Here is a 144,179-nt window from a genome sequence, read left to right as displayed (position 1 = left end):
TTTTTGTTAAGAAGAAGGACGGTACCCTGCGCCCTTGCGTGGATTATCGAGGGCTGAATGACATAACGGTTAAGAATCGTTATCCGCTTCCCCTTATGTCGTCAGCCTTCGAGATTCTGCAGGGAGCCAGGTTCTTTACTAAGTTGGACCTTCGTAACGCTTACCATCTCGTGCGCATCAGGGAGGGGGACGAGTGGAAAACGGCGTTTAACACTCCGTTAGGGCATTTTGAATACCGGGTTCTGCCGTTCGGTCTCGCTAATGCTCCAGCTGTCTTTCAGGCATTAGTGAATGATGTACTGAGAGACATGCTGAACATTTTTGTTTTCGTTTACCTTGACGATATCCTGATTTTTTCACCGTCACTCCAGATTCATGTTCAGCACGTTCGACGTGTCCTCCAGCGCCTTTTAGAGAATTGTCTCTATGTGAAGGCTGAGAAGTGCGCCTTTCATGTCTCCTCCGTCACATTTCTCGGTTCTGTTATTTCCGCTGAAGGCATTCAGATGGATCCCGCTAAGGTCCATGCTGTCAGCGATTGGCCCGTCCCTAAGTCACGTGTCGAGTTGCAGCGCTTTCTCGGTTTCGTGAATTTCTATCGGCGTTTCATTCGTAATTTCGGTCAAGTGGCAGCTCCTCTCACAGCCCTTACTTCTGTCAAGACGTGCTTTAAGTGGTCCGGTTCCGCCCAGGGAGCTTTTGATCTCCTCAAGAAGCGTTTTACATCCGCTCCTATCCTTGTTACTCCTGACGTCACTAAACAATTCATTGTCGAGGTTGACGCATCAGAGGTGGGCGTGGGAGCCATTCTGTCCCAGCGCTCCCATTCTGACGATAAGGTGCATCCTTGCGCGTATTTTTCTCAATGCCTGTCGCCGTCGTAACGCAACTATGAAGTGGGTAACCGCGAACTGCTCGCCATCCGCTTAGCCCTAGGCGAATGGCGACAGTGGTTGGAGGGGGCGACCGTTCCTTTTGTCGTTTGGACCGACCATAAGAACCTTGAGTACATCCGTTCTGCCAAACGACTCAATGCACGTCAAGCTCGTTGGGCGTTGTTTTTCGCTCGTTTCGAGTTCGTGATTTCTTATCGCCCGGGTACTAAGAACACCAAGCCTGATGCTTTATCCCGTCTCTTCAGTTCTTCTGTAGCTTCTACCGACCCCGAGGGGATTCTCCCTGAAGGGCGTGTTGTCGGGTTGACTGTCTGGGGAATTGAGAGACAGGTAAAGCAAGCACTCACTCACACTCCGTCGCCGCGCGCTTGTCCTAGTAGCCTTCTTTTCGTTCCTGTTTCTACTCGTCTGGCTGTTCTTCAGTGGGCTCACACTGCCAAGTTAGCTGGCCACCCCGGCGTTCGGGGTACGCTTGCTTCTATTCGCCAGCGGTTTTGGTGGCCTACTCAGGAGCGTGACACGCGCCGTTTCGTGGCTGCTTGTTCGGACTGCGCGCAGACTAAGTCAGGTAACTCTCCTCCTGCCGGTCGTCTCAGACCGCTTCCCATTCCTTCTCGACCATGGTCTCACATCGCCTTAGACTTTATTACCGGTCTGCCTTCGTCAGCGGGGAAGACTGTGATTCTAACGGTTGTCGATAGGTTCTCTAAAGCGGCTCATTTTATTCCCCTCGCTAAGCTTCCTTCCGCTAAGGAGACGGCACAAATCATCATTGAGAATGTGTTCAGAATTCATGGCCTCCCGTTAGACGCCGTTTCGGACAGAGGTCCGCAATTCACGTCTCGGTTTTGGAGGGAGTTCTGTCGTTTGATTGGTGCTTATGTCAGTCTCTCTTCCGGTTTTCATCCCCAGTCTAACGGTCAAGCAGAACGGGCCAATCAGACGATTGGTCGCATATTACGCAGTCTTTCTTTTCGAAACCCTGCGTCTTGGGCAGAACAGCTCCCCTGGGCAGAATACGCTCACAACTCGCTTCCTTCGTCTGCTACCGGGCTATCTCCTTTTCAGAGTAGTCTTGGGTACCAGCCTCCTCTGTTCTCGTCCCAGTTCGCCGAGTCCAGCGTTCCCTCCGCTCAGGCTTTTGTCCAACGTTGTGAGCGCACCTGGAGGAGGGTCAGGTCTGCACTTTGCCGTTATAGGGCGCAGACTGTGAGAGCCGCTAATAAGCGTAGGATTAAGAGTCCTAGGTATTGTCGCGGTCAGAGAGTGTGGCTTTCCACTCGTAACCTTCCCCTTACGACAGCTTCTCGCAAGTTGACTCCGCGGTTCATTGGTCCGTTCCGTATTTCTCAGGTCGTTAATCCTGTCGCAGTGCGACTTCTTCTTCCGCGACATCTTCGTCGCGTCCACCCAGTCTTCCATGTCTCCTGTGTCAAGCCTTTTCTTCGCGCCCCCGTTCGTCTTCCCTCCCCCCGTCCTTGTCGAGGGCGCACCTATTTACAGGGTACGGAAGATCATGGACATGCGTTCTCGGGGACGTGGTCACCAGTACTTAGTGGATTGGGAGGGGTACGGTCCTGAGGAGAGGAGTTGGGTTCCATCTCGGGACGTGCTGGACCGTTCGTTGATTGATGATTTCCTCCGTTGCCGCCAGGGTTCCTCCTCGAGTGCGCCAGGAGGCGCTCGGTGAGTGGGGGGGTACTGTCATGTTTTGTCATAGATTGTCATGTCTTGTCCCTGTGCTTCCTCTTCTATTCGTTTCCCCCTGCTGGTCTTATTAGGTTCTTTCCCTCTCTCTATCCCTCTCTCTCCCCCTCCCTCTCTCTCCCTCTCTCTCTATCGTTCCGTTCCTGCTCCCAGCTGTTCCTCATTCTCCTAACTACCTCGTTTACTCTTTCACACCTGTCCCCTATTTTGCCCTCTGATTAAGTCCCTATTTCTCTCTCTGTTTTCGCTTCTGTCCTTGTCGGATCCTTGTTTGCTGTACTGTGTTCTTGTTCCGTCCTGTCGTGTTTTTGCCTTCATCAGATGCTGCGTGTGAGCAGGTGTCTCTATCAGCTACGGCCTGCGCCAACCCGAAGCGACCTGCAGTCTGTGGCCGCTTCTCCTGTTGTTCCCCTCTACAGACTAGAGGATTTCTGTTATTCCTGTTTGGACATTACCTGTGAAAGAATTCAGGATTAGTCGTTTTCTGTTAGGACTGGAATAAACTCTGTTTCTGTTAAGTCGCTTTTGGGTCCTCATTCACCTGCATAACAATCCTAACCAACTTGCCCTCCAAACACAACTCTGCTGTTTTCAACCAGGATATCAGCGATCACTGCCTCATTTCCTGTGTCCATAATGGGTCTGCGGTCAAACGACCACCCATCATCACTGTCAAACGCTCCCTGAAACACTTCAGCGAGCAGGTCTTTCTAACCGACCTGGCCCGGGTATCCTGAAAGGATATTAACCTCATTCCGTTAGTAGAGGATGCCTGGTTATTCTTTAAAAGTGCTTTCTTCACCATCTTAAATAAGCAAGCCCCATTCAAAAAAATGTAGTATCAGGAACAGATATAGCCCTTGGTTCACTCCAGACCTGAATGCCCTTGACCAGCACAAAAACATCCTGTGGCATACTGCATTAGCATCGAATAGCCCCCATGATATGCAACTTTTCAGGGAAGTTTGGAACCGATATACACAGGCAGTTAGGAAAGCAAAGGCTAGCTTTTTCAAACAGAAATGTGCATCCTGTACCACAAACTTCAAAAAGTTCTGGGACACTGTAAAGTCCATGGAGATTAAGAGCACCTCCTCCCAGCTGCCCACTGCACTGAGGCTAGGAAACACTGTCACCACCGACAAATCCACGATAATTGAGAATTTGAACAAGCATTTTTCTACAGCTGGCCATGCTTTCCACCTGGCTACCCCTACCCTGGTCAACAGCCCTGCACCCCCCACAGAAACTTGCCCAAGCCTCCCCATTTCTCCTTCACCCAAATCCAGATAGCTGATGTTCTGAAAGAGATGCAAAATCTGGACCCCTACAAATCAGCTGGGCTAGACAATATGGACTCTCCTTCTAAAATGATTTTACATTTACATTTACATTTAAGTAATTTAGCAGACACTCTTATCCAGAGCGACTTACAAATTGGTGCATTCACCTTATGACATCCAGTAGAACAGTCACTTTACAATAGTGCATCTAAATCTTAAAGGGGGGGTGAGAAGGATTACTTATCCTATCCTAGGTATTCCTTAAAGAGGTGGGGTTTCAGGTGTCTCCGGAAGGTGGTGATTGACTCCGCTGTCCTGGCGTCGTGAGGGAGTTTGTTCCACCATTGGGGGGCCAGAGCAGCGAACAGTTTTGACTGGGCTGAGCGGGAACTGTACTTCCTCAGTGGTAGGGAGGCGAGCAGGCCAGAGGTGGATGAACGCAGTGCCCTTGTTTGGGTGTAGGGCCTGATCAGAGCCTGGAGGTACTGAGGTGCCGTTCCCCTCACAGCTCCGTAGGCAAGCACCATGGTCTTGTAGCGGATGCGAGCTTCAACTGGAAGCCAGTGGAGAGAGCAGAGGAGCGGGGTGACGTGAGAGAACTTGGGAAGGTTGAACACCAGACGGGCTGCGGCGTTCTGGATGAGTTGTAGGGGTTTAATGGCACAGGCAGGGAGCCCAGCCAACAGCGAGTTGCAGTAATCCAGACGGGAGATGACAAGTGCCTGGATTAGGACCTGCGCCGCTTCCAGTGTGAGGCAGGGTCGTACTCTGCGGATGTTGTAGAGCATGAACCTACAGGAACGGGCCACCGCCTTGATGTTAGTTGAGAACAACAGGGTGTTGTCCAGGATCACGCCAAGGTTCTTAGCGCTCTGGGAGGAGGACACAATGGAGTTGTCAACCGTGATGGCGAGATCATGGAACGGGCAGTCCTTCCCCGGGAGGAAGAGCAGCTCCGTCTTGCCGAGGTTCAGCTTGACTGATATGTCTGCCAGACATGCAGAGATGCGATTCGCCACCTGGTCATCAGAAGGGGGAAAGGAGAAGATGAATTGTGTGTCGTCTGCATAGCAATGATAGGAGAGACCATGTGAGGTGATGACAGAGCCAAGTGACTTGGTGTATAGCGAGAATAGGAGAGGGCCTAGAACAGAGCCCTGGGGGACACCAGTGGTGAGAGCGCGTGGTGAGGAGACAGATTCTTGCCACGCCACCTGGTAGGAGCGACCTGTCAGGTAGGACGCAAACCAAGCGTGGGCCGCGCCGGAGATGCCCAACTCGGAGAGAGTGGAGAGGAGGATCTGATGGTTCACAGTATGGAAGGCAGCCGATAGGTCTAGAAGGATGAGAGCAGAGGAGAGAGAGTTATCTTTAGCAGTGCGGAGCGCCTCCGTGATACAGAGAAGAGCAGTCTCAGTTGAATGACTAATCTTGAAACCTGACTGATTTGGATCAAGAAGGTCATTCAGAGAGAGATAGCGGGAGAGCTGGCCAAGGACGGCACGTTCAAGAGTTTTGGAGAGAAAAGAAAGAAGGGATACTGGTCTGTAGTTGTTGACATCGGAGGGATCGAGTGTAGGTTTTTTCAGAAGGGGTGCAACTCTCGCTCTCTTGAAGACGGAAGGGACGTAGCCAGCGGTCAGGGATGAGTTGATGAGCGAGGTGAGGTAAGGGAGAAGGTCTCCGGAAATGGTCTGGAGAAGAGAGGAGGGGATAGGGTCAAGCGGGCAGGTTGTTGGGCGGCCGGCCGTCACAAGACGCGGGATTTCATCTGGAGAGAGAGGGGAGAAAGAGGTCAGAGCACAGGGTAGGGCAGTGTGAGCAGAACCAGCGGTGCCGTTTGACTTAGCAAACGAGGATCGGATGTCGTCGACCTTCTTTTCAAAATGGTTGACGAAGTCATCTGCAGAGAGGGAGGACGGGGGGGAGGAGGATTCAGGAGGGAGGAGAAGGTGGCAAAGAGCTTCCTAGCGTTAGAGGCAGATGCTTGGAATTTAGAGTGGTAGAAAATGGCTTTAGCAGCAGAGACAGAGGAGGAAAATGTAGAGAGGAGGGAGTGAAAGGATGCCAGGTCAGCAGGGAGGCGAGTTTTCCTCCATTTCCGCTCGGCTGCCCGGAGCCCTGCCAAAATTGTTGCGACCACTATTTACTAGCCTGTTCAACCTCTCTTTCGTATCATCTGAGATCCCCAAAGATTGGAAAACTGCTGCGGTCATCCCCCTCTTCAAAGGGGGAGATGCTCTAGACCCAAACTGATACAGACCTATATCTATCCTACCCTGCCTTTCTAAGGTCTTCGAAATCCAAGTTAACAAACAGATCACCGACCATTTTGAATCGCACCGTACCTCAGCCACGCTCAAGGTCCGAAACGATATCATAACCGCCGTCGATAAGTGACGTATTCATCAACCTGGCCAAGGCTTTTGTCAGTCACCACATTCTTATCGACAGACTCAATAGCCTTGGTTTCTCAAATGACAAACTCACCTGGTTCACCAACTACTTCTCAGACAGAGTTCAGTGTGTCAAATCGGAGGGCCAGTTGTCCGGACCACTGGCAGTCTCTATGGGGGTGCCACAGGGTTCAATTCTCGGGCCGACTCTTTTCTCTGTATGCTTCAATGATGTCGCTCTTGCTGCTGGTGATTCTCTTACCCAACTACGCAGACGACACCATTCTGTATACTTCTGGACCTTCTTTGGACACTGTGTTAACTAACCTCCAGACAAGCTGCAATGCCATACAACTCTCCTTCCGTGGCCTCCAACTGCTCTTAAATGCAAGTAAAACTAAATGCATGCTCTTCAACCGATCGCTGCCCACACCTGCCCGCCTGTCCTGCATCGCTACTCTGGACGGTTCTGACTTAGGATATGTGGACAACAACAAATACCTAGGTGTCTGGTTAGACTGTAAACTCTCCTTCCAGACTCACATTCCAGACTCACATTTCCAATCCAAAATTAAATCTAGAATCAGCTTCCTATTTTGCAAAAAAGCATCCTTCACTCATGCTGCCAAACATACCCTCGTAAAACTGACTATCCTACCGATCCTTGACTTCGGCGATGTCATTTACAAAATAGCCTCTAACACTCTACTCAGCAAATTGGATGCAGTCTATCACAGTGCCATCCGTTTTGTCACCAAAGCCCTATATACTACCCACCATTGCGACCTGTATGCTCTCGTTGGCTGGCCCTCGCTTCATATTCAACGCCAAACCCACTTGCTCCAGGTCATCTATAACTCTTTGCTAGGTAAAGCCCCGCCTTATCTTAGCTCACTGGTCACCATAGCAGCACCCACCTGTAGTATGCGCTCCAGCAGGTATATTTCACTGGTCACCCTCAAAGCCAATTCCTCCTATGGCCACCTTTCCTTCCAGTTCTATGCTGCCAATGACTGGAACAAACTGCAAAAATCACTGAAGCTGGAGACTCATATCTCCCTCACTAACTTTAAGCACCAGCTGTCAGAACAGCTCACAGATCACTGCACCTGTACATATCCCATCTGTAAATAGGCCATCCAACTAACTCATCCCCATACTGTTATTTATTTTGCTCTTTTACACCCCAGTATCTCTACTTGCACACTCATCTTCTGCACGTCTATCACTCCAGTAATTGCTATATTGTAATTATGTCGCCACTATGGCCAATTTATTGCCTTACCTCCCTTATCCTACCTCATTTGCACACACTGTATATAGACTTTTTCTATTGTATTATTGACTGGATGTTTGTTTATTCCATGTGTAACTCTGTGTTGTTGTTTGTGTCACACTGCTTTGCTTTATCTTGGCCAGGTCGCAGTTGTAAATTTGAACTTTTTCTCAACTAGTCTACCTGGTTAAATAAAGATGAATTATTTTTTTGTTAACTATAAAAATTATAAATAAACATTTGTTCTTAACTGACTTTCTTCATTAAAGGTTAAATAAAATAACAAATGGCATGCTGAATGTCACATTCTGACCATAGTTCTTGTGTGTTTTCCTTATTTTAGTGTTGGTCAGGACGTGAGCTGGGTGGGCATTCTATGTTGTGTGTCTAGTTTGTCTGTTTCTGTGTTTGGCCTGATATGGTTCTTAATCAGAGGCAGGTGTTAGTCATTGTCTCTGATTGGGAACCATATTTAGGTAGCTTGTTTTGTGTTGGGGTTTGTGGGTGATTATTTCAGTGGCTGTGTTTGTTTCACCACACAGGACTGTTTCGGTTTTCACATTTATTGTTTTGTATATTTGTATTTGTATTCGTCTTTATTAAAGATGTTTAACACTCACCACGCTGCGCTTTGGTTCTCTCCTTCCCAGGAAGAAAGCCATTACACTGAAAGAGGACAGGGCCTTCCCCAAACTGTTGCCACTAAGTTGGAAGTGCAGAATTGTCTAGAATATCATTGTTTGCTGTAGAGTTAAAATGTCCCTTCACTGGAACTAAGTGAAGCCTAGCCCGAACCATGAACAACAGCCCCAGACCCTTTTTCCTCCTCCATCAAACTTTACAGTTGGCACTATGCACTGGGGCAGGTAGCATTCTCCTGTCATCCACCAAACCCAGATTTGTCCATCAGACTACCAGATGATGAAGAGTGATGGCCAGAGAACGCGTTTACAATGCTCCGGAGTCCAATGGTGGTCGAGCTTTACACCACTCCAGCCGACACCTGGAATTGCACATGTGATCTTAGGCTTGTTTGCGGCTGCTCAGCCATGAAAACCCATTTCCTGAAGCTCCTGATAAAAAAGTTATTGTGCTAAAGTTGCTTCCAGAGGCAGTTTGGAACTCGGTAGTGAGTGTTACAACCGTGCTACGCGCTTCAGCACTCGGCGGTCCCATTCTTTGAGCTTGTGTGGCCTACCTCTTCGCGGCTAAGCCGTTGTTGATCCATTTCCACTTCACAAAAACAGCACTTACAGTTGTCTGGGGCAACTCTAGCAATGTAGAAATGATACAAACTGACTTGTTGGAAAGGTGTCATCCTATGAAGGTGCCACGTTGAACGTGGCCATTCTACTGCCAATGTTTGTCTATGAAGATTACATGGCTGTGTGCTCAATTTTAGACACCTGTCAGCAACGGGTGTGGCTGAAATAGCCGAAACCACTAATTTGAAGGGGTGTCCGTGTAACGGATGTGAAACGCTAGCTTAGTTAGCGGTGGTTCGCGCTAAATAGTGTTTAAATCGGTGACGTCACTTGCTCTGAGACCTTGAAGTAGTGGTTCCCCTTGCTCTGCAAGGGCCGTGGCTTTTGTGGAGCGATGGGTAACGATGCTTCGTGGGTGACTGTTGTTGATGTGTGCAGAGGGTCCCTGGTTTGCGCCCGGGTATGGGCGAGGGGACGGTCTAAGGTTATACTGTTACATTGATGCTGTTGACCCGGATCACTGGTTGCTGCGGAAAAGGAGGAGGTCAAAAGGGGGGTGAGTGTAACAGATGTGAAACGCTAGCTTAGTTAGCGGTGGTTCGCGCTAAATAGTGTTTCAATCGGTGACGTCACTTGCTCTGAGACCTTGAAGTAGTGGTTCCCCTTGCTCTGCAAGGGCCGTGGCTTTTGTGGAGCGATGGGTAACGATGCCTCGTGGGTGGCTGTTGTCGATGGCTGCTATGGGTTCTAAAGAGTTTTAAGGAAGTTATAAAAAAACTCTAAATAACCTCTAAATAATTTCCATTCTCGTTAATAAAACCTCCCAGAAAAACATTCAAGAAACCAGATCAAACCATTCTCATAACCTCCCTGCAACCTAAAAATAAACGTTCCCATAATAGGCTAAATTTTCACTTCAGTTCACAGAATAGTTACTAAACATTCCATTTTACCAGTCTGGAAACGTATGGGTTCGTTGGGAAACCACGAACCACGAACCACGAATGCGAAACCACCAATTTACATTCCCACAACTTCCAATGATCCAAATGTGCTAGCTGCGTGTAATGGGAAATAGATTAGATTGTCAGGGGTAGTCGCAGAATGGGGCTAGGTGATCTTTCCATGTTCCCACAGCAGCACAATGTGGGAGTGTGCGGACAATGTGCACAGCGTAGAATGGAGTGGGGAGCTGTAAACATTCTGGCAGAAATGGTTCGCTCCTTTTGATCCTGCAGAGTTTTCCTATTACAAAATCACTGGTAATAAATAAGGTATTATGATACTTATCTGCATTCATTCTGGAGAGTTCTTGGACAGTTTTTTGTTGTATTCTATACCACCATCGCTTGCATTCCCATCGCTTGCAATACTGACAGAAAAGCTGAATAAAAGCTAATCCTTGTTCTTGATGATATTAAGATGTTTGACATGGCATGTTCCTTGCTTCACAACTGGTCACACTAATCTTTCAATGTGTCAAGTGAGTGTCTGTGGTCACATCCACATTCCAACCAGACATGAAAAGGGGAGCCCTTTGTGAGCCAGTATATAATGGCACGTCCAATTAAACCCAAATTAGACATAATTTGAATGATGGATGGAACATGTGCCATGGCATTGCGCAATGGCGTTGGGCAATTTGGTGATATTAAAATATTGTCCTATCCATTAAAGCTAAAACATTATTTTCCCACATTTTTCGTAGGCGTTTTCGTAGGCGGAGTTACCGTCTCCATGTGCGCAGGTTATTTTTTTTTAAAAGCTAATGTGTTCGGAGAAAAAAGTGTGTCAATGGGGCACGAGGCACTCCCCGGGGGTCACATGGTCCCGTTTTCAGCCCCGTGCGGGCATACATGCAGTGCGTCCTTGTTCCTTTCCTAGGGATGAGGGAGACTGAGCAAAACCAGGCCGACTTGGAAACTGCGGTTCAGACCTACACGGATAGAGCCTGTGACAGCATAGACGCTTTTCGTAATGTTTTTACACTGGCAGTGCTCACAGAGAAGCGATTCACATTACGCGGGAACTTGCTCGATAGCAGATGCATCCTTTGGTACAGTTTATTAACCCTGGTTCTAAGTATTTTAATGAGTATTCGAACTCAAACAGAGCTTTTATTATAGTTACTTAATGACATCGTTATAACAGAGAATAGAGGACCTGCTTTTTGCCAAGAACCTCGCCAGAAGGGAAATGATCCTTTCCTAAACTGTTTTCTATTTGAACCGATATCTATATGAATGTTTTTGAGCTCAGGTTGGCAACAACAGCAATGGACACAAATAACAACAACACAGGTAAATATTCTGGATGATTTTGTTGTGCATGTGTAATGGATACCGTGTTTGGGGTTAAAATGTGTTTTGGCTACCTGGTTTATTGGCAGTCTGTTGAAGCTCTTTACAGTTTGTTGTTTATCAGTCCGCAATGCGTAAATCAATGATGAGTTGTATTGTATTGATGTACACCTGTCGATTAAGTAGAGCTAATTTTGTATGGGATTTACGTGGTTGATAGAATCATCCTTGTGATGCACTAGATGGGACGAGGCTTGAAGTAGGCCTATTCCTCTATTCCTCGTATTTTGAATTAACTGATGGCTGTGTGTTGTCATTACTGTAGCCTATAGATTTTTTACCCCAACCGCTGGACATAACTGTCATTGTCAAGGACGAATTACTGGCCTCAGTTAAAGTAAAACGAAGAAATGTTGTATCAAGAAGTATTTTAAATACTATACATTGTTTGATGGTGTACGTGTGGTAGTTAGAAGATCATGGGTTAAGACACAGTGCTCTAAAATAATTCGAGGGGAAGTAGGTCATGTCAGGTGGACGGACATCGCTTTGATGCAGGCATCCGCGCATGTTTTTGCCCAATTCACATGGCCCGCCAAGCTAGCCATGTGCGTTTTGTTTTCATTCACTGTTCTCCGCCAATCTCCATTGGTATAGAGAGCAAGCTCATTACATAATTGCTCGTCAGAGTCCCATGGGTGACGCAGTCTTGGATGCCATGTGTGCACTGCTATTGGATAGCTTGCGGGTGTAATTCTTGCGATTCGATCCGGACATCATTCAGTCACGTGTTATATTGAAAAGTGGGACACGAACATTTATGTAAGGCATAATGTGTTGTTTCTGACATAATTACACAGGCATAACCAAATACTTGCAGGGTGATTGGGACATTCCCTTTCGTTATCTAAGATGTCCAAAATATTGGGCTTACCTTTATTATATCATCATTAGGGCAAGGCGATAGTAGGTCTAATAAAGCATTTAGTGGTTCATTCATTTGAATATAGGTTCAGAGTAAATGCATTTTCAATACATAAAATTATATTGTACAGCTACAACATAGCAAAGTGAAAACATAGATAGATACCAAGCTGTTCGGTTATATTCAGCAAGTATATTGTAAATTACATGAGAATATCTTGTGGGAATTGGCTGTCTATTGGGTACCATGGATAGCGCTAAGCGGGAGGGAACGTGAGGCTGTCCTAGAAACAGTTGGTGTGTTCAATCGGCGTGTATTGCACAGCCAGTCGGGTTGCAAGTCTTTTTATTTTTTTAGGCTGCCTGTCTCGTTGAGTAACCTGAAGTTGGAAGCGCGCACGTTGAGTAAGGGCGTGACTAGAATGTACTCCAGCCAGCCTGCTCTAGTGCTGCTCCTCGAGCAACACAAGTATGCAGCCCAGCCTGTTTTCATTCTATGGCTCTCCCATGCATAGCTTTCGATGTATTATTATATTTCTTTCAAATACTTCACTCTGAATGTATGTTTACTCACTGAGACTAATTCAACATTCATAGCTATGTCTATTGATGTGTTTTCTTCATTTCACATTGACTGTACAAGTGTTGGTTTAAATGGCAGGTAATTGATTTTGATACACAAGCAATCTTATTTTCCACTCACTGATTGGTTATTTTGGGTAATACCTTTTTCTTTTAGAGATAGAAAGACAGGAGTTGGAAGACAGAGGAAAGGGATTGAAAACACGAGGGGGGGGAGGAGCCTTAATACTATAGAAACATGCAGGACAAGGAAGTACACGTGTTGAGGATGTTGTGGTGACACCTGACACAGTGACCCTATAAGACCTTATGTTCCTTTCCACAGTGAAATATGTTTCTCCTCCAGGGCTGCCTGGCTTGCTGGACTCTGAGATTGGAATGTCTCAAAAAGAACAGAACAGAACAGAACAGGACAGACATTCTCTCACTGTTTGTTCAATCAGGAAATTGGAATTCATCCTGTGTCAGGCTCACAGAACAGAAGTATGGAGTTTGGTTTTGTTAAGCACAAAACAACGATCCCATCCTTCAATAGGCCCCACCCAAACATACAGTAGGTGGGCAGCTTGCCATCAATGCAGGGAAATTAAATCATAAAGACGGTTTTCAAGGGCATCATCAATTGAAAGCCTCAACAACACCAATGAAATGTATTGCAAAGGTATCAAAGACTCCTTAACACAACACATTATCGACTCACAACAACACGTCGTCTCCTCACAACAACACATTATCTCCTAACAACAACACAATACAGTTGATCTGGTATTAGAGCACAGGTTAATTGGAGTCAACAGGATGTGCGGAAATCTTGGGCATATGCTTTGTGGGTTCGGGTTTCGGCAGGGACGCTGTAAGTGGCAAGGGCGGGGTACACCATTTGGCATTTAAAAAGTGATTAGCCATTCCCGGTAGCCTTGTGCGTGGCATCCCCCGGCGACCGGGCACGAGTTGGTGTGTGGGTGGCCAGCTGTGGCGAAACGTGATCCTTGGACGGAACTTGTGAGAATTAGCCTTCACAGCGGGAGAAACTGAGACAGCTGGATTAGAACAAGCGGGAGGGAGAAAGAGAATGAAAGTGAGAGAGGGAGAAGAGAAACAGAGTATGAGCACGATAGAGTACAGAGGGGAAGGGGGCGTGGAGAGAGAAGAACAGGGAGTTTCACGGAGAGTCAAAAGGGAGAGTTGGAGAGAAAGGGAAGTAGGGCAAGTGAAAGTTGTCAGGAGAGTTCCAACAAAGAGAGAGAGAGAGAGAGAGAGAGAGCACAAGAGTATCTAAATCCACTCGCGTGGGTGGCTATGTCTGGCCAATGAGACTGCACAACAGCAATAGCACTGCCTGTGCTATTGGGCTGCATCCAAAAAGAACGTTCTCCATTCTGCAATAGCTTCTTCCATAATGTAAATAATGTTCTGTAGGTGATGCTTGCTCACGTGGCACAACCCACGCAGGACAATCTTGCCCTTATGGCTTCCTATAAACGTACTCTGTGGTCAGGGCTTCTGTTTTGGTAAGAGTGGTGACCTCTGAACTAGAAAAATAAACGGATAGCTAGTCAGGGCAGCCATTCCTGCCAACTTTTCCTGGAAAGCAATGTTCTTTTCCAGTCACTTGTCTTCTTGGACTCTCTCCAGCCTCCCTGTTGCTATGGTTATCCTAACATTGCCACAGTTTCCTTGTATAACTGTCCTGGGTAGCTAAGGGAACATTTGGAATGTACAGAATGATACAAAGTTGCATCCGCCCCCTCATTTTTTGTCAGTGAACATGAATGGGCACAGTATCAATCCTAACCAGTGGGCGTCCTCTCTCCAACCCTCTTCCTCTTTACCTCCTCTGTTTTAGTTTCCATCAGTCCTCACTGTCAGTTGACTGATGTCCAGTGGTTAGAGAGTCAAAGAACGGAGCACCAAATGTGACAAAACAAATTATCTCACTGTTTTTAAACCATGCATCCATTCTAACAAGTGGTCCTCTCACTTTTTATTTTGTCCACCAGGGGGTGTAATCTCCTACATCGGCTCCAGTGGCTGCTCACCGAATCACACCAGCCCGGTGTCTATGTACAGCGAGAACTCCTTCGGAGCCTCCTTCCCTCCCTCCCCCAATGGTTCCCAGAGCTTCTCCAATGCCTACTCCGGCAGCTCCAGCTCCTCCAATGGTGATGATGGCAACTCCTCTTCCGGCTCTGGAGGGTCCCCAAGGCCTAGGGGTCGTAATGACAACAGCATCTCTCGCTGCTCCACCAGCAAGTCCGTGGCAAGCCTTACCAGTGAGTAGACCACCTTACCAGAACCACAATCATTTATATGATGCCAGAATGTGCACCCCCATCTGTCACTGCTGGAACTGCAGCTTTGAGTGTTTTTGGAATTTGGACTCATTGTCTGTTCTACTCTTTATGTTTGTAACAGAACTGAATGGGATGGTGCTGCTGTGTAAAGTGTGTGGAGACGTCGCCTCAGGCTTCCACTATGGCGTCCATGCCTGTGAGGGCTGCAAGGGATTCTTCCGACGCAGTATCCAGCAGAACATCCAGTACAAAAAGTGCCTGAAGAACCAGACCTGCACCATCATGAGGATTAACCGCAACCGCTGCCAGCAGTGCCGCTTCAAAAAGTGTCTGTCCGTGGGCATGTCCCGCGATGGTATGTACAGCTTCACAGGCTAAAACATGACGCATATAGCCACAAAAGGTCTAATAGATCTGTTACACTCTCATCCCTGTTAGGACTGTTGTCTCTACATGTCTCTTTCTCTCTCTCCACAGCTGTTCGCTTTGGCAGAATACCTAAGCGTGAGAAGCAGCGCATGCTCGCAGAGATGCAGAGCGCCATGAACAACATGAACAACATGCAAAATGAGTTCCAGCTGGCCAGCCTGACCCACAACTCTCCCCCTTCTCCCACTTCCTCCTCTCCCTGCCCGGGTCTGACTGTGGCACCCCAGCCTCAGGCCCTGCCTTTTGCTCCTTCCCCTTGTCCTCCAGCACAAGCCCCTGCTTCCCTTCTGCCCCCACCAACCACCCAAAGCCCGCCACTGTTGGCCAGCTCTCCAACCCTGTGCCCCAGCCCTGGGGTGGACTGCACCATAACGGCCATTGCCCGGGCGCACCGTGAGACCTTCGTCTACGCCCACGACAAACTGGGCGAGTCCACGAGACAGCATAACGGAGAGGTGGACAACTGGGGCTCCAACTACTGCCCTGCTGGCTACCATCAGAACGGCCTCTACACAATCTACCACCACAACAACAACGTGGGCCTCCAGCACCATGGCTCCCAGGCCATGTCTGACAGACATCACCAGAACAATGGCAAGCAGTTCCACAACAGCAACCTGTTCGGGTGCCACCAAGGCATTGAGACCAGCAGCGTTCCCCAGGGGCAGAACTTCTCATGGAAAAACCACAAGGACATTGTGCTGGTGAGTCACTGAACAGAGTAGCAACATTGAAAAGATCTTGACGTCAAAGATTGTCAATAATAATGGCAGGTAGTCATAGCATATAGGAAAATGCTGATTACGATTCTCCTCGCTCCTCCAGGCATGTCCAATGAACATGTGCCCCCAAGACGAACCCAACAAGAACCCTCAGGAGATCTGGGAGGACTTCTCGCTCAGCTTCACGCCGGCTGTGCGCGAGGTGGTGGAGTTCGCCAAGAATATTCCAGGGTTCAGTGCACTCTCTGAGAACGACCAAGTCACCCTGCTCAAGGCCGGCACCTTTGAGGTAGGCATCCGTGAAATGTGTGCAAACACAGACATGCAAAGACCCTTCACACAGGGATAAGCAAAAATACTCACAGCTTGAGAAGATTCAATGATTCAAAGATTCAATTCTTGAGAAGATTCACCACTCACTTACTTTTGCCTTTCTTCTGTTACAGGTCTTGACGGTGCGCTTTGCCTCTCTCTTCAACGTGAAGGAGCAGACTGTCACCTTCATCTCTGGTGCCACCTACAGCCTGGAGGCCCTGAAGGGCATGGGTATGGGAGGCCTGCTAGACACCATGTTTGAATTCAGCGAGAAACTCAACTCCCTGGAACTCACGGCCGAGGAGCTGGGTCTCTTCACCGCTGTAGTGCTAGTGTCTGCAGGTAAGAACAATGCGAAGCCTTATTACTTTTAACAACCTATCTAAGCAGTCAGCGTGATCAGTGTTCCCTCTAAGCTGCACGCCTCTAAGCTGCACCGCGCAGCTCCACCGGGACTGCCCCGCAGAAGAAATAACAGCCCGCGCAGAGAATCACAAGATTGAACTTCACTCAACTTTCTGGAGTTTTCACCGTTAGTTAACGATATCAACATTTCCATTTACTGGGAGAATCAAACCAAACTTTATTTGTCACATGCGCTGAATACAACAAGTGTAGACTTTACCGTGAAATGCTTAATTACAAGCCCTTAACCAACAGTGCAGTTCAAGAATAGTTAAGAAAATACCAAGTAGGCTAAAATAAAAAGTAATCATAAGAAATAACACAATAAGAATAACAATAACGAGGCTATGTACAGGGGGCACCAGTACTGAGTCAGTGTGCGCGGGTTTCAGGTTAGTTGAGGTAATTTGTACATGTAGGTGGGGGTGAAGTGGTGAAGTATACATAGATCATAAACAGTGAGTAGCAGCAGTGTACAAAGGGGGGGGGTTCAAAGTAAATTGTCCACGGGCGATTTTATTAATTGTTCAGCAGTCTTATGGCTTGGGGGTATAAGCTGTTGAGGTCCTAGACTTGGCGCCACGGTACTGCTTGCCTTGCGGTAGCAGAGAAAACAGTCTATAACTTGGGTGACAGGAGTCTCTGACAATTTTATGGGCTTTCTTCTGACACCGCCTATTATATAGGTCCTGGATGGCAGGAAGCTTGGCCCCAGTGATGTACTGGGTTGTTTGCACTACCCTCTGTAGCGCCTTACGGTCAGATACCGAGTAGTTGCCATACCAGGCGGTGATGCAACCGGTCAGGATGCTCTCAATGATGAAGCTGTAGAACCTTTTGAGGATCTGGGGACACATGCCAAATCGTTTCAGTCTCCTGAGGGGGAAAAGGTTTTGTCGTGTACTCTTCACGACTGTCTTTGTATGTTTGGACCATGATAGTTTGTTGGTGATGTGGACACCAAGGAACTTGAAACTCTCGACCGCTCCACTACAGCCCCGTCGATGTTCGGCCGACTTTTCCTGGAGTCCACGATCAGCTCCTTTGTCTTGCTCACATTGAGGGAGTGGTTGTTGTCCTGGCACCACACTGCCAGTTCTCTGACCTCCTCCCTATAGGCCGTCTCATTGTTGTTGGTGATCAGGACTACCACTGTTGTCGTCAGCAAACTTAATAATGGTGTTGGAGTCGTGTTTGGCCACGCAGTTGTGGGTGAACAGGGAATACAGGAGGGGACTAAGTACACACCCCTGAGGGGCCCCAGTGTTAAGGATCAGCATGGCAGACGTGTTGTTGCCTACTCTTACCACCTGGGGGCGGCCCGTCAAGAAGTCTAGGATCCAGTAGAACTTTAAATGCAACATACCGAAACAAAACAAAGTTTGCAAGATATTTTGTTGTCGGCAGAACGCATCGGAGTAGGATTCTATTGTTTGTACACACACGACTCAGTCCAAACTCTACACAGACCGGTGCGGCATAACTAATCAGAGCTGCAGTAGGCCTATATGCAAATATTGCCATATATGGATCTGTGGCATTCACTTGGAACTGAACTGTGTTTACAGCATGAGCAGTCATGAGTAGATTGACTTGTTTTGAGATCAAAGCAAGAGATGCATGCAGCCACGTGTGTAGCCCAAGTCTCTGATAATTTGTATTCAGCAATGGGGGAGTGATTGCTTCTTACAAGAGCACAAAACCTGAATATTTCTAGACAGCTTTGAAAAGGGAGTTAGATAAAGAGCTTTTTTGTGTCTTAAAGGGGCAGTGTTGTATTTTGAGAGAGTCTTAAATAAGCTAAATAGCCAATAGGCAGTAAGTAGCATAATTTGTCTGATTCACTGTAATATTTTGCAAAGTAGTTTCATCGAACAACACAACATTTTCAGTCAAGCCCTGCATGTTTTTTCAAAAGTCTAATGGAATGTATGCCTACATTGAACACCACACATTGGCTGCTACTTTCTGCTGAATGATAGAACAGCTATTTCCATGTTAAAATGTTATGGAATGCATTTTTCCATTGTTTTTGATGGTAGGCCAATCTGGTAGGCCTACATTATGATCAAATAGCCACAGTAGCCTACTTGACCACTGTCTGAAACTGTTACTTAAAGTGGGTACAGCCTCAGCGTTCACAGTAAATACTCGCTGGAAGTTGCACAGAATTTCCACATTGTTCAAGTTTGCGCTCAGCAGACCTGAAATTTGCTTAGTGCCGGAAAAAATGATGGGGAACATTGACGATGACACTTGAAACTTTAAAAAATCACTCACTATTATGGCATAGTAATGGTCTGTACTAAACTGTAAAGTAGTCTTAACGGGGCTCTCTTTCTTCTCTGTCCTCTTTCAGATCGCTCAGGCATCGAGAACATTAACTCCGTGGAGCTGCTTCAGGAGTCTCTGATCAGAGCACTGCGTGCCCTGGTCAGCAAGAACAACCCCTGTGACGTCTCTCGCTTCACCAAGCTGCTGCTGAAGATGCCCGACCTGCGCACACTCAACAACATGCACTCAGAGAAGCTGCTGTCCTTCCGCATCGACGCATAAGAATGTCACCACTGATGACAAGAAAACCTGTCTGGACTCGTCGCTCATCTCCACCTCACAGACAGTGGTGGTTGGTCGGCTAAGGGGCGGGGCAAGTTGGGAGGGTGACGCGATCTGATTCCGCCTGCTCCCTTGCCCCCTTCAGGGACACCCGCCCGCCTCCGAGTTGACTGATGTGCGCTTCAGCCAATAACATGGCCAAGAGACAGTGACTGACAACTGATATGGGTAAGGCCAATAGACCCTTGGAGAGGAGGGAAACTAAACCCTCTACATAAATTATTTTGGGTGGAGGTTGGGGTGGTCGCAGCTCAAAACTGCCCAGAACAAGTGCCCCCTCTACACCAGCTGGTCTGAGGGGGCCAGAGACCACTAGTCGGTTGAGGTGAACCAAAAGCAGCATGGGACTTTTCTACCCCACATGTCCAGCTAGGCCTGGTTCCTTCCAAGAGGCTGCTAGATACATATTAAAACCATCTGTTCTCTGTTTTATCATGACTGTAAATAATTAGTCAAATTTATGCATTGTTGTATACTTTATTCATACTGCAAACTGAGTTTGTACAAATTTGTAAATATCTAGCTACAAACATCAATAGGCCTACTTGAAATGTTAGAAAAATGTGTATAATATATATTTTTTTGTTAAGATGAAATGCTTTAAGGTGCAAAGTTGTAAATGTGTGGGTAGAAATGTATAAAATTCCATTTTAGTGTATGCGTATGAAAAACAATATCCAGACTTTTATTTCAAAAATGTTTTATGTAAATGAAGGAATTATATATAAAAAAACATACTTACTTGAATTCCTTTGTGTGATCTTTTTCTGTCGTACCAATCTTGTTATTCTACTTCTGTCTGGGACTGGGTTGGAGAGACATCACCGAGCATTTAGAGGGCTGTGCTACGTATCAGTCAGCCACATGTCACAACACTCACTTAGGTTGCTGACAACACTAAAGTGGGAATAACAGTTCGCACTGACCAATTTTTTTATTCCACCTTTATTTAACCAGGTAAGCTAGTTGAGAACAAGTTTTCATTTACAACTGCGACCTGGCCAAGATAAAGCAAAGCAGTGTGACAGAAACAACAACACAGAGTTACACATGGAATAAACAAGCGTACAGTCAATTACACAGTAGAAAAAAAGAATGTATATACAGTGTGTGCAAATGGCACGAGGAGGTAAGGCAATAAATAGGCCATAGTAGGAAAGTAATTACAATTTAGCAGATTAAAACTGGAGTGATAGATGAGTAGATGATGGTGTGTAAGTAGTGATACTGTTGTGCAAAAGAGCAGCAAAGTAAATAAAAACAATGTGGGTAGATTGGGTGGGCTATTTGAACAGCAAGCAATGCAGGTGCTTCTACACCTGCATTGCTTGCTGTTTGGGTTTTTAGGCTGGGTTACTGTACAGCACTTTGAGATATCAGCTGATGTACGAAGGGCTATATAAATACATTTGATTTGATTTACAGATGGACTATGTACAGCTGCAGCGATCGGTTAGCTGCTCAGATAGCTGATGTTTAAAGTTAGTGAGGGAAATGTAAATCTCCAGCTTCAGCGATTTTTGCAATTAGTTCCAGTCACTGGCAGCAGAGAACTGTAAGGAAAGGTGGCCAAATGGGGTGTTGGCTTTGGGGATGACCAGTGAGATATACCTGCTGGAGCGCGTGCTACGGGTGGGTGTTGTTATCATGATCAGTGAGCTGAGATAAGGCGGAGCTTTACCTAGCATAGACTTAAAGATGACCTTTGGCGACGAATATGTAGCATGGGCCAGCCGACGAGAGCATACAGGTCGCAGTGGTGGGTGGTATAAGGCGCTTTGGTAACAAAACGGATGGCACTGTGATAGACTACATCCAATTTGCTGAGTAGAGTATTGGAAGCTATTTTGTAGATGACATCGCCAAAGTCGGGGATCAGTAGGATAGTCAATTGTACAAGGGTAAGTTTGGCGGCGTGAGTGAAGGAGGCTTGGTTGCGAAATAGAAAGCCGATTCTAGATTTGATTTTGGATTGGAGATGTTTGATATGAGTCTGGAAGGAGAGTTTACAGTCTAGCCAGACACCTAGGTATTTGTAGTTGTCCACGTATTCTAGGTCAGAACCATCCAGAGTAGTGATGCTAGTCGGGGGGGCGGATGCGGGCAGTGAACGGTTGAAAAACATGCATTTCGTTTTGCTAGCGTTTAAGAGCAGTTGGAGGCCACGGAAGGAGTGATGTATGGCATTGAAGCTCGTTTGAAGGTTAGTTAACACAGTGTCCAAAGAAGGGCCAGATGTATACAGAATGGTGTCATCTGCGTAGAGGTGGATCAGGGAATCACCCGTAGCAAGAGCGACATCGTTGATACATACAGAGAAAAGAGTCGGCCCGAGATTTGAACCCTGTGGTACCCCCATAGAGACTGCCAGAGGTCCGGACAACAGGCCCTCCGATTTTACACACTGAACTCTGTCTGCGAAGTAGTTGGTGAACCAAGCGAGGCAGTCATTTGAGAAACCAAGGCTACTGAGTCTGCCGATAAGAATACAGTGATTGACAGAGTCGAAAGCCTTGGCCAGGTCGATGAAAACGGCTGCACAGTACTGTCTTGTATCGATGGGGGTTAGGATATCGTTTAGTACCTTGAGCGTGGCTGAGGTGCACCCGTGACCAGCTCTGGTAATTTAACAGACTGGTAATAGGGGTTTCAACAATGGTGGCGGATCATTTTAGAAAGAGAGGGTCCAGATTGTCTAGAACAGCTGATTTGTACAGGTCCAGGTTTTGCAGCTCTTTCAGAACATCTGCGATCTGGGTTTGGATGAAGGAGAAGCTGGGGAGGCTCGGGCAAGTAGCTGCGAGGGGTGCGGAGCTGTTGGCCAGGGTTGGGGTAGCCAGGAGGAAAGCATGGCCAGCCGTAGAGAAATGCTTATTGAAATGTTCGATTATCATGGATTTCTCGGTGGTGACCGTGACGCCTAGCCTCAGTGCAGTGGGCAGCTGGGAGGAGGTGCTCTTGTTCTCCATGGACTTTACAGTGTCCCAATGTGACCAAGGCTGCACATTTTCTTGGATTAGGTCTTAGTTATGGAATCCATTTATAGTTTGAGTAACCCAGTCCATGTTGACCATGAGATGAACTTATTTGAAAGGACATGCTGACAGTAATAATAGCCCCTTCAATAGTAACAGATTATTGTTGTAGCTCATGGTCTTGTCTATAATTCTTGAAGGGTAGTGGGGTATTTTCAGTTGAGTGGCGCAGCGGTCTAAGGCACAACATCTCAGAACAAGAGGTGTCACTACAGTCCCTGGTTCGAATTCAGGCTGTATCATATCCGGCCGTGATTGGGAGTTCCATAGGGCGGCGCACAATTGGCCCAGCATCACTGGGGTAGACCGTCATTGTAAATATGAACTTGTTCTTAACTGTTATGCTTAGTTAAATAAAGGTTAAATAATATATATATATATATATATATATATATATATATATATATATATATATATATATATATATATTTTTTAACTGACCATGTGAGTGTCAGCTCTGAGTGACAGTGTAGAGCCAAAAAGTATGTTCTCTTCAGAAAACCAAAATGTAATCTACTTTCATAGAACACAATACAAGCAGGTATTTATTTTACCTTTATTTTACTAGGCAAGTCAGTTAAGAACAAATTTTTATTTTCAATGACGGCCCATTTATAAAACCACTCAAAATATTTCTCATGTTTCTGTTTTGTTTTGATGAACAACATTTAAAAAGTTTAAAAAGTAAGACGATGATTTGGTTTGCAAAAGTCAATGAAATACAGTCCTGGAGACAAATTTTAGGTTAGGAATTGTATAATGTAATAAATATGTATGGGTATGAATATTTCCATGGACGCAGGGTTCTTAATTAATGGGAGCAATTTGTAATTTACTGTATGCATTTGTGCATTTGGAAAGTAGTCAAACCCCTTGACTTTTTCCACATTTTTGTTACAGCCTTATTCAAAAATGGATTAAATAGGGTTTTTTCTTCATCAAACTACACACAATACCCCGAAACGACAAAGCAAAAACAGGTTTTTAGAGATTTTTTGCAAATGTATGAAACTGAAATATCACATTTACATAAGTATTCAGACGCTTTACTCAGTACTTTGTTGAAGCACCTTTGGCAGCGATTAAAGCCTCAAGTCTTCTTGGGTATGATGCTACATGCTTGGCACACCTGTATTTAGGGATTATCTCCCATTATTCTCTGAAGATCCTCTGAAGCTCTGTCAGGTTGGATGGGGATCATTACTGCACAGCTATTTTCAGGTCTCTCCAGAGATGGTGGATTGGGTTCAAGTCCGGGCTCCGGCTGGGTCACTCAAGGACATTCAGAGACTTGTCCCAAAGCCACCCCTGTGTTGTCTTGGTTGAGGGCTTAGGGTCGTTGTCCTGTTGTAAGCACTCTGGAGAATGTTTTCATCTGTACTTTGCTCCGTTCATCTTTCCCTCGATCCTGACTAGTCTCCTAGTCCCTGCCGCTGAAAAATATCCCCACAGCATGATGCTGCCACCACCATTCTTCACCGTAGGGATGGTGCCATGTTTTCTCCAGATGTGACGCTTGGTATTAAGGCCAAAGAGTTCAATCTTGGTTTCATCAGACCAGAGAATCTATCCTCATGGTCTGAGTCCTTTAGGTGCCTTTTGGCAAACTCCAAGCAGGCTGTCTTTTACTGAGGAGTGGCTTACATCTGGCCACTTTTACCATAATGGCCTGATTGGTGGAGTGCTGCAGAGATGCTTGTCCTTCTGGAAGGTTCTCCCATCTACCACAGGGGAACTCTGATGCTCTGTCAGAGTGACCATCGGGTTCTTGGTCACCTCCCTGACCATGGCCCTTCTCCCCGATTGCTCCGTTTGTCCTGGCGGCCAGCTCTAGGAAGAGTCTGTTGTTCCAAATTTCTTCCATTTAAGAATGATGGAGGCCAGTGTGTTTTTGGGGACCTATTATGATGGAGAAACATTTTGGTACCCTTCCACCGATCTGTGCCTCGACACAATCCTGTCTCAGAGCTCTACGGACAATTCCTTCGACCTCATGGCTTGGTTTTTGCTCTGACATATACTGTCAACTGTGGGACTTTATATAGACAGGTGTGTGACTTTCCAAATCATGTCAAATCAACTGAATTTTACCACAGGTGTACTCCAATCAAGTTGGAGAAACATCAAGGATGATCAATGTAAACAGTTGAAGTCGGAAGTTTACATACACTGAGGTTGGAGTCATTAAAACTTGTTTTTCAACCATTACACAAATGTCTTGTTAACAAACTGTAGTTTTGGCAAGTTAGTTAGGATATCTACTTTGTGAATGACACAAGTAATTTTTCCACCATTTGTTTACAAACAGATTATTTCACATATAATTCACTGTATCACAATTCCAGTGGGTCAGAAGTTTACATACTCTAAGTTGACTGTGCCTTTAAACAGCTCCAGAAAATGTCATGGCTTTAGAAGCTTCTGATAGGCTAATTGATATAATTGGAGTCAATTGGAGGTGTACCTGTGCACGTTTTGCAAGGCCTACCTTCAAACTCAGTGCCTCTTTGCTTGACATCATGGGAAAATCTAAAGAAATAAGCCAAAACCTCAGAAGAAAAATTGTAGACCTCCACAAGTGTGTTTCATCCTTGGGGGCAATTTCCAAACACCTGAAGGTACCACGTTCACCTGTACAAACAATAGTACGCAAGTATAAACACCATATGACCACGCAGCCGTCATACTGCTCAGGAAGGAGACGCGTTCTGTCTCCTAAAGATGAACGTACTATGGTGCAAAAAGTGCAAATTAATCCCAGAACAACAGCAAAGGACCTTGTGAAGATTCTTGAGGAAACACGTACAAAAGTATCTATATCCACAGTAAAACTAGTCCTATTTCGACATAACCTGAAAGGACGCTCAGCAAGGAAGATGCCACTGCTCTAAAACCACCATAGAGAAGCCAGACTACGGTTTGCAACTGCACATGGGGACAAATATTGTACTTTTTAGAGAAATGTCCTCTGGTCTGATGTAACAAAAATAGAACTGTTTGGTCATAATGACCATCGTGAAGCACGGGGGTGGCAGCATCATGTTGTGGGGGTGCAGTGCTGCAGGAGGGACTGGTGCACTTCACAAAATAGATGGCATCATGAGGTAGGAAAATTGTGTGGATATATTGGAGCAACATCCAAGACATCAAACAGGAAGTTAAAGCTTGGTCGCAAATGGGTCTTCCAAATGGACAATGATCCCAAGCATACTTCCAAAGATGTGGCAAAATGGCTTAAGGACAAAAAAGTCAAGGTATTGGAGTGGCCATCACAAAGCCCTGACACCAATACTATAGAAAATGTGTCTCTAGAACTGAAAAGGTGTTTGCGAGCAAGGTCTACAAACCTGACTCAGTTACACCAGCTCTGTCAGGAGAAATGGGCCAAAAATTCACCCAACTTATTGTGGGAAGCTTGTGGAAGGCTACCTGAAACATTTGACCCAAGTTAAACAATTTAAAGGAAATGCTACCAAATACTAATCGAGTGTATGTAAACTTCTGACCCACTGGGAATGTGATGAAAGAAATAAAAGCTGAAATAAATCTCTCTATTATTCTGACATTTCACATTCTTAAAATAAAGTGGTGATGCTAACTGACCTAAGACAGGGAATTTTTACTCTGATTAAATGTCAGGAATTGTGAAAAACTGAGTTTAAGTGTATTTGGCTAAGGTGTATGTAAACTTCCGACTTCAACTGTACCTGAGTTTCATTTTGAGTCTCATAGCAAATGGTCTGAATACCTACATAAATAAGGTGCACACTGGATATCTGTTTTTGCTTTGTCATTATTGGGTGTTGTGTGTGTAGATTGATGTTTTTGTTTATCCATTTTAGAATAAGGCTGAAACGTAACAAAATGTGGAAAAAGCCAAGGGGTCTGAATACTTTCTGAATGCACTATAACATAAACAACAAGCAATTGTCTGTGTAAAACTGTCCTAGAGAAAGCTAGGGAGCTCCCAGTCATTAGAAACAGGGGACAAAAACAAAGTAGGACTGATCCTGTTTGATGAGACTACTGTATGACATTGAAGACAGAAAAACATGATCCCTTTCACTTGCGTCCACAGTGGAGTGGAATCTGATCTATGAAGAGAATTATCAAACCACCCTACCCCTCAACCGCAAAGAGAGGAGAATGTAACCTAATAGCTGCAGAAGCTGCTGCCTCATGGATCAGAATTGGGTCAAACGGTCCGCATAACCAACTTTTCACAGCTCCGACATTGGCCCCGCCTGCTGCATCCCAGGGAGCAAATTGAAATGCAGCTGGTGAGGAGCAGTGTTGGAAAACGTACCCAATTGTCATACGAGTAAAAGTAAAGATACCTTAATAGAAAATGACTCAATTAAACGTATCAATAATTTCAAATTCCTTCTATTAAGCAAGCCAGGCGGCACCCTTTTCTTGTTTTTTAAATTTACAGATAGCCAGGGGCTATCTTCAACACAGACATCATTTACAAATTAAGCATTTGTGCTTAGTGAGTCCACCAGATCAAAGACAGTAGGGATGACCAGGGATGTTCTCTTGATAAGTGTGTGAATTGAACCTTTTTCATGTCCTGCTAAGCATTCAAAATGTAAGTCCTTTTGGGTGTCAGGGAAAATGTATGGATTAAAATGACTTAAATGTAAATGTAAAAAGTACAATATTTGCATTAGGAATGTGGTGAAGTACAAGCTGACAAAAAATATAAATAATAAAGTACATATACCCCAAAAACAACTGAAGTATTTTTATACCACTGGTGAGGAGTGAAGCATGACGCAGGGAGGGTAACTGTGACCGTATGAAAAGTGAGAGGGAGAGCAGGCTCTCAAGTGCCAAGTAGCGCCAACAAAGGGCCTGTCTTTTCAAGAATATGAGTGCAAGTTTTGTAAACAGCTTATATTTTAAGTTACAAAGGCAGGTGGAAAGAAATTTAACACATTGCTTGTGGAAGCCATTGAAGACCCATCTTAGATAGGCTATTTCTCTTCAGGCTTTTGACAGCCTTCGGGGTTGACTTTGTCAAGAACCACAGGCTCAATCTGTCAACCCATAGATTATCTAACCAGCCTTCAGTTAGCAACATAATTCACAGAGGCCCAGCCACAGGATCTATGCAGTGCACATAGTTACTACACTCTAGTGGTGAAATTGTGAAAAAAGACACAAACAAGATATCTTACAGGGGTGCTGATGACTAAAAGAGCCTAAACTTTGATCACGAAATAAAAGATGCACTCTACATCACAACATGGTTGATTTATTTTTAAGACTATAGAGTAGTGCACAACTTTCACCTTTTCTTTGTCTAAATATTATGAAAAACAAATGAACAAAAGTTAACCGAAAATGTTTTATTTATTTACATGTGAGTAGTAATATCTTACAACAATACATAGACAAGACAACAGATATATCTAGAAGACAAAACAGAGCAACATTAGAAAGGGCCATGAGATATTTACTTGGGATGTGCAGCTCCCTAGTAAATTCGAGAACCCATGTATCTAGATACGCAGTGGTTCCCAAATGTTTTAAAGTCCCGTACCCCTTCAAATATTCAACCTCAAGCTGTGTACACCTTCTAGCACACGGGTCAGCGCACTCTTACATTTTGTTTTTGCCACACACACACACACACTATAAGATACATTTATTTAACATAAGAACGAGTGAGTTTTTGTCACAACCCGGCTCGTGGGAAGTGACAAAGAGCTCTTAAGAACCAGGGCACAAATAATAATCAATAATTTTGCTCTTTATTTAGACATCTGACATATAAAACTTGAATTGTTCATCGAAAATTGAGAATAGCCCCCACAGGTTAATGAGAAGGGTGTGCTTGAAAGGATGCACATAACTCTGCAATGTTGGGTTGTATTGGAGAGTCTCAGTCTAAAATCATTTTCCACACAGTCTGTGCCTGTATTTAGTTGTCATGCTAGTGAGGGCCGAGAATCCACTCTCACATAGGTATGTGGTTGCAAAGGGCATCAGTGTCTTAATAGCACGATTTGCTAAGGCAGGATACTCTGAGCACAGCCCAATCCTGAAATCTGGCAGTGGCTTCTGATGAAATAAAATTTTCACAGAATTGTTTGTTGCAATTTCGATGAGGCTCTCTTGTTCAGATATTGGTAAGTGGACTGGAGGCAGGGCATGAAAGGGATAATGAATCCAGTTGTTTGTGTCATCCATTTCGGGAAAGCACCTGCGTAATGGCGCACCCAACTCACTCAGGTGCTTCGCTATATCACATTTGCCATTGTTCGTGAGCTTGAGTTAATTTGCACACAAAAAATCATACAACGGTGGAAAGACCTGTGTGTTGTCCTTGTTCACACAGACAGAATTGCGCCAACTTCTTAACCCTTGTGTAGTCTTACCATTCTGTATACTCCCCCCTTATCCTAAGGGTCATTTTTTTACCCACCTTCACTAAACCCCTAAAATAAAGCGGCTTAATTTAATTTTAAACCCCAAATCTATTTTACACGAAGAAACAAGTGGGCATTCATCACAAAATTTGGGAATATCTGGGGTTTCCCTCTTCTCAATGCAAAGATTGCATTTAATCAGTGGACACCACTCGTTTTTATTACAACACACCTGCCATAATCGTTTAATATTCTAAAGTAGAGATGTATTATTCATTATTGCTAAAGGTACTTCATATGTGTAAACATTTGTTTTGCAAGAGATAGCACTTGTATAGCCTATGAAAATAGATGTGCAGAAAGTAATTCTGAATGCATTTTATTGAAGGGAAACAATAACAGTCTTGAACGTTTTTGGCAACACAGTGATACATTCTTATAAACTGTACAATGAGGAATTCAACTACAAAATACTAGTCTTCTCCCATTTTTTAAAACCATTGCACCCACCCACAAGGTGCGTAAACAATAAATAAGAATAAAATAAGATAATAGGGTTGATCATGTTCCATATCAAAGGCATTGTTTGAGGACACATCAATGTTATGGAAGATGACCAGGGGCCTCCTGCAGCCGTAAGTTCCAATCACATTGTCCAGGTTGTCCACACTTCCTTTGTGGTTCTAGTCCAGGATGATGGCTGGCTTCCTTTCCTCACGATCACTGATCTCAGTCGTTTTGTGCAGTGTGCTCAGGAGGACCACAATCTTGTTCCTCTTTGGGAGATAAGAAACTAGTGGTGGTGGGGGTGAAGGCAAACTTTGATGAGAAGGCCTCTCTGCCCCTTGTTGCGAGGAGTGCAGGGGGGAGCTCAGGCTTGTTCTTTTTAACTGTGCCAATCATGGTGATCTTCCTCTTCAAGAGCTGCTGGCCGAGTTCATAAGAGGTGAAGAAATTGTCACACGTGACATTGTACCCCCTCAGTCCGTCTGTCATATCAAGCACAACCCACATCCCCTGGTTCTTCTCCGGGCCTCCACTGGTCAGTTTCCCTGCGTAGACTTGCATCTTCCAAGCATAGCTGGATTGTGCGTCACAGGCCACCCATATCTTGATGCCATACTTTGCTGGCTTGCTGGGCATATATTGCCGGAAAGGACAGCGACCTTTTTTTGTTGTTTTTTAAATTTATTTTAACCCCTTTTCTCCCCAATTTCGTGGTATCCAATTGTTGTAGTAGCTACCATCTTGTCTCATCGCTACAACTCCCGTACGGGCTCGGGAGAGGCGAAGGTTGAAAGTCATGCGTCCTCCGATACACAACCCAACCAAGCCGCACTGCTTCTTAACACAGTGCGCATCCAACCCGGAAGCCAGCCGCACCAATGCGCCGGAGGAAACACTGTGCACCTGGCCACCTTGGCTAGCGCACTGCGCCCAGCCCGCCACAGGAGTCGCTGGTGCGCGATGAGACAAGGACACCCCTACCGACCAAGCCCTCCCTAACCCGGGCGACACTAGGCCAATGGTGCGTCGCCCCACAGACCTCCCGGTCGCGGCCGGTTACGACAGAGCCTGGGCGCGAACCCAGGGACTCTGATGGCACAGCTGGCGCTGCAGTACAGCACCCTTAACCACCTCTGAATGGAACCAGTTGTTCATCCACTATTACTTCAGGCCCAGGGTTGTAGAGGTATGGCAGATGCTCAAACCACTTCTCCCAGACTTCTCTTATGGCTGCCAATTTGTTTATCACACGTCTTGACTCAGTTATCAAAATCATAGCATTCTTGAGAAAGTGTGAAAGACTTTCAGTGGCATCGTGACACAGAAAATCACTCTTCCATTCCCTGCATCCCAGAGACTACACGTAGCCTTGCCTCGGGACCTATACACACCCACTAAGATTAGCTGCCCTATGTAGGCACGCAGGTCAATCTCATCCATCCTTTTCCAGTTGTCTCCCTTTTACAGAAACCCTCCAAATTTTGCATCTCCAGGAGTATTTTTTTTAAATGGCTGGTGTGATGAACATGTAGAATGTTGAGGCGATGTCCTGGGCATGGGTAACTGCATGTCTTGTGGGCCCTGGGGTCATCCTTGACATTTTGTGTTGCCATCCTGCACTGGTTGTCAAATGGTGACAAGGACCATGTTATTTTGCTGTTCTTTGACAAAATGTATCTTTCAATTTGGCAGATTTCTTCTTCATCTGAAGATGTTGCATCGTGCTTTGGGTTGCATTCTTCCCCATCTTCCTCAGATACCACCTCTTCTAAATCATTGTACTCTTGCTCATCCTGGACATCTGAAAAAAAATCTGATCTACGACCTGTTGGGCACTGAAACGTACACTCATGGCTTCAGTAAAGAGATAACTCATCTGCAGCACCTTTACAGACTGACTGCATTCCCCATTAGTAAACAGTGCTGTCAAGAAATGTTTATTATGTCCGAAATGGTTTTTATTTTGTCTGTGAACATGTGTGGGGTAATGGAGGGGAGATGCTGCACATGCACAAGAAAGTTTTCGTTTTGTCTGAGTTCAATAAGTAACACAAATAATCTACATTTCTCATTGTGTGTGTGTGTGTGTGTGTGTCTGTCTTTGTGGGGTGTAAATGATTTTATAACTGCCGGGTCAAAAATGACCCTAAGACAATCTTTGTACCCTGGTGGTGAACAGCTTTCATGGAAATATGAACAAAGGTGATGTTTCACTTTTACTAATGTTGGGGTCACTCTAGGAAAAGTCAAGTTGAAAAAATATCAAGGGAGGTTCTCTGCTGTCGAACATAGTGGCGGGTCATTTTTTACCCTTAAGACAACACAAGGGTTAACCATAGCCTCAATTGTGTCCCGCACATTGAATATAGCTGCGGATAGTCCCTGTAATCCTAGATTCAGATCATTCAGGCGAGAAAAAACATCACCCAGATAGGCCAGTCATGTGAGAAACGTCATCATCATGCAAGCGGTCAGACAAGTGAAAATTATAGTCAATAAAGAAAACTTTAAGATCGTCTCTCAAATTTAAAAAAAGTGTCAATACTTTGCCCCTTGATAACCAGCGCACTTCTTCTGTATGTTGTAAAAGCGTTACATGGTCGCTGCCCATGTCATTGCATAGTGCAGAAAACACGAGTTCAGGAGCCTTGCTTTAACAAAGTTAACCATTTTCACTGTAGTGTCCAAAACGTATTTCAAGCTGTCAGGCATTCCTTTGTCAGAAAGAGCCTCTCGGTGGATGCTGCAGTGTACCCAAGTGTAGTCGGGAGCAACTGCTTGCACACACGTTACCATTCGAATATGTCTCCCTGTCATGGCTTTTGCGCCATCAGTACAGATACCAACACATCTTGACCACCAAAGTCCATTTGATGTCACAAAGCTGTCCAGCACTTAAAATAAATCCTCATCTCCTGTTGTCCTGGTTTCCAGTGGTTTGCAGAAGAGTAGGTCTTCCTTAATTGACCCCCATAAACGTAATGGACATATACCAGGATCTGTGCCAGGCCCGCCATGTCTGTTGACTAATCCAGCTGTAACGCATAGAATTCACTGGCTTGTATGCGAAGCAGAAATTTTTCAAAACATCTCCTGCCATGTCACTGATGCATCGCGAAACAGTGTTTGATGAAGGCATTGTCTGTATAGTTTTTTGGGCCTTTTCCCCCAGCCATATCCACAGCAGCAGAAAGAAGTCCTCCACAATAGTATGGGGCTTGCCTGTCCTAGCCACTCGGTAGCTCACCAAATAAGACGCCTCTAGCCCCTTCTTATTAATGGTATCTGCTGCTTTTATACATGTCTTACTACTCAAAAGTTGTCTTAACTCTCGCTCAAAAAACTCCCATGGCTGATTTTACAAATTGGCATGTTTTGTTTCTAAATGTCAACAGTGAAGGTTTCATAGGGTAGTGAGATAGTACTTTTGCACACACACACACAACACACTGTGGTTGAAGAAAGGCACTGCTCTAAATATAAGTGAACCACAAATCAATGTAGTGCTCATCATATTTGCGCCTCTTCGATGGTCCAACGTCCCTGTCTGTTGTTCAGTGCTTTCCCGGGTAAGGGGGCAGTAGTTCTTCGGCTGCATCAGATTCACATCTGTCAGTGTCCATGCTAGCTGGGCTAACAACAAATGTAGAATCACTGATGGTAGCATTGGATGTGCTCGTGGAAGCAGAACAACTTGTGTTGTCAACAGGTGCAGGTGTAGTACTGCTGGTAGTAGCAGTACTACCAGTAGAGCTAGTATGTGTCTATGTATGCGGGCCTTACTTCTTTAACCATTTATCAATATTTGAGCAATTGGAATGAGCAGCAGATACGTTTGGCTACATACGGACAGTTAGTGGAATTCCCACGAGAGCGTAACGGTTAATGTGATTGGATGTTAATTATTTGACTGGGCTACCTGTATTTGACATTGTGTTGTTATTTCGCTGAGTAGTAGACTGTTTCATTTTATTTTTGGCAGTGAAACGAGGCTACTCAGGTGAGAGAAAAACCTCACCCAAATGTATAGCCCCATTGGAAAATATAAATAGATTGTTTGAAAACGCTTAGAATTGAATATATATATATATATATTTACATTTACATTTAAGTCATTTAGCAGACGCTCTTATATATATATATATATTTTTTTTAAAGATGTGATTGACATTTTAAAAAATGAATTAAACATTTTTATTTGGCGAACCCCCAATGGCATTGTGCTTACCCCAGTTTAGGAATACCTGGATTATGGAAATTAATTGATGGGATTCAGTTCTATACAGTATTTCCGTTGTTGTTGCATAAACACATTCGATTTTCCATTTTAAAGTCATATCTGATGATGATTGGAGCGCAGGAGCTGGGCCTCTGAGCTGACTTCTATAAACCGAGAGGCCCTCTGTTAGTGTCTGTGTGTCAATGGTATAGGCACATGAGCTGAGCCATAATAGGGCAGACATCTACCAACCCACTATCATCAGACTATTATCTGCAATCACCATTACCCACTCATTAACTTGTCATTTCGTCAGATAAAACACGTTGAGCTTGTACTTCATCAATAATTATCTTTACAAATTAGTATGGCATTTAATATAATGGCAATTATTATATCATGCAACGTTGGATTTTATCCTACTCAAAAGGAAATGGTTTAGACCATTTTGAATTTTCTGGAGCGCTTATCCTGCGCTCTGACCAATGAATGTGACCATGCGCATCCTTAATGAAATGACCCTGTTCATGTATAAATGACCAAATACACTGATTGGGTAGTTTTTCTTTAAACAAACTATTTATTATGGGGACCCGAACAATCTAAATAAAATCAGAATGATTGAAAACCCCACCCAGCAGGTCGATGCGAGTTGTGTGCACTCCGGTAGACTACGCAACCCCAGTAAAAAGACAATTCTACAGCGCATTTGGTAACAATGACCCGGCAAATTGCATTGGTTGTCACTCAACTAATAAGAACCTACGACATGACACGGAGAAAGCCATTTTCAAAGCCTCTGAACCTTGAAGGTGCCGCGGTGAGGTCCGAACAGCCCATTAAGAACATGGAGAGGCCAACTTCTAGTCAGCGCAAGCAGCTGTGTCTACCTGACAGTCCTATGCAGTTATACGCATAAAAGTTCAATAGCCTACTGAACTGAAGGAAGGGACTCATCAACTCAGTCACAACACATAGGAGGTATTTTTGGAATAAAACAATGAGTGAAAAACTTTAGTGAACTGGCGATTGTAACGTTTGAAATTGGTTTTCTGACCGATGCATGCTAAATTTGGATTGGGGTCCTGCAGAACCATGCACTAGCATCTTAAACATTTGAACCAGGATCAATGCATATTAAATTGTTACATTCCTAATATTTACATATTAGAGGTAAGGGTGCCCCTTTGGTGACCATGGAGAGAAACAGCCACTTCCTCTGTGTCAACTAGAGAGAAGATGGTCAGACGTACGGACTGGAGGAGAGGAACTCCAGCCACTCTGTCAGAGAGGGGGTCTTCTGGGGAGGCTGCAAATTCAAACATACATGTCTCACATTATAACGGAACAGAATGTACAAATCAACATCACTTACATGGTTGTTTGTAGCTGTGGATTAGAAAATAAATAAAAAAGAATACCCCAGAGGGTAAATAACTTCAAGAACTAAATAATTCATGTTTAAGCGTAGATAATAACTTGAAGAACAAGGGCAGTGCTCCATCTTTGCTAAATAAAGTTTTTCCTAATACCATTTCAATGGGACTCAAATGGGCCTCAATACATCAATAAACAAGTAATGGCGATGAATGTTTTACCTGTAGGACAGAGTTGTCGACCAGTTTGCCGTCCCTGCGTACAGAGATGAGTGTAGCTGTGCCTCCGGAAGGGTAGCCCTCCTCCACCTCCAGGTTGCACACCCTAGAGGCAGTCTTCAGGAACACTAGCAGTCTCTGGCCTGGACGCCAGTCTATAGCAAACCTACACACAGGGGAAATTGTCACAATGTCAAAAACAGGTGTTTAAGAACGCAAGCAGATTGGACGTTAGACAACTTCATGTGTCATTGTGCTTGAAATATGAAAAAAGTCCACAGATATGAATAACCTCTCACACAGCGTAATTCTTGCTTAGAAGTGTTGGGAGTATAAGCAACGTTATGAACATAAACAGTGTTCTCGTGTGATTGAGAATGCACGGGAAAGGTACTCAATATTTGCTGACAACTCCTACTCACCTTCAGTAGAACTGAGTAGTTCAGATGTAATATTGTGAAGATATACTATCGGGGGTCATTAAAAACATTGTCTTTGATGGGTTCTCAGCTGAGCTAGTTATGGTTTTTGAGTGCTACTCCGCATGTTTTCGTTTGTAGAAATCTCTGTTGATCTGATCGACTGTATACAACTGTTTTACATTGGTTCTTGTAAGTGTGTGTGTCTCAATGATCCCTCTCCAAAAGAGAGGCAGTGGGATATAGTCAGACGGCTGCTTTCAATGCTTTAGATCACATGGTAAGGCAATTCAAACAGTTACAGGATTCAGTCTCAGAAAGAAACATCATTCTACTTCATCATTGAAGATCAAGGTTCTCACTTCTATCATCGCTGACTGATCTTTGTAGGCACTGTGTGTGTGTGTGTGTGTGTGTGTGTGTGTGTGTGTGTGTGTGTGTGTGTGTGTGTGTGTGTGTGTGTGTGTGTGTGTGTGTGTGTGTGTGTGTGTGTGTACCTGGAGTGTAGGGCCTGGATCTCAGCCAGCATCTCTCCCTGGCTGATGTAGCACTGCATGACCTCCAGCAGGGCAGCACTGAGGTGAGAAAGGCGACTCTTCATGGACTCCACTAACAGCCCTGTAGTACCCTGATACACCTTGAGAGAGGGACGGGGGACAAAGTGGGGGTTGTGACTAATGGCGTCAAAATGTTGTTCTTTTCTCAATAGGTGCCAAAAACTGAGAAATATTGTATCGATATCTTACTTGGCTACATCTAACAATGATTCCCATCTAGGAGACAGGGCCAGGTAAGTGGCTCAGAGGGAGCTAAAGAGAAGAGTTGTAGGAACTAGGATGGAACCGGACAAGGAGCTATGGAAAAGAGCTGTAGGGACCGGAAACCAAACCAGGATTGTATTCATTACTCACTCACTGTAGCAAAACGTTTTACAACGAAAACCGATTACTCTAAGCGGAACACTTTTTGCAACTTAAACAAGAGTTTTTATTGGACAAATTCAGGAAGGTCCCTCCACATTTTGTTTGCTAGCGTTTGGTTCATAGTGAATAACACCCAGGTCGGAAGTCAGCTGTGTTGTTTACCTGGAGGTGGAAGTGGTCATCAGGGCTCCAAGTGACAGTCAGTCTGAGAGGCTCCAGCTGGCCAGAGGAGGAGGATCCACAGGAGCAGGGCCTCAGTTCCACACACAGCTCCGAGGACCCCACTGACAACAGCCTACACTGCATCACCCCTTGTGTCTCCTCCACATAGCCCTGCAGGCTAGGGAAGGGAGACAACAGGGGACAGAGGTGAGTATGGACTAGAGCAGGGCAGTCAGGTGCCCATCCTAATTTGGAATTACCAAGGGTCTAGGTTAGGGATTCTGGGTTGATTTTAGACTGGGCAAATTTTCATCTCTCTCACGTTCATTATGAAATGGTAAATTGAATGAGAGTTCTAATACCTGAGTCAACAACATGGAAGTGTGGTAGCTCAAGACTAAAGTCAGGGAAAATTAGTGGTGGTAGAGTAGAAATAGGACACGTCTCTGCAAGGATGTATGATTGGTGGATAGAGCTGCTAGTTACTCACACATCTCTCAGGTGCTGCCAGTCAGCCGAGCGGGCCAGTGTGGCGTCTGTCTCCACCCTCAGCTGGGCCAGCTGCACCTCACATACACGCAAGGCATTGTGGGCCGCCTTGAGGGACTCCCCCATCTGCAGGCTGAGATCTTTCTATGGGAGAGATGTGGAAAGACATTACACATCCAAAACATGGCACAGGACTATACAAAGTAACCATATGAAAGACCACATCCATCAAATGCCTGCAAATTGTGAGGACTGTTGCTCTCTTTTTTTAAAATGTGGAAAGTCACTGTACAGACTAAAGTGTGTGTGTGTGTGTGTGTGTGTGTCCATGAGTGTGCATCATGAGTGTGTGTGTGTGTATACCTTCTTCTCTAGTGCTATGACCAGGTTTGTCAGTCTGTCCCGTTTGTGGTGCAGTTTGTCCATCCTGTCCTGTAAGGTGCTAATAAGGGTCTCCACCTCCTGGACTCCCTCTTTATATTCACTCTTCAGGACCTTCCAGCGTCTGTGAGCATCGTTGCCTGAACACAGCAGACCAGTCATTTGCAAAAGTACTAAAAGTACTACACTGGGGTAGACCTGACCCCTCCGAATACTATTACAAGGAGGCCATGGAAGTAAGGATATCTTGAGTAGCATGATAGCTGATTATGTGTTGGGTGTGTCTCTGTGTGTTACCGGGGTTTGGGGGGCAGGGTTCATTAAACAGCTGGTCAGTTGTCTCCAGTCTCTCCAGAAGCTGCATCATGTCATCCAGCACAAACAACTGTCTGCACAAAATCTTCTGTTTGCTACGACTTTCCTGAACAACAACACAGATAGTACTTATAAAACGTAATTATTGCAATGCATATGTTTTCTTTGACCATCTCCAACATTTTGACGAGTTGTTTGGCCAAGCATTTCAAAGTGTCTAAAGTGGGTGAGGTGTTAACCTACTCACGGTTAGGTAGGGCACCATCAACTCCGCTTCCCCACCCTCCTGATGCTCTGCCACATCGTACAATTCCAAATGTAGATGGTCGCATCTTTCAAGTAACCTGAAAACGATGGTTCAGAGTCAAACTCCGAATTGCTATCGAACTAGCAGCTAGCTAGCTTGCTTGTCTAACCACTCACATCATCTTGACAGTTATTTTTAGGGATTTATAATTAACGTTAGGCTATTATATGAAGTCTAATTTAACGAAAGGCACGATATTGTGGCATAAGTTTGAAATACATTACATAAGAGTATTCCATTTGATAAAAATGCTTAGGCAACTTACGCTTGAACAGCCTCAGTAGCCATTTTGGTTTTCAAAATTGAGCGGCCGCCGTGCAACGTGGAATGTGATTGGATAGATTATTGTCCAATTAGATTGAAAGTAGTCCGTACGTGATGGAAAAGGGAGCGGCTTCTCTCATAGCCATAAAAGGCAACATTTATAAGGAAATCTATGTAAAAGCCTAGAAATGGTCTGATTTTTCATTTCCCAAATGTATTTATTAGCATTACAGGCTCCTGACTACTGAACTCAACAGTACTTTAGACATAAATACACACCACAGTGTTGGTCTTAAACAGGTATGATTAGTGACATTTCAATCAGGAAACTACCAAGCTAGCACATTTGGTTCCTTGGAAGCTGTGGGAATGTAAGTTTTTGGTTTCACATTGGTTCTGGGAACAAAGTCATACATTTCCTGACCGGTAAAATTGAAAGGTTTTAAATGTTGTGAGAATGTTCATTTTTAGGTTGCAGGTGGGTTCTGACACTGTTTGGAAGCAGAGTGGAAGCTATAGGTTATTTGGAGGTTTTAGAATTTCCTTAACTTTCAATAACACTGCTAGCTTAGTTTGGGTTAAATGTTTTGAACTCCAAGCACAGATAGGACACATGGAAATTATTTTGCTTAGGCATTAATTTGGGGTGGCAGGGTAGCCTAGTGGTTAGAGTGTTGGACTAGTAACAGGAAGGTTGCAAGTTCAAATCCCTGAGCTGTCGTTCTGCCCCTGAACACCCACTGTTCCTAGGCTGTCATTGAAAATAAGAATTTGTTCTTAACTGACTTGCCTAGTTAAATAAAGGTAAAATAAAAAAAATAATCATGCAAAAATGTTCTTTTTCAGTGATGCTCAAACCCATGATCTTCTGTTCTCTATCCATAGAATTAGTCCACAGCGCCACCGGGATGGAGCAAGCATGCTATGTGTGTTCTAACAGACTCCATTACAATGGAAACAAGCATTCATTAAGATCAGGTGTCGCCAATTGGTGTGCTCAGTAGACACACTATTGTTAAGTGACTGTCCCACTGGATGTCATAAGGTGAATGCACCAATTTGTAAGTCGCTCTGGATAAGAGCGTCTGCTAAATGACTTAAATGTAAATGTAAATGCAATAAGGCCGAGGATAGAGAGAGTTTTGTTGGAGCTGAGAATGGAATGTATATGTTTTAAAGAACTTCTTTTGAACGTTAATAATCTTTTCTTGTGGTTTTTATGGAAAGTGTTCTTAATGTTCTGAGAACATTCATTTCAAATAGAACTATGAGGGGAGAAGTTTATATTCCCACTTAAGAAACCTATGGTTCTCAGAACGTTATGTGCTAGCTGGGTATCTTGTGCCCAGAAAGTTGTAGGAAGGCGGTGTGCAAAATAACCATAGAACAAACATGCTCTCACCAAGCTCTAGGAAACGTATGGTTCTCAAAACGTTATGTGCTACCTGGGGATTTTTTAATAAGAGTGGGGTACTGCTAAATTCATAGACTGTAAAACAAATTGAAAAAATGTATAGGACCTTGACCTAGCCAAGTGTGTACCCATGAAACAATTATTCTATGTGTCAGAGGAAACATTTCCTCAGAAAGTAAAGAATTTTGGTAAACTCCTGCTGAGTGTCTCCAGATATAGGCTTAAGTATATTTGTTAATACCAGTGTTTGAGGTTGCTTCTAAGAAATTTCAAGAAAGTTCAATACCACTATGAATACCTCTTTGCAAATATTTGCAGAAAATGCAGATATAGTCATGGAGTTCCTAGACTCTTAATCGATATCTTTGATTGGAATTTCAAACTCTAGATCGAGGTATCTGATGTGACATGATACAGTGTTCCACTCATGGAAATATAATACATTATTCTAGTTCTGTGGTTAAATTGTATTTTTTCTGTAAAGACCACAGTGGGTGAAGAAGGCACTGGTGGAGGCACTGTATAGAGTTAAAAGACAACACAGAAAACACAAGACCGAAGCGGGTTCCGGTTTTCTCGTCTTTTAATAACACATATCTATGCTCTGTTTTGTTTACAAGGAGTTTAAAACAAGTCTTGATGAGAACTAAAGAAACCAGGCAGGCAGAAGTTGAAAGGCCAATGCCCCAGAGGTGGAGGAGGGCTGGCAGCAGAGCAGAGCCCGATAGATGGGCCTCTCGCTCTACATGTCCTCCTCCTCCAGCTCCTCCGGAGACTGACCAGCTAAACAGGTCCTTTCTTTTCAAATGAATCATTGAAAATTAAAATAAACAATTCAATCGTTTAGACATCATGCTGCTGTGAAAAGGATTCACTGGGTGTTATTGTGTTGCAGTTCACAGAGAGAGAATCCTAATGCATCCAAACACAAGAAATACAATCCTATGTCATTTGAAAAAGCAATCAGAAAATAAATCAAACAAAAAAAAGATGAAGAATTTTCAGGCTAATGAAGAACAAAAATACAACTGGATAATTAAATATTGTTTTTTGAAGAGAAAAATACTTAAGTTTATCTCTCCCCTTGAATTTTTCAATTTCATAATCTTTTCAAAACAACTTCTAACAGAGAAAACAAAATCATCTTTGGAAGAATTTAAAGTTATTTTTCTTTAATAGACTGAACTGCAGTATATGGAGATGCCGCTACCTAGTTATTTATTCATTTACTTACTTTTTATTTCAGCATTTTCAAATGTTAAACTTTTTATTTCCTTTTTTAATTTGACCTTTTACCTATTTCTTTTCTGAAGAGGTAGATCAATTATTTTTTTACAGGTTACAGGTATCGTGCCCCTTGATTCCGGAAGTGAAGACAAAGGGAGAGATGGTGGAAGAGGGGCAGAGCTAGAGGAGAACTGTGGGAGGAGGAGGGTGGGACACTGGGTCTCAGGGCCCCAAGGTGAGGGCCCATGGGGGAGCTGGTTATCCGAAGGGAACACGGAGAAATGTGGAACAGGCACAGAGTGTGGTGTATCTGCTGAGGGACAGAAGCAATTTCAGGGCCCTCGGGTTCTCATTCAAGAGAGACCGAATAACCCTGATCCACCAGAAGAGCCACAAAGGGTTTAGTTTCCCATGTATTCACTTTGTCCCAATCCTCAGTGCCCCCTTATCACTCAAACCAACATGTCCCAGGCCTTATGGGGATGCCCATAGTAAACCCAGTCACACATAGTCCTCTCCCTCCCTGCTCCTGCACCCCACTTCACCCTCTGTATTTATTTTTACAGTCCCACCAATAAGCCGGAGAGGTAAAATGAAAATAAAAAAATAAATTAAAGTGAATGAAAGAAAATACTTTAACATGCACTGTTTGCTCTTGTCTGGTTGATAAAAACAATCTTATGGCTAAGTCTTGAGGTAGCGTTCCCAGTTATGTGTGAGGTTTGTTTCATCTTTGTAGCACCCATCTATGATGTTTCGTTTAAGTGAAGACCAGAGTCTACCAATGAGGAAAAAACCATTGCGGTGTGCATCTTTGTTTCAATAATCATAGCCATCATTGAATCTGTCATCAATATGCGAAAGCTACAAGCTTTGATGGGAAGTTTCAAAAGAGTTTTGTCATATTGTTGTGGGTTTGTTTTGTAAGTGGATAATCAACAGTCCACATGCCAAATGTTGACCATGAATATAGTTTGTCAACATATCACTCAAATTGCATAAAAAAGGACTTCAGTTCAGACATGAGAGGAATTTTGTTTGTGGACACAGACAACGAGCATGGATTTCATGTTATAGTGCTTCAAAGTGTGAGGGCTGAAGAGTAAGCCACTCAGTGAACAGACCAGGTGTCATCCATTACAGATAAAACCAAATTCTTATTCTTTCTCTTTTTGAGTACAAAAACTTGTGTTTGGCACAGTTATTACTTACATCATGTAATGCGTTACATGTTAGTATTTTGTATTTATTTAGTAGCTGTTTAATAGTCCTGTGCATTAAAAAACATGATCAGAAAAAAATGTAATCAACAATTTTTCCAAACTAAAGCAACGGAAACAAATTGAAAAAAGTATATGTAATACATCTAGAAACATCTGAACAGAAGTGAGAAAACGAACACAATCGAGGCCAGCGTAAGAGAGGGTGGAGGACTCTGTAGTTCCCCTCAACTCCCCAAAATGAAACGATTTAAAAAAAGGTCCTCCTAGTCCTGTGAAGTACAGAAAAGTACAAATAAAATCCTGGTAGAAAGAGTGTGAGTAGAAGGATCTTAAACCAGGGTGGTGAAATAGTGAAAGAAGACTAGGGGGAGGAGGTTAAGTGTGTGATGTTAAGTCTACTTTGACTGGACTATGGTATACAGTTGCATTTCCAGTGACCAAACATAAATAGGCAATTCCTGTATGTCAAACAAGGGTACACTATTTGTCTGTCAGTCTCTGACATGGTAGATAAGTCCGTCCCCCGCTTTTTACAAAATATTGTCCCATCTCCTGTTACTCGTCTACGCCTCCGTTACTAAATTGCATCAAGTTTTAAAAGCCCTGGAGGTTCTCTGTCATTTCAATATTTAGTTGTTTACATTATTCAATTAGTGTAACAGTATTTAACCAGATGTCATGTCCAAATAAAGCTTGCTGAATACAAAACAAAAGATACAAAAAAAATGGCTGCAGTCTGAATAATCCAAAATAGTGTGTCTTGGTGTTTGTGAACAGAGCTCTATGGGTCGGAAAGAGACTGAAACTTCTGAGGAGCATTTGTACCCCACATGATGATGGAGTCATATGCTCGTTGCCAAGGAGACCTCTAAACATGTCAAGTCAGCTCTTGCCATGGCAAAACAAGAAGTTGCCCGTCTCTTGAAAAAAAAAATGGAAGCATAAACAGTAGAATAGACTTTCACCTGTCGATGGTAAGAAAGTATGTTTCAAAGCCGCTGGCCAGTCTACTGGATGTGTTAAATGAGTAGCTCAGGCTGTGGAAATGATGCTATCTGGCAGTGTCAATCAGTGACCTGGAAGTTTTTACTCTTCGGCTTTTCCATAATTTCTTCATCATTTTCCCTCCATAGTTATTTCAAAAAATACCAAAGTCTGGTGATCGGTTTCCTTTTACATCTTATGAACAGGTTGAATCCATTTATTTTATGCATTTTATTCAACTTCCTTGTTTTTTGCTCCCATTTTTAAAAGGTTTTTGAACACCCCTCTGTCTGTTGAAAGACCAACCGAGTCCATAGGTTCTCTTTCTACTTTTTTCTGCTTTTTTTTACACCCCACCACTTCCCCCACAAAAAATGTAACACTTAAAACCAATAAAAAAAAAACACTAACACACCCAAACACGATCACACTCACAGATCAAGATCATGAGAAATGGGGAGGGCTGAGGCTTATTGGTCAGTGCACAGAGCTAATAAATATTCACATTCAGTGTTTTCAGAGTAAGGGGACAGATCGAATGCCCTTCAGTCTTACATCAACATTTCTCTGGCACAGCACAAAAGATGGACTGCAACATGTAAGTAAACATTCTGCGCATTAAGATGATGTCATCATGAAACAGACAAGAGGGCCTAGGATACACAGTGGTCAAAGTCATATCATGGGAATTCTGCCTCAAAAACCTGTCCTGTCATGCTGTCAGTATTCTAGTTCAGCAGTAAAACAAATGATAGCTTGTATGACAAACATATATAATCATAAATAACCTTTTGACCATGTCAAAAACATAATTACCGGGACCTGATCATAACCCACACCCATGGTGTGGTATGGACCAAAATGTGCCCAGAGACCCTCTTGACTAACAGCGCCATTCCCCATTGGCCAATACTCTGATTTTAAAGACCGAATGCTCCAATCATACTTCAGAAGAGCCAGAGGCTGCCCCCAAAGCAGGCATGACAACACATGACATGGTCCTCTATCACCTGGCCATTGTTGGCTGATTTCACTTTTTCTTCTGGGGCATCACCTCTGGGTCATTCTGATTTTCAAAATAAAAGTCACACAAAAAAACAGAAAAAAATAACCAAAGCAACAAGACAAAACCTAAAAAAAGTTTTTTTCTTTCCTTAAAAAAATAAAAAATATTCAGGACTATCAGCTTTATATAAAACACCAGCAAGCAAAAAAAAGAAGAAGTTAGGAATACTGAGGTAACAATACCCTGAGGTAGGTTTTTATTTTTTATTTCATTTTATCTAATCTTTTCTAGTAACGGTGAGAGCGCCCCATGCTTCTACCCCTCCTTCATTAGGTGGGGTCTGGAAGCGTCACCAGCAGGCCTTCAGCGGAGGGGAGAGAGAGCGAGAAGAAGCCATTCCCCACTAACTGTTATTACCTTTCCATCTAGAGGAAAGGACTGTGGATCAACTCACCTGACCCATGCAGTCGTGGTCCTCAAAGACCGCTGTGTGTACTGTTTTTGATTCCATCTGGTCTCCTAACTAGTTTGTGACCACAGTAAGTATGGGTTCAATCCTGCTTGGTATCAATGGATTTAGTTTTTGACGTTTTTGTAGATCCAATAAAACAAAATCCAGAACACACAGGAGATTCCAAAGAACCGGTTTTGGTCTAAATTGGGTCTGAGCATGAAAATGGCAACGAGCAAAATCAAATAAGACCTCTTGTCTGTCAGTCATTGCAGGACTGCTACATATCTGGCTCAACTGTCCACAGTATTTCTCCTTGCCCTCAATTCATTCTCCCGAGGGACCGGGTTAACTCACATATCATATATATATAATATATATAAAATATGCCGTTTCTGCGTGGGCCGCTCGCCAGCGAGCATGGCTAGCTAGTTATCGGTCGTTCTCGTCCGCGTCTCGGAGCTAAGCCTCTGCAATAGAACTGCAGGACTAGCCGCGGCCACCACGCACTTACTGATCTCTCACTGCTCTGACCACCAGACGCCTATCGGGACCTCAGGAACAAACAGTGCCTCGGAAACGAGGCAGACCTGAGTCTCGAGGCGACCCCAAAAGGCAAGGCGATCGAGGGCAGCATTTCATTACATTTCATGAAGATTCTATTTACAACCTCATATTTTATTTTTTTTCCTTCGTAGTTTTCTACGAAGGAGTCAAAGAGCAGTGTTAACAACTGCGGCCCCTCTGCTGAACTTTCATTGGCTGACGAAGGGTCACCTAATCCATGACCCCGCCCTCACTGCAATGGCTTCCCTGCACCCTCTCCCGGCTCCCGATCACTGCATTCTATTAATAATACCTCTGAATAAACATTTCTATACATATATCTTTATCTTTAAAAAAAACACCCTTAAAATATAGGACTGGCTGGAGATGGTTAAGAGCTCAGTGTGGGTTTAGTATCAAGTAGGCTGGCACATCCAAGTGTAATCAGGGAGAGTAGTCGCTCTCCATATGAGGAGAACCAAAATGCCCCCCATTGGTGTGAGAGAGACCCTCTCTGAAACACAAAAGGAGGCCTCTACCTGCCACATCCTCCAAACAACTCACCATTCCTAGTCAGTCACTCTGGCCTGGCATCTGGTCTCTGTTTTCTCTAAGTTTACTTTTCCCCTCTTTTTTTCCCCTCTCTAAACTTTGTCATCTCTCAGGCGTTTCCTCTATCCGACTCAGTTTGACTCGCATCTCTCCCTGTCTATCGCTGGGTCCATGTGTCGCTCTCTTTTATCCGTCTGTTCATCTATCCCCCGTCCGTTTTTCTGTCTGTCCGTCCGGTAAGGTCCCTCTGCCCCGTCACTTTCTCTGAGGCCGGGGCTCCTGTGCCAGTCCCTGGGAGGGCCCCATCTCAGACAAGACCGGGCCGGGGTGTGGCCCCTGGCGCTCCCCCTGGCGCTCCCCCATGCCTCCCTTCTGCTGCTGCCTGACCTGTGTAAGAATGTCCCTGATCTTCCTTTGGGCCAACTGCAAGAGAGACAACAACATATGAGTGAGCAAGTGAGGAGATGGAAGAGTACTGGAGAAACTGTTGATGGAAATGATGAGGAGAGGTTGGGGCCTCTTCAAATCTCGGTAGGTTCTATATCTATAGGCAGCTTATGAAAGAGAGTGAGGACTAGGAGATGCTCACCTGGCTTGCGTAGAAGTGGCCGATGATCTTGACAATAACCTGGTCATTCTCGTCGGGGGTCTGTTCGCGAGGGACCACCACTTCAGCTGCAGTGAGGTTCTGTAGCTCATTCACCTGAGGAATAAGAATGTTTTGTTAGTAATTTGCACTTAGTTAAAACTAACATGACTGTTTATAGCAAGTCGTGGTCCTATGCCCAGTTGTTCTAGCTCAGGAGAGGATAGCCACAAGGAATTACAGGAACAGAATTGACTGTAATAAAGGGTACAAGCTATTCCAAAAAGAGAACGGGATGGAACCTGAGAAGGACCCAGAGAAGACCCTCTACACTCACCGTCTTTCCGCCTTTCCCGATGACGCGGCCGGCAGCGGCAGCAGCTACCTTGATGTGCGTCTCCAGCTTCACTTCCTCCTTTGGCCCAAAGAAGTTTTCCTCCTTCAGTTTACCATAAATCCTGCCCTGAGCCTGAGGTGGTCGACAAAAAGTCAAACGTCAGTTTGACATCGAAAAGTAACTACACACCCTATGGCTTGACATGTGACTTCAACAGGGATTTGGAGGGGGAAAAAAGAGAGTACGAAGGAGAGGAAGAGTGTAAGGCTAAAAGTAGGATAATACAGGTTGGAGAAGAGGAAATGGATGGAGGAAGAGAAGTCAGGACAGGCAAGCAGAGACCACACACAAAGAAAGATGCAAACAACAAGAAGAGGGCTCCCAGTTCTGGACACTGATATGAACACTATGACAAACAGGGGCTGAAAAAGAGATTGTCTGATCATGCTCCCATTCTACTGTACCTTGAACTGGGCCTCAGGTGGGCCAGTTACAATGACCATTCGCATCTTGGAGTCAGGAGCCTCCGCTGGGGCAATCTGGAGGGGAAAGGATATGAAGGTCAACTTAAACCACATAGATAGACGTCTTTGGCACATGGGGATGTGCGAAACATACTTCACATGGCGCCGACCGGCAAGATGCTTAAGGAGGGCGGTCACGTGTGCTAGCGAAGCAGAGGTCCCTAGTTTGAGGCAGGTATGAGCCGAATCAGAAGGAAGTGGTACTCGCTAAGCAAGCAGCGTGACGTCCTTTACAGAGACATGATATGTACAGGTATAGGTGTCTCATAAAAGTCATTGTTTTTCTCAAATCAGTTTCAGAGCGGTGATGAAATGCACTATTTACATCCCGCTCGGTGCATTATCTTTCCTCATTGACCAATTTCCGCGTGTGAGTGAATGTCTGTGTGTACCAGTAAATCTCTCACCTTGATTGATGCTCCAGCGAAGCGGCTCAGCTGTTTTATATGCTGTCCCTTCTTGCCAATAATAGCTCCTACCGCCTGGGCCGGGATGTACACATGGACCGTCTCCTGCTCAGGGGCCTGTAGGGTGACATGAAACAGTTACAACTGTGTCACTACATGACCACAGCCCAACCAATATCTGACCCCGCTGATCTATAGAGGTTATTACCACACCACAACCCAACCCTGAGGCAGACTGAGGTCATGTTTGTGAAAGCTAGCATCAGCGTTTGCAAACACAGCTAACTCAACTAAAGCTCAATGACTGGAACCCGACGAGCTTAGATAGAAGCCTGTCCACTTACCCCAAAAGAGCCGTAGGGGGATGCAGAGTTGCCTGTTGGGGGAGGGGGCATGGAACCGGAAGGGGGGAAAAGTCCAAGCGCTCCAAGGTTCAGTCCGGGAATCAGATGAGTCTGTTGCTGGAGACAAGAAGCAGGTAAGTGCCAAAGGAACTGATCTGAGAGTGCATGATAGATTGAGTGCATGTGACAATGACTGCATGTGCGTTTCTCCCTACGAAAGTCAACAAATACAGGTGGAAACCTAAAGTGCCAGGGGCAGGAGAAAGATCTATGTGAGAGACCATTGTGTTTTCAAGAGAATTGGAGGCCAGTAACTTTATTGAGCATTGACTCACATTCATGGCGGCCATGTCATTGTCATAGGCCTCGCGCACTTTCTTCATGATCTCTGTCTCGGCCAGACAACAGGCCTCGATGGGTCCCTTCACTGTGATGGTCCTCTCTGGGTTGTACACAGTCAGGTCCTGGAGTCTTCAGACAGGAGTGGAAGGAAGGAAGAGACAGGGTGGGAGAGGTGAAAGAGAAGAATAGGAAAGAGGGAGAGGTCAGGTGGAAAAGGAGAACGATAAGAAACAGGAAGAGCAGGTAGAATGAGAAATAAGAAGCATAAAGGTGATGGGGAGAGGAGCAGAGGGAGAAAGATAACAAGGAACGTTGTTAATCAACCACAGTTGATGACTGGAGACTACAATAATGAAGAAACAAGTCAGTACATTTAGTCAGTCATTGGATATAGTCATATGTTTCCATCACACGGTGCATGATCTTTCCTAATTGACCATGGCAGCTCTACATAAACATACCCAGGGACCCGTGTGTTTCATGATGAGTGTTGATGTGTTTATGTTTTTAGATGCGTGTGACTAACGGGGAGATTGTGATCTTGGTGTCGGTGTCCTGCTCCACTTTCTTCAGGTTGCGCCCCTCCTTGCCGATCAGTCGGCCGACAAAGTTATTGTGAGCCAGGATCTTCAGGGGTACTTCTTCAGCACTTGAGAGGACAAGGAGAACACAGCATGAGATTAAACACAGAAGAAAATCAAATGTACCGTTTCCTAACTGCATGCATAAACATCCACCCATAGCACAATCGGAGATACCGTTTTTATTTATGGGAAAAGTTATGAAATAGCTGGAGGGTCACTTTAAAGTTGTCACACTGTGCAGGTTTGACAGCTGCTTCATGGACACTGCACTCACGTCTTGGTGTCCTTAGCCTCCTGTTGCATGATGTCCAGGATCAAACGGCAGGCCGAGGAGCAGCCCTCGGGGGTGGAGTGGATGCTGATTGGCTTCTCAGCTGCGCCGGCATTCTCTTTGCGATGGACGTCGATTCTAGCAGCAGGGACAGAAAACGCAGGAAAGTCCGTTTGGCCATATAGTGTTGTGTTCACAAGCAGGTGGGATGGGCACTTTTGGTTTGTTCGAATTCAAGCGAAAGCCCTTTGGGTTGTGCAATGCTCCCAGTACATTTTCATAATCACTTTCAAAGCCTTAATAACAAAGATGGGATGTAGTAAAGCTTAATTTCAGTAATGGCTTTGCTCTGTCTATTCTAGCAACAAGTCACCGGTATGGCCTGACTTGCACTCACTTGATCTGGTTCACTGGCACTGTTACTACTATATTGGTACTTACTTGCTCTGGGTTTGTTTGGTGATGTTGCGGATGGTGGCGCCCTCTTTGCCGATGATGGCCCCCACGTATTGGGTGGGCACCAGGAGTCGAAGGGGGATGTCGGCGTGCTGGTGTTTTGAGGGCATGCCTGAGCCCGGGGAACCGCCACGGGGGCCGCGGGGCCCGTAACCGGGGCGACGACTATTGTCTGGGCCGTGTTGGGAGTCGACATCCGACGTCTCATCTGGGATGTAGGAGACACGCAAGGAATTGTTCTCAAACTCGTAGCCGTTCAGCTTCTGGATAGCCCTGGGAGATACGGGTAGATGTTAGATTTCACACTTAATTATACATCGACAATATCAGCAAAACTAGAAATGGTCATTTGTAAGGATGACGAAAGAGAAGGAAAGAGTTCCCGTGGTTTGTGTCTTTTACCCATGAGGTTTTCTGAATAGCTTTCTATAATGATTATCTGTTTTTACTCCCCAAATGTTTTTTACCTGGACCTCGAAAGCCAAATGTCTCAAAACAATGCTTTTCTTAAGTGAAACCTTCTACTATGGCCAAATTCATCGGCTGCATGTGTGTAAGTTCATCTTTAATATCTTTGATCATTATTCATGATGCAGGGCAGAGCAATCACCAACTGCAGTCCTACCATCATACCACTAGAGGTCAAGCGAGTGATATACACACCCTATATACAAAAGTATGTGGACACCCCTTAAAATGAGTGGATTTCAGACACACCCGTTGCTAACAGGTGTATAAAATCAAGCACACAGCCATGCTATTGCCATAGACAAACATTGCCTGTAGAATGGCCTCACTGAAGAGCTCAGTGACTTTCAACGTGGTACCGTCATAGGATGCCACGTTTCCAACAAGTCAGTTCATCAAATTTCTGCCCCGCTTTAGCTGCCCTGGTCAACTGTAATTCTGTATTTTTTTTTATTTTACCCTTATTTTACCAGGTAAGTTGACTGAGAATACGTATTAATTTACAGTAACGACCTGGGGAATAGTTACAGGGGAGAGGAGGGGGGGTGAATGATCCAATTGTAAGCTGGGGATGATTATCTTTCTATTCTGGTTAGAGACGGTTTGCACTGTTCTGTGAAGGGAGTTGTACACAGTGTTGTACGAGATCTTCCGTTTCTTGGCAATTTCTCACATGGAATAGCCTTCATTTCGCAGAGCAAGAATAGACTGATGACTTTCAGAAGAAAGTTCTTTGTTTCTAGCCATTTTGAGCCTGTAATCAAACCCACAAATTCTGATGCTCCAGATACTCAACTAGTCTAAAGAAGGCCAGTTTTATTGCTTCTTTAAGCAGCACAACCATTTTCAGCTGTGCTAACATAATTGCAAAAGGGGTTTCTAATGATCAATTAGCCTTTTAAAATGATGCACTTGGATTAGCTAACACAACGTGTCATTGGAACACAGGAGGGATGGTTGCTGATAATGGGCCTCTGTACGCCTATGTAGATATTCCATTACAAATCAGCCGGTTCCAGCTACAATAGTCATTTACAATATTAACAATGTCTACGCTGTATTTCTGATCAATTTGATGTTGTTATAATGGACAAAAAAAAGGCTTTTCTTACAAAAACAAGGAAAATTCTAAGTGATCCCAAACTTTTGAATGGCAGTGTAATTTATCCCTATACGCTTCATTCATATGGTCCTCCATAGCTCAGTTGGCAGAGCATGGCGCTTGCATTGCCGGGATAGTGGGTTTGATTTCTGGGACCAGCCCTTTGTAAAATGTATGCACTCATGACTGTCCCTTTGGAAAAATGAGTCTGCTAAATGGCATACATTATATGGACACAAACACATCCAGATAAGCAAGGTGTGAAAGGATATGGACTGGGTACATTTGGAAGTAGAGATGAAGAAAAGATCATGCACTATGGGAGACTTACTGTCTGGCATGTTCCCGAGTTCCATATGTGACGTTGACCACCGCAGTCTCACTGTCTGTGTTCACTAAGAAAAGGAGCCAGAGTGAGAGGAGAGGAGAGGGGAGGAGAGAGAGAAAGAGAGAGGGAGGAGGGGAGATTGCATAAGTCAGAGGATATAAACCCACCTCCTTGTCAGACCCATTTCCTGAGAGTTAATGATATTGATTGACCTACGACAAAGCATGGGATATCCCATTGATCAAATCTGATTCGGACTGAGAAGCAGCGATTTACCACTGACATAAATACTTCACTCTTGCAGGGTGTCCTGTAGACTGGTATGCTCAAGCTATTTCTTAATGAGCTGCATTCACAAAGGGAGGTGCTTGGATGACAGAAGGACTCTCAGAACTCTGATCACGCCCCTTATTCATAAAGCGCCTCAGAGTAGGAGTGCTGATCTAAAATCAGTTTTGCCTAGGATCAGGACCTACCTGATTAAGATTACCTGGACAGGTAGGATCTGATCCTAGATCAGCACTCCTATTTTGAGACACTTTATGAATATGCTTTTGTTTTGTAGCTCAGATGGATAGGGAAGGCAGATCCGGTCAGGACTCGATAGAAAAGAGTGAGTGACATTGTTGTAGTGCAAAAGCATTGTGCAAAATGCAAAGAATACTGTGAATCTCCTTATCTTGCCCAGTGAGTGTGTAAAGGAAGCCTTATCATTGGATTTGTAGATCAGATGTTCAGAGCGAAGTCTGACCGGCTATGAATAGAACAGAATAACTTTATTTTTTCCCCAGAGGTAACTTCAGTATCTTACCTTGTTCGCAGTTCTCAACGGTCCCATATTGGGCCAGCAGACCATCCAGCACCTAGGGAGGGGAGAACACAATTTCATTATAGTTGTGTTTCGACATTTCCACCTAAACCGAGTTTCTCCAATGTTCTCCTGTTTGTCTCACTTCCTACATCAGTGTAAAGCAGTTCCAGTCCTCAAGGGCCAAAGTGTCTGCATCATTTCAACCTCCCACTTCATTGATTAGTGTTACTGACTGGAGAGAGACACTTCCCTGGTCTAAATCAGACACTGATGTCCTGTGTGGCTCAGTTGGTAGAGCATGGTGCTTGCAATGCCATGATAGTGGATTTGATTCCCGGGACCACCCATATGTATAATTTATGCACTGGTATGACGCTTGGATAAAAGGCATATCTGGCCATCCAGAAGCTTGGTTTGACTGCTCTGATGTAATGAGTTAGAATTGTGTCTTCAACATGGTTTCTTAGTCTGACATTGGGCCCATTTTTATTTTTTAACTCCTTCTGGCTCATGTTCAGGGCTATAACATGGATGGAGAAACGTTACCCTCGTGTGGCCAGCTAGGGAAGGACATACTGCGTTGCACGCGAGCACTGGCAGGATGGAGTGGAGAGCGAGAGAGAAAGCGAAAGAGCCCCCCCGCCTTAGCAGAGACATGTGGCCCGTCTTCGTCCAACTGTCAGCAGTAGCGTGCGCCGCTCAACACCCACACCATTTATTTTTAAACCTTTATTTAACTAGGCAAGTCAGTTAAGAACAAATTCTTATTTACAATGACGGCCTAGGAACAGTGAGTTAACTGACTTGTTCAGGGGCAGAACAACAGATTTTTACCTTGTCAGCTCGAGGATTCAATCTAGCAGCCTTTTGGTTACTAGCCCAATGCTCTAACCACTAGGCTACCTGCCACCCCCCAAAATAAAGCCACCCCACAATAAAGACACAAATACACATACGAACACACACAATCATGTCCGCAGCCGTAGTCAATCTAAATGCTTTTTTACTCACCTAACTCACTCACATCTCAGATGGCTACACAGAACATCATGTTCTGAACAGATTTTTTCCTCATTACTTACATTACATTTACATTTAAGTCATTTAGCAGACGCTCTTATCCAGAGCGACTTACAACCTATGTTGTAGCAGGGACTAACCTATGCTTTTCCATCTAAAACTGATTGAGAGACACTAACGGACCCATTGATACATTTTGATATGGTGAAACTATGTTATGGTCAAACCAGGGGCACTCACCTCCCACTGCAGGTGTGGAGGAATGTTTCTGATCTGAAGTTTCCTGGTCCTAAAAGAGAGTGAAAGAGAGAAATAGAGAAATACTATTTGAAAATATTAAACTCAAACATGGACATAAAACATTTACATACTTCATGCAGTCAAATGGATTTGGTCCAACTATTGCCTGGTGTGTGGGTCTACTCCTGAATGCTGATTGGTTAAAACCACATCCCAGCCGGTGTCTATTCCACAAGTTACCACCGGCTAAATCTATGATGTTAAAATGCCTATTTACTCTGTTCCATCTGACTATGCAATCCACTGTCTCATCTCCCCAGCCAGGCAATTTATAAACTTGGATCTCCACTATAAAAAGCATCTAGACATTATCTCACATTTCTTTTAGACTAACATTTAGTTTTCAACCGCGGACAAGACAGACAAGCAGGCAGCGTTTCTCAGCCAGTCGAAATCATGAATCGGCTGGCATCATTTTGAAGGGATATAAACAACCGTCAATTGAAATAAGGTCAAATGAAGTGCAGCTGGTTTACAGTTTGAAGTGATTGTGTTAGCTGTGTTGTTGTCCAGCTCCGCTGAACAACAGTGTCCTGACGAGTGAACACGTTTTTTTTTTATGCCAGGCGAAATCTTGCCTCATTAGCACATTGTTATGGATGTATCCCAAACAACTGTCACTAGAAAACAGCTTAAACAAATGCAAATGCAGTTACTTTGCTGTTATTCTGGCCGCACTTTTTAACGTGACTCTCAGTTAGCCGTAGTCGGCTAGCTAGCAAGCACGGGATAAGAACATTGCCAGCCAGTATGACAATGGAACATTTAGAACGAATGGCTGGGTTGCGTCTCTGGCAACCGAACCACCAGCCGACCAGCCGGCTTGAGTAACAAACCCAGATTTGTGTCGGGACTATATCTTGTGGAAGTATGAAATAGTATGACTAAATTCATCAAAATAATGTTTTTATGGAAAATATGTAAATCATTATTTGAATGTGTTGGTAACCCTTTGTATAAAAGTGATAGTACCCTCGAGGCCGGTGTTTGGAGGATATATTGGTAATAACAACACCCGTGCCAATATAGCCTCCAAACACCAGCTTCTCGGGCATTATCACTTAATTAACCATCCAATTATGAAACTTTTTTATTGTAAACCTACATAGAAATTGACCAAATATTTTTTGGTCAAACCTCATTCTTTATTTCATTGAATCAGAAGCATGATTGGGTTCTCTGGTTCGCGGTTTAGCATCGTAAAATACCAGTGTATCTCAGAGTTTGCCTGCAGCGACTGTGAGAGGAAAGAGCATCGGTGTCACTACTCCATATGTTTTATACTAGTTCACAAGTACAACTCCAATACTTTGAGCCTCTCAACTGAGAATTCTGTGACCATAAAAAAAACGACGAGCTCCATTGTACTGACCGCCAATGCACCATTGAAAGTTATGACAAGCTGTCAGAGACAGACACACACACACACACTCACACACACACGGTTGGCAGTCTTGTGTTTCAGGTCTTAACATCCTGGTTCAGTACACATGAGCGACGCTGAAAGTGTGTGTGTGTGTGTCTCAGCTCATCAGCATCTGCCAGCTTGCATATCCCGCTGCCTGTTGCTGGCCTGGACTCAGAGAGAGAGAGAGAGAGAGAGAGAGAGTGTTTGTGTGGGTTGGATAGACTGAGGGGTGTGTAGGGAGAAAGAATGGGTATATTGAAACCGGACACTGACGACAGATTTAGTACTCTGCCAGCTGCCCTGGAACGTTCCCAACACATGGGCACAGAGCGAGAAAGAGAGAGAGAGAGCGAAAGAAAGAGAAAGCGAGAGAAAAACTATGAGGGAGTATAGTAGAGGGAGAGAGGGTGTGAGGTTGGCAATAAGCGAGAGAGAGTTGACTGCAGGGGAACGCATGCAAGAAAGGGACAGAGTGTGACAGAGCGCAAACAGGAGCGAGAGAGAAAGAACTGCAGCAGGGGGAGGACAATCTCCATAACAACAACATCAAGGTTCCCCAAAATACAAGAATAAACAAACAAGCTGAATAACTTGTATATTGAACCACACAGTACCAAAGTAGTATTTACAGATTTATTCAAAGATTTGGCCACAGAGAAGGCAAAGTGGAGGAGATCAGGGGAACATAGTGAGGAGAGAAAAGAGGACAAGGAGGGGTAGCAGGTAGGTAATAGTAGCCTATCAAATTTTCCTGCTTCAACCCCTTGGAATCTCTGACTGGGAGTAGAATGACTTCGCCCCTAGAAGTACGGTCAGTTTTCACATTTTCCACCAGATTTTAGAGGGTAAGCTGATGCTAGATATGTGTGCCTAAGGGCAACTGAAACACAGAGCTGGCAATTGGTTGCCAGCGTCCTGATTGAACTCTGATTGAACTCTAGGGAGCTCTAATGATCTATGTGAGAGGTGAGGGGTTGTGTGTGTGTGTGTGTGTGTGTGTGTGTGTGTGTGTGTGTGTGTGTGTGTGTGTGTGTGTGTGTGTGTGTGTGTGTGTGTGTGTGTGTGTGTGTGTGTGTGTGTGTGTGTGTGTGTGTGTGGAGAGAATGGGCGCCAGGGGTCATAAGGGAGGGGCAGCTCACAGCTCTGCTGATTTGTAAAGGGTTAACATGTTGGAATCCCCTTGTGACCTCTGAACCTAAGTTTCTACACCCAGGAGAGACACAACCCAATAAAAATTCCCTGCCTCGCCTCTTGGGCTCTGTGCAACAAAACATATGGAAGGGCCAATCTAAGCTCATGGGCCTCAGGTAAATGACATTCTACACATATATTACCATAAAGCAACCCAATACAATCATGGCACATGTTGTTTTCAAGAGCAGAAACATTCCGAAAGGTTTCAGGGCTTTTTGATGATGAGGCTAAGAGGTTCCTGTTTCCTGTGCCACACCATTGGATGGTAGTTCAGCAACGTGTTGAATGTGCCGTAACAATTAAAGCACTACTGACTATTTAGCCACATAGAATGGTTGTTACTCGAAGGTCACCACAGTCTTGAAAACAAATTATTTTGTCCGTTTTTGGGGAAACGTGTGCAAGCCACCAAATTAACAGTCAACATCATGGCCGTGCTTCAGGCTTCACCGCCCACGGTAGGCTATTTGTGAGGGGAGCACGTGAGGGGGATGGGTGGGCCTTTGAACTGGTACTTCTCCTCCTCGGCGAAAACCCTTCCTCATTCATCAAAGTCTCTGTCCCGCAAATCAATACATCAATAGACGTAACCATCCACCCAACCCCCACATCTACATAGCCCCCCACCCAACACTTAACTCACATTTGCCCCTTCAAACCCCCTCAACCATCAGCCCCACACCCACACCAACTGTGAAATTAAATTAACCTAGACAACACTGAACGCCGACTCCCAGGCATCTCATTGGCTGACGCCATGACGACAGGGGAGGGGAGGGGAAGATGGATGAGTGGTGAGGAGACAATATGGTTGCACCCGTTCATATGTTGTTGTTCTTCCCTTCAGGGGTGGTCTTCCCTCCACATGCTCCCAACCTCACATAGCAAATACTCCAAAATGAACAAAACATTTAAAATTCCTGAAAAACTCATCTCAGCTGAAGCTTAATGAATGTTTATGTCTGTGTTACTGACTTTATCTTTGAGGTAGCATCTAACGTACATAGCCTGTGTTGGTACCAACAGGACAATGGGAGAAAGAAGAGGGGCCTGGATGCTTAGAAGCCTCAAGCCTACAGCTTTATGCTGGTGGGGTCAAAAGCAAATGTATTTAGTCTGATCAGGAGACTATTGGGGGTGAGACCATAGCATTGTTACATAGGAGGGGCATGGAGGTGTTAGCTTACCATGTGAAAGAATTGAATGGTCAGGGAATATAGGGTGGTGTGAATGGTCAGAGGGAATATAGGGTGGTGTGGGAGAAGAGAGAGACAGAGAGAGAGAGAGAGAGAGAGAGAGAGAGAGAGAGAGAGAGAGAGAGAGAGAGAGAGAGAGAGAGAGAGAGAGAGAGAGAGAGAGAGAGAGAGAGAGAGAGCTCCATAAACATGGTTGAAAATGAGGAAGAGGGAAAGTGTGAGGGAGCATGTTTGCGCAGACCTGTGAAGGAGACCAAAGGTGTGTTTGTATGTATGTAAGTGTGTATATGTTGTACAGACACTGGTTGGTTATGTAAGGGAAAATTGACTTGAAGGAGGTTTCGAAAGGTCCTAACTGAATGGCTTGACCCTCTGTCCTCCATTATACTCATGTCCTCAATTTCGGTTCCACTGTACCTCTCCTTTGAAGATCTCTCCCGCAACATTTCACTCAAGGATAGGCCTCCACGGCAGGGGTACCCAATTACATTCAGCTGTGGGCTGATTTTTCAGTGGATGGTCAGGGGGCCGGAACATAGTTATAAATAATTGTACACTGCAAATTGGTCCGCAAAAATCCTAAACAGACTTTGGGATATGATCACATATCCCTCCATTTATGCATGGGAATATTTGGGAACACATTTCCTAAATTATAATCACTTTGAGCTCACTACTTACAAGTCGTTCTTGATAAGCGCGTGTCCTAAATTATTAAAATGTAAATGTACATTCAATATAATTTCCTGAAATTGTATATCCAACAACGAAAATTACATAATTTATACTATACACACTACCTGTCAAATGTTTTTGAATACCTACTCATATCAAGGGTTTTTCTTTATTTTCACAATTTTCTACATTGTAGAATTATGGTGAAGTCATCAAAACTTTGAAATAACACATATGGAATCATGTAGTAACCATAAAAGGGTTAAACAAAACAACGTGTATTTTATATTTGAGATTCTTCAAAGTAGCCACCCTTTGCCTTGATGACAGCTTTCCACACATTCTCTCAACCAGCTAAACCTGGAATGCTTTTCCAACAGTCTTGAAGGAGTTCCTACATATGCTGAGCACTTGTTGGCTGCTCTTCCTCCACTCCCTGGTCCAACTCATCCCAAACCATCTCAATTGGGTTGACGTCAGGGGATTGTGGAGGCCAGGTCGTCTGATGCAGCACACCATCACGCTCCTTCTTGGTAAAATAGCCCTTACACAGCCTGGGTGTGTTGAGTCATTGTCCTGTTGAAAAACAAATTATAGTCCCACTAAGCCCAAACCAGATGGGATGGTGTATTGCTGCAGAATGCTGTGGTAGCCATGCTAGTTAAGTGTGCCTTGAATTCTAAATAAATCACAGACAGTGTCACCAACAAAGAACCCCCACACCATAACACCTCCTCCTCCATGCTTTACGGTGGGAACTACACATGCAGAGATCATCCGTTCACCCACACTGCGTCTCACAAATACACGGAGGTCGGAACCAAATATCTCAGATTTGGACACCAGACCAAACTACAAATTTCCACAGGTCTAATGTCCATTGCTCGTGTTTCTTGGCCCAAGCAAGTCTCTTCTTATTATTGATGTCCTTTAGTTGTGGTTTCTTTGCAGCAATTCGACCATGAAGGCATGATTCACACAGTCACCACTGAACAGTTGATGTTGAGACGTGTCTGTTACTTGAACGCTGTGAAGCATTTATTTGGGCTGCAATCTGAGGTGCAGATTAACTGTAATTTATTTGAGCTGTTCTTGCCATAATATGGACTTGGTCTTTTACCAAAGAGGGCTATCTTCTATATATGTGTCCACACTTTTGACTGGTACTGTATATTTATTTATTATATTTTTTATTTTGCTCAGAAACCTTAGGGGCAAAAATAAAATCACCTGTGGGTCGCTTATTGGAAAACTCTGCTCTACAGTGTCATCTCACCATTTAATAAACAAACACAACCACAATACTAAAAACTAAAAACTTCACACTGAACCACAAATGTATTTAAAAAAAGCCCGTTCCATGCCAAAATCAGGCTCAATTGCATAGCACACACACCCTCAGGTAATTTTACATGGGGGTAAGATGTACACAACCACACACACGCATACACAGAGGAGGTGCGATTTTCACAGTGAGCTGTTACACAGGCATGCATGTCGCCCTGAGTGGCTCGCCTCCCCTTCCCATCAGGCCATCTGTTTAGCATTGGAAAGGTCCCTAGAGCGCCCCCCCACCGGTGGCTCACCCAATGCATGACGGGCCAGTCTCAGCAGCGCTGGAGGACTCGGGTGTCCTCCCGGTGGAAGGAAAAACAATGAGAAGCATTCCATAGCCCATAATCATAAACACACACCCAGACGCCCACACAAAACACACCAAGTCACACACCCTCCAAGCAGATTAAAAACGAACACACCCACTTGTCCACACATGTACACATTTGAACATACATCAGAATGGGTATTGTAAAAAATAAAAATAATAATTTAAGTACAAATTAACACAGCCACATAATCACTTAGTTTGAACGTGTTCCACACATTTAACATTTAGTTTGAACACAGAGCAACAAATTGGTGCATTCACTTTGTGTTCTGAAATCATCCAACAAAGAGGTGGGGTTTCAGGTGTCACACGCAGTTTGTTCCAAGTGCATACAGACTTTGTAGATGCCCCTTGATTTACAAAATACAGTCAAAAACAAACAAAGGCACACCATAAATGTAGGTTCGAACACACTAGCGAAAATAATAGGGCACATAGATAAAATACTCATGATCATACTAACATACTGTAAACGCCTACCAACACAAATACACACACACAAACTGTGATTATGTCCTTCACTTTTAAACTTAAGTCAGTGGGTGGTTGGCCTAAGTAACCCTTACTGTCCTTTTCATTTGAGAGTATAACTACAACAGACCATGGAGGTTTGAAAATGGAGGCCAAAATTAGTTTTAGAGAAGATGGCGTAGCCGTAGAATTGTGACAATAACACAACAGCATTACATATACAGTCTACTACACAAAGGGGCCCACAACAACTCAACCCACTCAGCAGAATGAAAGAAGTACACACACACACACACACACACACACACACACACACACACACACACACACACACACACACACACACACACACACACACACACACACACACACACACACACACACACACACACACACACACACACACACACCAGAGTAGCTGCAGACCTCCAAATCCCACCAAATGAACTATGTGTGGCCCATTGCGAGGTGAAAGGTCAAGCAGGAAATGGAGAACACAGGAAGTCTCAGTCATGTAGCCCCACTTTGCATTTCCTTTTTATCCAGAGCTACTTCCTATCTAATTTCACCCTGTCGGTGGCTTGGCCAATCAGCAACCAAGCTCTGGGGATGATGGGGGAGTGGGGAATGAAATGCAGAGAGAGAGAGAGATAGAATAAAAAACAATAGGCTTCAAAGACAGCAGCGTGCATTCTCTCTCTCTCTGTGCACTGCGCCCCTCCCCCACATGCACACACGCCCACTCAAAGCTAACTTCCTCTCAATGCATGTGGAGAGCAGAGGAGAGGGGCGAGAGATGGAGGAAGGGAAAGGGGTGGGGACTTCAAAAAGGTGCCTCTTAAAAAATTTAAAATAAACAGGCTACTGATTAACGGCTCCTATGTACACTCTTTTTGGTTCCAGGCAGAACTCTTTTGGGTTCCATGTAGAACCCTCTGGGGAAAGGGTTCTACCTGGACCCAAAAGGGTTCTACCAGCAACCAAAAAGGGTTCTTCAAAGGTTTCTCCTATCGGGACAGCCGACATTCTAAGCGTGTATAGAGCAGTTGGGTAAGGAGATTAAGCAGCGAACTGCCAAAGCCCTTCAGTCAAAATGTTAACATCTTCTTCCTACAGCTGTGATGGACGTTATGCGTTTAGACAACATAACGCATAGACTTTATCCGTTTTTTTTTTTTTTTTTTACAACCAAATGCTTATTTCACTGCAACTATCAGGTGACTTTCACAATAAAACATGACTATGATTATTAAAATAAAAAATAAAAATGTATTATGAATTCGTGTTTTGATTTCACATTTTAAAAAAAGACCCGCCTGGCAACATTGACATTGAGAAATTATTTCAACACACAATTATTAGGGCTATACCCATAACCAGTGTGTTCGAAATGGTGTATTCTACAAACGATACATTCAGAATGCCTACTGTTTCAATATACGCATAAAACGTTAAATTCAATTCTGTGTTGGTTTTGAGCGATCGTTCAACATTTCAGCTTAGCTGAATACACCTCACATCCCTAATAGCCATTCTCTGCTGCCTACGCCCTTCAAAGGAGGTAGCAATGTTTCACAGGGATGCAACAGAACTCTAGCCTGAATTTCAACCCTAAAAGAAACCAAATCCACTTTCACCATACAAAGCTCAAAGGTTCAAGATAATAACTATTACAACAAGGCCATACAATAGCAAAGGATGTAGCCTGGCAGCACCATAGCTTGTGCTCAGAGAGAACGATAGCGCTAATTGTGAATTGCAATCACTTAATTGAAAAGCTAAGCTAATTCCCATAATGGACCTCAGTAATGTTTGGTTGTCATACAACATACACCCTAAAGCTCCACACTCATCCTTCAATTGTCCCAAATTACATAATTTTGGTTGGTGGACACAGTTGTTGCACCTTCATTATGATCATTTTATACAAAAAATACCAACAACTTGTTAATAGTAATGGAATAGTAAGACAGATGCAGATATGACTTATTACACAATCATACCTTGAGATTCGGTAGTATTGATAGGGATAAAAACAAATATCTATTTTGAAAAATTCTTCAAATCATTCATCTCTTATTCTAGCAAAATGAACAAAGTTCAACATGTTAAAGGAATGTTTTTGTTTTCATGCTGTTTCTCCAAAGTGTAGTGATTGATTTAGCAGGCCTCAGGAGAGCCTTACAGATGTAGGATCTTAATTTGATCACCACGTCGCAGGAGAACCTTCCTGCAATGCAGGACATTTTAAACGTTGAGTGCATTTGAGGTTTAAGTCTCCAGAAGTTTGTCATTTCCACTTTGAAGTGTCAGACTTGAAAAGGCATCAACCCCTACAAACAAATGGCCTTTAATTATAATCCACATAATAATTCACATATCCCGTTGCTGCAGGATTATTTTCATGCTGTAGCAAACTGGATCAAATTAAGATCCTGTATACACTATACGGTCAACAGCCTATCCATCCTGGGAATGGTGGTCAAGAAAGCTGATTGTGTGTTTTGTGTGCTGTGTGCTGTGTGCTGTGTGCTGTGTGCTGTGCTGTGTGCTGTGTGCTGTGTGCTGTGTTTATGGGGTGGGCTGGGAATCTGCAGGATAGCAGGCCAATGGTTAAATTCTAAGCTGATTATCCCGAATGAGGGAGAGAGAGAAAGAGAGAGAGAGATTACGAGCGGACTACAGAAGTAAATGAAAACCACAACACAAAGCCTAGTTAAGAAATTGGATCAGTGTCCACCTTGCTGTTGGTGAAGATGGGAATAGGCGAGCGACACCACAAAAACAACCACCTTTACACAAACACACACACACACTCACAAACACACAGACACACAGACACACAGACACACGCACAAATCAAAATGTATTGGTCGCGTACACAGATTTGCAGATGGTATCACAGGTGCAGCGAAATGCTTGTATTTCTAGCTCGAACAGTACAGTAATACCAAGAAATTTAAAAAGAAAACGATGCACACCTAATCCATAAAAATAATAAAATGATATGATGAGCCATGAATAGAATACAGTATATACATATGAAGTGGCTAAAACAGCATGCAAATGTTATTAAAGTGTTCATTGTTCAATGACTCTGTGTACATAGGGCAGCAATCTCTAAGGTGCAGTACTGGGTGGTTGCCAGCTAGAATAGTGACTAAGGCTCAGGGCAGGGTACTGGGTGGAGGCCGGCTAGTAGTGGCTGTTTAACAGTCCGATGTCCTGGAGATAGAAGCTGCTTCTCAGTCTCTCGGCCCCAGATTTGATGCACCTCTACTGTCTCCTCCTTCTAGATGGTAGCGGGTGGCAGTTGTGGATGGTGCAATTGCCGTATACAGCCAGACAGGATGCTCACAATGGTGCATCTGTAGAAGTTAGTGAGGGTCTTAGGGGCCAAGCCAAATATTTTCAGCTGATGCGCCTTTTTCACCACGCTGTCTTTGTGAAGGGACCATTTCAGGTTGTTAGTGATGTACACGCTAAGGAACTTGAAGCTTTTGACCCTCTCCACTGCAGCACTATCGATGTGGATGGGAGTGTGCTCTCTCTGCTGTCTCCTGTAGTCCACAATCAGCTCATTCATTTTGTTAACGTTGTGGGAGAGGTTATTTTCCTGACACCGCTTTGCCAGGGCTCTCACCTCCACCTGTCTCATCTGTGTTGGTAATCAGGCCTACCACTGTTGTGCCGTCAGCAAATTTGATGATGGAGTTGGAGACGTGTGTGGCCACGCAGTCATGGGTGTACAGGAGGGGGCTTAGCATACACCCCAGTGGGGCCCCTGTGTTGATGTTCAGTGTGGCAGAGTTTTTGTTGCCTACTTTCACCACATTGAGTAGGCGGTCAGGAAGTCCAGGACCCAGTTGCACAAGGAGGACCCAGGGCCCTGAGCTTAGTGATGAGTTTGAAGGCTGAACAGCATTCTTGCATAAGTATTTGTCTTGTCCAGGTGGGATAGAGCAGTGTGTGCAGTGCAATGGCGATTGCTACATCCATGGATCTGTTGGGGAGATATGCCATTTGTAGTGGGTCTTGGGTGTCGGGTAAGGTAGAAGTGATCTGCCTCTCAAAGCACTTCATGATGACAGAAGTGAGCGCTACAGGACGATAGTCATTTAGCTTAGTTACCTTCGCTTTCTTGGGTACAGGACCAATGGTGGACATCTTGAAGCACATGGGGACAACAGACTGGGATATGGAGAGATTTAATTTGTCCGTAAACAATCGAGCCAACTGGTCTGCACATGCTCTGAGATCGCGGCTTGCGATGCCGTCTGGGCATCCCAAGCCGCGATCTCAGAGCATGTGCAAACCAGTTGGCTCGAGAGTTTATGGACATATTTTTTTACATTTGGCTAGTTTGTCTTTTGTTAATCATCATCATTAACCCCACCTGCCTTTCTTTTTCCCCATAGAGTTATTTCTTCTCGTCCGCGAGATGGACGGAGAACCCCACTGGTTGAAGGGACAGTGACAATATTGTCTGGAGAGAACCGTGAAGCCATAAAACAGAGTGTGTTACAGTCCCTGATGTGTCTCTGGAAGGAGATCCTTGTCCTGAGCCGGTCTAGTATATTGTCCAAGGACTGAACGTTAGCGAGTAATATACTCGGAAGCGGTGGATGGTATGCAAACAAAGGATCCAGGTCAGGGAAGTCACATTTAGAATGTGCTAGAATTTCTGGTGAGTGACCGCCGATCTAATGTCCAAAAGTTATTTCTGGCTGAAGGTAAAAATACAATAAATGTTCTGAGAGAATAATGTAAGAAATAACATAAAAACATATATACATATATTTATATATATATATATAGAATCGCCGTCAAGATGGCGCCGACAGACATGGTTGCACTGTTTCCTGATCCTAGCCAACTTTTCGGTATATATATCGCCATCTTGACAACGATTCCATGAGGTCCATACCAGGATGTTGTTGGTGCCCATGACTCCAGGAAGCCAGTTCACAAGACAGGACCAATGAGAGCCATGGAGCTAAGTACTCAGAAAAAGGTAGTGGATGTGTGTTTATCACAATTCTTTGTGGAAAAAAGGCTTACTACCACCCAAGAAGTTCTCAAGATAGCATGGAGGCTAAATGACTACATCAACATAAAGTGCAAGCAATGAGCACTGACACGAGACAAGAGTGTGGTAATCTGAGCCATTTTTTACATTCAGCATCACTCCGTCAAGCAAAATATAGTATTCTTTCTAACAAAGATATCTACATATATTTCAGTGTGGTGGGTATCCTTGGAAATGATCAGAATTCATGTAAACATTACAGTTTTAAAAACATAGTTTGTCCAAAAAGTGGTCTCTTGGCACAACTTACCCGGGGAATGGGGTTAGTTGATCCACAGGACAGAGTAAGTTAAGCCGCCTACAAATTTCTGTACTGAATGAAATATTATTACTACTTTTTTAAAACCATGACAATCTCCATTTCCCAAACACAATTCAACACAATCACAATCACTTTTTTTTGTCTATTAATCATTTTATGCATCTTTTAACACAGGCTTAACACCTAACAAACACTTTCTACTTTTTAAAAACACTTTTAACAAAGGCCAGGCTCTGTTGTTACCTCATATCCCATAGATAAGGCCTTGCATTACACCTGGGAAGAAAACACTTCCATTTGGTTAACTTGCCGTTGGCTCAACCATTGCTCAACCATTGGCTCAACTAGGTCCTTCTGTAGCTCAGTTGGCAACCACGTGGACTATATTACACATGACTGTAAGTCCATAAAAGCGTCTGCTAAATGGCATCTACAAGGATGTACTTTCATGCTAGGTTAAGGACCTCATATTGAAGCTTATAGAGACCCCAACTGAACAGTCTTAGAATGATCTACTTTGATATCTTGCTTACCGCTTTTTCCATGTGGTTTCTTTCTTCATAGACTCCATGAGTCAAAACTGTTCGCTGCCCTGGCCCCCAATGGTGGAACAAACTCCCTCACGACGCCAGGACAGCGGAGTTTCTTTCTTCATAGACTCCATGAAATGATGACGTCTTCCCAAATATTTGGTCAAGTTTTTTATTTTGTTTATGGTTTCCTAGAAACAAGGATGGCTTAATTTACCCCTTTGGCTCAACTTACCCCACTCTCCCCTACACCGTATATTTACAACCCTTCCTCCCCCTCCCTCTCTCCCCACTTGACCCCCTTCCCCCTCCCCCTTAGAATACCTGATAGCTGCCCCCACCTTCCCTTTTCCCCTCCCCCTCTCTTTGCTCCACGCCCTGCCCTACAACGGGGTGAAAGGTCACTCCGCTAGCCAGGCAATCAGGAGACGCCGATGCAACATTAACCCCAAATGTGCAATGGACTCTGATGAGGAAGAGCCACCACACACACAAAGAGTTGGACCTTTCTGCTGCTATAGCAGGCTGTCTATGTCACTGCCTACTGCTCGTATTCACCTAAATCTACAGCAGACCCTACTACTAGAACATAAAGCTATACTCTTTTAATCACTCGTCTCTCTTTCTCCTCACTTGACTGCAAAGTTGCTGTGAGGGGGAAGAAATCTGTTCTTCCATTTCATCATTTCTTAGAAATCCTTCAAATAGCAACCTATAGGGATTTGAGTCATATGGAAATGCCCAAAACTTGACATGCTAACAAAAAATAAACACAGGGAGATCTTGCATAAGTAGGTAGTCTGTTGCATGAAAAGAGAACAGAGAGCTGGTGGAAAGACTGCCGCTGTCGATACGATTACAATCTTCACCTGGTGCATTACACTTCAAAAACAGCCGTCATGGAAAAGAGGCTCCACATTTGCTGAAATTGGTTGAATCAACGTGGGTTTTAGCGTAATTTGTCAACGTATTGGGACGTGGAACCTACGTGGAAAATACATTGGGTTTGCAAAAAGTCATCAACTTTTGTTTGGGGGTGAAATTTCAACCACAGAATTATGTCATCATGGTAACCAATTATCAACATAGACAAACCTTATATAAAACATTTGTACAATTTGTACATGAAACAGCGTCAGACCTTCAACTTTGTATCCACTATAAGAAAGAAAAACTAAGCTGGGCAGCAACTCCTACTGGAGAGTTGATCAAACTACAGCTAGGAATTTGGTTTCCCATCTAGGCTTTTAACCAACCCCAGCCTTGCTTAACTTTGATATTCATCACTAACTACTACCAATGTGCTATCATGATAATGATTCATTAGAGATCTCTTAATAACCAAATAGATTCACTGTTGCTATCGAAGTCATTCCAAAGGGAAGGTTTAATATTAACAGAGCAAATAAAACGTAACCATACTCTCTTTACGTCATATGTCATCAATGTTAATATTTAGGCCTATACATACCGAACAGAAGTATAAAATGCAACCATTTCAAAGATTTTACTGAGTTACAGTTCATATAAGGAAGTCAGTCAGTTAAAATAAATAAACAACGCTCTAATCTATGGATTTCACATGACTGGAAATACAGATACGCATTTGTTGGTCACAAATACCTTAAAAAGAAGGTAGGGGCTTCTTTTTCAGAAAACCAGTTAGTATTTGGTCTGACACCCATTTGCCTCATGCAGATCTCCTTCACATAGAGTTGATAAGAGTGTTGACTGTCGCATGTGGAATGTTGTCCCACTCCTCTTCAAAGGCTGTGCGAAGTTGCTGGATATTGGTGGGAAATGGAACACGCTGTCGTACACGTCGATCCAGAGCATTTCAAACATACTCAATGGGTGACATGTCTGATGAGTATGCAGGCCGTGGAAGAACTGAGACATTTTCAGCTTCCAGGAAATGTGTACAGACGCTTGCGACATGGGGCGTGCATTATCAGGCTGAAACATGAGGTGATGGCGGTGGATAAATGGCACAACCTTTGGGCCTGAGGATCTCGTCATGGTATCTCTGTGCATTCAAATTGCCATAGATCAAATTAAATTGTATTCGTTGTGCGTAGCTTATTCCTGCTCATAACATAACCCGCCCGCCACAACGGGGCACTCTGTTCACAACGTTGACATCAGTTAACCGCTCGCTCACACAACGCCATACACGTGGTCTGTGGTTGTGAGGCCGGTTGGACGTACTGCCAAATTCTCTAAAATGATGTTGGAGGTGGCTTATGATAGAGAAATGCCCAGTAAATTCTCTGGCAACAGCTCTGGTGGACATTCCTGCAGTCCGCATGCCAATTGCACGCTCCCTCAAAACTTGAGACATCTGTGGCATTGTGTTGTGTGACAAAACTGCACATTTTAGAGATGCCTTTTATTGTCCTCAGCACAAGGTGCACCTGTGTAATGATCATGCTTTTAATCAGCTTGTTGTCATGCCACACCTGTCAGGTGGATGGATTATCTTGGCAAAGGAGAAATGCTCACTAACAGGATGTAAACAAATTTGTGCACAACATTTTAGAGAAATAAGCTTTTTGTAGGTATGGAAAATGTCTGGGATCTTTTAATTTAAACTCATGAAACATGGGACCAACACTACATTCATATTTTTATTCAGTGTAGCATTTGCAAAATCATCAATAGCTATTGTTTCAATTCAACCCAGGGTTCAACTAAAAATAGACAATAAATAGGCCTAGGATTTCAAGCTTTGTTTGATGTCAAATTTAATCTTCAAGTTAATAATGAATATGTTGGATTCCCATCTCCAATTCAACCAAAAATCAAAGTTAATGAATAGGTCTAAATCAAACCAAACTTTATTTGAAGTGCATTTAACGTTTGATTTGATTTGATTTAGTCCTATTCTTTAACTTTAACTTTTGGTTGAGATTGAGAATGTGAATCCAATATATATTGTTATTCATTTGTAGACAAACTGGAATTAAAGTCAGACTAAGTCAGTGGCACAAAATATACATCTCCTTCAAATGCAAATATTTGGTTGTGTTGAAAACAAAACGCAATTCTGTATCAGTTTTGCTATTATGTAAATAGCCTATTAACTTGTCGACAAGTTAACAAATTATATGTTGTTTTCACGTCTCCAACTAAACCAAAAAATAAATGTTAAAGAACAGGATTAAGCCAGTGGCTCCGATGGAACTATGTAAGCATTACATAAATCTCCTTTCAATGTTACTATTTGCGTTGCCAACCTAACACAATTCGATATGACTTTTGTAACACAGTAAATGACCTCGAGTTAAGGTGATCTTACAAACTAATGTAACAGTTTGTATTCAACCTTAAATTAGCGAATCATCCATGGCCACGTTTGAAGGTTACTGTAACTATAAAAGTATCTACGGAACCACAGAAGATATGCATGTCCAAGACAACATGAAAAGGTCGCAGGATCTGTGGAGATTTTCACAATATAAATATTTGTGCAGAATCACGAACAGCATTGATCACTTGCACTATGTACTTTTAATGTAATCTCAACTACAATCCAGGTCATTTGGTTGTGCTATTAGATGAAGCGCTGTGATAACACATTAAAGTTGTTGTATAAATACAAAATATCTAAGAGTGTATTCCTATTTCAACTTTGTTGTGCTTTGAAATGGTTGAAAGTGCCCTTAGATGACAACTAAACGAAAAATGAGACATTGTTTTTTTATTTATTGGAACTTAGTTGTGCTTTTAGATGGTTGAGAGCATAGCGATAACATATTGGGAATTGAACACACGTCTGGCTCTCTTTTTGAGTGGGTGAATAAAGGTTGAAATGTCATTGATTAATGTCTCAACCAAACATGTCCCACATTTCCACGTTGAAATGACGTGCTGTGCCCAGTGGGTTGTGTCAGTTCAAAAGTATCTTTACACTATGCCCAAAAGGAAGGAGATGGGCACTTTCCAGGTGTGAATTAAAAAAATTGAAAGTCGGAAGTTGGAAAGCAAAACACGAAAATCGTCCATCATCTCTAGGCACTCAAACACAATAAATGGTTGGCTTTCGTTGAAATATGCACGCCATCACCAGTCAGTTTCTATCTACAAGCCATCAGACTGCTGAACAGTCAAACTGGACTGACCACCTGCTCTGAATCTTCGCACCATAGCACACATGCGCTCACTCACGCACACACCCACACATACAAACACACACATACAGTACATATACATTCATGCTACACACACACATCACAACTGCTGCTACCATACTGTCATTAAACTGCGAAATTCATACACATACCCACTTTCCCCAATACACGTGTAAATATTGGACTATAAATTGTGTCTTCCTGAATTATACTTATGCAACAAAAAAAATGTATGATGTATGATATTCTACTGCCATTTACTTTATGTTCGTCTTCTTATATTTGATTATTTGTTATATGTCTTGTATTGTGGAGAAGGAACCTGCAAGTAAGCATTAAATTGGATTTGTACCACGCACTTCCTTACACAAGACTTGTAACTGAAACGCACTATTTGAAAATCCTATTCGAGGATGCAATCTCAAATTCAAAACAACGTACAGAGCAAAAACAATGGCACTAAGAGATGATTGGAGCTCTGTGCTCACCAGTAACAGATAGGCCACACGAATGTCAGAGGAGCTGACAACTGTTTTGATAAATGATTGATAGAAATGCATCACATGAATTGCAATGTAGAATTATTTGCATAACAAACCAGGGATTGTACAGAAGCGAGATCACACTTCCAATATGGCTCCTCCACAGCAACGTTGTTAACCGACTGAAAACTACACTTGCATGGATTGGTTATGCTTGTTGAAATGTTTCTTACTAAGACCCTAACTTACATTTTTCAAAGAGCAGAGAACAGAGTGAGGGAGAAACGAAAGCAAAAAAAAGGCAGCTTGCAAGTACACACATTGAAAAATATGAAAGACCCACAATGTCTGCTACAGGAGCAGCTATTACGTATGAGAGACAAGAAGATAAGTAAATATTTCATGGGGACTATCTAGCAAGCATAAAATCAGAGATGAATATTTCATTGTTAATGTGAAGGTGCAAAGGCAACCAAATATCGTGACAGTGTACGCTGGTTTGACTGATCTAGCTGCTAGAGCCTGAAGTGACAATATTCCTCAGTGTGTCATTCAAAGACAGACACATGAACCCTTCTGTGGATGTAATACTGTACTTCATGCTTTAAATAGCAAGGGTGTGCAAGAGAAGGAGGGAGAGAGGGAGGGGGTTGTAAACGAGAAAGGGGGTGGAGAAGAGCGCAAAGAAAGAGTGGTAGGGGAGAGGAAAATCTCACAAGCACTTGGTGAGATTTCTTGAAGTCAACTGGCAGCAGGCAGTCAGCTGGCAGTATGCAGTCAACTGGCAGTATGCAGTCAACTGGCAGCCGGCAGTCAACTGGCAGCCGGCAGTCAACTGGCAGTATGCAGTCAACTGGCAGTATGCAGTCAACTGGCAGCAGGTAGTCAACTGGCAGTATGCAGTCAACTGGCAGTATGCAGTCAACTGGCAGCAGGTAGTCAACTGGCAGTATGCAGTCAACTGGCAGTATGCAGTCGTCAACTGGCAGCATGGATGACATGTTCTTTACACACGCTGAGCTTCAGTCTGCTTGGGGATACCACTTGGGGATACCACTGCTTGGTATTAAATAAGTGCCAGTACTAATTTCAGGTACTGGAGTCAGATTGTCGAGTCAATATTCTACAGAGTTTGATTCTAAATTCAAGGTCCTGGTACTCACGACAAGTGCACACCTACCCAGCCCAAAGCAAGTGGATAAGTATTACGTAATGAAAAGACAATGAATCGTTGCCTTACAAAGACACTACAGTAGCAAGAATCGCCGGGGGAGTTCAAAGACTCGGGCAACCTCATTGGCCCGAGAAAACCCGCTGAGAGGGATGAATCTCTTCTAATCAAAAATGTATTGATATGTCACAACACATTTCCTCTGTGGTCGTATAGTATCGCTGGATGGGCTTGACAAGGCTACTGTGATGAGCAGTGGTTGAAGGTAGAGGATTGATTCCCCTGGCACTGGCCTGGTCCTGCTCCCTTCGCATATGAGTATTTCATGATTCACGATTAAAGACGGATCAAAAACAAACAAAACAACGTATTTTGTTTGTTTGAATATACGGTGCCTTGCGAAAGTATTCCGACCCCTTGGATTTCATCACGTTCTATTGTGTTCAAAAGTGAGATTAAAATAGATGTAATTGTCCTTTTTTTCTGTGTGTCAACAATCTACACAAAATACTCTGTAATGTCAAATTGGAAGAAATATTATTTCAAACATGTTTTAATCAACTTAAAGGTCTTAAAATATAGTCGTTCAATAAGTATTCAGCCCCTTTGTTTAGACAAGCCTAAATTAGTTCAGGAGTAAAAATGTGGCTTTAACAAATCACATAATAAGTTACATGGACTCACTCTGTGTGAAATAATAGTGATTGGCATGATTTTTGAAGGACTAACCCTTCCTCTGTTCCCCATACATACAACATCTGTCTGGTCCCCTCAGTCAAGCGTGGAATTTCAAGCACAGATTCAACTACAAAGATAAAGGACCTTTTAGAAAGCTTCAAATAAGGGCAGTGATTGGTAGATGGGCAACAATAACAAATCAGACATTCAATATCTCTTTAAGCATGGTCAAATTAACAATTCAATTATGCGGTGAATTATATACTAAACCACCCAGACACATCAAAGATACAGTTGTCCTTCTGAACTGAGCTGCAGGACAGGAAGGAACCTGCTCAGGGATGTTACCATGAGGCCAATGATTATTTTAAAACAGATACAGAGTTCTGTGATGTTAGAAAACAGAGGATGGATGAACAACATTGTAGGGACTCCACAATAATGACCTAAATGACAGAGTGAAAAAAATGAATACAAACAAATATACATAATACTTGCGCCTTGTATGCAACAAGGCACTAAAGTAATACTGCAAAAAAAAAAACAATAGCAAAGGAATACCATTTTTTGGCCTAAATGCAAAGCAGTATGTTTGGGGCATATCTATCAAACACATCACTGAGTAACTGCCTCCTTATTTTCAAGCATGATGGTGGCTGCATCATGGCATGGGTATGCTTGTCATCAACAAATACTGGGGAGGTTTTCAAGATAAAACAAAGTGTGATGTAGCAAAGCACAGGCAAAATCCTAAAGGAACATTTGCTTCAGTCTGCTTTACACCAGAGAATGGGAGAGGAATTCACCTTTCAACAGGAAAATAATCTACAACAGAAGATCAAATCTAGACTGGAGTTGATTACAGAGAAGACGGTGAATGCTCCTGAGTTGCCAAGCTACAGCTTTGACTTAAATCTGCTTGAAAATCTATGGCAAGATTTTATAAATAGCTGTCTAGCCATGATACCCAACATTTTGACAGAGCTTGAAGAACTGTGGAAAGAATCATGGGCAATCCAGGTGTGCAAAGCTCTTATAGACTTACCCAAGAAGACTCACAGCTGTAATCACTGCCAAAGGTGTTTCTAACGTCTATTGACACAGGGAGCTGAATACTTATGCAACAACTATATTCTAGTTATTTCATTTCTATTAATCTTTGAAAAAAATGTTTCTTCCACTTTTACGTTAGGCTACAGGGTATTTTCTGTCGATAGTTGACCAAATAAATGTACAATTAAATACATTTTATTACCACTTTGTAACCAAATAAATTGTGAATAAATCCAAGGGGTCTGAATACTTTTGTAAGGCACTGTAGCTTCCTCTTCTCTGGAGATCCCAAATATGCCATGACATGATACGATTTGTTTCTAACCAGGATTTTATCGAAACAAAACTCAATCAATTCCAGAAAATGACCAAATCTTAACTCGGGTAAAGGATGCTATTTTCTTTGCAATCAAGCACCCAATGGCATTCTAGTTTTTTTTAATCGCTTGATTGAATTTGTTGATTTGTTCCAGTACACTACAAGACCTTCAATCTAATCAATCATGTTATCGTTGAGTCCCATATATTTCAGAATCATAAAAGCTCCTCATCTTTGGAAACACATCCACAGTAATCAAGTATATGGCAACCATGTTTCTGACAATGCCATAAAAAACAAATGGACTAATAACACATTCATAATACATTCAGCACTAAAGGAACTGGACAGTTACAGGGTTACAATAATAAACATATTATTACTCAGATACAGCATGAACATTCTAATAGGCATTAATAGCCTAACACTTCATGACAAGGACAATTATTAATGACCAATGGTAGGTTTATAATTAAGCAATAAGGAACGAGGGGGTGTGGTATATGGCCAATATACCACAGCTAAGGGCTGTAGGCACGGCACAAGTGTCAGGATACAGCCCTTAGTCGTGGTATATTGGCCATATACTACAAACCCCGAGGTGCGTTATTGCTATTATAAACTGGTTACCAGCCTAATTAGGGCAGTAGAAATACATGTTTTGTCAAACCTGTGGAATATGGTCCGATATACCACAGCTGTCAGCCAATCAGCATTTCAGGCTCGAACCACCCAGTTATTAATGTTGCCTATACACTTTTACAATATGATTAAAATAGTGTACATTACTGTTGAGGTAAATTATGTAACTTAACCATTAAATAATATACCTACTTAAATTCAACTCTATGCAGTTGTTTGTTATCATGTGTATTTACTGCTTTGGATGTTTTCTAAAATAGAGTCAATGTAAGGTATTACTGACTATTATGTTGCTGTAAAACAATAAAGCCTGGTCATCAACGTTTGTGTATATATCTGTGGTGTGTGTGTGTGTGTGTGTGTGTGTGTGTGTGTGTGTGTGTGTGTGTGTGTGTGTGTGTGTGTGTGTGTGTGTGTGTGTGTGTGTGTGTGTGTAGCGGTCAGTCCTGACAGTTTGAGGCCCCTAGTTTGAGGCCCCTGGAAGCCTCTGTGTTTTTGGTGTCATCTCTCTCAAGCATCACAGTACTGCACCTCACACGCACACACACGGATGGACTGAGGAAAAAAAAAGCTCTGCTCAGCTGAGGAATGTGGGGCTTCTGCCATGGCAACCAGCAGGGGAGGGCACACAGGTCCTCTCCTGCATTATCACGTTTGGAGCCCCACCTTCTTCCCTCCTCACACTCACTCACTCACTCACTCCTCCCTCTCCCAAACGCCGAATTTCACAGTTCCCGAGCCCAAAACAAATCTGGTTAGGTTTTCGATCCTAGCTCATTCCATCGCAGCAATGGCGGTTTGACCCGAACCATACACCGCAACCCTTGACTCCGGAGTGGTTATGGAAAGCTGTAGTTTAAGAGTTTAGGAAGGGCCAGAGGGCTGGCATGGTCAGGGGGTAGCACTAGCAGCAAACAATTGTACTGTTCAAAGGGGCCGCAGCTTCAGCTGAGGTACAGCCGCCATAGCGGGGGATGGGCTTCCCCTGACTTAAAATAGCCCGCACAGGGTATGTGGAACACTATCAGACAGTCAGCTGCACACTAAGGCTAATTTTTCACACGGCTGCCTCTGGCACTCCTCTTACATGACATCATATATATTAATAGGCTATACGTGGATATCATATTTTGAGATTTTACGTAATTGCCTTGAATCAAAATACCACGCAAAAAAACACACATCAACCAACAATCGCCCGAAAGCGTGAGATTGATAGCATCTGATATGCAGGCGTTTTGTTGCATTTTCAGAGTAGTTGAGTCCCATTTGTGCGTTCGCCACTTTATTACAGAGTTATGGCTTGCATACACTAATCCTATTCTATTGCAAAATGCTGAAGTACAGATGTAGGATTTGATCACTGGTTTGATGCTGAGAATTTTCCTGCATAGCAGGAAAGGCAAACTTCTAGTCTATTTGAGTTTTAAAAATGTTCTTGAACGTTTGAAATGTCCATTTATAAATTTCAGATTCGATTTTCCCTAACGAAAAATGTATTTAGTCCCTACAAAAAATGGCCATTATTATAATCCTCATAATAATTAACATTTCCCGTTGCTGCTCAAATTAAGATCCTACATAAGTTAATAAACTGTGCACATGAATCAATGATGGGAATCGCAGCCAAGGACCTTCTCCTTCACTGTTGAAATGAGTCTGCTCTACAGGTCTGGCCTACACAGTAGAGAGCGCATTCGCGCCATTGCCTGGAATACGTGGGGTGGTCGTTGCGGTGGCTGGTATTGGGAGAAGAAGCTGAACCTGCGAGGACAACAACTCTGGAGTTCATTTAGCAGTGGAGTCGGAGAGACGTGCCTTCAGTCTGGTTCAAAGTTCATGCTTTTCTCCACAATGACCCGTTCGCCATGAGAAGATGGCAGCCGCCAGATCTCCATTTTGTGTGGCACAGTAGCCTAACAGTGCGTAATCTCCACGTTGTAGGCGATACATTGATCACCATCGAGTACATTTAGCCACTGTCACTTTATTAACACGTAACTTATGAATATCTATTTTCTGTTATACCATTCCGATTACTAAAAAACACTTATATAGCCTATATTTCCATTCTGATAAGAGCAAGGTTGAGAGAATCAATATTTATGCATGACAGTTGTTAATACTATTCCAATGCATGTTTTCTTTACACTGTAGATGTGCTTACTGGAGTCTGGTCACTTTATGCCCTGTGCATATGGTCAGTAGGTTGAGTGGAAAAACGGTGAACATAGGCCACTTTAGGAGAACGGAGAGTGAACCTACTGTAGCACACTACGTAGTACAACTATGCCTTGACGCTGCCAGCGCCTCTCGCTCGCCACTCCCTCATGCGCCATTTTGTGCGCAACAGTAGCCTACATTTTATGCACTGCATGGGTTCGAGAGAAAGGCTTGTCCACTTCACAGCATGTAAAGTAAATGATTAACTTTGATTGAAATGATACCATATATTATAGCTCAAGAATAGTCTATAGGCTACTCGTTTAATTACTTACAGTTTGATCATTAGAAAAAAGGTGTCACTCGGATTTGGGTTGACGTTATTAAGAAGAGGAGGGTCAAATGTATTAAAATGTATTCATTTTGGTAGGAGCAGGCTACCTAGGTGGATGACCTTGCATCTATTTATCTTTCAAAGCGTTGTCCCTTTCTCGGTAACCCACCCAATTTGACAGGCTCCGCCATATCACCTGAGGCCCTATGCCCATATAAACCTATTGATTTGATATTTCTATACAATATTAATGCCCAAATGATTGCCAATTAATTTCTATTGATCCAAAAATCAACAAAAAACACTGCTATAAGGCTTAAAATGTATATTCGTTCAACAGTTGATTCAGTCAACTGATGGTCTAAAGACAAACGTCTTTAGAAACCTGTATCCAGTTTTCGCATAGGCACAGGACTACTTGTCGCCAACAATAATCTTGAGTGTCCAAAAAGCAATAGAGAGATTTAGGCTACTTGACTGAGGCCGTAGGCCTAAACATTCCTCATTCATTTGGCTATATGGTCTATAAACTCATAATCAGAACCGACGGCTATTTGCCTTATTTGTCTCTCTGTCCATATTCCATATTTGCCATGCAAGAACCCAGCGGGTAAGCATCTGAATCAGACACATATTGGGATGATTTCGCGGTCACTTGGTTAATGAGTATGCATATGTTTAGAATATAAACAAAACCGAAACACTGCATATAACTTGCGGCGGTGGCAGTTAATAAACACTTACAGGGCTCTTAGACACACACATGTCGGTAAAGCCGGATTTTCTAGTTCACTGCGAATGACACCACCCTGGATAAGTCTGAACCATGTGAGCCAGCAAGTTGGCAGCCATTTTTATTTGACAACGCCCAATTACCACAATGAAAAACAGTCACATGTGGCAGAGCAGAATATACCAGAACATTTAGAAACATCAGTGACAGACAGCGCAATTCATCTGGGCGTCACCTTTTGAAAAAAAAATATATGGATGAGTGTTACGTTAAGAATTCGTGGCTAGGTTCCTGTATGGGTAAAACAAACGCTTATAAATACAATATATTATTAATAACTTACACTAAAAAACCCAAACAGCTGACACTGTATCACTATTGTTTAAAGGTTAAATAATAGCAGTTTTATAGGCTATGCAACCATAGTCGAAGGCATGCACAACGTTGTAAATCTACATATTATGAATGCACGTCTGGCTATATTTCATTCGAAAGCAAGGACTGTCTATTACACTCTTACTGGGGATGCAAACACTCTCGCTCCTCTCTCTGTCTGCCTGTGCCGTGGCTATACCCCCCCCCCCCCATCGCTCAGCTGCTAGCGCTCGCTCTACAGCCTAGCGCTGCTGTTAGGAGGAAAACCTGCCTTCATTCATAAAGTCTGTAAACTACTCGAGAGTACTACAGCATCGTGGAAGAGGCGGTTCTCGGAGTAGCTGCACCGCCCACATAGAGAAGAGAAAGGGAGGGGGAGAAGATAGAAGCAGTCATTGGATAGAAGAAAGGAGGGAGAGTGTGGCTACAATGTATGCCAGAGAGCACGCCTGACGCACACAGGGGGTATATAGCAAGGGTTTGGCTATGCTGGTGATATCGAGCAGTGACACATTTCTGATACATGTGAACTGTTTTCGACGAGTGCCAGATGAATCGTTGCTACAGTTGCCGTGGACGATTTGATTCTCGTCGCTGCACTGTTCAGGAGAAGCCAAGCCTCATAGCGTGCAGAATAGAACCACGTAGGCTACTTTTCTATAACGTTTGACATGACTCATGGAGCAGAAACCTAACCGCACATCCTTACATTCGCTTTTAATTTGATGTCGACATGACTGCTGGTTTTAAAGAGATCGAGATTAAGGGAGTGTTTAAATGGTTAGCCTAGATTTTATATGCATTATAGCCTATACATTAATTATCAAAGCCTCATGGGTCCTCATAAACGTGCAAAATGTTTTTATTAATTGCAACCATAATGTAGCATAAATATGACAACAATATGTTCCATCTGAATCCAAACTTTAGATCTATGTTGTCAAAAGTTAGAGCATTCATATGGGAATCGCACTCATTTTGCATGCAAGCATCATGCCAATGATCGCAATCAAATAATTAAATACTAAGGGAAAATGCCCACTAGTTGAACGAATTCTAGTTAACATCTGTATTATATAAACCCAAATAAAATGCAACAATTCTCAAGTTTATCCACATTGTTTTGCCAGAGTAACAACTTTAGTGTAGTCAACTCATTGCTATCTAATCTACACTATGACCAGAACTTCTAAATCTTTGAATTCTATATTGAGAAATGTACATATTTCCAAACAAAATTCTTTAAGATAAACAATTCTTCCCCACTAATAATATAAAGCATTACACCGAAGAAACAAGAAACAATTACATGACGAAAACACTGGTGAACATTTGTATATTTGCTCACTCTACCTAGTTGTATATAATGTACAGTACGTAAACGTTGTCTAAACTCAGATTTCTGTATTCTGTCTCTAAATGCTGTCAATCACTAGTAGCACCATATCACCAAGTAACATTCCGAGTATGTGTTAAATCTACTTGGAGAATGAAGGTAATTCAGATTCTGAGAGAACTGATATACACCTAGGTCTACTGCTATAAATCTGATATCAATCACTGATAATTGTCTGAACTTTAATTTTTTTTTTTTTGTAACGTCAAATGGTCATTTTGTTGCTTTATTATACATCAAGATACATTATATTCTCGTCTTAACTCTGATGTAAAACAACTATCAGAGTAACTTTAGGATGCACAGTGAATAACATGAATATACGTGAGGATAGAGAGTGAGAGGAGACAAAACATTACTCCTAAATGAGAAAAATGAAAACATTATGAAAAGCTAGTTGTCTTAAATCTGATAGTGTTAAAGCACCCTAATGAAATCACAATGTTACTACTGTAATGTTCCAAATTCAAAAACCACTCCTTTACATCTCAATTAAGCCCAGAAACCTTTACAACTAATTAATATATCATACTCAAAAAAGTTATCACACATCTTTACACATAAATTAAATTAATTGAATAACAAATTCATATCCATAGAGTAATAACAGAAATTGTATTGTATTATACTCAATTATACAGTAATATTTCCAGTTCAATTTATAGGACCATGTCCAAACGGTCAGCATTGGTGTAAAGCCTGTCCATTGCCAGAATGTCCTTTTCTATCAAGTACACGTCGTGGTAAGTGACATCCAATTGACCACAAAGTTCTATGCCAACAAGACCATCATCTTTAGTTAATTATAAACTTGGTCCAACCAGAAGCCTTCTGTGAGTTCCACTTTAGAAGATTAGAGAAGTTATTCTTCCAATTTACCTTTAAAAAGGCAAATAAGGATTTGGACTCAATAAGATTTTCCTACTTTCAGAGAATTTAGAGTCCTGGATCAAATTGGAACACTTCAAAAGTAACAATGTGTGAGGTAATCACTGACTACACTGCTCATGTACCTCTGTTTTCCCCAGTCACATATCAACAGATTAACAAAAATAAACACTTAAAATCTGCCTCTAAAAACATCGACCAAAATATCCATATTCATCAATATGACCACAAACAGTTCTCATAATCTTACTTGAAAAATCTGCTAAATGTAACAAGCATCTCCAACTTCAAAGTTCACTTTGAGAGATTAAGAGAGAAAGAGAGAGAGAGAGAGAGAGAGAAAGGGCAAACTCGAGCCACAATGTACTTGTGTTTCAAAAACAAGAGGGTGGTTTCTTCCTCGGAGGGTGTGACGTCAGCCCTGACTTTGTTTTGAATCAATGAACCCCAAGTACCTATAGAACGTCCAGAATGTGGGGGCCAGTCCACCCTATATGCAACTGACTCGTAGGAACAGCCAAGGCGCCCCACCCACGCCCGGCCTTCCTCTGTTTTGTCCCCTCCTCATGTGCAAAACATGGCTGCTGCCCAAAACATTGATAGAGGAATGTCAGGTAATGATCATTGATAGAGGAATGTCAGGTAATGATCATTGGTAGAGGAATGTCAGGTAATGATCATTGATAGAGGAATGTCAGGTAATGATCATTGCTGATCAACATGGCAAAGATATTTGGGCTCTGGATTCTAGTTAAAAAAATTTTTTTTAGAAGCACTAGAGCTCAACTCTGTTAACTATTTGTTATCTGTTAACTATTTGTTAACTATTTGTTATGTTTGGTACAGTCCACATAGCATTAGAGAGAAATAACGAGTAACTATCCACTTTGTGGATAGTTACTTTATTGAGGAAAATGTACTTACTATGACTGTGACATGTGGTTGACTCACCTAGCTATCTTAAGATGAATGCACTAAATATAAGTCCTTCTGGATAAGTGCGTCGGCTGAATGACTAAAATGTAAATGTTAATATTTTGATGTTTTGTTGATGGCGGTGGAAAACGCCATCTCAGCTGACGCTCCAGAATCTCCCATAAGTGTTCAATTGGGTTGAGATCTGGTGACTGAGACGGCCATGGCATATGGTTTACATCATTTTCATGCTCATCAAACCATTCAGTGACCACCTGTGCCCTGTGGATGGGGGCATTGTCATCCTGGAAGAGGCCACTCCCATCAGGATAGAAGTGCTTCACCACAGGTTGAAGGTGATCACACAGAAGGGCTGTGTATTTATTGGTGTTTACCTTTCCCTCTAAGGGGATGAGAGGACCTAAACCATGTCAGGAAAATGCACCCCACTCCATAACCGAGCCGCCAGAACCCTCATTTACTCAAGTGTTTCCTTTATTTTGGGAGTTATCTGTATATGGATAATGAAGACAAGGATTAAATGTTGACCCAATGGCATCCCAACATGCCAGTCATTTTAATTAGACCCTTAACTGAAAACCAAACAAAAACTAGTTTTATTCATAACATCGGTCAGTGTGTTCAACCTCATCCTTTTTCGTATGAGACTGAAATGACGCCTGCGACCACAACTGGGGAGGAAAATAGAGTCGTGCATTCTCAAATAGCAAAGCAACCAAACATGTTTGCTGGACAAAATCAAATCAATATGGAACATATTTCAATAGATCTAGATCTCATTGCTCCTCGATCTATGTGCTCAGCAACTCAGTAAATACATCTCAATCACGAAATCCAACACCACACTCACATCCATGTGAGCATGTGTCCTGTGTGTGACATGGCACACACTCCCAGTATGATGAAGTGACTAGTATGAGGTGGCTCACTCAGGGTATGGGGGAGGGGGGTTGAGTAAGGGTGTAGGTTTGTAAGCTGCCCTCGCTCCCTCTGCCTTGTAGTGTGTGTGTGTGTGTGTGTGTGTGTGTGTGTGTGTGTGTGTGTGTGTGTGTGTGTGTGTGTGTGTGTGTGTGTGTGTGTGTGTGTGTGTGTGTGTGTGTGTGTGTGTGTGTGTGTGTGTGTGTGTGTGTGTAAGGGTATAGCATGGCCATACCAGCACATGCCTGTTTGGCAGACATGTGACCTGGAGGCTCCATTTGAACTGATTCAGAATCAGAGCTGTGAGACTGAGGGAAAGAGCGAAAAAGAGAAAGAGGGAGAAGGAGCGATAGAGGGGAAAAGAATGGAGGGGAGAAAATGGGTCTTCCCTGGGCTCTGTAAGGCCTCATAAGAGAATAATAATAATACAATTCTTACATATCATTTGACACACCCACTTCTTACCACCTTATATCCACATTTGAATTGCAGCAGAGACATGTCTAATATCAACTTATCCAAACACTTATCTTCATACATCTAAAGTAATCATCCTCTATTTCTATCTTTTTCCATTGATGTTGCCCTCTAATTAAACACATTTTAAAGCTTGACATTGGCTTATTTTGTATATATTCAAGTATTTTCTTAATACTGCAGTAGGCTGAATCAGGGTCACACAGAGTGTTTCTTGGTAGTCTTAAACAAACATAACCACCTCATACACATGGTTATGGGCTTAAAAAAGAAGAAGACCTGTACAATTTCAGTTAATGTCTTGAAGTGTATGACATTGTATAACAGTTTTACATCCCAATATTACACTTTATATACATCACAGAAGACTGGAATAAAATTAAAGCGAAACACTGGATTTTTGGAGGTAAAAAAATAAAACAAAGTTGATTAATTATGAAGTTATTACAAAGATTAATAACATTCCACCCATAAGGCCACTAGGTCTTTAGACTGCAGGAAAGGGCTACAAAAAAACTAAAACTTTCACCAAGGTCAATGGATCTGGTAAAGGAAACCCCATTAACACATCACTGTTAACAAATATCAAGCCATCCTTGCATGTGCCCCTGATACATCACAACCTTCTTAACTGTATGGGAAGGTTTACATGAAGTAGTCCGGTCATTCAGTAACTAGTTGATGTTGTGAAAATGGTGATGACTTCTATGCACTGATAGAGCATGGCAATACCGAGAGTGTTGAGCTGTGAACGATAGAGCTATTTGGTCACTAAGACATACTTTAAAATATAGATAAATGACCCGTAACCCTATACTCAGTTCAGTCACAATTATTTTCGTTGTCTCAATAATTGGCCATTTTGGATGTCTAAAATAACAACGCTTTCTCACCTGTGATGCAGCAAAATAATTAGTTTATAAACCATAGTTTATTACGGTTCAGTAACACTTTTATATGTGATGTCATATTACATACTTTAAAGACATATTTTATTTTTCAATGCAATACTATGAAAAATGTCGTTAAGATTTAATTCATTCATTTGAAGACAGTTTTCAAAAAGTACCAACAACTTCTCCATTGAGCGCAAACATGTTACCAGCATTAGATCATTATTCATATAAAAACAATATTTCATAAATCAATAGTTATTCATTACCAAAAGGTAAACATTCTGATTAGAATCCAAGAACCCTTCTTATAAGTTAATATAAGAACATAACACAATTATGAATCTTTGGCCCACACAACTCCACAATCCTTAGATCTTTGCTACTACGGCTACGACCATGAATCCTATCACGTTCCCACTTGAAGCTGCAGACAGTCTTTCAATAACTTCATTGAGCTATTCAAAATGTATTATGAAAATGGAACTAATTCTCAACAGTCCATTAACTTAGAAAATGTAGAAATCAACTTGCCAAAGGACATGCTGTCCACAAAAGCTTTATCTTCCTCAGCTCTTTAATGACCTTGTACAATACATACAAGATGTGCACTGGAATTTAATCTGTTGCTTGTCCTTAACAAAGTTTACAGCACCTATGCTTTCCACACCTGGGATCTGCAAACCCCCTGGTGAGTCAATGATGAAAACAAGGCTCTGAGTGGGAATCCACTCGTATGAAACAGGATTTGGATGTTAAGATATACAAACTATGATTTTTGATGTTGTTGAAAATGTATAGAAATTGGCTGACAATTTAGAGCTCCACTACTATGGAACCCATTGTCTACACCACTGAGAAGTGGGCCACGGATTTCTGATGACAAGCCAAAAATACCTTCTCTCTCCCGAACGAAACCTTCCACATTCCGGCACCCAAGACCCACTGTGACACCCACAGAAAGGAGATGGGAAGACAGTTGCTAAATCCACACGAGGAGACGCAACACCTCTTAAAGCAGAGCAGAACAGCAAGGGGACTGACTGGGGAAGCTCCGCCCACTAGGCTCTCTGCTCATTGGTGTCCAAGTGTACAGGGAGCACTCTGGAACAAAATGGCTGCCCTGGCTGATCAACCAGGTGGATGATGAAGCACATTCATGACAAACAACATTTGGGTCCTTTATGAGAAGAGGTGATTAAATGCAACAGAGCTAGTGAAAAGGGACTATTCTCCTGCTGTGAACCAAATCTAAGGAGAGGAAGATCGTTGACACTACACAAATTGTCAACATCGTTGGCTATGAAATTAATAATCAACATCTTGGCATTTAATATTTATCCATTCAAAATGTGGAAACACATTCATACGTATTTGTGAACTAATGAATGTATACTCAAGCAAAACAAGTACACAAATAGTCAACATCAGAATAGCCCAGGAAGGGCCTCCTGAGTGGCGCAGTGGTCTAAGGCACTGTATCGCAGTGCTAGCTGTGACACTAGAGATTCTGGGTTCAACGGGAGACCCATGGGGCGGCGCACAATTGGCCCAGCGTCGTCCGGGTTAGAGGAGGGTTTGGCCGGCAGGGATGTACTTGTCCCATTGCACACTAGTGACTCCTGTGGTGGGCTGGGTGCAATGCACGCTGACACGTTCGCCAGGTGTATGGTGTTTCCTCCGACGCATTGGTGCAGCTGGCTTCCGAGTTAAGTGGGCATTGGGTCAAGAAGCAGTGCAGCTTAGTTGGGTTGTGTTTCAGAGGACGCATGGCTCTTGACCTTTGCCTCTCCTAAGTCCGTATGGGAGTTGTAGTGATGAGACAAGACTGTAACTACCAATTGGATACCATGAAAAAGTGGGGAAAAAAATAAAAGAATAGCTCGGTCACTTTGAAAGGAATAATGAACATCTTGGCATACAACATTTATCCATTCAAACTGTGAAGTAATTCATGCTTAAATTCAACTGTTAAGATAAATTAAGAGCAAAGTTTTGAGAAAATAAATGCTATGATGTCATTTAAATTTTCAAGCAAAACAAGTGTTTCTGTCTACAATGTGGGCCGTGACCTTAACGTGAATTACATGTGAAAAATATCCAGCAATCTTTTGATGATGCCCAAATGTGACTACATTAAAACTCTCTGCAGCACTATATCTTATAGCACATGAAGTGGTAATAACATGGTATTAAGATTTTAACAAGATGTTAGTTTCTCCCCAATGAAAACATTACTTCAATATCCTTTGATTTAATAAATAAACAGAACTAAAGATAAAAACCAGTCACACCTTTTGTAATAATGTATCCAGTTGGAATTTTCACACGGTGAAATGAAACAAGACACGTGGCAATGGATGCAAATGATGACTGTCTATCAGTCGTTTGTTCTGACTGTGGCCAAAGGTGCTGAGAGAATGCGGAGTACTGTATGCCGTCTAGAGCTGCAACCCGGAGGCTTATCTTAGCTTCCTTTGGGTTTGCAAATGCAGAATAATACAGAGGCTCTGCCCTGTTCCCTCTGGCCTTGCTTTTTTCCCATATCTACTCTGGAAGGATACAAAGGAACAGGCGTGATAGACATAGCACTGATAGACAATTTCATAACAAGCCATCATAACAAGGCAACAAGACAAGCTTGTCTGCATTGAGTTTGGGAAGCCAAAGACTAGGAGAAATCCAATAAGGATGTTTGACCTCCAGACGGATTCAATTTGATGAGTCAAACTCACAAAAATGAAGGAGATTGCACAAGATGCACACCCATAACGCTATTCATCTTTTAATTTTCTCCACATTTAGAGGGGAAATGGTATTCGGTGTTAAAGGAGCCTTTGTCCTTGAATACATTTTTACAGTTTGGTCATTTAGCAGACACTGTTATCCAGAGAGACTTACAGTCACTGCATTCAACTAGGTAAGACAACCACATATGGGTCTGTCCACAGACCACAGCAAACGTACTGATAGTGTAATACATTTTAATACAAAGTTACTAAATACGAGGATGTCAGTCGGATCTAGCTGTTACTGTGTCAGGTTAACTTATTTACAAAAAGCCGCATCATATTGGAGCAGAAGCTATATGTGACAACTTAAAGACAGGAAATCTCCCAACCTCAACAGTTTATATGATCGAAAGAATATTTCAGAAAAATGTGCCCTTGGTACACATATTTCCTGTGAAGTTTGCAAAACTCTAAAAAAGCAACAACAAAAAAATGATAGAGCACTGTTACATTTTTACAGCAGTCAACTTCAGGTTTGAAAAGATCCACATGGATAGCAAGAGAGGGACTTCAATTACACAGAATAACTCTGCCACAAGAACCACTGACATAAAAAAAACTATTAGCTCCTTGATCTTAAATTTCTCACATTGCAAAATATATTTTAAAGTAATTAGGTCTAAGGGACAGTGCCTGCGGTCTCCCTACCCCTTCATGCACACACACCCCTCCCCTCTGCCGCTTTGCCCCGGGGGAAACTTTGGGAGTGTTTACTGTGTTCCTCACCCATCCGAGCCTCCAGAGAGGCCGGTTCACAAGGCACACAAAGAAAGGTCAGGGGTGAGGGGGCAGGAGGCCCCTAACACAGGGAAGCACTTTTTTTTGGGGGGGGGGGGGCGTTCTGCTAGACTGAGCGAGGCTGAAGACTTTTCTATTCCAGGAACAGTGAGGTAAGTAAGTAAACATCCGCTGACTGTGTTACACAGAGTAAATAAATGTGATAACTAAAAACAAATCAACAAACGCCCCTTAGTCGTGTAAGCTCTTCAGATTCAGACCAGACATCACAAAAGGCACGCTTACTTTCAGTTCGACTCTATTCATAAATGTTCTTTCTATATGGCATTTATTTAACTCTACGTTGATGTTTTTATTCAAACAAACTGAACAGTCTGTATAATATCATAAAGGAGAGTAAAGGACCGGATTTAACTTAACAAAGTACTTTAAAGTGTATGGGCACAACCTAAAGCATGAATCAGACTGAATTGTATCACTGTGGGTGGCCGTTCCTTCTCTTGCTAGGAAATAACTGGTACCTTGGTACCTGCTTCGTGCCGACCCGGTAGCAACGAACCTGCCGTTTCTACTTGTAGAATCTTAATGCTCATCAGTGGCCAACAACTTGACTTTAAACCAATCAGAGAGCATAAACCCCCACGTGAGGAAGCCAACAGGAGTGACAACAAAAAGGGAAAAAATAGGGCATTTTACATCCACGGTTAAATGTCATGAGCCAATCACACTTCATATGCAATATAGCTTATGGAACAGCTGCCTGTGTTAGCTGCCGTGATAGGTCAGTCTGCTTAACTAGCTAGCTAGCTATGCTGTGCTAGCTAGAGAATTTAGCTATATAGCTAGCTAAAATTGGGATCTAGACCTTAAAAGAAGCAACACAAACGGACATGTATTGCCAAACAACGCTACTGCCACCTTCTGGTTTGGAGTATTTTAACACGGCTGAGTGGCTGACGACTTTAAGGTCTTTGCTGGATGAACACAAAAGTGATTGACTGGCAACACTGTTCAGAGGTGATAATTACTGTCTGAAGGCAAATGTTTGACAAGCCTACCACAGTGTCTGAACTATGAGTGTCAACCCGTCTACCAATCCATGAAAAACACATTTAAAAAATGCATCATAAATGCCCACCCAATTTGTTATTATAGTTAACCTGTGCATTCTGTGCTTATCTGCCAGGTCAACTGCCATTTCTATCCAGCTGTTTGGTGCAGAGCCACCCCTGGAGAAATACACTCTCAAGGAGGCTTCTTCTGGGTGACGTGCCCTTGGATGGGTGGGATGGAGTAGAGTGGGACGAGCCTCCGTCCGTCGACACAGGGACAACTCAACTCTACCCCGGGGCATCCCTGCTGTGTGTGTGTGTGTGTGTGTGTGTGTGTGTGTGTGTGTGTGTGTGTGTGTGTGTGTGTGTGTGTGTGTGTGTGTGTGTGTGTGTGTGTGTGTGTGTGTGTGTGTGTGTGTGTGTGTGTGTGTGTGTGTGTGTGTGTGTGTGTGTGTGTGAATGGTTGGTTTCCCTTGCATTTCAATTGTAGCTCGGAAAAGCCTGACTCTCACACATGGAGACAAATCCATTTGGCTGCACACTGACCCCAGCCGAGGGGATCGCTCCTTTCCTTGCTCCACCGCCATATAGGCTCTCCCATTCAACACAAAACCCAAAGATATCCTATTTTTCCTGTCCTCTCCCTCTGCCTTTCTTTCTTTTCACCCTTGGCTTCATCCAGGTCAACGGTTCACATTTTTACCAAGATTTATGAGACACGTTGCCAATCCCCCTGCATTTTTTCCACAGCAGCCATAGTTGGTTGATGTGTGTGTGTTGGGAGGGGGACAGGGTTGGGGTGGATTTAGAGGCTAGTGGTGTCCATTGCAAGTCCAAAGCTGAAAGAAGATCTGAAGGGAGTAGGACTCAACCCCTTTAAAAACAGGACAGATGGTCCAAACCAGAAAGGGGGAAGAAGACACATTAGCAAGGGGTTGGGGATTTCTTAAAGGGACGGTGCACATTTTCCCTCAGCTAGACCCCTCCAACAGATTCCCTTCCCTCTTTCCAATACATACACACAGAAATGGACACGTCTCTCTCGCCATCTCCACAACCCACACAAACCCCCACTGGATTGTCTTTCCTTCTGAAAGCCCATAAGGAAGTCCTTCTATGCAGCGTCCCTGCCTCTCCCCCCTCCACTATAATCGGCAACTGAAGCCCCGGAAAGAGAGCGAGCGGCGAATCATATGACCCTGTAGAGGAGCGCACGTTCATGTATGCGACAGCTCTCTTTCTTTCTCACTTTTTCTCATTCACTCACTCACTCAGATGCTCGCACGCACTCTTTCTCTCATTCTGCCTGGCTGGCAAAAAGTTGTGTATTCGGAGTGTAATAGAGTGCAGAACATGTCTTTCTACTCTGGGTGTGTGAGAGGTTGGGGTGTGTGTGCGTGAGAAAGAGCAAGAGAGAAGGAAAGGGAGGGAGCGAGGGACTGCCTTTTTGTGTGCTGCAGTGTCAACGGCCTCTCGGCGCTGCACACAGGTGTTCCAGCCAGCTGATTGGTCGCACCCCCTCTCTCCCAACGCCCCCGCCCTCGCCTTTGGTAGTAGAACAATCGTAAGAGGAAGAAACAGTGAGTTTGCTGGTTGCTGGCTTGAGACAGGCAATGGGAGCAATACTACAGCACTACTAGGGGCTTGATTGATGCAGATCCAAGGACATTTCATATGTGACACATATTTCAAGGAAGTTTGTTTGCAACGCAGGAAAAAAAAAAAAAAACAATAGGAACTGTTTTTTTTTTTTTACATCTTTCAATGTACATTTCAAAGTATTTTCAAACATTTTCAATTAAACTTTGTGAAACATTATTTGAATAATCATATACTGGGCTTTCCCCTCATAATAAAATCACCCTTGTAACCTTTTTCCCCCCATTTAACCCTAAATATATAACAACAAAGACCACCACCCAACTTTAAAACTATAAATATGCAAATATGTTTCTTGCAACCAATAAGAGGATGAACACAACTAATACATTCAGTTCCAAATCTATAAAACCCAGAGGACAACATCATCTTTTGTTCACATAAGCGCAACAGTAACAGAAAGCCATACTGGATGGATAGGAGGCAAATGGGAAGATAATTACAGAATAGTTAAAAATATACATATATATTTACAGTAATGAATGTAATCAGGAGTACCGGGGGGTATGCTTTCTTTTTCACAAAGCACTCCAGCAACTACCCTGCTCCCCAAATACAGATGTGCCCAAAGCGTTCAATTGCCAATCGCTGCATCCCACTGGGCATAGACAAGTGGCCTGGAGGCCAGCAAACACTGGTCATGATGTCACAATAGGACGCCAACCTTTCTTTTTTTTGTTTCAGGTTCTCTCAGCGTGGTGTTGGGTGATACTAAAGGGGGGTGCGATGTGGGGGAAGTAGTAGGCTTTTTTTTTTACCAGCACCTGGCATTTAAGAGGGGGGTCTGGAACGCCCCTTTGTTTCAACGTCTCTCAGAAGTGTAGGCACATCATAATAGGCCCACCACATCATTGCAAACGGCCATGCTCGAGCTAATTTAGCATTCCTCATTAAGCTTAAAGCAGTGAAGCAGGGCCATGGGTTTGTGTGCAAGTGTGAGTGGAAGAGGTGTTGTGCACACAAAAGCTGTACACACCCACATTAAAAGAGTAGTTCACTATTTTACAACTTGATATTAGATGGTTCCTCACCCTGAAATGTGTCTATGGGCCAAAAGAAAGTGTAATCCAGGGTTCAGTTCTCATTATTAAACAGCCACTACAAACTTCAGCTAACATAAGTGACGCTTTTATCCAAAATAACTAACAGTCATGCTGGTATACATGGGAATCGACCCCACTATCTTGCCGTTGCAAGCACCATGCTCTACCAAGTGAACTACAAATGGCCATGTGAACATTTTTTTTTTTTAAGTATTTGCAAATCACCTGAAATCAGTTCAAATCAACTCCATATTTGGTTTGATGTTCCTTAAAGGTGATTTGGCCATTTAAAAATGCTCACATCCTCCTATCCCTTCCATTGATTGTTAGCTTGTGGTGGCTAAAGTTAGCTGAAGTTTGTAGTGTCTGTTTAATAAAGAGAACTGAACCATGGATTACAGTTTCTCCTGGCCCATAGACTACTTTCAGGGTGTGGAAGCATCTAACACCAAGTTGTAAAATAGTGAACTACTCCTTTAAATCTGAAAATTCACAACAACAAAAAACAATGTTCCACAGTTGCTTTTAAGTGTTGTGGCAAACTATGTGGCAAACTATGCCAAAAAAACATTTAAAGCTGCAATATGTAACTTTTTGGGTGACCCTACCAAATTCACATAGAGACACCTGAAACCCCACCTCTTTAAGGAATACCTAGGATAGGATAAGTAATCCCTCTCACCCCCCCCCCCTTAAGATTTAGATGCACTATTGTAAAGTGACTGTTCCACTGGATGTCATAAGGTGAATGCACCAATTTGTAAGTCGCTCTGGATAAGAGCGTCTGCTAAATGACTTAAATGTCAAATGTAATGAGTAACAGATCTGTCATTCTCACTGAAAACAAGTCTAAGAAGCGGTAGATTTGTTCTATGTGCGCTATTTCTATGCTTCCCGTTCTTAAGTTTACTTTTTGGGTCGTTTACTTTCGGTTTTGTACACCAGCTTCAAAACAGCTTAAAATACAATATTGTTTGTTATTGAAAATATATTTAATAGCGATTTAGATTGTACAATGATGGTACACTTGCTTGTTTTGTCTCATAAACTAAAATCAGATGAATTATTCGAATTTTAGCCACCAGGAAATGGCGGGCGATTTCTTCATATTACACTTTTAACTTAATCTCAAGCAATGTCTCCCATTTTTCTTAAAACATCAGATACAAACTAGGAGTTATCACAACAGCTTAATTATCATAGTAAGTAAAGATTTCACTGTGAATCTACACCTGTTGTTTACGAAGCATGTGACAAATAACATTTGATTTGGTAGGACATTTCAACGTAAATACATTTCAAATTTATAGTGTATGTACTTATGTCAGGAGGGACAGAGTGATGTCTGAAGATCCTTCCTCAATCACCCCTCCCCCTCTCACCTTTCTCTCGCTCCCTCTCTCTCTGACACACAACCACAACTCTACATCGTACTCTAGGTTCTACGTCACTCGCGGGCTTTAGCCCACCTCAATACTTAGGACGCTGCAGAAAGAACACGACTTTTGAAGATATATATTTGTGTTAATCAACAAGGGTGGCAACGTAAGCCAAGACAAAGAAGCAATCATAAATACACAATCTAGCTTGAATATTTGAGAGTAGTCTAATTTTAGCACCAGTATGCAGAAAAGAAACGAGATCAAGATAATATGTTGAAGTGACTTCAAATAGCCTATTTGTTCAAATTTGTGTTTTTACAGTAGGCGAAATAAGGTGGAACAATGAGTTGGTGTTGCACTCAAGTCGCGTGGTTGCTCTAGAAGAGGACTGGGCCAAATGAGCAGAGTTTGAACCATTTTCTAATACCTCATAAAATGACCACTTTCTTCAAATGATGTTTGTCATTAAAGCTTCTATGCCCGTGCTTCTCATCAAAATCGAATGAGGCTTTGCGTAGCATATTCATTGGAAATCTAAAACAACACAACTCGGCATAGGCTACTGCAGTAGCGTTTACATAATTCCCAAATAATTGATAGGCCTATTTATATGTTCGGGTGACAATGAGGGAACTATAAATATGTATTTGCCTGAATTTAAATTCCTAATGCTTGTTTTAACAGAATTTGTCCACCGCTAGTTGAGTTGTTGCGGCCATTTTGAGTGTCAGCAAGATATTAGGCCTAGTCGAAACATTCATTTTAAGTCTATGTTTAACTTCATGGTAAAGCCTACAGATGCCTAAGATCACCAGAATAGAAAACTTAAACAGTTTTGCTACATTCATAGAGAGGAGTGAGTGCTTTGCAGCTGTGAATGAACGAACGAAAGAAAAAGGGCTCCCTTTGCCATTCACGATGAGGCTCGCCATTTTTCTCACTCAAGTGACGTTGGATGACTTCTCTTAGTGGGGGTGGCCACGTGTTGTGTATCACCAAAGGTAGGCCTCTCCAGTAACACTGAAATGTAGGCTATTTCATGGGCGAAAACCTCAACACAACTATATTTATCTATGCCATTCAAGGTTGGTAACTTAGGACATATAGCCTCGTTCAAATTGCCCATAGGCCTATGCATATCCGTGCATTTGTTATTCAGACAAAGGTTATACGATTCCTATAGGCATCAATTAGTGTTATAATTGTTTTTCACTTATAGGCAAAAAATCCACCAATGAATGACACTTGAATGGTAGGTTATAAAACATATTTATATTATTATTGGAATACAGCCATGACTTTTCCTTGTCAGGGCTACCGTCTATTACATACTTGTATGTAGTCTATACGTTTACATCAGCCTACATACATAACACTTTTACAGATAGGGCCTAACATATGTTTGAATATATTTAGTAGATCAAAATAAATTGCCTTTGATTAAAATGTCGTTTTTAAAACAAAAGGCACAAAAAAGGTACAGCCTACACCTGAATTAAAAACGGTTAGCCAAACCTCACAACTGTTAGAGCCTAATCTCAAACCCGCTCCTTCCTAGACTAATAATTTAAAAAAATAACCTAAGTGTGTTAAAAGGTTCATGGTAGTGAATATTTTTGAAACTAAGCTAAACTTTCGTAATATGTAACTGGGTCAACTGTAATGGAGGGAGGGCTCAATGTCCCCATTTTGTTATAGCGTCTAAATAGATAGGATAAATAACCTAGGCTACTGAAATTATTTTTTGATCGAACGGTCCATTGAATTATTGTGAGTATTGCATTACATTTCAGCACAATATGTGTTTACTTCCATACACACATACACATGTTTAATGACAAAATATGAATTAGACCAGAGCAAGAATAGGCATTGCCTATGCATGTACATATAACCATGTATTTTCTACAGGCCTACTTCATGATTAGAAACAGTCTTTTTCACATTTCTAACCTAGAGACCAAATTTATTGGTGATTCGACATAATAAAACATCGCCCAGACAACACGAAAACAACGTTCGTGTGCAATAAAAGCAAAAACGTAATTAAAAGACTTCACTCTTCATAATGAATAATCGCTGTGCAACAAATTACTGGAGTTTCAGTAGTTGCCGTGACGTGAATTAAACACATTTCAATCCCACATATTGACATAGCAAATCGATTGTCTCTAGGCTGTGCATGAAAATAAAGTACCAACATACACAATGTAATCACGTAACTAATGCCACTAAACTCCAGAACATGACACTTAAAATGTGAAAAGTAGCTATGGCCTACACATATAAATAAATAATTATTCACACAGGAAGGCCTAGGCCTATGACAAGGCCTTCGGGAAGTAAAATGAACATGAGGTATTTAAGTGATGACGTTGCAATCAATATGAAATTCTCTGTGACAAATAACTGTCCCAATAGTTAATGGGCATTCATCATTTTCGTTTTAAGCGTAGCCTTTAGTGCATACGTAGACAAGACTCGTGACACCACATACTCCACACATGAGTAGGCCACACCGTTCACAGCAATATAATTAAAGAGTAGCCTAAATACAAAAACTTCATTCAAATATTGGATTTGCGAGTCTTACTACTACATCCACACACCAGGCACATAACTCGACATCTAATGCGTGGATTAATTTAAATAGCAACATGTCCCTTCTGCAGCAAAATCCATACATTACCAGATGCAACAATTGAAGTGTTATTGGGGGAGGATGCTAAATACCTTTGCTTCTTAGGGACAGAGTGTTCGACCTCAATATGTTTCCCATGGAGCTCCACTTTACCTGTAAAATAAATGTTTATGTTGAAAAAACGAGGCCATGTCCTCCATTCAGAGTGTAGAAAATGTATTGTATTTATTTGCCATATGGAAACAATATTTACCATGTGACTGAGTTGTGTGTTCCTTAATTGTGTCTCATGTTGTCTAATGTGCACGAATGAATGTTCAAGATTAGTAGTCTAATAACGCAATAGGCCTGTCATTCAAAGATGATGGGGAAGAAGTTACCCTCCTTGCTCAACTGGAAAGCCATTAAAAAATTGCGTTGTGTATTAACTCATCAACTCCTATATCACGTACACACATTGTTGATATTTTACAACTCATTCATACACAGTAAAACCGAACACGTATAACTTAATAGTCCATTTGAAAGGGACATTGTCAAGCATTTATTAAAAGCTGAAGATACACGTTTGCGTGTTCTTAGTGATCAATTGCAGGCTTAACACACGAGCAGCATGGCGTCCTTCGTGCTATATAGAACACACATCACATGCTACATATGTAGGAAATCATGAAGATACATTTAAGGAAATCAAGCACGTTCGTGACTTGTGAGAAGAATGGGAGAGTAATTTGGCAATGTAATGGTCAAGGCAATCAAAGCCATTAATCTATGAAAGAATAGTTTCGATGTATGCTTTTAAACTACACCTACAATCGCTATAGTGGCCTATTTGCCAAAAGGGGGAGGTGGAAGATTTAATTCTATAGCTCCACCGAGTACACATAACCTAGTCATACAAGGCACCAGAGAGCAAGGCTTCGGCAAGTACAATAAAAGCGTGTGGCCATAAGGCCGAAATATAGGTATCTGGCTATCATATCCAGGACTAAACATGGGTTTTAGTGTATGTAAATTGACCTAAAATAGAATACGATTCGAGAAATCTGGATATCTTGATGTTCACATTCAAATAGGTAGGCCTATGTGATGGGCCCCCTCTCCCTGTAAAAGTTGAGTATCTTGTTGTTCGGATAAGCACTTCATAAACCTTTCATCGATTATTATAGGCCCATGGAATATATTTTCTTCGAAGTGTCTCTTAATTCTATAATACCTTCTACTGGACATTAACATTGGGACGCGTGAGGGGAGTGGGCAAGCCCTTGTTTATTTGAGCCTTGGTGGTTTCCCTATTGAATTAAATTACATAAAGGTAAGACGCTATTGAAGCGCTCATTTACGTTCAATTACTTACCAGAAAATGCTTCAATGGCTTTCATAGCCCATTGGTCGTCTGGACAATCAACAAACGCGTAGCCAGTTTTCATAAGAAACTGCCCAGAGTATGGAATCTTGTTGTCATCAAAGGTTTTAACCAAGTCCTCCGCAGTCACGTTTTCATTGAGATTTCCAATGTATAGCTTGTTCATGTTGAAAAATAGAGGTCCTCCAATTGAAATTTTAAAAATCAGAGCAACAAAACTTTTTTTTCTTTGAAAACGCAACAAGATAGATCTACCCAGGATGATCACAGGTTGAAAACACTTGCAAATGTCCACAAGCAGTAAAAGAAAACGAAAGACATTTATTTTCAATGTAAAACTAATGAAAGAGGAAAAAGTTGAAAGTAATGGTAATGTTGGAGTCTGATTAAGTCCAATACTGAAGTGGAGAAACCTTGACTGCAGCAACGCAAGCGAATGTATCGCACAATGTAGAAATTGATCAATTTGAATTAATTTGATGGTGGTTATGGTGGAATAGTGGTAGAAGTATGGCGGGATCGGGAGAAATGTTTTCCTCTCTCTGCCCCTCAACCTCGAGTTGTACTCTGCACTGTCACAGATCCTTCTGCCTGGCGATGGCACCGCCTCTTAACCGACTCGAATTCACATTTTTTTTGTTTGCAGCGAGGAAACCACGTGGTATTCGAGTAGTTAGAAAAAGGGCCAGCCTCCTGGCCGCGTAGCTTCCCAGATGAGTGTACGCAGCGAGCCTTCGTGCTATGCCACCGTGTTGTGTGCGTATAGGCTTTATGCATACGTAGCCCACACACATGCGCGAGTGTGCTGGGCTTGTGTGCGGAATATCAGTCACCGGGAGGGGAGACTTCCCTCAAGATGCGGATGTGTGTTTTGTCCATTAGAAATATATAAATAATTCGCAGGTTCTAGATAGGAACACAATGTATGACTATGGTGGCGGACGTGTGCGAGTTGTGGTCTCCGTAGTTTAATATCAGCTCTTAGCTCATATACCATTTGGTCATGACATTCTCTCTTCAGTCCTGCTCCAAAAGTCTTCCCGCCTCTCCAATAAATATGCATTGTGGTAAAGAATTTGGTCGCCAGGAGGATGTTACATAAATGTAAAATCATGAGCTTTAAGTCATTTTTGAAAAGGCTCTAACAAAAGGTTGTGACATAGGCAACGAGGCCAACAGCCGTCAAGCAAGATACATTGTAACAAACTGCCGCGTGGGAGGAAATTGTTTGGGTTCATTGTAGCACTCGTAACATTGTTGCATTCGTCTGAAACTAGAAGGCCTCGCTGGAGCAACGAGTCCTTGGTTTGAGGTTATTCTTTGGCCATTTAGACAGCCTGTGACAATAGTCATGGTATGCAAATACGCCCAAGCCTCTTGGGTAACATAACTCGGCGAAATAGGCCATCAAAGCCAAAGAAGATCTTTGTTTCTTCTGTTCTCATCATAGGGTTTTGGGGAAACCGACTGCACGCAAAATGGAGGATCCAGTGTTGCAGGCCCAAAAAGCGCAAAGAGCAGCTTTTCATTGGAAGGGGAAATGGTAGAGCTTCTGAGGCAGTCAGTGTGCGTCGTGTGCTCCATCGAAAGTCGTGTACTTCATCATGAACAGTCACGAACTTACGTTATAGTGAGTTAAGTGTGTTTAATATAATCATGCAATTATCTCTACAGAACCCTTACTTTGAATAAATCATGCGACAATGAAGCTGCATTGAGCCATTAGGTTGACTACTGAGACTGCAGCAATATACTGTATTCAACGTGGCATATAGGCATACTGTATCGCTTAGTTGTAAAATGGCTCGCCTACAGACGTTGGAGGGTTAAAAACTCAAAATCTTCCAACAATTTTATTATCTGTAACACATGGCAACGACTCACGTTATAACCCATGTGTTATGGAACTGACAATAATGTCACAGTAATTAATGCTATACGAAACATGCAAGTCGTGGGCTTGAGAACCAACAGCGAAATTATTTGTATGCTAATTGATTGTTTTATTTTTATTAATTACAAATTAAGACAAAACCTAAGTTTCACTTACATACTCTAGAACCTGTTAGATATTAATAACATAATCTATAGCCTATTCCTCTTCCGCTTCACACAGTAGCTGCAGATAGAACAATGGCCGAATTGTACTGAAAGGAAACTGACCAGATTCTGTTTCAAATTAGCCACGAGTAAGCCTATAGAATAGGTACTGCATAGTTATTATACCAAGACCTTGAAATTCCATGTAAGCACATGATATATGTTCACTTTTTATATTTAAAAAAACGTTTTACAAACACACATATGCACATAATAAAAGTCAGTTATAATTTTTTTTTTTAAACTGTAAGAGGCTAAATGAACATACATTGTGAACGTGCATATGGCCAAAACATACCGTAACATTAGAGGAAGAACATAGGCAAACAAACACTTACAATAATACCTAAAACAATGGAATAATGAACACTTCGGGCTAATTGAGTTGATAATGAGGACTTGGACTTCACACCAGGTTATAAAGATTCACAAAGACTAATGTAAGGAGGAACTGCCTCAGCCTTTGCCCCACCCTATATAATGTTTTAGCAACACTGTAATAGTATATACACTGTGTATGTTGAAAGCTATGACCAATGGCACCAGTCACTCAAAACAACTAATGGTAGATGTCACTCAATATTGAGTCAACCCACAAATAACAAGTGCATGTTTTGTGTTGTTTTGTTGATGTAATTTGTTGGGTGCAAAAAGTATTACATTCTAGAACAAACTGTCACGTCAAAGGTTAATTGGTTCCTATACTAACGCACTTTTAAATTGAATTTTTACCTTTATTTAACTAGGCAAGTCAGTTAACAACAAATTCTTATTTACAACGACGCTGCTCTATGGGACTCCCAATCACGGCCGGCTGTGATCCAGCCTGGATACGAACCAGGTACTATAATGCACTGAGATGCAGTCTTAGACCATTGCCCACTGTAAACAGGCTATTCAGTCTGGCACAGTGTGGAAGTATTAGTCACTAGGGAACTGAAGTTGTAACCCGGGAGGTTGTTAGGTCAAATTACAAGATACTTAACATCAATTGCAGAAAATACCCTGAGGACAACAAAATGAATAACTCTAAATACTTGTAATGGTCTAAATGGAAAGGTTACAAAGTCATGTTTTTTTGCTTATGTCTTACATTGTGTTTTGTATCAATATGTTGCAATTACTACAACGATCAATAGAGTTATTATGGAGACCCACACACATCTGTGTTTGTTAGGGAACTGGTAAGTACAGGCATGGTCTTAATTTGATCACTCTATTGCAGGAGGTTTAAAAAGGCTTTTGAAGTTTGCCACTGAAATTTAAGACTTGATTTTCCCTTAAGAAAAATGTATTAACCTCTATAAAAATGTCCATGAATTATAATCCACATAATAATTCACATTTCCTGTTGCTGCAGTATAATTCTTCTGCTGTACCAAACTGGCTCAAATTAAGATCCTACATCTGTATGGGATCACTGGTATGTAAAACACACACTGGTAATGGCATACATTGAACCTAGCTAAAAGGTTTGATAACTTTATGAAACAAATGAGATTCTGATAACTTCATCATCAAATCAAATTTTATTTGTCACATGCCAAATACAAGAGGAGTAGACTTTACAGTGAAATGCTTACTTACGAGCGCTTTCCCAACAACGCAGAGTTAAAAAGTAAGAAAAATAAATAAAAAATGTGCAAATAAGAAAAAAAGCAAACAATAAAATAACAATAACGAGGCTATATGCAAGGAATACCAGTACCGAGTCAATGTGCAGGTGTAGGAGGTAGTTGAGGGAATATGTAGGGTAATGTGGGAAAACTATCCCCTTGGGGTAGATACATAATCCACTTTTTTAGAGATACAAATTGTAATCAGATTTTAACAAACCAGTCAAATTTAAGGTAAGTGTGTTGAGGCTAACTGACCCACTCCACAATAGGGCAACTTGTCCCCCGGCAATCCAATCCAAGTCAATGGTACCTAAATTAGCATTTTCTAAATCATGGAAATGATGTGATGCAAAAATGAAAAGAGGGATCTTATATCAAACCTCATCAGAAGTGAGAATATTAATAGTGAGATGTGCAATGCCATTATGTTTCAATGTTTTGATTTTAGACTTTAGCTTTTAAGAGTTAATTACAACAACAAAAAATCTAAATAAAATGTATAAAATCGTTTTTACACACTAATCTTCGGGGGAACCAGTACCTCCGGACTTTGGAAAACATTTAATTAAATAATAAAAAATATTGTAAACAGTAGCCACTTATTTCCCTTCATAGCTTGTTTGCCTTAGCATGGACATCATTCACATACCTAACATTTACCAAACATTGCTTTTGTTTTCGAATGCCAAGCCAGTCAAGATCCTCTGGATTATGTAGCCAACATATTGAAAATCAAGATCATTTTATTGTCCATTGTCCACGAATGTTCAACCAAAAAATGTGTGTTGTACATTATCCCAACCCCTTTCGAAAGACACCAATAGCCTACAAACACAGAGGGTGGCGAAGTTAAAGCAGAGGGTCGGCCATAGTAGTTAAGGGGGTAAGTGCCATGCTCAAGTGCACAACTGCAGGAGGCGGCATCTAGGATACAGGAGCACCAGGGCTTTTGATGTACAGAATCCCCTATTTGTGCTTTTCAACCATCTCTCTGCTGCTATATGAGTGAGGGGGACACTGACAATAACTTTGTTATAGAGGTAACAACAGAGAATGCTGTTCAATCAGTGCTATGCACTGTCAATTACTAACTCTGGCACCCCAATGAAAGGTTTTTCCACATACAAAAACAGGTATGTCAGTTGATGTCTGATGGCACATCATAAGGGCGTCCATTGTTGTGTGTTCCAAAGCCTCATTCTTCTTCTTTGCTAGCTCACTGGCAACTACCAGCAACATGAATGTCTGTGTAACAACAGCAGGTAGCCTAGCAGTTAGAGGGTTGGGCTAGTAACCGAAAAGTATCTGGTTTGAATATTTGAGCCAACAAGGTGAAAAAAATCTGTCGATGTGCCCTTGAGCAAGGCCCTTAACCCTAATTTGTTCCAGGGGCGCTGTACTACTATGGCTGATCCTGTAAAAACAACACATTTCACACATCTATGTGTCAATGCAACATATATATTTTGTATATACACAGCACCAGTCAAAAGTTCAAAAGTTTGGACTCACCTACTCATTCAAGGGTTTTTCTTTATTTGTACTATTTTCTACATTGGAGAATAATATCGAAGACATAAAACTATGAAATAAAACATGGAATCATGTAGTTACCAAAAAATAATTAAACAAATCAACATATATTTTATATTTGAGATTCTTCAAATAGCCACCCTTTGCCTTGATGACAGCTTTGCACACTCTTGGAATTCTCTCAACCAGCTTCATGATGTAGTCACCTGGAATGCATTTCAAATAACAGGTGTGCCTTCTTAAAAGTTCATTTGTGGAATTTATTTCCTTCCTAATGCATTTGAGCCAATCAGTTGTTTTGTGACAAGGTAGGGGTGGTATAGAGAAGATAGCCCTATTTGGTGAAAGACCAAGTCCATATTATGTCAAGAACAGCTCAAATAAGCAAAGATAAATAGTCCATCATGACTTTAAGACATGAAGGTGAATCCATCCTGACAATTTCAAGAACTTTGAAAGTTTCTTCAAGTGTAGTCGCAAAAACCATCAAGATGATGAAACTGGCTCTCATGAGGACCACCGCAAGAAAGGAGGACTCAGCATTACTTCCAAAATAAATGCTTCAGAGTTCAAGTAACAGACACATCTCAACATCAACTGTTCAGAGGAGACAGACCTTCATGGTCTAATTGCTGCAAAGAAACTACTAAATTAAACCAATAATAATAAGAGACTTGCTTGGGCCAAGAAACACGAACAATGGACATTAGACCAGGACACCAGGACATTTCTTTAACTAGGTAAGTCAGTTAAGAACAAATGATGGCCTAGGAACAGTGGGTTAACTGCCTGTTCAGGGGCAGAAAGACAGATTTGTACCTTGTCAGTTCGGGGGTTTGAACTTGCAACCTTCCAGTTACTAGTCCAACACTCTAACCACTAGGCTACCCTGCCGCCCCAATGGTTCTGAATCAGATGACCTGGCCTCCACAATCACCCTGACCTCAACTCAATTGAGATGGCTTGGACCACAGAGTGAAGGAAAAGCAGCCAACAAGTGCTCAGCATATGTGAGAACTCCTTCAAGACTGTTGAAAAAGCATTACTCATGAAGCTGGTTGAGAGAATCCTAAGAGTGTGCAAAGCTGTCATCAAGGCAAAGGGTGGCCACTTTGAATAACGTTTTTGGTTACTACACGATTCCATGTGTGTTATTTCATAGTTTTAATGTCTTCACTATGTTTCTACAATGTAGAAAATAGTACAAATAAAGAAAAACCCTTGAATCAGTAGGTGTGTCCATACTTTTGACTGGTACTGTATATATGGAATTTGAAGGGTGGTGTGTGGGTTGCTGTTTACATTGTGGGTTAAAAACTACACATATGGGAGAGTTATGGACATGCTGTGCAAACCAAAAGACAAAAAAACACCCACTTCCTACTTTGACTTTCACCAAATCAGCTCACCTCCCCTTCTTCACTGGTAGTGGTGGTTGTGTGTGTATGTTGTTGGGGGAGGTGCAAAGGAGGAGGTCAAGAGGTTAGGATAAGCAGGGGTTATATTGGGCGGGAATGCAGAAGTAGAAGAATAGGGTCTCACCACCTTTTGCCTGATGGAACACCAGACTGCTTTATAAAAAAAAAATAGAGCCACTAGTTAGGTTGGCTGCTATACCCTCAAAATACCATGGAATGATTAGGTTTTACCATCCTCAAAAAATAATGGTGGAATACCCTCAGAATATCAAGTCCCTGTGAATTTGCAACACAAACTTAATATTGTTTAGTTTTTAAAAAAAGAGTGAGACTCCCATTTCCAAGTTACAGTGCCGAACACACAACATATTTGTGGGGATAACTTTGTGGGTGGAAAGGAGACTTTGAGCAACATTGATGGAGCAATGGAGATGAAAGAAAGTACAACTGTATAGATCTAACATGGCAGCTAGTTTCTAACCTGAACTAACGTTAATCCTTGTCACTCCACCTGTCTTGAAAAGTGATGTACTCTCAACCCCTTTCTATGGACACTGCTGATTTCTCTGTATTCTCCATTTGATATCTGAGTGATACAGACACCTAAGGAGGGAACTAAAACCGAAGCTGCATGAAACATACTCAGTGGGTCAGCGACAAGGAAGGCTGTATGGAGTTCAGCAATCGTACAAGGTCTTACCGAGTTCCCACTCTTACACTGGTATAATGGCGTCAATGGTACACGAGTAATAATGTTTCCATTTAATTATGTTTCTGTTCAATGATTAAATGATGTCGGTGATATTCTATTTACCAAGATGTTCTCTATTTCTCTTGTTACATTTCATGAAAATATAGCTTCATAAGCTACAGCATAAACATTTGGGCTCACATAACATAAGAACTTTACACCACTGAGGTTAAGTATAAATACTTTAGTAGTTTTTTGGGGGTCTCTCTACTTTACTTTAGTATTAATATATATATTTTTTTACGACTAACTTTTACTCCACTACATTCCTAAAGAAAATATGTACTTTCTACTCCCATACATATTCCCTGACACACAAAGGAATGTAACAAATGTCTGCGCATTAGTTACATTTCGAATGCTCAGACAAAACAGCGATATGGTCCAATTCATGCACCTATCGATATAACATGTCATCCCTACTGCCTCTGATCTGGCGGACTCACTAGACACAAAGTGAGTGTTGGAGTGAGCCCCTGGCTGTCCGTAAATTTAAAAAAAACAAGAAAAGTGTGCCATCTGGTATGCTTATTTTAAGAAATTTGATGTACAGCATTTACTTTGATTTTTTTTACTCAAAAATTACTATTGAGTACTTTTTCCACGACTGAACTTAAGTACATTTTAAAACCAGATCGTTAATAATTCTACTCAAGTACTATTTTACTGGGTGACTCTCTTTTACTCGAGTCATTTTCTATTAAGGTATCTTTACTTTTACTCAAGTATGACAACTTAGTACTTTTTATTACCACTGCATAACCTCTGCATAAAACAGTTCAAAGTACCGTTTTCAGAGGCATCAAAACACAAGGTGATAGTAGTAATTAATGAAAATGAAGGGAAAGAAGATGCGATGAAGTTAACAAAGATAAGGTTTAGAAGAATGATAGAATAGTTTAGTTATGAGCAATTCCAGTAAAGTGATAGTTGTAATAATATCTATAATGTCGGGCCACTAAAAGCAGCGGTAGCGACCATATTGCTGTTTGCCTGAGCATTCGAAATATAACGTATACTTTTGGGGTGGCAGGTTGCCTAGTGGTTAGAGCATTGGGCCAGTGACCAAAAGGTATCTGGATCATGTCCCCAAGCTGACAAGGTAAAAATCTGTTGTCCTGCCCCTGAGCAGGGCAGTTAACCCACTGTTTCCCGGTAGGCCGTCATTGTAAATAAGAATTTGTTCTTAACTGACTTGCCTAGTTTAATAAAGGATCAAATGTAAAAATGGTTTACTACTGAGTTAAAAAAAAAAAAAAAACATAGCTCAAGAGAACTCCAATGCAATTTTCTCAATGAAGATGAGACTGCATGCCAACAACGACACTAGGCTACATTGCTGCTGCTCTACCAAAAGGCAATACCGGACGGCCGCCCAAAACTGTTCGGCAGTTTGTCTTCAGAGTTTGTTCTACACTTTTGTTTTAGTGGCATAATCGTAACAAGAGATTGATACCTAGAAGGAGAAAAGAGACGTGTAGTGAACATAGTGAATGAAGCATTATTGTAAATAGCCACGAGGGACTATTGTTGACATGCAAGATACAATCAAGAGCCGGAAGGTTAGTGGCATACTGCAAACATGGTATTACATTTTAGAATGTACAGTATTGTGTGCAATTTAGGCGGAACACCTGAGGGGAGAACACATTGATTCTGCATCTATCCAATATTGTCACAGAACACATCATCTTGTATTTATTGTTTCCACCTTTGGAGAAGATACATGAAACATCCAATGAGAATGTGCCATATCTACCATCAGAGTGATGGCTGTTTATGATACCAGTAGGTTGACTGACTGACTTTGGAGGTGGAGTGTTTGCATGATGGCATTGCCTACACAGCCAAAATATTCCAAGATAAAAAGAAAACTTCATTCGTACCGCCTTACTGGCATTGTAACCCTGGATTTTCATATACGCTCTCAACTACAATAGATACATACGACTAAGGATTCCAAAGGTAGTTTAGACAGTGCTTGACTGTAGACATCCGGTCTATGTCTGTGAATTGGTTCGATCTGCACAAGGTATTGAGGATGATCATCTCTCTCAGTTGGCATCACAGTCTTGGGCTATATCCCAAATATTCCCACATAGTGCACTACTTTTGACCAGAGCCATATAGGTCCTGGCCAAAATTAGTGTCCTGTATAGGGAATAGGGTGCCATTTAGGATGGAATAGGGTGCCATTCTGCTGCCTGCATAGATATGACATAATCTGTTATATTGAGGAACCCCATCCTAATCTAGATGTACTTATCTCAGGGGACAGTTGGACTCGTTAAAAGTCCTAAAGTGTGCTACCTTTTCAGAGGCTTGTATAGGATATCAGTGGGTCAGAGTGCTGTTTGTTAAGTGTTGTTTCTTGTTTGTGTTTTCCTTCTTGTTGTAAGTCACTCTTACTTCTGAGGTTGTGTGGTACTACACACTTCCTAAAGTAAAGGTTGGCGACATGAATGTAATATGAATACATGGTAGTGTGCTTTCAACAACATTTCTAGTGCAGTTTACATTTCCAAGCTGACTTACCTTTCTACGCATTTAGGGAATTACAGGGTTAAGTGAGAATGTAGCCAGATTTAGTACATGACATTTTTTCCCCCCCGAATTGAATGTAACACAATAAATCAAATCAAACTGGAAGTGAGAATACTGTTCTAAAAAGTAACCAGCTTTAAAGTTTTGAACCAAACTTGTAATGTTACAAAGTAGTTATAGCTAAAAGGGTATACATTCCTGTTCTTCAATAAGCCGGAAACAGGCATGGGTGTATAAACACAATTGCTCAAAAGTTTGTCTTACTTGATACAGCATTTGTGGAACTAAAACATAAAACGATATACTACCGGTCAAAAGTTTTAGAACACCTACTCATTCAAGGGTTTTCATTCAAGGGAGTTCCCACATATGCTGAGCACTTGTTGGCTGCTTTTCCTTCACTCTGCGGTCCAACTCATCCCAAACCATCTCAATTTGGTTGAGGTCAGGGGATTGTGGAGGCCATGTCATCTTATGCAGCACTTCACCACTCACCTTCTTGGTAAAATCGCCCTTACACAGACTGGAGGTGTGCTGAGTCATTGTCTTGTTGAAAAACAAATGATAGTCCGACTAAGCCCAAACCAGATGGGATGGCATATCGCTGCAGAATGCTGTGGTACCCATGCTGGTGCGCGTTGAATTCTAAATAAATCACAGACAGTGTCACCAGCAAAGCACCCCCACACCATTACACCTCATCCTCCATGCTTTACGGTGGGAAATACACATGCGGGGATCATCCGTTCACCCACACTGCGTCTCACAAATACACAGCGGCTGGAACCAATAATCTCCAATTTGGACTCCAGAGCAAAGGACAAATTTCCACTGGTCTTATGTCCATTGCTCATGTTTCTTGGCCCAAGCAAGTCTCTTCTTCTTATTGGTGTCCTTTAGTAGTGGTTTCTTTGCAGCAATTCAAACATGAAGGTCTGATTCACACAGTCTCCTCTGAACAGTTGATGTTGAGATGTGTCTGTTACTTGAACTCTGTGAAGCATGCATTTGGGCTGCAATTTCTTAGGCTGGTAACTCTAATGAACGTATCCTCTGCAGCAGAGGTAACTCTGAGTCTTCCATTCTGTGGCGGTCCTCATGAGAGACAGTTTCAACATAGCACTTGATGGTTTTTGCAACTGCACTTTAAGAAACTTACAAAGTTCTTGAAATGTTCTGCATTGACTGACCTTCATGTTTAAAAGTAAATATGGACTGTTTGTCTTTGATTATTTGAGCTGTTCTTGCCATAATATGGACTTGGTCTTTTACCAAATGGGGCTATCTTCTATACCTTGTCACAACACAACTGATTGGTTCAAACGCATTAAGAAGGAAAGAAATTCCATAACTTAACTTTTAAGAAGGTACACCTGTTAATTAATTGCATTCCAGGTGGCTACCTCATGAAGCTGGTTGAGAGAATACCAAGAGTGTGCAAAGCTGTCATCAAGGCAAAGGGTGGCAATTTAAATGTCTTCAGTATTATTTTAAGATGTAGAAAATAGTAAAAAATAAAGAAACACCCTTGAATGAGTAGGTGTTCTAAAACCTTTGACTGGTAGTGTATGTATTTTGCAATGCACATATTTAGGCAAATAAGTGCAAGAAGTTCACAGTAAATTCAGACAGAAGTTGAAAAGCAATAACAACATCAACATTATGAAGGTAAAGCTTCCTGCTTGACACATTGATTCGTGGCTATAAAACATTTACAACTAAATTTTTGTGAAAACGTTTAAGTCAACCTCAATTTCATGACAGGAAAAACTGTAAAAACTCCAAAACCATTTCAGTCAATTTGGCCCATGTTTGTAACAAAAATACAGAAAAACAAATACTTATTTATGATAATTCTGTTAATTTCAGAAAGAAAAAAAACTTTGGCAGATAAACAGTTACTAAAAATGTTTTTTGAAACATTAAGGGATGTATTTTGTAATTGAATTTTATTCAAAATAATCATGTTCGAGACTTTATAGGTTATATACTGGATATTACTATTCACCAAATAAATTCTTACATAATTTATAAATATCAAAACATTATTTGAGGTCATTGTTTTCTCTATGAGAGATGTTAGTCAGTGATCAAAACATTGTTATAATGATCTTTTAGGAAGAAAGACAAGTTAGAAATTAATACGTTTGCTCAAAGGCTACGAAACAGGTTACGAAACAGACCCGCGCCCAAATAAAGTATATGAAACGTTTAAAAAAATGTACTTATCGAAAATCTTAGTAATTCTTACCATTAACTTGTTCAGAAATGGCTCATGTGTCGCTCTCTGATACGATAGTTTCTGTTGTTTCAGTCAATGCTCAAAATGGAGAGAGTGAAAGAGGGAGGGGAGGGGAGGGGGGCGAAGTTATTTCCGAGGAGAAAAGCGCCAACAGGAACGGAAAAAAATATACGGCTGAAGAGGATACTGAGTTATTCCAGGAACGAATATTAAAATAAATAAACAGTGTTCAGTTGTTTAAAAAAAATATCCCCACGTTTTAGGTAGGCTAATTGCAATAGCTACTTTCAATCAATTTTGAACTTTCTGAAATATTTAATTGAAAATCACAAATAGTTTTGATTTAGGATATTAGTGCATGTGATTTTGATTGCTACTTCATCAATAACTTAGTGTTGGTTTGTCATAGTAACTAGCAATATCAGTACATCTGCCCAAGATTTCGTTCACTAATCAATTGCTACAGAAGACCTGTGAGAGAACATAAAACAGTTCTTTGTTCAGCAGAATGATTGATTAAGAGGTGGTCCTAGACGTTTCACCCACCAAGATTGTTCTGCTCGAAGCTACTCCCACCAAGTGGACACGTTGAGATAACGCATCGCATGTGCACATACATGAACTAAAATGGTTCATGTATGTTCCCACCATGAACATGAGTTTTTATGTTGTATTATCCTTCATTAAACTGTAATCCGCTAACAGGCCTGTAAGGGAAATTATAAAATAATCATAGAATCCTACACTTTATTTTCAAATTAAGATTATTATTTTTTTTATACTGAATGCAGGGTACTGCAGCGAAGTAAACATTTTAAATACAATAACCTACCAAACAATATCAAATCAAATATATAAAATGCATGCACATATAGGCTACATTGTTAAATATGCTGGCTAAAGCCAAACTAGGATTTCTTCAGCATGTCGAAGCAGCCTGTATTTTATCAAACATGACAAGAGGCATGCCTGGTGACTGCAATGATGTTAGTTTATTTTCACGTGAACATTTGACAACAAATTTAAAGAATGAACTGTAGTGAACTAAATACCTTTGTCTTTTTAAATGTTAAATGTCTTCAATTTGTTAGAAGCTATTATGCAGAATATTGTTTGAGTCGTCGTTAATTATTGTGTAATAAAATTGTTAACTCGTGTTTTGGAGCGATAGAACAATTCTTCGGATTTCTCATCAAAAGTTCTACTGAAAGCACAAACGAAAAGCTCTCGAAAAGACATATAATTACAAATCAACGCTCACCTTAAACGAAATCAGACTGTCACAATGGCAAAACATCATATGAAATAGCTTTCCAGGTGTAAATGTGAACATGTCATTGAATACACCTTTGTTTTCCATGATTTTCTATTGTATAAATTGTGTAGTAATAATAATGATAATAATATGAAAAATAGAATACAAATAATATGAATTATATAGGTTTACAATAGACATCTGAATGGGTGTCAAGGCTGCCTACTAACTTAACGATTAATGTTTGCAGTAAATATTCCGTTTAAAATTCAACACACTTGACATATGAATAATTACAAAACCTCTCCAGAGACTTGATCAGTTACTACATCTAAAAAAACAACTAACTATATGGAGCATATAGTTAGTTGTTTTTTTTCGATGTAGTAACGGATCAAGTCTCTTGAGACGTTTTGTAATAATTCATATGTCAAGTGTGTTGAATTTTAAACGGAATATTTACCTCGAAGTTATGCTTTGGAAAACCATCAGTCATATTGAATCTTGTACAATTTCGAAATGACAAAAACATACTGGCTCCCTGTATTAAAAATGACTAAATTATTTCAATAGTTTGTATTTCATACCAATTCTCTAAATTGTTGTCGGTTGGGATGCAGGTACCTGTTGAGTTGAAAGAAAGCGTGTCCCGCCCATCTCAATCATAGGCTGTGTTTGAGGGAGGGTCGATAGAATGAAGCTATTTGGACCGTCAGATAGTAAGTAGGAGCGTTTACTAAATCAACATTGGGAATATTGAACAAGAATACTCTATAAAACGTATGTCAAAAAGTCGTTTTAAAATGAAAAAATGATATAGGCCTTATAGAACAATAGCAAAATATTATTCGTCGACGAGACAACTGGAGAGAATTGTCTCACTTTAAGCTGTCACCAACTAATGTCCCCGCTGAAGATAGTAGCATATAAATCACAAATGTTTCATCATGAAGTTGTGGCTTTCTATATAGTTTCATCAATAATTGAGATCAATAGTCCTATGTTTTTCTCTCAATTAAATGTTTTCACCCTCTTTTAAACTGTTAATATAACTACAAAGACAAACATAATTAGAATGAATCAATAAATTAAATCAATTAAATCTGTCAAACCCTTACAAATTAAAGCCTTACTGCCTGTGCCTGACAAGCACATAACATTGCCGAAAGTCTGAGAAAGAAAATGATACATCCATAAAATGTAATAGTCCAAAGCAGGTTACCCTCAGAATAGCCAACATTTCAACATTGTTCCAGTAGTCCCTTATCTCACATGATGGAATGCTCTTATTTTTGTCAAGTAAGTCTCACATGTAGCATAGATGAATGTAATTCCTGTGTATTGATATACCAAGGGAAGTTAAAGAGTGGTGTGATTTAGGTTTAGCACTGTCAGGGGGTTCTGTCGGATAAACACTCCAAACAGCCTACCCGACCGCTCGGAGGTGTCAACATGGTCCTAAAGCACACCGCAGCCACGTGTTGTATCATATTGCAATGGTAAAACTGGGGGGGATGATTGGCAACCTTGATAAAGATTAGAAAAAAAAGACTGCATAAAATAAACCGAGCCACTGTATTTTGTATGCAAAAAAAGAGATATGTTAGCTTATACTAATACAATTGCTCAGATAAAGAGATTATGTTTAACAAGTAATACTGTTTTCAGTTCCATTCAATACCTCACCTTGCAAGGACAACGGCACTGAGCCTTTAAAACAATGTTTTATAAGATGAGAGAACACATTGAGCGAATCTTTCCAGATCATTGATATCCTTCTTCTGCTCATATGGACTGCCCTCTTTAATTCACACACGTTTACAATGGTGTTCAACTCCGGAGACTAAGATGGCCATGGCACAATTAAGATTTTGTAGTCAATTAACAATTGATTTGTGGATTTTGTGTGTTTGGGGTTATTGTTTTGCTGGAAGAGCCACTTGCGGCCAAGTTTCAGTCTCCTAGCAAAGGCACTCTTGCCTGACGACTCAAACTGATTTCTTCCGCTGCTTTATGATTGCGAAACATTTGTGGGCGTGGCTAGGCGTTTGCCCAGAGCAATGTGGTTGGCTAGCCAGGCAAGGTTGCCTCTGCCGGGAGGCTGAAACTTGACTTAAAAGTGGATCTTCCAGCAAAGACAATAACCACAAGCACCAATCAAAATCCACAAAGAAATCGTTTAATTGACCACAAAATTCAACATTTTGCAATGGCCTTCTCAATCTCCAGAGAGGTCAGTGCATAAAATCCATCCAATCTCATAAAACATTTTAGAAAAAGGCTCAGGGCCTTTTTATCCTGGCAAGGTGAGGTACTGGAAGGTATTGAAAACAGGAATACCAATAATTTTTACCCCTATGTTTTTGATAGAAAAAAAATATTGTTAAACAAAGTCTCTTTATCTGAGAAATTGTATCAATATAAAATATAATTTCCCCATGTTTAAGCATAAAATATAGCTCAGTATTAGTATTATGTATTTTATAGTCTTTTTTGCTAATCTTTATCAAGGGTGCCAATAATTTTGGAACTGATAATATATGGGGGTTATGGTCCTTATAGTCCTCCTTGGCATTACCAACACAAAGGTGGCTGGGCTGAAGCCCTCAACTGAATGCCTATAAAATTGACACTATTAACAATATAACACTTGCACTGAAACAGAATGCCACAGATCAAAATAGCCATTGGTATATTTTATTATATATATTTTTTTACATACACAATATAATGAAAACAGAGATGAAGTCAGATGAAAATAGTCTTGCATAAACTTGGCGGTGAAAGTCCTGGGACTAATGCCTTGGCCTGGAAGTCAAGGCCTAAAATGGGTCCCACATCTTCTGTTAACTCAAAAAGTGTAAACCATTCACTTACCCTTGACTGAGAATGAATGGCCATTAGAGTGTTGAGCACCCCTGTGGGAATGTACTGCTAGGCCAGGGTTTCCCCAAACATGGTCCTGGGGGCACGTATTTTTTTGCCCCAGCACTACACAGCTGAAACAAGTAATCAAAGCTTGATGAGTTGGTTATTTAAATCAGCTGTGTAGTGCTAGGGCAAAAAACATGATGTGCACCAAAGGGGGAGGGGCCCAGGACCGTGTGGGGAAACCCTGTCATAAAAAAATGACATAGATTGAAGGTCAGGAGATACTGAGACATCTAACGCAATGGGCCTCAATACAAATGTTACTTAACTCATTGAGATCGATGAGCTCTCCCGGTTTTATTATTATTTTTAATTATGCCCATGGCCTTGCCAACATTTATTCTAGAAGTTTCTACACTTTACATACTTCACTTCCTGAAAACACCTAAATGCAAATACCATTATCGATTGAAGATGCCTTAGTAAAAGGAATTCCGATCGATACTCTGGGTTGGGGGCACAAACCATCAGAAAAGGGACATAATAGAAGGGTCCCATCAGAATGATACAGGAATATACACACCAAACCATAACAAGGCTTCAAACTAACTGGTTGCTATATTTAGCACGAAGTGTCATCTCACACCTACTCATTTGCAGTGGAGCTGGCCAGTAGGATATTTGCTTGAATAGTTTCATTTGCAGTAGATTCATACATTAAACATATAGATTTTTTTTTCATTCTTCGCAAACAAAGTTAGCAGTATTATCTCAAATATGAGATTTATTAAATACAACATTATTTCCTGTGAGAGGAAGTCCCAATCGACTGAGAGAACTGAGCAGAAATGCACCCAGATGGGAGGGAATAGAAAAACATGTCCATGAGAGGAAAAGAAGGGTGTGGTCCCGTCCTGTTTTGGGTGCCAATCTTCACTGGAGCTGGCCCCCTCAATTAGACAGTAGATTGTGGTCCAGACAGTCCATTACAAAGCAAGAGGTTTTGTTGTATCCTGAGTGCGTAGTTTCAAAATGCAATAAGGACTGAAGACAACGGTATAATTCTTTACACCTTGCTAGATAGGATTACAAACCAAGTGACACAGTGGAGGTGTTCAGACCCCTATACCTTTAAGCAGTTTTGATAAAACCAGAAAGATGAAGAGCCTTTGAGGCCTCAGTAGAGGTTATTGGTGAGCTGCACTGGCTGACAGGCACAAAGTTTCGTGACACTTTGAAGGGGGACTATTCAAGAGACAAACGATTGTGGCTCGGGCAGAAGTCTCGAAAGGAGATCTGACTTTATGTCTTTCAAAGCAAGAATAACAACTCCACATTAATATGAAAAAATAAGATCTACCCCTTACAGCAGAAAAGACCACTGGTTCTAACGGGTCATACGGTTTACCGTAAAAACTTTTTTTTTTTTTATCCTCCTTGGTCACCTGAAGTCCATTTTCCGTTTGAGTTGTCAATCTTACTGCCAGGTTAGGTTTATATAGAACTTGTACCTTAGACTGTGTCAACCTGTGGAACGCACTTCTGACACCATATATGTATGCCAACGTAAAACATTTTAGCGCTTAAAAAATGGCCAAAACCGACATAAGATCATTCTACAAACCAATCTACAGTAACCCATCGCAGGCGAAAACTCTAAAATAAAGTTCACACGGCCTTGAAGCAGGTGTCCGGTATTTCTTGTTACCATCATAAAACATTTCCCATGGCTCATTTGAAATCCTGGCGGTGGCTTTCAGATGACTGAAAAGGTGACACCATGGAGGTCTAACACAGGTCTGTGACTGTTTGGTAACGGCCGACTCTGCTAAATGGAGCTGAAGAGGCACCAGTCCATTGCCTTCCAATGAAAAATGCAATGGTAAACGTTGCATTGGTTTAATGGGACAGGTCAAATGGCAAATCTGGCTTTTTTGGCATTCCTATTAGTCTCTACCAGCATTTTAGAATCAGAGAAGAAAACCATCTCTTGAAAGTTTAACCTACAACACTATAGCTCAATGATAATCATACACATCAAACATTGATTCAGAGAGCATTGTTGTCATGCATAGGGGAGAAAAAGAGAAAAAAAAACCTTCCCATGCAGGCTTTAGCATTCAGTCAACAGAAAATTATTTGAAGACACTGCCCACAGACCATAATAAAATCTCTCGCTGTGCTCACATATACACACACACATACAGACAAATATATTGGCACCCTTGAACGATTCACTATTTTCTTATCAAATAAGTTCACACCTATATTTGTTTGATTTACATCTGCACAGGACCAAGACATGTTTTTATCAAAACTGACATTTTGATTTTAAAGTCATTATTGGAATTCTAATAAATTTGGTTGGAGGCAAGTGATGTGCAATTTTTCCTCACTTGTCATAACTTGCAAGTGCCTACAGGGTAAAAAAAAAAGGAAGCCACCCAACCAGTTTTGAAAATAAGAAATATTAAAGGGAAAGGGGGATACCTTGTCAGTTGTACAACTGAGATGTGTGTCCCCCATTTAACCCAACCACTCTGAATCAGAGGTGTGGAGGGGGGAATGACAGACTTTTACCTTGTCAGCTCGGGGATTCGATCCAGCAACCTTTCAGTTACTGGCCTCAAAGCTTTAACCACTACTACAATCTGTTCCACTGTAAAGTGCAAAGGTGCCTACATATTTGGCCACAACTGTACATATTTTGTACTAGGCATTAGTGGAGTTTAAATTATTTTTTTAAACAAATGAATTCATAATGTAATTATGACTGTTCATAATTGTATTAAGTACTGTTCAGATTAAGGAAAGATCATAAGAGACAATGGGACTTTAGAAGTGGATAGTCTGAGGTGTATGTACCGATGTATGAAAGAATAGAAGTTGGTGATCTGATTTATACGATCGATGTGGTTGTACTGACTGAATATTGAGAATGGGCAATTTCAGATTTCCCTTCTACTTCCTAATCCAATCAGGCGTGGGAAAACAAAAGACAACTAAAGGCAGAATATGACAAATTGCTTTCAAAACAACTAGTGTCCATTTCTACAAGCCAAACTCCCAACACTAGCATTGTTTACTTACAACAGTTGAAAAATAAAAACAAATAATTAAATCAAAAGGCACTTATGATTGCAGGGGAAGGAAAAAGAACCAATCAAAACAGTCATTAGCTATCCCCTGCCTTTGTATCATAAGTGCTTCCTGATATCAAGCCTTTCCCCCTCTCCAACATCTCGCTTGTGCCAAAACCATCCTGAAAAATATAAGTAGTGTGGCGCCATCAGGTGGCTAAGGCTGGGAGCTGCCCTGGCTATCTGGGTCTGTGCCTGAGGAGCTGGTGTCCGAGTCAGAGTGCTCATCGTTGTCCTCCGGTGGGCACTTCTCCCGTATGCGCCTCTGGGTGGCACTCAAGCGTGCCAGTAGGCCCTGGTAATCGAAGCGACCCCTCTTCTCTCCATAAGGGTCCTGGACGTATGTAAGGAGAGAAAGAATGTGGGATTTGCAGCTCATATTTCAACATCTCATATGTTCCACTGTGGTGGAGGTTTAAACATGTGGGAGAAGTATATACTGTGTTGTTTAAATTTATTTTGTATAAGTGTACAAATAATTTATTTATACATGTGTAGAGAGAACCGTCTGTAAATAAACCGGGACAAATTACTTTGGCAATGAAGAGCCAAATGAACTTGTGGTATGCAGTCATGTATCAAAATAATTGACCAAGAAAAATATTAATATATGGTTTGTGTTTCATAAATTTCTTTCAAATCAAATTTTAATTTGCCACATGCGCCAATTACAACAGGTACCAATGAAACGCTTAATTTCAAGCCCTTAACCAACAATACAGTTAAGAAAATAGTTAAGAGAAAAAAGAAAAGCAAACGAAAGTAACAATAAAATAATGAGGCTGTATACAGTGGGCACCCGTACAGATTTGTCGAGGTAATTTGTACATGTACATAGGGGTAAAGTGACTATGCGTAGATAATAAACCGTGAGTAATATAAGTGTTACTCAGGAAACTAAAAAGATTTGGCATAGGTCCTGAGATCCTCAAAAGGTTCTTCAGCTGCAACATCAAGAGCACTGGTTGCATCACTGCCTGGTACGGGAAGCAGGGCGCTGGAGGGCAGTGCGTACGGCCCAGTAAATCACTGGGGCTAAGCTGCCTGCCATCCAGGGTCTCTATACCAGGCGGTGTCAGAGGAAGGCCCAAAAAAAATGTCAAAGACCCCAACCACCCCAGTCATTGACTGTCTCTCTACTACTACATGGCAAATGGTACCAGAGTGCCAAGTCTAGGACAAAAAGGCTTCTCAACAGCTTTTACCCCCAAGCCATAAGATTCCTGAACAGGTAATCAAATGGCTACTCGGACTATTTGCATTGTGCACCCCCTCAAACCCTCTTATGCTGCCACTACTCTGTTTATCATATATGCATGGACACTAACCACATCTACATGTACATACTACCTCAATCAGCCTGACTAACCGGTGTCTGTATGTAGCCTAGCTACTTTTATAGTCTCGCTACTGTTTTTCACTGGTTTTAATTCTTTACTTACCCATTGTTCACCTAATACATTTTTTTTGCACTATTGGTTAGAGCCTGTAAGTAAGCATTTCACTAAGGTTCACCTGTTGTATTCGGTGCACATGACAAATAAAGTCCGGTTGGCCATTTGATTAATTGTTCAGCAGGCTTATGGCTTGGGGGAGTAGAAGCTGTTAATAAGCCTTTTGAACCTAGACTAGGAGCTCCGCTATTGCTTGCCGTGCGGTAGCAGAGAAAACAGTCTATGACTTGGGTGACTGGAGTCTTTGACAATTATTTTTGGCTTTCCTCTGTACACCACCTATATATTATATATTGGTCCTGGATGGCAGGAAGCTTGGCCCCAGTGATGTACTGGGCTGTACGCACTACCCTCTGTAGCACCTTACATGCTGACCAGAACGGACACGTCACATGCGTGAGCGTTGCAAAATAAAATGCAGAAATTAATGTTATTAAATTATTGCACCCACACTGCTTGCGTGCGCCGACGAGCATCTGCGTTGCCAAGGGCTAAAATAGAAGTCGTTCCTATTTTTGACGTAGATCGCACTGCAAGTCCTGCCTCTCCCATCTCCTCATTGGTTTATAGAAGCAGGTACCCACGTGCCATCTCCTCATTGGTTATACCCACGTGGGTGATTAAAATAAACTTTTGCCGGTCGTGGTGGTAATACTATGAAAGTTCAGGTGCCAATCACCATATAAGTTCAAAGATGAAAAAGCCTGGAAGGAGGAGAGATGACTAGAAACGATTTGGTTGACCGTTTATGTGTGGATTAATTGTCAGAGTAGAGGACCTTGTGCATGTCAGGTAAAATAACTCAATGTTTATATCCCAGGACAAATGAGCTAGTAACAGCAAGCTAGCTAACTAGGACAAATCAGCTAGCATGTAAAAGCTAGCAAGCTAAATTGCCATACATGTTTAATGCTTTTCGACCTGTCCCCAAATCAATGTAATTGGTTCAGAGTTTGTTTTGATATTTTAACCTGCGTGTCGTGATCGCGTTTGGTGCGGGGGGACAAAATAAATTGATGCACGATGGAGCACGCGTACAGTCGGCTGCAGAGCAGTTGCCATACCAGGCAGTGATGCAACCGGTCAGGAAGCTCTCAATGGTGCAACTTGAAACTCTCAACCCACTCTACTACAGCCTCGTCAATGTGAATTCGGCCCTCCTCATCTTGTAGTCCACGATCACCTCCTTTTTCTTGCTCACGTTGAGGGAGAGGTTGTTGTCCTGGCACCACACTGCCAGGTCTCTGACGACCTTCCTAAAGGCTGTCTCATCATTGTCGGTGATCAGGCCTACCACCGTTGTGTTGTCAGAAAACTTAATGGTGTTGTGCTTGGCCAAGCAGTCGTGGCTGAACAGGGAGTACAGGAGGGGACTGAGCACGCACCCCTGAGGGGCCACCATGTTGAGGATCAGCGTGGCAGATGTGTTGTTGCTTACACTTACCACCTGTGGGCAGCCCATCAGGAAATCCAGGATCCAATTGCAGAGGGCGGTGTTAGGTTCCAGGGTCCTTAGCTTAGTGATGAGCTTTGTGGGCACTATGGTGTATAACACTAAGCTGTAGTCAATGAACAGCATTCTCACCTAGGTGTTCCTTTTGTCCAGGTGGAAAAGGGCAGTGTGGAGTGCGATTGAGACATCTGAAAAATTCACAAGAGGCGCATTGTACCTCACCGGAGAAAGCATCTGAGCGAGCAAAACAGCACCCCTCTGTCTCTGTATGCTGTCTGGTCCAAAAAAGTATGACATTGTTGCAGTCCGTAGCATTGAATGCAAGGGAAGCCAGTGAGCATTTGGCCTCCCTTGATAAAAATAATAAATAAAATAAAAAGAATAAAATAGCCAATCAGCATTAAGCTAAATTGAGCGAGCTCAATTGTGAATGGTCCTGGCAGACCAACAAAAACGTGTCAATGGAAGCCAGTTTGCATTTTGCAGAACTTCTATCAAATCCCATCAAGAGCATACATCACTGACAGAAACAACATAAATTGCATTTATTGTGCTCCTCCGGTGGCTAGCTAGCAAAAATCGTGTCTTTCCTAAATTAGCCATGGATGGAGATAGGGATTTGGACTTGTGGTTTTACTGAATTCTCCATACTGGCCAATGATTATAACAGTGATTCTAATCCAACCATTAATTAACCATATATTGTTGTGCCCCTGGCCTGAGAGTTCAATAAGTAGAAGGCTAATGTTAACTAACGTTGCCTACGAAAGGAAGTTAAGCTAGCGAGCAAGCAAGCATTTTAGCCAGGTAGTCTAGGACAACAAAAAATAAAAGTGTGTACTGTATGACAGAGTGATCATCAACATGAGAGAGGATGGCATTGAAGGGTGAGTCAATGTTTTTTTTTTCTACTTGCACGTACACAAATCAGAACCATGGACAGCCACATGATTTTATATTGTTTTTGGTATCTTTTAATTGTCACCGTATTAGACTAAGCATGGGTGATTTGATGATGTTGAAATGGTGTTTCTAAATCAATAGTTGTTTAGTAGTCCAAAAATGTTGGAAACATTAACTTGCTTGACCATGTAACTGTTACACACACTGCTACTGCTCGTGGATATCATTATGTTTCTGCCTTCATTATGAAGGAAGGAGGTAGTTTCATGTTCAAATAATCAAAGCTCGATGATTAATTCATTATTTGAGTCAGCTGTGTAGTGCTAGGGCAATAATCAAAAAACGTGCACCCCTAGGGGTCCCGAGGACCTAGCTTGGGACCCCTGCTCTAACCCCAGGGAAGGTGCAGTGCATTAGTCATCAGGATGTGTGATGCATTATTGCCCGTGTGTTCTGCTTCTCCAAGGTGCATAGAAGAAACATGTACACACACACAGAGACAGAGAGACACACAGAGAGAATGTGGTCTCTGGCAATACCTGCATGTTCTGTCCCTGTTGGTGTAGTCTCTCTTTGCAGACCCCCTCGTAGAAGTCATAGTACTCCAGGAATGATTTCTCCACCACACTCCTGCAACACAGGAACATTCATGAGGTTAATTAACCACGAACAAGTGCTAAAACGACTACAAATTAAAATTACTCACCATTGAAAGCGGTGTTTGTTCTAAAAATGCATTGTGGGTCAGTGGCTTTGAACATGTCTCTTGTAATCCAATCTGTTAAGAAGGTTCAACAATATGCCTCATGTACAATAAGGAGATTAGATGTGGCCTGTAGCCTTCATTTGGAGTTCAGGCATATACAGTCCCGTCAGAAAGTATTCACACCTCTTGACTTTTCCCACATTTTGTTGTGTTACAAAGTGGGATCGAAATGGATTACATTTTCATTTTTTGAGCACGATCTACACAAAATTCGAAATATTAAAGGAAAATAAAACTATTTTTTTATTAGATAAGTATTCAATCCCCCGAGTCAACACGTTCGTCACCTTTGGCAGCGATTATTGCTGTGAGTGTCTGGGTAAGTCGAAGAGCTTGGAAAACCTGGATTGTACAATATTTCCCATTATTCTTTTTTTAAATTCTTCAAGCTCTGTCAAGTTAGACAGCAATTTTCAAGTCTTGCCATAGATTCTCTAGACAATTTAGTCAAAACTGCAACTAGGCCACTCAGGAACACACAATGTAATCTTGGTAAGTAACTCGTGTACATTTGGCCTGGCATTTTAGGTTATTATCCTGCAGAAAGGTCTATTTGTCTCCCAGTGTCTGTTGGAAAGGAGAATTAACAAGGTTTTCCCTCTAGGATTTCACCTGCGTTTAGCTTTATTAGCCCCCCCCCCAAAAAAAAGCCTAGTCCCTGCAGATAAGCATACGCATAACATGATGCAGCCACCACCATGCTTGAAAATATGGAGTGGTACTCAGTGATGTGTTGTGTTGGATTTTCCCCAAACAATGCTTTGTATGCAGTATTACTTTAGTGCCTTATGCAAACAGGACGCATGTTTGGGAATATTTTTATGATGTACAGGCTTGCTTCTTCTCATTCAGGTTAGCATTGTGGAGTAACGGCAATGTTGTTGATTCATCCTCAGTTTTTTCATATCACAGCCATTTAACGCCAACTGCTTTAAAATCACCATTGGCCTCATGGTGATGAACTCCCTAAGGGGTTTCCTTCCTCTCAGTCAACCGAGCTAGTACGCCTGTATCATTGTAGTGACTGGGTGTATCGATACACCATCCAAAGTGTCATTAATAACTACACCATTCAAAAGGTATATTCAATGTCTGCTTTTTTAAATGATTTATACACACCTACCAATAGCGTAAAAATGGGGGGTGGGGGGAACAATGCAAATAGTCCGGGTAGCCATTTGATTAGCTGTTCAGGAGTCTTATGGCTTGGGGGGGGGGGCTGTTAGATGTGGCACTCCAGTACAGCTGGTTGTCATGACATTGGCCTGGGGGTAGGTTTATGACAGTCATAAATACCTCTTCCCCCCTTTTTCCTCTCCCTACCCTACTGATGTTACATTTGAAAACCCCTGGGTTAACAGAGATTCTGGGAACATCAGAAGGTGGGGGGGGGGGGGAAAATGAACTATATTCTGGTAATCCGACCAATGGTACTTAATGAATATGTCAGTTCGGATGTCATCTGAGAGATTCACCCATTTCTTTATTTATTTCACCTTTATTTAACCTGGTAGGCTCGTTGAGAACAAGTTCTCATTTACAATTGCGACCCGGCCAAGATAAAGCAAAGCAGTTCGACACGAACAACAGAGTTACACATGGAGTAAAACAAACATACAGTCAATAATACAGTAGAAGAATGGGTCTATATACAATGTGAGCAAATGAGGTGAGATAAGGGAGGTAAAGGCAAAAAGAGGCCATGGTGGAGAAGTAAACACAATATAGCAAGTAAGTAACACAATCAATGATAAGATGACAAACTCTACAGTGGAAAGTCTACACAATTATCGGATTCACATGGTATTGTTGTTCAATTTAAATGTTTGAACATGAAATTATTTGTGATGGGAGAAATGTGATTTTAGCTTCTAAAATGTGTTTTCATAAGGTTAGGGCTCTGCTTAATCAGTGGCACGCCCCTGTGAAGGGACATGGGCTATAAAACTTTTCAAACACGGCCTCCTCTCCCTTCCTATATAAAGCCTTGACGACAATATAACCTCCTGTTCCGAGGATGTGAGGACGACGGTCTGATGTCTGAATGGTTCAGATAATAACTACAGAACGAAGCCAACATCAGCATGAGCATTGGTTGCGATTGGTATAAACTTTGAACTCTTATTCACTACAGAAGAGATACCTCCTAGCCGTTGAGTTAGAAACAGCCACTGCAAACGAGGGTTAGGAAGGAACAGGGAGAAACAGCCACTGCAAACGAGGGTTAGGAAGGAACAGGGAGTATCCAGTCTCACACAACGACGTTACTACAACGTATCCAATTGACCACCAGAGACATTTTTCAAAGGACTCGGATTGGCAACACGACCTTCCAACTACCACCAACCTACTGAAGCACAGCTCAGAGTAAATATTTATTGCATTTTCCTTTTCCAAATGGGCGGTAATTTAGAATGCATAAGATACTGTATTTACGATAGCACAGCTTCGCCCTTTGTTCCTCAGTCTTCATGCTCTTTCACTCAAACCCAGACCCTTTTCTTTTGTGTAACAAGCTGTCATCTGTTCCGCCCACTAGGGATGTTTTACTTCATGACGTAATGAAGTTATAATTCTGTGTGATTAGTTAGGTATTTAGTAAATAAATAATTAAACCCAATTTTGTATTGCTGATTCAACTTGTTGGCCAGGGTTCGTGAAGATTACCAAGAATTTACAACTTTTAGATGAGACCGAATTAAGGTGACGATTAATATTGACTGCTATTGATGTAAAATATTACTAGGTCCTTAAGAGTTTATTCGGAAGATAACAGCTCTATAAATACTCTTTCGCGGTGCCCAGACTCATTAATTACATTTACATGATTAGCTCAATCAGGTGATATTAATTATGAAGAAATTATTTTATAGAATAGCATGTCATATCACTTCATCCGGCATAGCCAAAGATAGCAGAGAGAAGTCTATGACTAGGGTGGCTGGAGTTTGACAATTTCTAGGGCCTTCCACCAACACCGCCTGGTATAGAGGTCCTGAATGGCAGGGGGCGTGGCCCTTGTGATGTACTGGGCCGTAAACACTACCCTCTGTAGTGCCTTGTGGTGGGGGGCCGAGAAGTTGCCATACCAGGCAGTAATGTAACCAGGCAGGATGCTCTCGATGGTGCAGCTGTCGAACATTTTGAAGATCTGAGGACCCATGGCAAATCTCCTGAGGGGGAAGAGGCACTGTGGTGCCCTCTTCACGACTGTCTTTGGACAGTGTGTTTGGACCATGATAGTTTGTTTGATGTGGACACCAAGGATCTTGAAGCTCTCAACCTGCTCCACCACAGCCCTGTCGATGAGAATGGGGGTATGCAAATTGGAGTGTGTCTAGGGTTTCTGGGATAAAGGTGTTGTGAGCCATGACCAGCGTTTCAAAGTCCTTCATGGCTACAGACGTTGAGTGCTATGGGTCGGGAGTCATTTAGGCAGGTTACCTTGGCGTCCCTGGGCACAGGGTCTTGAAACATGTTATTACAGACATGGTCAGGGACAGGTTGAAAATGTCAATGAAGACGCATGTCAGTTGATCAGCGCATGCTCAGAGTACAAGTCCTTGTAATCCATCTGGGCCTGCGTCCTTGTGAATTTTGACCTGTTTAAAGGTCTTACATCTGCTACGGAGATCATGATCACACAGTCATCCGGAACAGCTGATGCTCTCATACATGCTTCAGTGTTGCTTGCCTCAAAGCAAATATAAAAGTTATTCAGCTCGTCTGGTAGGCTCGTGTCACTGGGCAGCTTGCGGCTGTGCTTCCCTTAGTAGTCCGTAATAGTTTGCAAGCCCTGCCACATCAGACGAGCATCAGAGCCGGTGAAGTACGATTCAATCTTAGTCCTGTATTGCCTGTTTGATGGTTCATCGGAGGGCATAGCAGGATTTCTTATAAGTGTCCAGGTTAGAGGCCCGCTCCTTGAAAGTGGCAGCTCTACCCTTTAGCTCTGTGAGGATGTTGTCTGTAATCCATGGCTTCTGGTTGGGGTATGCATGTTCGGTCACTGTGGGGATGACGTCATCGATTAACTTATTGATGAAACCAGTAACTGGTGTGGTGTACTCTTCAATGCCATCAGACGAATCCAGGAAAATATTCCAGTCTGTGCTAGCAAAACAGTCCTGTAGCTTAGCATCTGTGTCATAAATCATGTTAAAACAATTATTGCACACAGGTGAGTCCATTCAACTTATTATCTGACTTGTTAAGCGAATTCTTACTCCTTCAGTTATTTAGGCTTACCATAACAAAAGGGGTTGAATACTTAGACTCAAGACTCAAAACATTAATTTCTAAAAACATAATTGCACTTTGACATTAAGGGGTTTTGTGTGTAGATCAGTGACAAAATGACAATGTAATCCATTTGAAACTCCGGCTGTAACAAAATGTGGAAAAAGTCAAGGTGTGTGAATACTTTCTGAAGCCATTGTAGCAGGATCTAGACAATAAATGCCGTGGAACATTGACTCATCTCGACATCAGTCCACTTTTGAGTTTTCAAAAGATCCTCAAACTTTTATTTTGGAGTGAACAATCCATGACGAACTCACCACAGGGCTTCTGGACAGGGCACCTTCCCATCCAGCATGTCACATACAGCCACGCGCATGGTCTCATGGCGGATGCACTCATTGTAGTTCTTGCTGTCCCCCGGGTGTCTCTCCTGGCAAAGGGAGTGTCAGAGGGAGCAGGTGTAAAGGGGACAATTCTCAAGACACAAAAAGTGACACATTCCACACTGGTATGGTCAGTCTGTAGCTGTTGACCGAAAAAACGCTTTTCACACATACACGTTTACACAAACTTCTACAAATGGGGAAGAAATGGCAAACGGACTAAATAGACAAATAGAACACCGGCTGAAGACTTCTGTAAGTCAGACAGTTATAGTGTTCGCCACAACGTCACAATATCATATGCCTTTTGTTTTTTTAAACAGTAGCTTTGTTGATCAAAATGGGTGAATTTCTTCAGTGAACCACATTCCCCATAAGGCTGTAGGATTTAAACTGCATTCTGGGGATTGTAGTTTGGCTTGCCAGCTAAATTAGAGGCCAACTTACCAGTGGGCTATAGGCTTACCTGTTCAAAGCCTGGCTCATTGTGGTAAGGGTTCTCAGTCATCAGAGACTGGATGGAGATCAGAACTGAGGAGATGCTTTGGGCCGGGCTCCATGCTGGCCCTGTCCAAGTCCTACAAAACAACCCAGAACAAAGAGAAGTTTAAAGCACAAAAGATTCACGTCAGGAGCCCGCGCACTAAGCAAAATATTAAGTTTAAGTTGTATATGAACTACGGGGCTTCAACCAAAAAGTTACTGTAGACTGAATAGTAGCTCAATTGTATTCTTCGGAGTGCAAGCTTTTGAACTCCCTGTAGGTTCTCGAGACTGACCAACACCACTATAAAGAGAACAAGAGGAAGTACTTCAAAGCTGAGTCAAGGAGCCATAGGTGCAAAATAGCATTACGATACATGGGCACGTTATTCCAAGAAAAATACAAATGTATTCTATTTAAAGCAGGAGAATGATGGAATCACATCCTCTGGGCCAAAGTCACCCACACATCAACAGTGAGGGGGAGATCTGGACCAAGTCTGGTAGGAAGTGCTGACATGCAAGAAATGATCTGCGTCTCTACACAGAGAGCTGCCATAAATAAGCATGTTCGGCCAAAGAATGGCTGCTACCTGAACCTACCCCTTACAGTTGTGGTCAGACCAGGTCAGGCATTAATAATACAGACTGACTTGCAACTATTGGGCACAACTGTGTGCTGTTTTTCCATGCTCTTGTGTGTAATTAGGTGGAATCATGATATTGATTGCAGGTCTCATCACACAGTGTCCCAAGTATATCATTTGTAAGAGATGCTATTCTACGGGCCTGGGTTTAATAGGTAGACTTATGAATGCCTTGTCCCATTTCGACCCCTAGTCACCCCATCCCCTATTTAGAAAGGGAACTGGGCATAGAAGTATGGGTTGCTCAGGTGCAGCAGGTTTCCCCTGAGCTGCAGGACCCTGGCTTACCCGAGGATGCTGAGGCATACTTTGCCGTTACGGTAAAAGTTGGGGTTGAAGCGCACAGTGTTTTGGCCAGTGGTGATGAGCTTGACCCGTGGGGGGTGGATGGGGTAGTCCGGGGGGCAGCGGAACAGAAAGAGGAAGAAGCCTCCTTCGTAGGGCGTGTCGAAGGGTCCTGTGATGAGGGCATGGATCTGAGGAGGGAAGACTAGAGTCAGGACTAATATATAGGGAGGGTGTCGATGCGTTGAATATCTCCATAATTCGCATGGTTGCCATAATCCTCATAATAGTTGTGCAGAAGATAAATTCCAAGATGGCTGTTGTTCCTCTTGCCACAGGAACAGTTCTTCAAGGCTGTATTTTTTTTGTTTAGTAAGTCCAATTTCATTTTTCTTTTGACTTAGTACAAACATTGAGTATGTGGGTTATAAGTTGGAAGACAAACAAGGGTAAATTACCTGATAAATACTTAAGTAAATTGTGGCCTGACTAAATTATGTTAACTTTCTTTCAAGAAGGATCCTCCCAACCACAACTTGAGCCAGGGATAGGAGTTGTTGGGGGAAGGCAACTGGCTAGCTCAATGTACAACAGTAAGGTGGTCTGGACAGACCCCGTGGACCTAGGTTCTGGAAGTCTGTGAGCTTTACCTTAGTCATGTCGTGAGGGTCAGGAACTACAAACATACCCGGGGGAGGCTCCTTGTAGATGGACATTATATCCCTGAGGAAAGAGTAAGAAGAGAAACTTAAGAAAATATGCAAATACACAAGGATAGTAGCCTGATCCCAGATCTGTTTGTGCTCTTGGCATAACATTTTTTTTTTATGTAACCATTTAACTAGACAAGTCAGTTAAGAACAAATAAGTAATTTAAGGCAAGTCAGTTAAGAACAAATTGTTATTTTCAATAACGGCCTAGGAACTGCCTCGTTCAGGGGCAGAACGACATACTAGTCCAACGCTCTAACCACTAGGCTACCTGCCGCCCATGAAAGCACAAGCAGATTGGCACTCGGGGCACCTTTTATGTCAACAATGTAATGTTGACAACATTGTGTTCTTATGTTTCATAAGGTCATTATATTAATTACTGAGTCAAATCGTACGCAAATGGATTTACACATTATGATATCAGTAACTCTGACCAATTAATACAAACTATTGGCCTAACTAGTAGCCTAAGTAGCCATTTTCTTAGGCCACATTTTCCTACAGGATTTACCCCCGTGTTTCACCAAAAAGGCTCAAAATGTTATTTTTCCATCTATGTGGGCCAGCCAGCACCAGTGTCTCACTGGGTCATAGCTCTGATGGACTCGCTCTCGCTTCGAAACAAAGGCAGGCCTCTGTTACTTTTCAGCTGGAATTTACACCTCACAAAAGCAATAGTTTTGATTATCCAGAGGTTGTTGACTCTGCTCTTCACAAATCCGGTCAGTCCTAGCTCTCCAACTCTAGGCGGCATGCTGCCTTCACCCTAATTTTCAGCTATTAGCTTCGCCCAAAACGACATATTTTGAACTACAACCCTGACGCTGTTTTAAAGTTTAGAAACGTCATTAATCAACGTTTGAGACGGGGCGGTATGTTTCGAAAGCCCTATCTTTCACCAACGGGAAATAATCCTTAAAAATAAAAAATCCATACAGTTATGGGTGGCTCCAACCAACGAAACTACACTTCTGCTACACTTTCCGAGTTATGCTTAGACACAGGTGTTCGGAACATGCTAGATTAAACAATCACTGTAACATGGAGATATGGACGTGTGGGAACACTAACCCTATGAAGGTGTATCAATCTTTTTTTTTTTTTTTGAAAATTATTCCCTCCTGATATGAAAGGTGTTTCCAAAACCGTACTGCAAGCGACGAGTGTTAACGTTCAGATTGAGTGTCAGGGCTCTTAAACTCCAATACAGAAGACGCCTTTCGTCCAATGACTCATGTGTATGGTCAAGGAATTGAGAGTCACGATCAAGGACTCCGTCTAGCTATATATAAACACAGTAGTACAACACTGGTGTTTGTAGAAAAGTCGCGTTTATATTCACAGAAATACACGTGTGGTGTGGTTCTTTCGTTTTCAGACAGCATTGAAGTTGGAACCACATCCCATATGTTGTAACAGGCAAGCCCACCAGTGTATATCTGCATACTCAAATTATCACCTTTTGATTCGGAGAATGCATTGCTGGGACGTCTTCTCGTTGTCCCAGTCGGCACTTAGTGTTGGGTCCCAGGACGTTGCGTGAATATGGGACAAGAGGCCCGCTCCGGCCACCCCCAAACCGATACCGCCCGGCAGAGCATTGGTGGCCGAGTAGGTGGGTATTGGAATGGCAGAGCACACTACCGCGCTAAGAGTACCTGCACCTCCAAACCCGCTCCCAGTCCCCATGGCTGAGGTAGTTGCAGCTCCAGGGGCCATGACGGCAAGGCCAGTCTCCGCAGCCTCTGCTGGGGATGGCGAGGCCGGGTTAGCTCCACTCGTCGAGTGGCCCGGCAGAGAATTACCCAAACTCGGTAACAGCGGAGCTCCATTTCCCTGACTACCAACACCTAACCCAATTTCACCATTAGCAACCTCTCCTACGCTATCCGCCATTGTAAATTAGCACGTGTTCTGGTTATAGCTAGCTTCAGTTATCGATACAATTGTTTCTTGTTTTGAGTACGTCCTTACGCAGTCAGTAAATGAGGAAGAGCAAGGAAAGCCGAAGATGACAAAAAGCGCTCCCACGGCATTGTATGCCTTTCTTCTCACCTCCAAAAGTAGCTAATCGTGTTTAGCTATGTCTTAAGAACCTACAAACTGTCCGTCGAAAAGTTCATGCTATAATATATTACCCGTCACATTCTCAGTTTTACCAGTCACCGACGCAGTTTGCGGTTTCAGCCTGTTTATCGCTTAGCTTTTTTCTTCGGTTTTCAATAACCATTTCCTCTCCACAGCACAGAATGCATTTACTGCCACCTGGCGGCGATCTTCAGCATTGCAGTTCCACTCTGCGTCCACACCCGATTAGAGAACATTCACCCCATTAAAAAAGGTGGAAATCTGTAAGTAGCCACATATACATTAAATGGTCACAATACATTAGATGGCTACATATGGTTGTGTGTGTAACCTTTCCTTTAACTAGCCAAGTCAGTAAAGAATAAATTCTTATTTACAATGACTGCATACCCTGGCCAAACCCGGACGACGCTGGGTCAATTGTGCACCGCCTTATGGGACTCCGAATCACAGCCGGATGAGATAGCTTTAAAATCGAACCAGGGACTGTAGTGACGCCTCTTGCACTGAGAAGCAGTGCCTTAGAACGCAGTTTCCAGTGTGCTCAGAGTGTTGTTACATTTGTATGAGGGGTGCGCACCACGAGCAGTCATTTGTATTATTTTACTTTGTCTGTAAAAACCATCAGCACAGGCAAGTCTGATTAGGTTAAGTCAGGAACATTTCTTAATATGTCTGGGCTAAGCTATAGAACAGCGGCCGCCATAGAAACAAACGGAACATTACTTTGTCTGTGGTTGCGCCTTTAAAATGCATAAAACCACTCTGTAGCCCAAACCGTTCAAAACTGAAGACCTACATTAACGGAGCTAAACATTTAAATAAGTCTGGCCCAGATTGGTGAGATGCACTTAAAAGGGCAACACACAAATGAACCATGAGTAAGGAACTATGAAAATATTTGTAATAAACCCTTAATCTATAAACAAATGTTTGTCACAGAAAATCGATAATTGCAGTATGAATCCGATGAGGGAGGTCATTACCACTAAAAACATTTACAGGGACATTTAAGTGCGTAACAATTTTATAGCCAGTCAAATTGTGCCACAGTTCAAAATAAATTGGGAACTGACCTAGCGAATAAAACTACTCCCCTCCGTATTTATGTTGACCGTGAAGCTACAACTTTGAATTTGGCGCTATACTCCAGCATTCTGGATTTGAGCTCAAATGTTTACAGGCAACAGTACATGACGTCACATTTTGAGGGCATTTCCATACATATGTTTTACCGTTAGAATATGAAAGCACTTTTCTATGACCGACTGACCAGATGAAACCTCTCCCGATGTCCTGTTAAATCCACTTTAGTGTAGATAAAAGGTGACAAGTTAAAATAGACGAAAGCCTGAAGACCGTGCCATTGAGGATAAATGGGCAAGACAAAATATTTAAGTGCCTTTGAACGGGGTATGGTAGGTGCCAGGCGCACCGGTTTGAGTGTGTTTGCGACATTAGAGTTTTTCCACTCAGTTTCCCCATGTGTATCAAGAATGGTCCACCACCACCACCCAAAGATCATCCAGCCAACTGTGGGAAGCATTGGCGTCAACATTGGCCAAAACACTTGACACCTAGTCGACGTCCTGACAAATTCAGGCCGTCCTGCGGGTAAAACTCATTAGGAAGGTGTTCTGAATGTTCTTTACACTGTATAAACTAACAGGGATGGACAACTTCAATTGGGGCGGGGGCCACAAACTGAACTCAATCACGAGGGGCCGCAATGATTCATGGGTCTGACAGCGCAGACAAAAAAAAGTTCCTAAAATTATACACATTGCCATAGGGTGGAGGCAAATGCTTAAAGTTACTCAGCCAAAAAAATTAAAATAATCATTTTTAAAAAAATCCATCTCAGGACCATCTTTCAAAATTTGTAAAAATCCAAACTTCAGATCTTCATTGTAAAGGATTTAAACAATTTCCCACACTTGTTCAATGAACCATAAACAATTAATTAACCTTCACCTGTGAAACAGCTGTTAAGACACAGCTTAGACAGTAGGCAATTAAGGTCAGTTCTGAAAACCTAGGACACTAGAGGCCTTTCTACGGCCTGAGAAACACCAAAAGAATGATGCCCAGGGTCCCTGCGTGAATGTGCCTTAGGCATGTTGCAAGGAGGCATGCAGATGTGGCCAGGGCAATAAATTGCAACGTCCGTACTGAGATGCCTAAGGCAGCGCTACAGGACTGACAGCTGATCATCTTCGCAGTGGCAGACCACGTGTAACACATGCACAGGATCGGTACAGCCGAACATCACACCTGCGGGGCAGGCTGGCAAAAACTGCAGAGTTAAACCAGGAACGCACAATCCCTCCATCACAGTGCTGACTGTTCGCAATAGGCTGGACGGAGGGCTTGTAGGCCTGTTGTAAGGCAGGTCCTCACAGGCAACAACGGCATCTATGGGTACAAACTCACTGGACGAGACAGGACTGACAAAAGTGCTCTTCACTGACCAGTCGCGGTTGTGGCTCACCGCTGACACAACTGAAGGTCGGATTCGCATTTATCGTCGTAGGAATGAGCGTTACACCAAGGCCTGTACTCTGGAGCTGGATCGATTTGGAGGTGGAGTCCGTCATGGTCTGGGGCAGAGGGTCACAGCATCATCTGACTGCCTGCAGTGACAAGCGCAATCTCAACACTGTGCATTACAGGGTAGACCTCCTCCCTCATGTGGTTCCCTTCCTGCAGGCTCATCCTGACATGACCTTCCAGCATGACAATGCTACCAGCCGTACTGCTCGTTTTGTGCGTGATTTCCTGCAAGCCAGGAATGTCAGTGTTCTGCCATGGCCAGCGAAGAGCCTGGATCTCAAACCCATTGAACACATCTGGGATCTGTTGGATTGGAGGGTGAGGGCTAGGGCCATTCCCCCCTAGAAATGTCCAGGAACTTTCAAGTGTCACGGTGGAGGAGCAGGATAACATCTCACTGCAAGAACTGGCAAATCTGGTGCAGACAATAAGATGCACTGCAGTACTTAATGAAGCTGGTGGCCACACCAGATACTGTTACTTTTGACCTCTTCTTTGATCAGGGACTCATTCCATTTCTGTTAGTCACATGTCTGTGGAACTTGTTCAGTTTGTTTCAGTTTTTGAATCTTATGTTCATACAAATATTTACAGGTTAAGTTTGCTGAAACTTGAACAGTTGACAGAGGACATTTCATTTTTTTGCCGAGTTTGATAACTGATGATCAACTGGGCCCCACCCCAGTCAGCGATGCGAACATGCTTACATAGCTGGTCCCTAGACTAATTTACCAACCTAAAAATGCTTTGCTGACATGGGCTGAATTGAGTCACATCTGATGCACACTTACATTATGAAATTGTACCTTGTGTATTCTATTAATTCTAACTCAGCAAGTTGAGACCCAGACTTAATTGCTAAGAAATTCCACATCCCTGTACTAGTACATTTAGCTTATGTTGCATTCAATGTGATAAGGTAACTAGTACTTTTAGTTTCCCCATCTTTAAGTCAAAACACTGAAAATAAAGACTGACAAGTTTAGTTATCCCAACCATTTATTCAGACAGACCGTCTAAACCAAAGTGAGCTCTTACGTAAAACTTCTGAAAAAAAGAAACCATAAAAGGCAGGATTTGTAGTCGTAGATTTTGTTTGGAATGGCGGTGCCACGGCCTCATGAGCTTCAATTCCCTGGGAGAAAGGTGACGGGGCAGGGATGGGAACAGGGTTTGACTAAATTACATAGCGAAAAGGATGAGGAACGCCACCATGAGACAGAAGAGCCCCATGGCCTCGGACAAAGCAAAGCCCAGGATGGCATAGGAGAAGAGCTGCTGCTTCAGGGAGGGGTTCCTGTCAACAAGAGAACGAGGACTGGAAGTTAAGCTTTGGCTGGACGACAGCACCAGCAGTAAATTGTTAGGTAATTATATGAACAGGCTCACACACTTCCATCAATACTCTTGCAGTAAAACGTTAGCATTTCTCTAACACCCACATAATCACAACTTCTCTTTTTCATCAAGTTTTGCTTCTGAATCTGCTCACTCCCACAAAGGGTTGAATTCCTTTATCAGTTACCTGGCATAGCCGATGATCAAGCTGCCGAACACAGTTCCAATTCCAGCCCCTGATCCAGCCACTCCCACTGTGGCGGCTCCAGCACCGATGAACTTGGCAGCCGTGTCGATGTCTCTGGAGACAGCACTGGTCTGGAACCCCCGGGTTAGAAGAGAGGCCTCACCAACAGGCAATAGGGTCTGGGGAAGACGCAGGGGCAGAGCAGTCAAAATCAGAACATAGAAGCTTGAGAATGACATGGAACCGAGACAACCTGACAGGTGTAAATCGTATAAACACCCATCCCTCAAGTTAAAAAATCTAGGCGCACAGAAATTTAGGAGCACTATGAGTAATCTAAAAACCCTTAATTTCTCTTCGCACACTGGTGCTCCCAAATTTAAATTCCACGTTGCACAGAAAAATATTGAAGGCGGATAAAGTGGTCACACTGGATAGTCCTGAAGGGATCCGTGGAAATGGTCAAAAGGACACATAAGCACGGGCCACGTTAGTATTTCACCAGACAAGGATTCAAAATGGTCTGGTGTTCAGGATAAATACAACTGAAAAGAAAATAAGGGTTACTGAGGTGTTGAAAAACAAACCTTATGAACAAGTGGCCTCATCACAAAAAGGGGCAATTGGCAAAAGGTTTACACAAACCTAAGCACAGAATTGTGAGCAATGTTGGTCACATGGTTTCATTTTGGTTTGAAAAGATGCTCACCTGCTGCTCACTTCTGGCTTCAGGTCTGTTGAAGACTGAGACCGAGACTGGCCGGGCGAGGACTCTGGACCCCCCACGCAGCTGCAAGAGACAACTACACATCAGACTCCTAGACAGAGCTTGTTACAAGCTTCTAAGTCATTACTATCAGACTGCCAAATCTAAATTACCCTGAGGTGAGTTCTGGAGCACGCCAATATTATGACCCTACAGAGTTGCATCTAATAGTCTTAAAGTCTAGGAAGATAGCCATTCTAACAGTCTTGATGCCGCGATCATGATTAGGGTTGCAAAGGGTCAAAAACATTCTGGTAAATTTCCATGGGAAGTTAAGCCCGGGAATTTTGATTAAATTCATCAAAAAAGTTGAGTTAAATAGTAATTCTGTTGTGTGGCAAATTCTGGTTAAACTCCAATTCAATGGAATTGCAACCCTCTGTATGCAGTGTTTTTTCCCCATCACATGTACAGCTGATTCTCAAGATCTTGCCCACTAATGAGATGCTATTGAGCCCACGCAACTACACTGTCTGAGCCAAGGACTACATGCTTACAATACTGGATGGGGTGAATATATTTTATACAATAATGTTTTGTTAACTGGTAAATAGTTGCCTACAGCAAAGTGTTTAAATAATTTCTAACAATTTCTGCCAGTTAGTTTTTTAACTTGCTTGAGCCTGCTAACTGAGTTGTTAATTCACCTGTTTCCATACAGGTTTAATTTTAAAACATCTTACAAAAAGAGTTAAACTGTAAAAAAAAAGTTTAACTCTTTTCTAATCTTTACAGGAAAATGCCACAAGCACTGTGTGGATACATTTTACTACAGTTTATTTAGAAGGAAAAGCAGTGTACATTTGCAAATACTGTGCCAAATCATGTGAAGAAAACAAATGCAGAATCTGGCCAAGTGCATAAAGTTCCCTCAGCGCTCACAACCGCTGACAAGTCCCTCTACTTCTATGCAAGGTGAAAATGATGAATAAACACCTTATCGATCGCAACAGCTCATGGTCCTCCTGGAATCAGAAGTTGTTTGACTCAATGGAGGAACATAGTCAGAAATGCTGGTTAAGGTCTTGCTCGAGCTGTGCACGCTTCACCTCTGACGCTCACAGGCAATGTGTATTGGAAGAGATTTCTGGACGTTCGTCGCCCAGCATACACCCCTCCAACCAGACATGCTTTATCTACTCATTTGCTGGGTGCAGAGTTCAAGTGAAGGTCAAGCAAATCAGAGAAAGCAGACTATTGCAATCTGATGGGTGGGTCAAATGTTCGTGGGCAAGGAAGAATTAACTATAGCATCTCCACCCCTCAACCAGTATTCTACAAGAGCACAGACACCGGTCTCTTCAGTGCACCGGTCTCTTCATGCAGTCAATGACCTTGGACCATAGAAGGTATTTGCACTGGTGACAGGCAATGCTGCAAACTTGAAGGCTGCTTGGACTAAAGTAGAGTCCTACCCTCACATGACACCCATTGGCTGTGCTGCTCATGCATTAAATCTGTTCCTCGAGGAAATCATTGCACTGAAAAGAATGGATATACTCTACAAGAGACCTAAGGAAATGTTGGGTATGTGAAGAGTCAAAGTTATAGCAATCTATGTCACCAAGCAAAGTGAGAAGAATAAGAGCACCACATTGAAGCTGCCCAGCAACACCCGTTGGGGTGGTGTTATCATGTTTGACAGTCTCCTGGAGGGGAAGGAGTCTCTCCAAGAAATGACCATGAGTCTGCCGATAGACAGCCCCCATCAAGAGGATCCTACTGGATGATGCATTTTGGGAGAGTGGTAAGCAGCCTGAAGCAGTAGCCATTGCACAGATTGAGGGAGACAATGCCATCCTGTCTTGATGTTGACTTAAGAGAAGCAGATTTAAGAGAAGAAATCTGTACTGCCCTACCCACTTCACTGTTACTTAAAGCAGAGGAAACTGAAGTGTGAAGACCACTGCCTGAAGCCCATACACACCACAGCGTACATGTTGGACCCCAAGTATGCTGGCAAGTGCATCCTGGCTGGTGCAAAGATAAAGGCATGTGGTGTCATCACTACCGTGTCTCACCACCTTGGCCTGGATGAGGGCAAGGTTCTTGGCAGTCTGGCGACATACACTTCCAAGCAAGGGCTTTGGGATGGATACATTATGGCAGTCGTGCCAACATCTCAGCCACCTGGTGGAAGGGACTTTGTGGATTTGGCGCTCTTTCCTATTACCTCCATGGGTCTTCCAAATGGACTATGACCCCAAGCATACTTCCAAAGATGTGGCAAATGGCTTAAGGACAAAAGAGTCAAGGTATTGGAGTGGCCATCACAAAGCACTGACATCAATCCTATAGAAAACATGGGCAGAACTGAAAAAGCATGTGCGAGCAAGGAGGCCTACAAACCTGACTCAGTTACACCAGCTCTGTCAGGAGGAATGGGCCAAAATTCACCTAACTTATTGTGGGAAGCTTGTGGAAGACTACCCGAAATATTTGTCCCAAGTTAAATTTAAAATCAATGCTACCAAATACTAATTGAGTGCATGTAAACTTCCGACCCACTGGGAATGAAATAAATAATTTGACTATTATTCTGACATTTCATATTCTTAAAATAAAGTGGTGATCCTTACTGACATATGGCAGGGAATTTTTACAAGGATTCAATGTCAAGTATTGAGAAAAAGTTTAAATGTATTTGGCTAAGGTGTATGTAAACTTCAACTGTATATTGAAAACATTTTTGGGAGATTCGATGGATCATTGGGGACTATTCAATATTCCCTTTTGTTCAGTGAAATCATATGTGACAAGTCAACTCAATTAAAGTTCCATTCATAAAAAAACAATTTAGTTATATTTCTATTGGAATGATTTAATCATTTGCAATTATGTCTACTTATGATAAGGTACAAGGTTTGTTTGTCTCCATATGTTATGGTAAATATACCAAATGTAAAAAAACATCATTGAAATGGTATCAATATAAATGGCATACATTGCCATTAATTCCCACCTCTGAATATCCCAAAATGTGCAACGCTTATGATCAATCCAAATCTTGTCCTTAGTAAAGACTAAGTACTATAGGGTTTGATTAGCCTACAAGGTGAGAGGCTAATCACCTACATAGTTTATAGCGCAACACCGTGCAGGACATTTGGCATTTGCCAGAGAACACCAAGATTGGCAAATTCACCACTGGCGCCCCTGTGCTCTTCACAGATGAAAGCAGGTTCACACTGAGCACGTGACAGTCTGGAGATGCTGTGGAGAACGTTCTGCTGCCTGCAACATCCTCCAGCATGACCGGTTTGGCGGTGGGTCAGTCATGGTGTGGGGTGGCATTTCTTTGGGGGCCGCACAGCCCTCCATGTGCCTGCGAGAGGTAGCCTGACTGCCATTAGATACCGAGATGAGATCCTCAGACCCCTTGTGAGACCATATGCTGGTGCGGTTGACCCTGGGTTCCTCCTAATGCAAGACAATGCTAGACCTCATATGGCTGGAGTGTGTCAGTAGTTCCTGCAAGAGGAAGGCATTGATGCTATGGACTGGCCCGCCCGTTCCCCAGACCTGAAGCCAATTGAGCACATCTGGGACATCATGTCTCGCTCCATCCACCAACGCCACGTTGCACCAGTTGGCAGATGCTTTAGTCCAGGTCTGGGAGGAGATCCCTCAGGAGACCATCCGCCACCTCATCAGGAGAATGCCCAGGCGTTGTAGGGAGGTCATACAGGCACGTGGAGGCCACACACTACTGAGCCTCATTTTGACTTGTTTTAAGGACATTAGATCAAAGTTGGATCAGCCTGTAGTGTGGTTTTCCACTTTAATTTTGAGTGTGACTCCAAATCCAGACCACCATGGGTTGATAAATTTGATTTCCATTGATAATTTTGTGATTTTTTTGTCAGCACTTGCAACTATGTAAAGAAAAAAGTATTTAATAAGAATATTTCATTCAGATCTAGGATGTGTTATTTTATAGTGTTCTTTATTTTTTCAGCAATATATATCAGGCTGTGTCAGAGGAAAGCCCTAAAAATGGTCAAAGACTCCAGCTACCCTAGTCATAGACTTCTCTGCTACCGCAAAACAAGTAGTATCGGAGCACCAAGTCTAGGTCCAAAAGGATCCTTAACAGCTTCTACCCCCAAGCCATAAGATGCCTGAACAGATAATAAAATGGCTACCCAGGCTATTTGCATAGTCTCCCCGCCTCCCTTTTTACACTGCTGCTACTCTGTTGATTATCTATGCATAGTCACTTTACCCCTACCTACATGTACCTATTACCTCAACTAACCTGTAGCCCCACACATTGAGTCTGTACCGGTACACCCTGTATATAGCCTCGCTACTGTTACTTTACTGCTGCTCTTTAATTATGTTTTACTTAACATTTATTCTTAACTGCATAGTTAATTAAGAGCTTGTAAGTAAGCATTTCACTGACCTGCTGACACATGTGGCAAATAAAAAGTGATATTCCTTACCAATGACTCTTATTTGCTGTGCATCTTTTAGCTAAACAAGATTGTGTGTACATGCTAGACCTAGACTGATAAGGCACAACTGGCTGAGCATCAAACAGGTGACATTGTAGTTTCAAAGAATATACATACCACAGCAGGTGAGGTGACAAACTTAGCACAGGCGTACATGGCTGGTGCCTGTGAAGAGAGTAGATAAATTACATTTTTGAACTGCTAATTTAAGTTTTTTTTTTTTACAATGGAAGGCATGCACAATTCGTAGCTACAACCCACCACCTAAACCAGCTCTACGCTGCTAAAGGTAGAGTAAAGGTGACCTGAGCTGTAAGTGTAACCAGTCAAGCATTTGACCATGGGCATCAGGGAAGAGGATTTGCAAAAATCAGACTAAAGTCCTATAGTAAAATCTGACTGTATAAACGAGGTTACAATCTTCACACCCAGGCCATAAGACCTTTTGATTAAGTGAAATTCCATGAAAAATAGAAAGCCTTGTTTGAATGCGGCAAGACGCCAATGACGCGTAAAAAAAAAAATCAAGACACTAAATTGGGTGCTGAACTTTGATCAACTTCGACATCCAGAGATGTCTAAAGCTAATTAATCCAATTGCGTTGGTAGCGAGGTAGTGTATTAGTGCCTGCGCCCATAAGGCACAGACAGGCAAGCTAGCCTTCTAGCTATGAATGACTACAAATCTAACCAGCTAAATTCAGTGTAAAAGATAACACACTTTTAGTGCAGTACACCCCAGTCGCCATTCCGCCCCTGGGCCGGCAACGTTAACATTAGCACAAAATACAAATGAAGGATTCACCATGGGGAAACCTAAACTATCCCAAATCAAATGTCCATGCGCGAATGGGGCTTATTAAACCCATGTCACATGCAGTGAGGGTAGCAGCGATTTGCAAAAAGGACGAAAGCATGAAACGCTAGTTGACTGACCTGGGTAACGTTAGCAAGAGCTAGCTACGTTTAATAAACTTCAGGCGGACACTGCTAACGTTAACAGATAGGTGGGAGCAGTTGGCTAGCCAGCTCCAGGCGTGAAGGTCAAAAATGACCCAGACACCAATACAGGATTTAAAGACAAGGACGCGGCATTTGGTACAGGACACAAACTATAGCATTTGATAGAACTTGTTAAACGTCCTTCTCAATCCTCAGGGGCATGAATCCATAATGACCGAAAACATGCACTTGTTCACTAGGCCCAGATATGGACGAGCAAGTCAGACATTTTGCAGCAGCTTCACCTCATCTTAGAATCGGTTGTAGTCCAATGTATGGTTTCGCAAGTTAACATTTGCATGTTTATTTCCCAACAATATACGCGGCTGCCCATGTAGACACTTCTCTGGTAAGAATTCAACAGCACGAATACAGTCACTGTAAAATGTCATTCCTGGGAAGAAATCATTGAATGGCCGTCAACTTCACCTACAATGCATGGATAACGTTAGCTAGCTAGCATGCTAACAATTTCTATTCGTCCCAGCAATGCAGACGGGACATTTCAAAATATTCACAACGCGATTATAAGCTTTGCGAAATTACAAAAATATGTCAAACCTAAACTACTAACTCACCTTAATGTTACAGTACACACGGGGTCCTCGATTACTAGCTCTCGCTCACAGCAGCAGTCAATGTGCACTCTGACAACTGTCACCTTGTTATTTATAAGCTTAGTGCATACGTCCTAAACGTCCATTGGACAAAAGGAAACCTCCTTCGACTGTGATTTCCTTTTTATCTTGTCACTACTTTTAACCTAGCCTATAATGGAGCTTTCAATGAACTACAATAATTGCAATTGGTTGACAGTATTTTTGGGCGGCTGGGGGACTCGAACGCTAAGGTATAGTAAGAATGGACTCGAATCCTATTCCCTTTCCCCATTGGACCATATTTCCGTTAACCTTTCAAACTACATCCAGTGTCCTCGATTTCTATAGGACAGTGTATAGGACGTCCCGCCTACTTCCAAAATCTTAGGAGTAAAGGAAATTCTGTCTGCTTTAAATGACGTGCTGCTTGTAAAGGCTTCATACAATCATCTATAACTATATGTTATACTTTATAAAGGGTTCATAAGTGTGGCATTAATGTGTGACATAACCACCAATGTCAAATGTGACATAACCCACTATGTCAAATATGACATAAATATGTGCTTTATAAAGGGTGGCATAAGCAACGCTTAATAATGGCCTTATAAATCATTAAATTGAGGCGTCACAAAGCATGCATCTTGGTAGAGCATTGCAATGCCAGGATATTGGGTTATATTCTTGGGACTACCCAACCATATAAAAATGTATTCATGTATGACTGAAAGTCGCTTTGGATAAAAGTGTCTGCTAAATTTGATATATTATATTATATTTCCCAAAAACATTTCTAGGATGGCCAAACCTTTTTCCCTCTTGGGTGTATAGTCAATATGGGACCTGACCTCAACTTCCCCAAAAACGTTGTGCTGCAGGATGACACACTTTAAAATGCAGTCATGCAAAGCCAAAACCGTCGGTATGGCTCTTTTAAAATCCATAAAATAGTTTTACCTACTTCTGTTTTTTTCCAAAAAACAGTTCTTTTGGTTTTGTTTTTCCAGGTTTCACAATTTTTTTCTGATTTTCCACAGTTAACACTTTTTTAATAGAAAAACAACAAAATTGGATTTTCTGTGTTCACAACAATTCTTAAACCACATCAGGGGATGACATTTAAGGTCTGGGAAAAATCTAAGAAATTTGATTTTTTAATGTTGTTGCCCTTTATTTCAGTGAGCATGCCATTGTTGTTTGGTCAGTGGTTTTCTTTAGTGCAGTAAGTGCACATGTAAAGTGAACACTCCATATTATTCGGAGTCCCATGAAATTACACCATATACAGTGCCTTCGGAAAGTATTCGGACACCTTGACATTTTCCACATTTTGTTACTTTACAGCCTTATTCTAAAATGTATTAAATAAAAACAATTCCTCACCAATCTACACACAATATCCCATAACGACAAAGCAAAAACAAGGTTTTAGACATTTTAGAAAATTTCTATACAAAATAAAATAACAAATTATCTTATTTACATAACCATTCAGACCCTTTGCTACGAGACTGGAAAATGAGCTCAGGTCCATCCTGTTTCCATTGATCATCCTTGAGATGTTTCTACAACTTGATTGGAGTCCACCTGTGGTAAATTAAATTGATTGGACATGATTTATAAAGGCACACACCTGCCTATAAAGGTCCCACAGTTGACAGTGCATGTCAGAGCAAAAACCAAGCCATGAAGTCGAAGGAATTGTCCATAGCGCTCCGAGACAGGAGTCGGTCAAGGCACAGTTCTGGGGAAGGGTACCAAAAAATCTTTGCAGCATTGAAGATCCCCAAGAACACAGTGGAATCCATCATTCTTAAATGGAAGAAGTTTAGAACCACCAAGACTCTTCTGGAGCTGGTCGCCCGGCCGAACTGAGCAATCGGGGGAGAAGGGCCTTGGTCAGGGAGGTGACCAAGAACCCAATGGTCACTGACAGAGCTCCAGAGTTCCTCTGTGGCAATGGTTGTCCTTCTGGAAGGTTCTCCCATCTCTACAGCACTCCACCTATCAGGCCTTTATGGTAGAATGGCCAGACGGAAGCCACTCCTCAGTAAAAGGCAAAGACTCTCAGACCATGAGAAACAAGATACTCTGGTCTGATGAAACCAATATTGAACTCTTTGGCCTGAATGCCAAGCTTCACATCTGGAGGAAACCTGGCACCATCCCTACGGTGAAGCATGGTGATGGCAGCATCATGCTGTGGGGATGTTTTTCAGCGGCACGGACTTGGAGACTAGAATCGAGGCAAAGTTGAACAGAGCAAATTACATTGATCCTTCATGAAAACCTGCTCCAGAGCGCTCAGGACCTCAGACTGGGGCGAAGGTTCACCTTCCAACAGGATAACAACCCTAAGCACAAGACAATGTAGGGGTGGCTTTGCAAAAACATTCTTTAAACCTATTTTCACTTTGTCATTATGGGGTGCTGTGTGTAGATTGATGAGGATTTAATACATTTTACAATAAGGCTGTAATGTAACAAAATGTGGAAAAGGGGAAGGGGTCTGAATACTTCCCGAATGCACTGTATAAGCCTGGGATAAATGGGATATCGATTCAAAGTTCGCCTTTGTGGGAGTGACCATAGAATTCTACAGGATTGACCTTACTGAGGAAAGTATTTCTCATCACTATTTAACAGTCAAAAGGTCATAATTATTGCTAGACCCTGCCTATTTCCACAATTGAACTAATTAACATTTGACTTGAAACCTAACCCTAACTAATGAAGAACAAGTTTGATGCGTTGGCCCACCATAACTTTTGCACCTTTGGGCAGAAGTGTTTGGGAATGAGATTGGGTGTAATGTGACCAACATGACATCACTTTAGAGCATATGCCATCCTTCAGCAGAACATGTCACCCTTTATAAAGCATATTCTTCATAATGGGTTGTGTCGCATTTGACATTGGTGATTATGTCACACAGTTTTGCCACATTTATCAACCCTTTATAAACATGACATACGGTTATAGATGCTTTGTAACCCATTTATGTAGTGCTTATGAAGGCTTTTTGAAACCTTTATAAAATGAAAGTCGTTTAATGCGGGATCTAAAATTCAACAGCAAATTCCGCTGCATACAAATACATAGGCCTTATATATCAAAATATATCAAATAATACATTATTATTTAGTTAATTTCAGCAGACCAAATACCAATGGTATATAGCCAACAGAATAGCCTACCTCTTAGCAATATCAGGTGTGCCTCACCTTGTCATGGGATGATAAGGGGGTCTCTGGATCCCCTGGAACAGGTGATCCAGGGGTATGTGCAATGTGGTCGGGGGTACGCCAAATAAAAATGTGATTAACTTTTTTTCAATAAAAAAATTCTTCACATTTTCATACAGTACATTTATATTTTCATACCAGCTCTACTGGTAGTACTGCTACTACCAGCAGTACTACACCTGCACCTGTCGATGACACATTGTTCTGCTTCCACGAGTGCATCCAATGCTACCATCAGTAATTCTACATTTGTTGTTAGCCCAGCTAGCATGGACACTGACAGATGTGAATATTATGCAGCCGAAGAGCTACTGCCCCCTTACCCGGGAAAGCACTGAACAACAGACAGGGACGTTGGACCATCGAAGAGGCGCAAATATGATAAGAACTACATTGATTTGGGTTTCACTTATATTGGGAGTAGTGTCTTTCCTCAGCCACAGTGTGTTATATGTGCAGAAGTACTATCTCACTACTCAATGAAACCTTCACTCTTGCGCAGACATTTAGAAACAAAACATGGCAATTTGAAAAATAAGCCATGGAGTTTTCTGAGCAAGAATTAAGACGACTTTTGAGTAGTAAGACATGTATAAAAGTAACAGATACCATTAATAAGAAGGGGCTAGAAGTGTCTTATATGGTGAGCTACCGAGTGGCTAGGACAGGCAAGCCCCATACTATTGGGAGGACTTAATTCTTCCTGCTGCCGTGGATATGACTGGGACAATGCTGGGGGAAAAGGCCCCAAAAAACTATA

General features: G+C 42.3%; 5 protein-coding genes across 9 annotated transcripts; 1 reads left to right on the top strand and 4 right to left on the bottom strand.

Moving 5' to 3' along the window:
* Positions 1-10,573: 10,573 nt before the first annotated feature.
* LOC124016193 (nuclear receptor subfamily 1 group D member 1-like) lies at positions 10,574-20,097 on the top strand. The gene is made up of 7 exons (XM_046331730.1): positions 10,574-11,063; positions 14,570-14,842; positions 14,985-15,218; positions 15,341-15,996; positions 16,118-16,303; positions 16,461-16,671; positions 19,094-20,097. Exons 1-7 carry the CDS (start codon positions 11,003-11,005, stop codon positions 19,288-19,290), a joined length of 1,818 nt encoding a protein of 605 aa, XP_046187686.1. The 5' UTR covers positions 10,574-11,002; the 3' UTR covers positions 19,291-20,097.
* A 13,401-nt stretch (positions 20,098-33,498) lies between these two features.
* LOC124016014 lies at positions 33,499-38,468 on the bottom strand. The gene is made up of 9 exons (XM_046331532.1): positions 38,345-38,468; positions 38,020-38,116; positions 37,755-37,878; positions 37,440-37,597; positions 37,078-37,220; positions 36,588-36,765; positions 36,000-36,139; positions 35,087-35,249; positions 33,499-34,797 (listed from the first exon to the last, which is right to left on the bottom strand). Exons 1-9 carry the CDS (start codon positions 38,365-38,367, stop codon positions 34,732-34,734), a joined length of 1,092 nt encoding a protein of 363 aa, XP_046187488.1. The 5' UTR covers positions 38,368-38,468; the 3' UTR covers positions 33,499-34,731.
* Positions 38,469-40,322: 1,854 nt separating this feature from the next.
* Positions 40,323-97,031, bottom strand: LOC124015284 (insulin-like growth factor 2 mRNA-binding protein 1). 3 transcript variants are annotated; one of them, XM_046330419.1, is made up of 15 exons: positions 96,370-97,031; positions 95,105-95,165; positions 53,567-53,615; positions 52,307-52,358; positions 51,499-51,553; positions 49,583-49,870; positions 49,145-49,279; positions 48,813-48,935; positions 48,280-48,415; positions 47,945-48,061; positions 47,601-47,717; positions 47,134-47,208; positions 46,670-46,801; positions 46,336-46,449; positions 40,323-46,169 (listed from the first exon to the last, which is right to left on the bottom strand). In XM_046330419.1, exons 1-15 carry the CDS (start codon positions 96,542-96,544, stop codon positions 46,002-46,004), a joined length of 1,797 nt encoding a protein of 598 aa, XP_046186375.1. In that variant the 5' UTR covers positions 96,545-97,031; the 3' UTR covers positions 40,323-46,001. The 3 variants fall into 3 exon arrangements, with proteins under 3 accessions (XP_046186375.1, XP_046186372.1, XP_046186373.1); XM_046330416.1 differs by having other exon boundaries at positions 51,499-51,562; positions 96,370-97,027; XM_046330417.1 differs by having other exon boundaries at positions 47,945-48,055; positions 51,499-51,562; positions 96,370-97,027.
* Positions 97,032-112,521: 15,490 nt separating this feature from the next.
* LOC124015436 (ubiquitin-conjugating enzyme E2 Z-like) lies at positions 112,522-129,416 on the bottom strand. Of its 3 annotated transcripts, XR_006835153.1 has the most exons (9): positions 128,641-129,416; positions 127,118-127,190; positions 126,471-126,658; positions 125,756-125,839; positions 125,519-125,630; positions 124,987-125,099; positions 120,368-120,439; positions 120,201-120,291; positions 116,160-116,185 (listed from the first exon to the last, which is right to left on the bottom strand). XR_006835153.1 is itself a non-coding variant. In XM_046330622.1 (8 exons), exons 1-8 carry the CDS (start codon positions 129,075-129,077, stop codon positions 116,009-116,011), a joined length of 1,275 nt encoding a protein of 424 aa, XP_046186578.1. In that variant the 5' UTR covers positions 129,078-129,415; the 3' UTR covers positions 112,522-116,008. The 3 variants fall into 3 exon arrangements, 2 of the variants coding, with proteins under 2 accessions (XP_046186578.1, XP_046186579.1); XM_046330622.1 differs by lacking the exon at positions 120,368-120,439 and having other exon boundaries at positions 112,522-116,185; positions 128,641-129,415; XM_046330623.1 differs by lacking the exons at positions 120,368-120,439; positions 125,756-125,839 and having other exon boundaries at positions 112,522-116,185; positions 128,641-129,414.
* A 3,392-nt stretch (positions 129,417-132,808) lies between these two features.
* On the bottom strand, positions 132,809-140,265 carry LOC124015930 (ATP synthase F(0) complex subunit C3, mitochondrial-like). Its single transcript, XM_046331416.1, has 5 exons — positions 140,154-140,265; positions 138,691-138,738; positions 134,057-134,137; positions 133,348-133,526; positions 132,809-133,119 (listed from the first exon to the last, which is right to left on the bottom strand). Exons 2-5 carry the CDS (start codon positions 138,727-138,729, stop codon positions 133,005-133,007), a joined length of 414 nt encoding a protein of 137 aa, XP_046187372.1. The 5' UTR covers positions 138,730-138,738; positions 140,154-140,265; the 3' UTR covers positions 132,809-133,004.
* Positions 140,266-144,179: the final 3,914 nt, after the last annotated feature.

The sequence above is a fragment of the Oncorhynchus gorbuscha genome, linkage group LG26 (assembly GCF_021184085.1).
Source record: "Oncorhynchus gorbuscha isolate QuinsamMale2020 ecotype Even-year linkage group LG26, OgorEven_v1.0, whole genome shotgun sequence".
NCBI classification, from domain to species: domain Eukaryota; kingdom Metazoa; phylum Chordata; class Actinopteri; order Salmoniformes; family Salmonidae; genus Oncorhynchus; species Oncorhynchus gorbuscha.
The sequence above is the reverse complement of the archived record's forward strand: the minus strand, read 5'-3'. Positions and strand labels throughout refer to the sequence as shown.

Excerpts from the sequence above, each read along its gene's own strand:
- LOC124016193 (XM_046331730.1), top strand. The coding sequence starts at position 11,003 with ATGAATGTTTTTGAGCTCAGGTTGGCAACAACAGCAATGGACACAAAT. Across the intron at positions 15,997-16,117 it reads ACCACAAGGACATTGTGCTG|GCATGTCCAATGAACATGTG; the intron begins GTGAGTCACTGA and ends TCGCTCCTCCAG. Across the intron at positions 16,672-19,093 it reads TGTAGTGCTAGTGTCTGCAG|ATCGCTCAGGCATCGAGAAC; the intron begins GTAAGAACAATG and ends GTCCTCTTTCAG.
- LOC124016014 (XM_046331532.1), bottom strand. The coding sequence starts at position 38,367 with ATGGCTACTGAGGCTGTTCAAGC. Across the intron at positions 37,879-38,019 it reads TGATGGTGCCCTACCTAACC|GAAAGTCGTAGCAAACAGAA; the intron begins GTGAGTAGGTTA and ends GTTGTTGTTCAG. Across the intron at positions 37,598-37,754 it reads ACCCTGCCCCCCAAACCCCG|GCAACGATGCTCACAGACGC; the intron begins GTAACACACAGA and ends TGCTGTGTTCAG.
- LOC124015284 (XM_046330416.1), bottom strand. The coding sequence starts at position 96,544 with ATGAACAAGCTATACATTGGAAATCTCAATGAAAACGTGACTGCGGAG. Across the intron at positions 51,563-52,306 it reads CGTTGAGAACTGCGAACAAG|TGAACACAGACAGTGAGACT; the intron begins GTAAGATACTGA and ends TCCTTTTCTTAG. Across the intron at positions 47,718-47,944 it reads CCCCCTACGGCTCTTTTGGG|GCCCCTGAGCAGGAGACGGT; the intron begins GTAAGTGGACAG and ends GTCACCCTACAG.
- LOC124015436 (XM_046330622.1), bottom strand. The coding sequence starts at position 129,077 with ATGGCGGATAGCGTAGGAGAGGTTGCTAATGGTGAAATTGGGTTAGGT. Across the intron at positions 127,191-128,640 it reads TGCATTCTCCGAATCAAAAG|GGATATAATGTCCATCTACA; the intron begins GTGATAATTTGA and ends CTCTTTCCTCAG. Across the intron at positions 126,659-127,117 it reads ACCCTCACGACATGACTAAG|ATCCATGCCCTCATCACAGG; the intron begins GTAAAGCTCACA and ends TTCCCTCCTCAG.
- LOC124015930 (XM_046331416.1), bottom strand. The coding sequence starts at position 138,729 with ATGTACGCCTGTGCTAAGTTTGTCACCTCACCTGCTGTG. Across the intron at positions 134,138-138,690 it reads TTGTCACCTCACCTGCTGTG|CTGCGTGGGGGGTCCAGAGT; the intron begins GTATGTATATTC and ends TGTCTCTTGCAG. Across the intron at positions 133,527-134,056 it reads AAGCCAGAAGTGAGCAGCAG|ACCCTATTGCCTGTTGGTGA; the intron begins GTGAGCATCTTT and ends CGTCTTCCCCAG.